General features: G+C 43.4%; 6 protein-coding genes and 1 long non-coding RNA gene across 8 annotated transcripts; 3 read left to right on the top strand and 4 right to left on the bottom strand.

Annotated features, from left to right (window-relative positions):
- Positions 1 to 23942: 23942 nt before the first annotated feature.
- LOC117593309 (collagen alpha-2(I) chain-like) lies at positions 23943 to 32312 on the bottom strand. The gene is made up of 2 exons (XM_034287950.1): positions 32042 to 32312; positions 23943 to 25395 (listed from the first exon to the last, which is right to left on the bottom strand). The coding sequence occupies exon 2, from the start codon at positions 25259 to 25261 to the stop codon at positions 24533 to 24535; it is 729 nt and encodes a 242-aa protein (XP_034143841.1). The 5' UTR covers positions 25262 to 25395; positions 32042 to 32312; the 3' UTR covers positions 23943 to 24532.
- Positions 32313 to 46860: 14548 nt separating this feature from the next.
- On the top strand, positions 46861 to 47430 carry LOC109616866. The gene is made up of 2 exons (XR_002198149.2): positions 46861 to 47102; positions 47317 to 47430. It is a non-coding gene; the product is annotated as an uncharacterized LOC109616866 (long non-coding RNA).
- An 11951-nt stretch (positions 47431 to 59381) lies between these two features.
- zc3h14 (zinc finger CCCH-type containing 14) lies at positions 59382 to 73518 on the top strand. Of its 2 annotated transcripts, none has more exons than XM_029114681.2 (18): positions 59382 to 59625; positions 59978 to 60020; positions 60306 to 60420; positions 60650 to 60690; positions 60946 to 61099; positions 61906 to 62383; positions 63420 to 63601; positions 63995 to 64095; positions 64417 to 64572; positions 64711 to 64791; positions 64988 to 65112; positions 65307 to 65494; positions 65914 to 66137; positions 66765 to 66900; positions 67415 to 67560; positions 67751 to 67830; positions 68200 to 68306; positions 73230 to 73518. In XM_029114681.2, exons 1-18 carry the CDS (start codon positions 59590 to 59592, stop codon positions 73231 to 73233), a joined length of 2397 nt encoding a protein of 798 aa, XP_028970514.1. In that variant the 5' UTR covers positions 59382 to 59589; the 3' UTR covers positions 73234 to 73518. The 2 variants fall into 2 exon arrangements, with proteins under 2 accessions (XP_028970514.1, XP_028970513.1); XM_029114680.2 differs by having other exon boundaries at positions 61903 to 62383.
- A 4189-nt stretch (positions 73519 to 77707) lies between these two features.
- Positions 77708 to 80585, bottom strand: eif2b2 (eukaryotic translation initiation factor 2B, subunit 2 beta). The gene is made up of 8 exons (XM_010864212.5): positions 80323 to 80585; positions 79878 to 79998; positions 79639 to 79790; positions 79042 to 79205; positions 78850 to 78945; positions 78607 to 78744; positions 78421 to 78487; positions 77708 to 77911 (listed from the first exon to the last, which is right to left on the bottom strand). Exons 1-8 carry the CDS (start codon positions 80492 to 80494, stop codon positions 77754 to 77756), a joined length of 1068 nt encoding a protein of 355 aa, XP_010862514.1. The 5' UTR covers positions 80495 to 80585; the 3' UTR covers positions 77708 to 77753.
- Positions 80586 to 82080: 1495 nt separating this feature from the next.
- On the bottom strand, positions 82081 to 88166 carry tmed10 (transmembrane p24 trafficking protein 10). The gene is made up of 5 exons (XM_010864211.5): positions 87923 to 88166; positions 86940 to 87060; positions 85233 to 85306; positions 83205 to 83331; positions 82081 to 82807 (listed from the first exon to the last, which is right to left on the bottom strand). Exons 1-5 carry the CDS (start codon positions 88097 to 88099, stop codon positions 82686 to 82688), a joined length of 621 nt encoding a protein of 206 aa, XP_010862513.1. The 5' UTR covers positions 88100 to 88166; the 3' UTR covers positions 82081 to 82685.
- Positions 88167 to 101628: 13462 nt separating this feature from the next.
- fosab (v-fos FBJ murine osteosarcoma viral oncogene homolog Ab) lies at positions 101629 to 104301 on the bottom strand. Its single transcript, XM_010864210.5, has 3 exons — positions 103987 to 104301; positions 103282 to 103500; positions 101629 to 103102 (listed from the first exon to the last, which is right to left on the bottom strand). The coding sequence occupies exons 1-3, from the start codon at positions 104119 to 104121 to the stop codon at positions 102329 to 102331; spliced, it is 1128 nt and encodes a 375-aa protein (XP_010862512.3). The 5' UTR covers positions 104122 to 104301; the 3' UTR covers positions 101629 to 102328.
- A 4013-nt stretch (positions 104302 to 108314) lies between these two features.
- On the top strand, positions 108315 to 111516 carry LOC105005940 (proto-oncogene c-Fos-like). Its single transcript, XM_010864208.4, has 4 exons — positions 108315 to 108612; positions 109295 to 109561; positions 109869 to 109976; positions 110101 to 111516. Exons 1-4 carry the CDS (start codon positions 108451 to 108453, stop codon positions 110881 to 110883), a joined length of 1320 nt encoding a protein of 439 aa, XP_010862510.1. The 5' UTR covers positions 108315 to 108450; the 3' UTR covers positions 110884 to 111516.
- Positions 111517 to 124197: the final 12681 nt, after the last annotated feature.

The following is a 124197-nucleotide window of genomic DNA, read 5'->3' as shown; positions in this document are numbered from 1 at the left end:
ATTTGAAAGGGGAATTTAAAATGCCTCACCTCATAAAAGGGAAGTTTGGGGTCTCCTGCTGGAGCTGCTTTCCTCATGATCCAATACCGGATGAGCGGATGAAGAATTTAAAAAATGATTCAGAAAATCCACTTTACTACATTATGGTTTACTATTTGATTATTCATTAATAAACATTTAGAAATTACATTTACATTTCTCTAATTTAATTAATTAGTCTGGGGCTGTGTATTGAAAATACAAAATTATACAGAATTATAAGAAAGCATGTCACTTTAAATGTCCTGATGACATCACAGCATTACAACATTTTGAGTACTTAACTCATTAATAAGTTTATCACCTGACTGACTCCTGTGGCTGTGAATGTGTCTCTGGTTTGCGACACAGTTTCTCTCCCCAAAACTGTCCATCACTGTGCCTGAAAAGTCAAAAAGTCAGTCTTTATTTATCAAATGTACCAAATAACACAACGTCATTCTAAACAATGAAATTCTTGTGACATGGCACTCGACATCTACGCAGTAAGAATGAAGAAATATATAAAGCAAAAATATAAATTACCATGTAAACTAGCAGCAATTTTAAAGAGTGTAGAATGGGGAATATGAACAATATGGGTAGAGATATTGAATATTATAAATATAATGTAGCGGGGAAGCTACTGCAGCCATTTGAGTTTGTTTATAAGTTGTATGAAATGTATGTATGTTCATCTGATGCTTTCGGAATCGTCTTACATCATCTTTGAAGCATTTCATTGTCACTGCAGTTATGTATCTCACAGAGCATTTATAGTAATTTTAATACCAAAACACCCAGGTCTGAGACACACACACCCTCACCCACATACAAACAATACCTTGTGTTAATGATAATGATTGTATGCGTGCATTAGAAGGAGCAGTAACATTGGCAGCAGTGTGTGATAACAGTGACAGTAGTGTGTGATAATAGTGACAGTAGTGTGTGATAATAGTGACAATAGGGTGTGATAATAGTGACAGCAGTGTGTGATAATAGTGACAGTAGGGTGTGATAATAGTGACAGCAGTGTGTGATAATAGTGACAGTAGTGTGTGATAATAGTGACAGCAGTGTGTGATAATAGTGACAATAGGGTGTGATAATAGTGACAGCAGTGTGTGATAATAGTGACAGTAGGGTGTGATAATAGTGACAGCAGTGTGTGATAATAATGACAGCAGTGTGTGATAATAGGGACAGCAGTGTGTGGTAATAGAGACAGTAGTGTATTTATGGAGCATTAGTGCAGTAGAAAGTATGGTGTTAAGAACAAAGGCTGCCTGGATGAGTTATGGCAGGACAAACAAGCATGTTTCATCCGCCAGCAATGACAAAGTGAAGGGCGTCACACCACAATCACACACTGGCTTCAGGAGAAGACCATGTTGAATGATGAAATGAATGATCCTGATATACAGAGCAGTCTTTCTTCAGGACAGATATTGTGCATGATGTAATTTAAAGCCCTGCACACATGCAGACAATACTTGCTACAAAGTAACAAAAAGTGAAACCAAGTCAAAAGGCCATTTCCAACAAGAAAGAACAGAGAGAGCTAGCAATAATTTATTTTTGCAGTCCTATTTTGTAGCATCTGACTATAACATGATGATGATCATTAAATTCTAATGTGCATGATGTAGCAGTCCTGACTGACGATATGCAGTGAAATCATAACATTCTCCAGCCAGTGATGTAGCAGTCCTGACTGACGATATGCAGTGAAATCATAACATTCTCCAGCCAGTGATGTAGCAGTCCTGACTGACGATATGCAGTGAAATCATAACATTCTCCAGCCAGTGATGTAGCAGTCCTGACTGACGATATGCAGTGAAATCATAACATTCTCCAGCCAGTGATGTAGCAGTCCTGACTGACGATGTGCAGTGAAATCATAACATTCTCCAGCCAGTGATGTAGCAGTCCTGACTGACGATATGCAGTGAAATCATAACATATATTGCTTGATTGACCTGCTATTTTCTTCAACTATTTAATAGTTTTATTTGGGTGGGGTGGACACTGCTGAATACAGAGTGCTTCTTCACTAGAGGGACTTTGGAGTCAGACATACATTGCAGGGTGCTATTCATGGCTTGCCTATCCAGGAAAGAGTGTGCCAGTTTCCAGAGATCAGTTCTCCTCAAGTGCTGAACCATTATATTTCATAATGGCTTGTAATTTTAAAAATAATCCACGTCCCTTTATAGGGTTGAACCAGGCATACATCCAGCTAACAGTCCATCAGTCCAAAACAAAGACGAACATCTTGAGGCCTCCGTTGTTTGAATGAGACATGTTGGGACCTTGGAGTTTTAAGGGAGCTAGTAGGAAACTATACTTGGAATGAGTTGGAGAAAAGAAAACATAGGAAGGAAATTGTGTTCAAAGGGAAGACATTAAGAAGTGTCCTAAATGAAAGCCTATTTCCTTCAAAGTGTTGCTTTTAGCCAGAGCCCAATGGTGGAGTGAATAGGGTGCTTTTTGGACCCTGTTTTCCCAGGCTGCAAGTTAAAACAAATCTTAATTGAATTGACTGCTTCAATAAAGGGTCAATAAAATAATGTCCCATTATATCAAGATATGTGTCCCCCAGGGCAGTGGACAAGCACTAAGACAAACCTAAGACCCAACAGGATACCAGATAAGACTGACCCAAGCCCCAACGAAAAGACTGTTGCGGTGTAGATATTGATGCCTAAGACAGAGAAGGGTCCCTCCAAAAATACACTTTGACAGGGCAAACCAGGCAGGAAATAGTATCTACAACACTCTTTGCCAAGCACAGCCCCAGACCACCAAAATGGATACCAACAGACCACTAGCTACCCAAAAGGTATATTATAGGCCACAGAGGTCTATACCAGCACATACCCAAGGGGCACAACACTGGACTGAATGACAGTGAATCAACCTATGGCTCAATCTGGTTCGACCGCCAGTGTCTCAGGCCCAGTATTAACATTTAAGTGAGGCTCAATGTGGTTCGACTACCAGTGTCTCAGGCCCAGTATTAACATTGAAGTGAGGCTCAATCTGGTTCGACTACCAGTGTCTCAGGCCCAGTATTAACACTAAAGTGAGGCTCAATCTGGTTCAACCGCCAATGTCTCAGGCCCAGTATTAACTTTGAAGTGAGGCTCAATCTGGTTCAACCGCCAATGTCTCAGGCCCAGTATTAACTTTGAAGTGAGGCTCAATCTGGTTCAACCGCCAATGTCTCAGGCCCAGTATTAACTTTGAAGTGAGGCTCAATCTTGTTCGACCGCCAGTGTTTCAGGCCCAGTATTAACGTTGTAGTGAGGCTCAATCTGGTTCAACCGCCAATGTCTCAGGCCCAGTATTAACGTTGAAGTGAGGCTCAATCTGGTTCAACCGCCAGTGTCTCAGGCCCAGTATTAACACTAAAGTGAGGCTCAATCTGGTTCGACCGCCAGTGTCTCAGGCCCAGTATTAACTTTGAAGTGAGGCTCAATCTTGTTCGACCGCCAGTGTTTCAGGCCCAGTATTAACTTTGAAGTGAGGCTCAATCTGGTTCAACCGCCAATGTCTCAGGCCCAGTATTAACTTTGAAGTGAGGCTCAATCTTGTTCGACCGCCAGTGTTTCAGGCCCAGTATTAACTTTGAAGTGAGGCTCAATCTGGTTCAACCGCCAATGTCTCAGGCCCAGTACTAACACTAAAGTGAGGCTCAATCTGGTTCAACCGCCAGTGTCTCAGGCCCAGTATTAACACTAAAGTGAGGCTCAATCTGGTTCAACCGCCAATGTCTCAGGCCCAGTATTAACTTTGAAGTGAGGCTCAATCTTGTTCGACCGCCAGTGTTTCAGGCCCAGTATTAACTTTGAAGTGAGGCTCAATCTGGTTCAACCGCCAATGTCTCAGGCCCAGTACTAACACTAAAGTGAGGCTCAATCTGGTTCAACCGCCAGTGTCTCAGGCCCAGTATTAACACTAAAGTGAGGCTCAATCTGGTTCGACCGCCAGTGTCTCAGGCCCAGTATTAACTTTGAAGTGATGCTCAATCTTGTTCAACCGCCAATGTCTCAGGCCCAGTATTAACTTTGAAGTGAGGCTCAATCTTGTTCGACCGCCAGTGTTTCAGGCCCAGTATTAACTTTGAAGTGAGGCTCAATCTGGTTCAACCGCCAATGTCTCAGGCCCAGTACTAACACTAAAGTGAGGCTCAATCTGGTTCAACCGCCAGTGTCTCAGGCCCAGTATTAACACTAAAGTGAGGCTCAATCTGGTTCGACCGCCAGTGTCTCAGGCCCAGTATTAACTTTGAAGTGAGGCTCAATCTTGTTCAACCGCCAATGTCTCAGGCCCAGTATTAACTTTGAAGTGAGGCTCAATCTTGTTCGACCGCCAGTGTTTCAGGCCCAGTATTAACTTTGAAGTGAGGCTCAATCTGGTTCAACCGCCAATGTCTCAGGCCCAGTACTAACACTAAAGTGAGGCTCAATCTGGTTCAATCACCAGTGTCTCAGGCCCAGTATTAACATTGAAGTGAGGCTCAATCTGGTTCAATCACCAGTGTCTCAGGCCCAGTATTAACATTGAAGTGAGGCTCAATCTGGTTCAACCGCCAATGTCTCAGGCCCAGTACTAACACTAAAGTGAGGCTCAATCTGGTTCAACCGCCAGTGTCTCAGGCCCAGTATTAACACTAAAGTGAGGCTCAATCTGGTTCGACCGCCAGTGTCTCAGGCCCAGTATTAACTTTGAAGTGATGCTCAATCTTGTTCAACCGCCAATGTCTCAGGCCCAGTATTAACTTTGAAGTGAGGCTCAATCTTGTTCGACCGCCAGTGTTTCAGGCCCAGTATTAACTTTGAAGTGAGGCTCAATCTGGTTCAACCGCCAATGTCTCAGGCCCAGTATTAACTTTGAAGTGAGGCTCAATCTGGTTCATTCACCAGTGTCTCAGGCCCAGTATTAACATTGAAGTGAGGCTCAATCTGGTTCAATCACCAGTGTCTCAGGCCCAGTATTAACATTGAAGTGAGGCTCAATCTGGTTCAATTGCCAGTGTCTCAGGCCCAGTATTAACGTTGTAGTGAGGGTATTACAGTGTAGAACAGAAAAACAAAGGTAGTTTGTCAATCCAGAAGATTTATTTTCTATCTTACCTTTATTTCATCAGAGAAGTCAAACCAGTCAGTTGCTGCCCTGGGTTAGGGTTCGACTTCATTCAGTTATGGGACACACTGAAAAGATGAGCGTAGACTTCAGCACTTTGTAACAACTGTAAATGTAAAAAAAATAAAATAAGAAATGTATCTCTCATTTGTTGGCCCTTTATTACACAAAAAAGTAGCTCTATAGGAGAAAGCCCTGCCTCCAGCTGTTTGTATAAAAACTCAAAGAACAGTACAAAGGCCTGCATCTTGTGACCAAAGTGTACATATAGATTTGTCCTGCACAACAAAAAAGCAAGTCCATGCAATGCTTCCTACGTTAACCATAAAACTTTGCCTGAACAAGAAACCACTAACCTTAAAAGGAAGCCAGTGTAGAGTCAAGCCTTGAGCAATATGATCAAATACATTGGTTCTAGTCAAGATTCCAGCAGCCCTATTAAGCAATAGTTAAGTATAATGTATTTCTTATCTGGGTAGCCATATAAAAAAGAAATGCTATTTTAAAATCTTGAAGTAATAAAAGTGTGGATGAGACTTTCTGGACAAAATAGGTTTTTCCATGTTATGGAGATGCTCCAGAAATAGGTTTAATGCTGTTTGTTGGAATATGCTTTTTACAGTTTGTTTAAATGTATTTTATACTGACAGTTTGAATGTTTTATACTGTTTGTTTAAATATTGTTTACAATCTTTGAAAATATTTTATGCTGTTTGATTAAATATTTTATATAATGTTTGTTTGAATAAGTTTTTTAATGTTTGTCAAAATAAAGACAAGACAGCCATGTAGCAACTCTGTCCAACATCTCCCACCCTGAACTGTATTGAGACACTTTTCTCAGCCCTCACTACACTACTCCCAGACACGGTGTTGGTCAGGCTTCAAACGCCTGGTACCCAGCTCTAGTACAAGACATTCACTCAGACCCCTGGAACCCAGCTCTAGTACAAGACATTCACTCAGACCCCTGGAACCCAGCTCTTGTACAAGGCATCCACTCAGACCCCTGGAACCCAGCTCTAGTACAAGGCATCCACTCAGACCCTTGGAACCCAGCTCTAGTACAAGACATTCACTCAGACCCCTGGAACCCAGCTCTAGTACAAGGCATCCACTCAGACCCTTGGAACCCAGCTCTAGTACAAGACATTCACTCAGACCCCTGGAACCCAGCTCTAGTACAAGACATTCACTCAGACCCTTGGAACCCAGCTCTAGTACAAGACATTCACTCAGACCCCTGGAACCCAGCTCTTGTACAAGGCATCCACTCAGACCCCTGGAACCCAGCTCTAGTACAAGACGTTCACTCAGACCCCTGGAACCCAGCTCTAGTACAAGACATTCACTCAGACCCCTGGAACCCAGCTCTAGTACAAGGCATTCACTCAGACCCCTGGAACCCAGCTCTAGTACAAGGCATTCACTCAGACCCCTGGAACCCAGCTCTAGTACAAGGCATCCACTCAGACCCCTGGAACCCAGCTCTAGTACAAGACATTCACTCAGACCCTTGGAACCCAGCTCTAGTACAAGACATTCACTCAGACCCCTGGAACCCAGCTCTAGTACAAGGCATCCACTCAGACCCCTGGAACCCAGCTCTAGTACAAGGCATCCACTCAGACCGCTGCACCAAACCTGCAGTTATTTTCAATTAAATGTAACTAAATAATATATAAGCTATTAATGGACAATGTCACTCTGTACCACTCAGGGGCCCTCAAAGTTAGTTTACTGCTATCATTTTATTACTGTGCAGCAATAAAGGGGCAAAGTCACTGAAATGACAGACCAAACCCTCAAATGAGATCCCTGAGAGGTGAAGAGGTACTTGATGTCCTCATATCCACAGCATGTTTTGAATGGCAGCAGAGGCCAGCGGTTGTTTCTCCAGCTGTATAGTGGGGAGGGGGTTAGAGGCATTGTTTAGCATGTTAACACTGTCTTTCTGCTGTGGTAAAAATAGTCCCCAGCTCCATTCTCCCTCTGCAGAGCCAGAGAGTGCTCAGCCAAAAACAATATTTGTCCGAGGCAGCAGATGTCCCCTAACTAACAAGCCCAGTAGGACAAGAGGGCTGAGTTGGGAAATCTTGGCAACGCTGCACCCCAGAGAGGGAGAAGAATGACATGGAAACTATGGGGATTTATGGGGACTCTCATGTGTCAGTGGGTTTAAGGCAGGGGTGGGAAAACTGAGGCCCGGAGTCCAAATGCAGCCGCGGGCAGAATACAATTTATCTTTTTAGGTTATTAAAACGCTCCTTCCCACTGAATCCAGATCAGTTTAATCCGGCTAAATACTCATTTACACAGTGTCAGTCCAATATTCATTTCTTGGCCACACCTTACTAATTCTGATTAGTGAAATAACTTGTGTGTGTTTTCATGCAGTCCAAGGCCAGCCCGGTATTAGGTTGATGGGGTTTGTTGGAAATGGGAGGGGAGTATTTGGTGTCAATGGGGTCGGTGGGGGGGAATCTCTCTTGCCTCTCCCTCTCGTCTCTCTCTCTCATCTGTTTCTCATTCTCTCCCTCCCCCTCTCATTTCTCCCTCCCATCCTCTCCGGCTACTGTAGGAGTGTCTTGGGTGCCAGCCAGTTCAGAGCAAACAATGGCATTGGTCTTCAGGGCAGAAAGACACCAATTTTGAGGGCAATAAACCAAGTAATTGAAACTGAGAAAGGTTAACCCCTGAGGTACCAGTTGCCATGTGGCTTCAGCTTCTAGCCATTAATATGGCCAACGAACAACAACAGAAACAAGCTGACCTGACAAGGCATTTGGTAGGTTTCTGTGACCAAATTGAATTTGAACAGTCAAAGTATAACCCTGTTTCCAAATAATGTGGGACACTGCGTAACTAGCAAATAAAAACAGAATTCAATGATTTACAAATCATTTATCACTATACTTAATTTACGTACAAAGACAGCATATCAAATGTTGAAACTGAGAAATTGTATTTTATTTGGAAAAATACATGCCCATTTTGAATTTGATGCCAACAACATGTTTAAAAAAAATTGTGACAGGGGCATGTTTACCGCTGTGTTGCATCACCTCTTCTATTAACAACACTTTGTAAGCATTTGGGAATTGAGGAGACCAAATGTTATGTCTTCTCATTCTTACCTAATATGGGATTTCAGGTGCACAACAGTTTGGGATCTCCTTTGTTGTACTTTTTGTTTCATAATGCGCCAGATGTTCTCAGTGGGACAGGTCCGGACTGCAGGCAGGCCAGTTTATCACCTGGACTCCTTTACTACGGTAATACGTAATACGTGCAGAATGTGGTGAAATAAGCAAGGCCTTCCCTGAAAAAGATGTCTGGATGGCAGCATATGTTGCTCCAAAACTTGTATATATTGTTCAGCATTAATGGTGCTTTCTCAAATATGCAAGTCACCTATGCAAAGTGCACTAATGCACCCCCATACCATCACGGATGCTGGCTTTTGAACTGTGTGGTGAATAAAAGCCAGAAGGTCCCTCTTCTCTTTAGCCCGGAGGACGTGGTGCCAACAATTTCAAATTTTGAATCATCAGACCACAGGACATTTTCCACTTCACCTCAGTCCATCGTAAATGAGCTCGGACCCAGAGAAGGACGTGGTCGTTCTGGATCTTGTTTATTTATGGTTTCTCCTTTGCATGGTGGAATTTTAACTTGCATTTGTGGATTCAGTACTCTGTTCACAGACAATGGTTTTTGGAAGTGTTCCTGAACTCATGCAGTGATGTCCACTAGTGAATTGTGTCTGTTTTTAATACAGTGCATCGGTTTTTGGCCTGGTCCCTTGCGTACAGAGATTTCTCCAGATTCTCTGAATATTTTAATGATATTATGTATCGAAGATGATGAGATCCCCAAACTTTTATGTTGAGAAATGCTATTCTTAAATTGTTGCACTATTTGCTTGGACAGTCTTTCACAGTGGTGAACCCCTCCCCATCCTTACTTCTGAAAGACTCACCTTGAGAAAGATGCTCTTTCTATACCCAATTATGTTACTGGCCTGTTGCCAATTAACCTAATTAGTTGTGCGATATTCCATCTGTTTTTTCTTTGGTCATTGGTTATTTTGAAACGTGTTGCTGCATCAAATTCAAAGTGAACATATACTTTTCAAGAAACTCAGTTTCAACATTTGATATGTTTCCTTTGTACTTTTTTCTATTGAAAATATGATTTAAATGATTTGCCCAGGATTGCATTATTCTCACAGCCCAATTTGCCATGGAGATACAGCATTTTCCAAATTGATTGGCGAGATGCTGCAGCCATAACCAGCAAATAGAAAGGCAAACTTTACACTCAAAGTTTGATGAAGATGTCTAGGGACAACGACAGCTCAACACAATATTATCCTGTATACTCCAGACTCCTCTATACTCCAGACTGCCCTACACTCCAGACTCCTCTATACTCCAGACTGCCCTACACTCCAGACTCCTGTATACCCCAGACTCCTCTATACTCCAGACTGCCCTACACTCCAGACTGCCCTACACTCCAGACTCTTCTATACTCCAGACTCTTCTATACTCCAGACTCTTCTATACTCCAGACTCCTGTATACTCCAGACTCCTGTATACTCCAGACTCCTGTATACTCCAGACTCCTCTATACTCCAGACTCCTCTATACTCCAGACTGCCCTACACTCCAGACTCCTCTATACTCCAGACTCCTCAACACTCCAGAGTCCTCTACACTCCAGACTGCTCTACACTCCAGACTGCTCTACACTCCAGACTCCTCTATACTCCAGACTCCTGTATACTCCAGACTGCTCTACACTCCAGACTCCTCTATATTCCAGACTCCTGTATACTCCAGACTGCTCTACACTCCAGACTCGTCTATAGCAGACTCCTGTATACATCAGAGTATACACAATACATTTACTATGAATTTACGGTGCATCCACTACTACTACTACTGTACATCAACAGTACATCTACTAAAAAGTTACTATACTTCTACTGTACATCTACTAAAAATCTACTATACATGTACTCTACATCTACTATATATCAACATTACATGTATTAAACATCTACTGTACATCTACTGTAGATCTCCCCTTCTTGTGCGTCTGAACTGTAGTTAACCATTTCCTTGTGTTGCGTCATTACAACAATCACTCCATTCCAAATGGGTTTAGACGGCATGTGTTTTATTTCACAGACGTTTAGCTTGTCAGTCGTGTCAGATGTGCTGACAGTTCACATTGTGCCAATAAAGGCTAGAGTATTTGAAAGAAAATAAATACTTTTGAGCTCAGAGGTTCAGTTGAGACCAGTGAAGCATTACTCTCTTGTTTCCTGGCAATTTGACCTGGCAGTGGTCCCTCAGTACAGACCAATTTTCTTAGTATCAGTCTGATAAAGGGATCACCTCAGTACAGACCAATATTCACAGTATCAGTCTGATAAAGGGATTACCTCAGTACAGACCAATATTCACAGTATCAGTCTGATGAAGACATTACCTCAGTACAGACCAATATTCACAGTATCAGTCTGATAAAGGGATTACCTCAGTACAGACCAATATTCACAGTATCAGTCTGATGAAGGCATTACCTCAGTACAGACCAATATTCACAGTATCAGTCTGATGAAGACATTACCTCAGTACAGACCAATATTCACAGTATCAGTCTGATAACGGCATTACCTCAGTAAAGACCAATATTCACAGTATCAGTCTGATGAAGACATTACCTCAGTACAGACCAATATTCACAGTATCAGTCTGATAAAAGGGATTACCTCAGTACAGACCAATATTCACAGTATCAGTCTGATGAAGCCATTACCTCAGTACAGACCAATATTCACAGTATCAGTCTGATAAAGGGATTACCTCAGTAAAGACCAATATTCACAGTATCAGTCTGATAAAGGGATTACCTCAGTACAGACCAATATTCACAGTAACAGTCTGATAAAGGGATTACCTCAGTACAGACCAATATTCACAGTATCAGTCTGATAAAGGCATTACCTCAGTACAGTCTAGAATGTTCTGGCTCTGGATATCACAACAGATCAGCCAATCGGAGCCAATTAACCATTCAAGTGAGAGCAGGGTGAGAATTTCCAATCTCCCTCTCATTTCTCTACCTCTCTCCATCTCTTCCCCTCTCTCTCCCTCTCTTCTCCTCCCTCTGCCTCTCTTCCCCTCTCTCTCCCTCTTCCTGTCTTCCCCTCCCTCTCCCTGTCTCCCCCTCTCTCTTCCTGTCTCCCTCTCTCTCTCCCTGTCTAACCCTCTCTCTCTCTCCCTCTCTTCTCCTCCCTCTCCCTCTCTTTCCCTATTCATTCTCTCTCTCTCTCTTGCATTCTTTTGTTCTCTGCATGTTTGGTTGCCCAGATTGGATGTTCTGTCCTGCTAACAGGAATGAGAAGCAAGGTGTGCAAAGGACACTGTGGTTGAGACAGAAAACACCACATATGAGTTAAACCATGGAAATCTTGGCATTAGGTTCTGCTCCTTTAGGGTAACCTATTGCCATCATGTGATTGTGTATACGATACTAACAAAACAACATATTTGTTATTATTTATGTAATTCCCATGGCAGTGAGCAAGGTACGCAGTACCGACCCCCCCATTCCGCATGGAACACAGAATCAAACAGGTGAAGGCAGGGGTGGTGGGTGGGCCTGCACCCGCATGATAGCTCAACAACCGACTGATTGAGAAAACTGATGGTTACATAGATAGGTTAACAATCCGACATGTGATAGGACGATCCTGCATCAGCTGATGCATATCTGACCATTTACCACTTGGGTTTCCTGCCTGAACTGGCTACACACATTTTTGTCAACAAAACCAACATTGCTTTCTCTATTCACCAAGTCTCAGTTTTTATAACTTTGTATCTCCCTTGAACAATACAAAACCTATGAACTTTGATCCTGTTTCAATAGTTGCATAATTTACAGGTAGTGAAAGTTTCTGTCTGTATGAGAACTGTAACTGGGAGGCCTACACTGTGTTGGGTGGGACAATCTCTGTAAATCAGTACATTTCCTCTGGCATCCATTTTTCTACTTTAATTAGAGTAGCCAGTTCAACCAGGAAACCCGAGTGATCATTGGTCAGTAACGTATCAACTGATGCAGGATCGCTCCTCACACAAGTCAGATTGTACACGTCTTTTTAAATGTCAGGAGATTAGATTCAAAATGATTGTCATTGAACAGTACAAGTTCAGTACAATGAAAAGCAGTTTGCGTCTAACCAGACATGCAATACCTTGCTCATTGCCATGGTATTGAATTAATAATATCAAAGTTGTTATTGTTGGTAGTATCATATACACAATCGCGTGATGGCCATGAGTTACCCTAGAAAGCAGAACCAAATGCCAAAATCTGCCCATACATAAGTTCTCCAAAAACTGTTAAACAAATACGTGTTGTTTTTTGTCTGAATTCTATTTTGGCAAATATAAATAATTAGCATGTTTTGGCTTTAGAAGAAATGTCCCTTAATGTTAGTCAGAATATACCCAGAATGCCTCATCGGTGGCCCATTTGTCTGAGGTAGTCTTTCTCAGCACCAAACTGATCACCACACACCAGGCGTCTGCCTCGGCGGTGTAATTGATACACTGCCGATTTTGCAGGTTTTCCTACTTACAAAGCATGTACAAGTCTGTCATTTTTATCATAGGTACACTTCAACTGTGAGAGACAGAAATCAAAAGAAAAATCCAGAAAATCACATTGTATGATTTTTAAGTAATTATTTTGCTTTTTATTGCATGACATAAGTATTTGATCACCTACCAACCAGTAAGAATTCCGGCTCTCACAGACCTGTTAGTTTTTCTTTAAGAAGCCCTCCTGTTCTCCACTCATTACCTGTATTAACTGCACCTGTTTGAACTCGTTACCTGTATAAAATACACCTGTCCACACACTCAATCAAACAGACTCCAACCTCTCCACAATGGCCAAGACCAGAGAGTTGTGTAAGGACATCAGGGATAAAATTGTAGTCCTGCACAAGGCTGGGGTGGGCTACAGGACAATAGGCAAACAGCTTGGTGAGAAGGCAACAACTGTTGGTGCAATTATTAGATGTTCAAGATGACGGTCAATCTCCCGCGTTCTGGGGCTCCATGCAAGAACTCACCTTGTGGGGCATCAATGATCATGAGGAAGGTGATGGATCAGCCCAGAACTACACAGCAGGACCTTGTCAATGATCTGAAGAGAGCTGGGACTACAGTCTCAAAGAAAACCATTAGTGATACACTACGCCATCATGGATTAAAATTCTGCAGCGCACGCAATGTCCAGGCCCGTCTGAAGTTTGCCATTGACCATCTGGATGATCCAGAGGAGGAATGGGAGAAGGTCATGTGGTCTGATGAGACAAAAATAGACCTTTTTGGTCTAAACTCCACTCGCCGTGTTTGGAGGAAGAAGAAGGATGAGTCCAACCCCAAGAACACCATCCCAACCGTGAAGCATGGAGGTGGAAACATTCTTTGGAGATGGTTTTCTGCAAAGGGGACATGACGACTGCACCGTATTGAGGAGAGGATGGATGGGGCCATGTATCGCGAGATCTTGGTCAACAACCTCCTTCAGTAAGAGCACTGAAGATGGTTTGTGGCTGAGTCTTCCAGCATGACAACGACACGAAACACACAGCTAGGGCAACTAAGGAGTGGCTCCGTAAGAAGCATCTCAAGGTCCTGGAGTGGCCTAGTAATTGCAAACAAAGGTTTCTGTACCAAATATTAAGTTCTGCTTTTCTGATGTATCAAATACTTATGTCATGCAATAAAATGCAAATTAATTAATTACTTACTAATAATACAATGTGATTTTTCTGGATTTTTGTTTTAGATTCTGTTGAAGAGTACCAATGATAAAAATGACAGACCTCTATGCTTTGTAAGTAGGAAAACCTGCAAAATCGGCAGTGTATCAAATACTTGTTCTGTAAGCAAATATTTGAAGGTGTGAGTTAAATGTGTTTGTTTTTCCTGATATTTACTTAAATCTCTGAGCTTTAAGAAAACTGTGAATTTTATAATTGTTTTTATAAATATATATTTATATTTTTAGAGACAGTATCTTTTTATAGAGCAACACTTGCACATCTTTTACAACTACAGGATTTAGCTAGATGGATTCTTAAGATGGATTCTAAATTACAAATATTCCAGAGTCTCTACTGCGGCTGATGGGTGAGTGATATGTAGCTTTAAAGACCAGCAGATATATTGGTTCCATTATAGCTTCCAACTAGTGTTGACAGCTAGACTGCAGATACAGTTGTTACGTAGCTAGCATAGCCATCGACTGGAAAGTACCTTTTGCAGCTCTGCCCAAGCTAAGCATTTGATTGGGTTAACTTGTTGTGAAACATCATTAGTTTAAACTGGGTTGCCCCCCTTTAAAGATCATTTTTCCAGCTTTATTTCACCAGGACTTGTGTACTGCTGTTTCCAGTGATAAGCTGATGAAACTGAGTGCGCACATCAGTAACAGTCAAGCAAATTGTGAGATCCTATATTAGCACATTTTTATGTTGTTTGGAAATTATTACTTGGTCACTCCTTCTAAACAATACAGGTTTTATAGTTTTGACAAAGTCCAGTCTGTCCAATACTCTTTCAAATCTGAGATCAGATTCGTTATCAGTGAGAGAATTTTCATGATTTGGGCCAAATTCTATCCCATTCCATTGACTTACAATGACCAATCCCTGTGCATCCCCTCCAATGACCCCCCAATGACCCCCCCCAGTGCCACATGACATTAGTCAACCAGCTAGCTAGCTGGTTAGTTTACAAGCACATTCACTAATGTGTTGGTAGTGACCACATTTTCCTTTCAAACTGTCACTAGAGTACCTAGCAAGTGACAATATCTGACAAATAACTGTGTAAAAATTCTTGATGGTGAATATGGGAAAGAATCAGGAGAGTCCTTTTAAACTGCTACGGTGAGATTTAGATCCCCTTTAAAGTGTTATAGCTTCTCAGGATCTATTTTGAAGTGAAGTTCAGGAGTCCTCTGTATTCTGTCAAATGGTAGCAGGGAGATGATACACGTCTGTGGTATAAGAAATACCTGTGAACTTACCAATGCTATATTCTGTGACATAACATCAAGGTTATTCACGGTAATAAGGTTGTTTTTGTACCATCAGAAAAGGACAACCTGAAGAACCTGCTTTAAATGATTGCCTCTCCGTGCGTGTGATTTAACAGGAACCTGTTTTACTTGTCTAGATGGTTTTCTACTGTGTCCCGGTTTCACTGTAGAAAGACTTTCACTGCTTCAAATGAGAAGGACTGGAAGGGAGGGGAGGGGAGGGAAAGAAAGATAGGGGGATGGATGGAGGGAGGGGACAAGAGAGAGGGAGGGGAAGAGAGAGAGGGAGGGGAAGAGGGAGAGGGAGGGGAAGAGAGGGAGGGGACAAGAGAGAGAGGGAGGGGAAGAGGGAGAGGGAGGGGAAGAGAGGGAGGGGACAAGAGAGAGAGGGAGGGGAAGAGGGAGAGGGAGGGGAAGAGATGGAGGGGACAAGAGAGAGGGAGGGGACAAGAGAGAGGGAGGGGACGAGAGAGAGGGAGGGGAAGAGGGAGAGGGAGGGGAAGAGAGGGAGGGAGGGGAAGAGAGGGAGGGAGGGAGTGGAAGAGAGGGAGGGAGAGTATAGAGGGATGGACAGAATCTTACAGGAACAGTCCTATTACTATCAGAGGAACATCCTATCAGAGGAACAGACCTATTACTATCAGAGGAACAGTCCTATTACTACCAGAGGAACAGTCCTATTACTACCAGAGGAACAGTCCTATTACTATCAGAGGAACAGTCCTATTACTACCAGAGGAACAGTCCTATTACTACCAGAGGAACAGTCCTATTACTATCAGAGGAACAGTCCTATTACTACCAGAGGAACAGTCCTATTACTACCAGAGGAACAGTCCTATTACTACCAGAGGAACAGTCCTATTACTACCAGAGGAACAGTCCTATTACTACCAGAGGAACAGTCCTATTACTACCATAGGAACAGTCCTATTTCTATTAGAGGAACAGTCCTATTACTACCAGAGGAACAGTCCTATTACTACCAGAGGAACAGTCCTATTACTACCAGAGGAACAGTCCTATTACTATCAGAGGAACAGTCCTATTACTACCAGAGGAACAGTCCTATTACTATCAGAGGAACAGTCCTATTACTACCAGAGGAACAGTCCTATTACTACCAGAGGAACAGTCCTATTACTATCAGAGGAACAGTCCTATTACTACCAGAGGAACAGTCCTATTACTATCAGAGGAACATCCTATCAGAGGAACAGTCCTATTACCAGCTGACCCTAGAAGTCAAACTCCTGATTGGATGACCGAGCCATGAAGGTGGACACCTACAGCCTCTGTATTTCTGTGCAACAATAGTTTGTCACATTTAAAGGACAGCAACCAGGGCTAAACTAACTGTGACAGCAAATGTTGGTGAATCTATGCGTGACCATCAAGAGTTTAACCTGTCGACCAAAAGAACAGCATCGGCGGTTTCCTTCATACAAGGTGTTACGAGATTAACAGCTCACTGGGCATCAGCCTCCACTCCCATTGAGGGGGTTCTGCTGGTCCACTCCAGACCGTGGTGTTGACACTCATATTGCCTGTGATACTGGGCTCTAGCATGTGTTGGGGGAGCATAGTGGGCTGCCTGGTCTCAGGAGAGAAACACAACAGCATCTGGACTCTAGATTGAGCTAATGGATTTGCGTGTTTCTTTAGTAAAAAAATTATAAGTATTACAGACGGACCATCAGAACGACACAGTCTAACAAGGACTCTGTACCATCACCACGACCACCAAGACATCATTTGGTTATTATGTCGCATTTTAATAAAATGTATCAAAAATCCCACAGTTTGACACCTTAAAGCTTCTACTTGCTGTCTCGACCCACTGCCATCAGACTTTTTTTTTTTACTCTATAACAATGGATCTACAGCAAATAGTTAATAGCACTCTGCAATCAGGCATTTTCCCAGCGTCTCTAAAAACAGTTGCCATTAAGCCACTATTAAAAAAGAGAACACTGGATGCATCTACTGTATAATGAACAACTATAGACCTGTATCAAATCTCCCTTTTATAGCAAAGATCATTGAGAAATTTGTCTTCAATCAACTCAGCAATTTTGTGAACTCAAGCGGTCTCTTAGACACATTTCAGTCAGGTTGCCGACCTCCCCACAGTTCTGAAACGGCCCTGATTAAAGTTTTAAAAGATATATGGCTGAATACTGATTCTGATAAAATAACAGTTCTGGTTCTATTAGATCTCAGTGCAGCATTTGATACTGTAGATCATAGAACACTTATAGATAGGCTGGAAAATTGGGTAGGACTCTCCGGGACAGTCCTTGATTGGTTCAGATCTTATCTGGATGGCCGGAATTACTTTGTCACCATTGATAATCATGAATCTGATAGGGTAGCTATGACTGCTTATCAGGATCTGAGTTTTTCTGGTCTTGACCCATGAACCTAAACCAATGAACCTAAACCCATGAACCTAGACACCTGAACCTAAACCAATGAACCTAAACCCCTGAACCTAAACCAATTAACCTAGACACCTGAACCTAAACCCATGAACCTAAACCCATGAACCTAAACCCATGAACTTAGACCCATGAACCTAAACCCATGAACTTAGACCCATGAACCTAAACCCATGCAGCGTTGATTTTAAAAATGCCTCAGTTTTAACCTCAGATACACCAGAAGTGAAAATGGTTGACTTTGAGAATTAGCTTAAAGCTAATTCAGATTCTGGTGTTCATTTATTTTATTTATTAACCTTTATTTACATAGGGCAATCATAAGATAAAAGTCTCTTTTACAGATGAGCCTTGTATTACAGCAATATAATATATATTATATATGAGAGAGAAAAAAACTAGGATACCCGAGGTAAGTACACTTGTGTCACGTCCTGGCTATGCCCCTAGCCATCTCTGCACTGGGCTGGGGCCAAAGTCAGGACAGGACGGAAGGTGGTGCCTCTAGCCACCTCTGATCCTTTTGGTAGATCGTTGCCTCCAATTGGGGACCCTATTTATGTCCCCTGTGTAGCCACACCTGGTGTGGTTCATTTTGGTTTTGTCTCTCAGTTTGAAGACACCATGTCACTGATTGCTGCTTTTGATTTGTCTTCCCTTTTTTGGGGGGGATTAAAACATGGATTACACCCCCTATTTTGACTCTGCGCCTGTGTTGTACCACAACCTCATCCAAAACAACTTGGAAAAATTGTATGTACAAATTAAAGTTTTAGTGATGAAGTGAAGCATTTATGAAACCTTAGATTGCGGACACAGGCAATATGACAATGTTCTCTAACATCCACACAAAAAATCACAAACAACACATCTCTCTGTTGCATTAGCTAACGTAAAAAATCTGAGATTACTTTGTTGGGTCCTTTAAATCAGTGGTTCCCAACCAGGGGTACTAGGACCCCTGGGGGTACTTGGCCTTTCCACAGGGCGTACTTGAAAACACTCATGACACCATAGACTTACTAATGAAATGAACATGAGGGGGTACTTCAGGGGTACTCCAAGCAGTGCGAATTCTTTTTGGGGGTACAGTAACTGAAAAAGGTTGGGAGCCACTGCTTTAAATGACCGTCATGTCAAATGTACTTTATCTGTGTGTGTGTGTTGTATGTGTGTGGGTGTGTGTGTGTGTAGAAAGTGTTTGAAGATAATTACTAACTGGCACTAGGACTTTGCCTATAACTCCTGATAAGAGCCTTAACTGTACCTGCATGTGTAGGTGGAATGATACTCAAATATACAAGCTTCCAACTTGAGTCGTTAAACAAATATGTATTTTACCAATGCTTGTACAAATTAGATTTGATGTTCACATTAATATAATCTGAGTGTTTGTCCTGAATAGGACCTTGTTCTCTGCTCTACTGGGCTTTAGTATTGAACTGAGGCCCAGTGGACAGATGTCCTGGATTGCATTTTTAAGTTGGTTTGTAGGTTATCCTGGACAATAGATGTCACTGGTCCCGGACTAATGATGTCAGTGGTGCTGGACTAATAATGTCAGTGGTCCCGGTTAACAGAGGTCAGTGGTCCCAGATGACAGAAGTCAGTGGTCCTGGAGTAATGTCAGTGGTCCCGGATTACAGATGTCAATGGTCCCGGACAAATGTCAGTGGTTCTGGACTAATGTCAGTGGTTCTGGACTAATGTCAGTGGTCCCGGACTACAGATGTCAGTGGTCCCGGACAAATGTCAGTGGTTCTGGACTAATGTCAGTGGTTCTGGACTAATGTCAGTGGTCCCGGACTACAGATGTCAGTGGTCCCGGACTACAGATGTCAGTGGTTCTGGACTAATGTCAGTGGTCCCGGACTACAGATGTCAGAGGTCCCAGACTAATGTCAGTGGTGCCAGACTACAGGTGTCAATGGTCCTGGACTAATTATGTCAGTGATCCCGGACTAATGTAAGTGGTCCCGGATTACAGATGTCAATGGTCCTGGACAGATGTCAGTGGTCCCGGACTACAGATGTCAGTGGTCCTGGACTAATAATGTCAGTGGTCCCAGACAACAGAGGTCAGCAGTCTCAGACTAATGATGTCAGTGGTTCCGGACTAATGGTGTCAGTGGTCCTGAATTAATGATGTCAGTTGTCCCGGACTACAGATGTCAGTGGTCCCAGACTAACATCAGTGGTTCCAGACTACAGATGACAGTGGTCCGGTTCTAATCATGTCAGTGATTCTGGACTACAGATGTCAGTGGTCCCAGAATACAGATATCAGCGATCTTGGACTAAAGCTGTCAGGGGTCCTTGACTAATGATGTCAGTAATCCCGGACTACAGAGGTCAGTAATCCCGGACTACAGAGGTCAGTAATCCCTGACTACAGAGGTCAGCAGTTTTAGACTAATGATGTCAGTGGTCCCGGATAATGATGTCTACCCCTCTTCTTCTCCCCTATCTCACTCCCTGTCTCTCCCCTTTTCTCTCTCCCCATCTCCCCCTGTTTATCTCCCCGCCCCTCCCCTCTCTCTCCCTGTCTCTCTCCCTGTTTCCTGTCTACCTCTTGCTCTGTCTCTGTCCCTCTGTCTCTGTCCCTCTGTCTCTGTCTCTGTCCCTCTGTCTCTGTCTCTGTCCCTGTCCCTCTGTCTCTGTCCCTCTGTCTCTGTCTCTGTCTCTGTCCCTCTGTCTCTGTCCCTCTGTCTCTGTCCCTCGGTCCCTCTCTCCCATCTCACTCCCCTGTCTGTCTCCCCTTTCTCTCTCCCCATCTCTCTTAATTCCCTCTCTCCCTGTCTCTCTCTTATTTCTCTCTTCCTGTCTCTCTCCCCATGTCTTTCTCCCCCGGGCTTCCCCCCCCTCCCGTCTCTCTCCCCCACAGGTATGTGTGGTGGGCCGCCGGTCCCACCAGGGAGTGTGGTGTCAAGGCTAACACATCACAGGGTTACGGGGTCACGTGGTGAGCCATGTCAATGCCTCAAGAAAAATCACAGTTTGTGTTGTGTGCTATACCTTTTATTGGCATTGTCACTTTTCCTAAGGTCAGTCACCCCCCCTTTCCATCTCTGTCTCTCATTTAAGTTGGTCACACCCCCTGGTTTCCACGGTGAGTGTTGGTTGGCTGTGAAGCTCAGATGTCTTGTGGTTTATTAGGTCAGGTGGTTGCAGCACCACTGATCCTCTTCTCAGACGACGGGACGCGTTGGGTGACAGACAGACAGACACAGAGACAGACAGGAAGGAAAACAGGCAGACCAACTGACAGACAGACTGTCAGCTACAGAATAGACAGGCAGACAGACACTGAAGATATTGTTCAATCTTCTCGTTCCATCTTGATTAAGATGCCGACCAAAGATCCTGTTTAAAGTTTTATCATGCTCTTAGAAATGGCAGATATCTCAACCAACACCCACATAACCACACGTCTACTACCCACAATGCACCACGTCTATCACCATGTCTGGACAGCTTGTGTTTAAAGGTGTGAAGTTAAACTGTGTGTTTACATAATGGGAAATAACTATCAAGCAATGATCCTTTATGGTGGAGTCAGAATAATGAGACCACTCTGCTGTTCAAAGAGACCTCTTGATTGAACCAGACAGAATCATTCAGTGTTGCATCATACATGACTCAGATTAAGTCCCTCTTCGACCACCAGAGACCAGCCTGGGAGCTGGATGAAAAGAAACAAGATCTGCGAGAGAGGTGTGGATGTGAGAAGAAATGTGTTGGAGAGGAGATGAGATCTAAGAGAGACGATCTGGAAAACCTGAGATGAGATCTGTTGGAGAGGAGTGTCAAACACAGTCATCCTGTACAGTCTTACAGTCAGTCATACAGTCATGGCTGTCTTAAAATGTTCATAGCGAGGTGGGCCGAACGCTCAGAGTCACTTTCATTTGGCTGTTGCTAAGCAAGAATTCACACTTCAGGATTGTGTCTTTATTTTCAAAACCTATGAAGATTTCTAGTAAAAGCAGAAATAACAAAACATATAGCCAACAGATAGACAGCTAATAGACTGACAGCTGAAAGAAAGACTGCTCCTGTAACAGGTGGCCTGTACCCAGCCTCTTCATCTCAGTAATTTAGCTGAGCCACTACCAGTAAGTGTTCTCCTCCTTGAGGTGACTATGAAGGACCCCAACCCTCCCCCAGTAGTAGAACTGACTGTGTTGTTGTTGTTGGAGCTTGTTTTAGCCCATCTGGGTTCTTGGAATATGTGGCTCCACTAGGTGCCAAGAACAATAATTGTTCCTCTTTTTTTCATTCCCTCTTTCATGTCCTAGCAATTTTACTGGAACCTCATCGACACACAAACGCATACAAACTTTGAAGTGCCTTCGAAATTTGCTCTCTCTCTGGAAACTACCTCAGCGTTTCATATAGTGCCTGGTTTGACATGTGTTAGAAGACAACCAGGATACAAGGATTATCATCCAGTCTGAGAATAACGTCTCTAAATTAAAGACCAGGACACAGTGACTATCTACCTGAACAATTTGAGGTCTCTGAAATAATAACCAGGCCATCAAAACATTAGAGCCTAAGACAGAGAGACATTTTTTGGCTACCTTGCCCATGCAACACTGACCCAGCCCATGCAACACTGACCGAGCCCATGCAACACTGACCCAGCCCATGCAACACTGACCCAGCCCATGCAACACTGACCCAGCCCATGAAATACTGACCCAGCCCATGAAATACTGACCCAGCCCATGCAACACTGACCCAGCCCATTCAATACTGACCCAGCCCATGCAACACTGACCCAGCCCATTTAATACTGACCCAGCCCAGGTAACACTGACCCACTGAATCCCTAAAGAGGTTGTCTCACACTCATGGTTTCTAACACACATTAGTTAATCAAATTAATTGATTTCATACTATATGATATTTATTTACATTTATAAGACATGAGAAAAAACAATGTGTTTTAACACAATTATAATTGGAGGATTGAATGTGCGTGCATGGTTTAGGGGTGGCAGGTTAGGTTTAGGGTTTAGGGTTTCATCGTTTCTCATTGCTCAGTGGATGGTTTGTGAGTTCTCTCTATCATTCTGTTACCTCCCATCTTTCTGTTTTTCAATCTGTGCCTCTATGTACCCCATTCTGGTTCTCTCCCTCTCTTGTCTTCCCCCATCATCCTTCTCCCTCTATCTCCTCCTCCCCCACACAGCAAAACAAAACCACAGCAGCAACCATAGCGACAGAGAGCAAGAGGAAGACCTGGTCTGATCCTGTCACCTATCAAGGCTGCTGATTGGTCGATGGGTCTGTTGTTGCTTTGTTGCCGTGGGATGTGCAGGCAGGCAGGTCTTTCAGCCAGAGATAGAGTTTGTTGCCGTGGCGTTGTGTTGTCATGGAGTTGCTGTGGACACTGCTCTTACCAGTGAACTGTCCTGTCACTTCCAGTATACAGCAGGTTGCTGTGTCCACAGAACACACTTACATTACATTACCAGGGAGCAGACTGGACACACACACAGTTTACTGCACTAGGGAGCATAATGGGGACACTACACACACATTTCTGTACCAGAGAGCAGACTGGGTACACACATATTACTGTACCAGATTGCAGACTGGGGACACACGTTACTGTACCAGGGGGCAGACTAGGGAGACTACACACACATTACAGTACCAGGGAGCATACTGGAGACCCTACAGACATTATTGTACCAGAGAGTAAACTGGGGACACTACACACACCTTTCTGTACCAGATTGCAGACTGGGGACACTACACACACATTACTGTATCAGGGAGCAGACTGGGGACACTACAGGCATTACTGTACCAGGGAGAAGACTGGGGACACTACACACACATTACAGTACCAGGGAGCAAACTGGAGACACTACACACGTTTGTATTGTTTTCTTTATGTTGACCTAGTTAACACTAACGTTAACTATAATTACATAACTTTTCAACCTGAAATTAACCAAGTCCTAACCCCAACTAGTAAAATTGACAGTAAGTGATAGAGTTGACCTATACTTAAAAGTAACCTCAAATTCTAACTATTCTTAAAGTAACCCTAATTGTATGTTTTCTTAAACCTAACCTCTGAGGACAAAATCAGATTTTACTTCATATAAACTTTTACGGATTTAATGTCTTTGAGGGGACATCAGGTCCCAACATGTACACATAGACCTGGATAACACATTGACACACACACACTAAGCAAAACAGTCACTGTCTGACATGAAAGTAGTTAGCAGGGTTAGGATACAAAAACTCCCACAAACACACACACCCTATTTTTGTTCTCATCCCCAAGGCCTCTGTGGATATTAATCATAGATGAGTTCAGCATTCCTCAGCCTCTCAGTCGGATTAAACAGCCCAACAGTTGACTGAAGCAAAGTAAGTTTTAGAGTACAAGTCTCTGAATTGCAAATATACTTAAAAAAATAATCAAGTGGTATGATGTCCATTTTTAATTAACTCACTTTCTGGGGCTGGTCCCAGGCAACACGGGGCAAGACCAGGAGTGGGTAAAATAACTGGTGCAGCCAAGAAACACATCCATAGTCCAAATGCTATAAGGTGGTATTCATAAGCCACACATATTTAAACCCCTATAAATCTCTATAATTGAACTTGAAATCCCCACTTCTCAGGCCCAAGGCATAACAGGACATAATGAACTCACTGGCCATTACAGATGATTAGCTAAAACCTCATGTCCATAGCCATCCATGAATATTTAGGAAAGGGGAACACATAACAGTATCATTATATTTTTTTATAGCAGCCCTAGCAGCCCCAGCAGTCCCAGAGGTACCAGAAGTCTCAGTGGTCCCAGCTGCCTCAGCCATCCCAGCAGTCCCAGAGGTCCCAGAAATCTCAGTGGTCCAAGAAGTCCCAGCGGTCCCAGAAGTCCCAGCGGTCCCAGAAGTCTCATTGGTCCCAGCAGTCCTCGTGGTCCCAGCAGCCCCAGCAGTCCCACAGGTCCTAGCAGCCCCAGCAGCCCCAGCCATCCCAGCAGTCTCAGAGGTACCAGAAGTCTCAGTGATCCCAGAGGTCCCAGCAGTTCCAGATGTCCCAGCAATCCCAGAAGTCTCAGTGGTCCCAGAGATCCCAGCAGCCCCAGCCGTCCCAACAGTCCCAGAAGTCCCAGAGGTCCCAGAGGTCCCAGAAGTCTCATTGGTCCCAGCAGTCCTCGTGGTCCCAGCAGCCCCAGCAGTCCCACAGGTCCTAGCAGCCCCAGCAGCCCCAGCCATCCCAGCAGTCTCAGAGGTACCAGAAGTCTCAGTGGTCCCAGAGGACCCAGCAGTTTCAGATGTCCCAGCAATCCCAGAAGTCTCAGTGGTCCCAGAGGTCCCAGCAGCCCCAGCCGTCCCAACAGTCCCAGAAGTCTCAGTGGTCCCGGAGGTCCCAGCAGTCCCAGAGGTCCCAGAAATCTCAGCGGTCCAAGAAATCCCAGCAGTTCCAGAGGTCCCAGGCGTCTCAGCAGTCCCAGAAGTCCCAGCATTCCTAGAGGTCTCAGCAGTCCCAGCAGCCCCAGCGGCCCCACAGGTCCTAGCAGCCCCAGCAGCCCCAGCCATTCCAGCAGTCCCAGAGGGTTAGGGGACCTGGAGCTGAATCCAGCATTGGATCCTTGACATCCTAAAAAGCCACCTAAAAGTTTGGTATTATAATTTCTTCTACATAGACCTTCAACTACAATATAATCATGACTGATGGTCCATGTAACTACAGCATAATCATGACTGGTGGTCCATGTACCTACAACATAATCATGACTGGTGGTCCATGTAACTACGGACACTGACATGCAAACTTACAGACACACATTTACAGACACTGACACACAAACACTTCCAGACACTGACACGCAAACATACAGACACACACACACTTCCAGATACTGACATGCAAACATACACACACACACACTTACAGACACTGACACACAAACATACAGACACACACACACACACACACACACACTTCCAGACACTGACATGCAAACAGACACACACACACACACACTTCCAGACACTGACATGCAAACATTCAGACACATACACACACACACACACACACACTTCCAGACACTGACACGCAAACATACAGACACACACACTATGAGGAACATATTAGGGTATATTAGGGTTAACATCTTGGCTTTGTAGAACTTCCTCATAAATCTAATACACTCCATGCCCTGAGCTAATATAACCCGGGGCTTTTAGACTCACAAACATGGTTATATATTCACACCACTTAACCAACGTATTCAGCAAAGTCTGTCACCATGGTGAAAATAACATCAGTTACAGATCCAAAAGCAGTAATCAAGTTAGTCAAATTATCACCCTGTTTTTGTTTTGAACCATAATCCAATTAGCCTTGTAGTTGGAACAATCTGTATCTGTCTAGTTAGTTCCGGCTCAGTGCCAGCAAACATGCTGAGCATAAAGTCCTTCATGACATCTGGGTATTCCCCAGAGCAGCAGATAGGATGTATTCCTATTTACACGCCATCACAGTCTCATGATGGCCCTCCAGAGAATCCTTGCCATAATAAAAAGATGTCATGGTTCTAGCCTGGTGAAAGACATGAATTTGTTCACCCACCATTACATCGGGTATAACCAGGCTAGGGGAATTCCCCCTGAGAACCCCACATAATCAATTAGGGACATTTCCATGATTCCTGGAATAGAGTAGGTCTGCTATAGACTAATGGTTTTAAGAGTCTCACTGCATGATTTGAACCACAGCAATCACAACTGTGTCAAAGGGAAGCAGTCCGTTTTCATACCTGCTCCTTTAGATTATCCATAACTCCTCCCATGGATTGTCCATAACTCCTTCCATGGATTGTCTGTAACTCCTCCCATGGATTGTCCATAACTCACCCATGGATGGTCCGTAACTCCTCCCATGGATTGTCCGTAACTCCTTCCATGGATTGTCCGTAACTCCTCCCATGGATTGTCCATAACTCCTCCCATGCATTGTCCGTAACTCCTCCCATGGATTGTCCGTAACTCCTCCCATGGATGGTCCGTAAATCCTCCCATGGATGGTCTGTAACTCCTCCCATGGATTATCCATAACTCCTCCCATGGATGGTCTGTAAATCCTCCCATGGATGGTCCGTAACTCCTCCCATGGATGGTCTGTAACTCCTCCCATGGATGGTCCGTAACTCCTCCCATGGATGGTCTGTAACTCCTCCCATGGATGGTCCTGCGTCTGCTGGCTGTTCCCACTTTCAATATGTCCAATAAAGACAACTAGGTGAGGAGTACTCCTGTCTCCAAAAATAATCTATAACCTTAATTTGTCAAAGGAAACATACCAAGATTCACAAGTGTCTAACATATACAGAAAAATTGTTTCAAAGTTTATAGTTCATAGGTTAACGCATCCTCCCCACAAGACAACTGACTTTAAACAGTTCTTAACATTAAAATGTTTACATTTGAGTTATTGAGCCAATGCTGTTATCCAGACTGACAGTAGTGTGGTCTTTATCCAAAGGTATTCAGGCCTTTGGAAAGAGAGCAATGAAGAATTCTGGATAGCTATCATCTTTTTTTGCTAATTATACCCATTTACCGGTATATGTTCTCTCACTGGAAGTGAAATAACTGTCCAAATGATGCATTGTGATATCTGACCTGATTGCTGGTAGTATAAAACATACATGCACATCCACAGCTTTAATCTGAATCCGTCAACACCAGCCAAGGCCAACCGTTAAAAATTAGAACCATAATGCTTTCCACTCCTCCTCTCCAACCACAGACACCCAGAGCCCCACACTCCTTCAATACACATTTCATTAATGTGGAAACCTAAGCCTGCTCCATTCACGCTGCATTAGAGGGGTGATTGTAGCCAGAGGCTGTCTGGAGGAGAGCAACAGCAGGGTAGAGGGAGATAAACTGAACCCACTCAGACCATGGTCAGGGGTTAGGTTTGGGCCAGGTGGAAGGCCCTGAGGGCGTGTAAGGGATTCTGGATAATTATGATGCTGACAGACATGCTAAAGGAACATGGTCAAAGTTCAGAGGTCAAGGTTCATACTTGGCATCCCAAACCTGCAGTATAATTGCACTTTGACCCAATGAACTTCCCATTATTGTTTGGACAGTGTCTGACTTCTGACCTCTACCTGATCCTAGACCAGCCTAATACCTCTTCTGTCTGTTTGCCCTACTCTTGGTTCATCGGTCTTGTCACCACAGTTCAAACCAATGCATCTTTTCTTAGGGACTTCTGAGCTGGTCAACATAATCCTGTTGAGTCTAAGAGTTTAGCTAATTAAAGTGGTGTTGATAAAGGAAGGGCCTGGAATCTTTAATCTGTTGTCCTTAAGAGATCCAAATACTGCATGTAGCCAAATAGCAGTGAAAGCAATCACCAATTGTCCATGAGAGCATGAGAGCATGGCAGCCAAAAACCTTGAAAGAATGATTGTTAGTGTTACAATACGATCCCATACTTAACAGACACCGACATGTGATTGGGCGAAAAGGAGGAAGAATTGGATCATCTGTTAATTATTTTTCTCAGGGAGATTTACAGACAGGAGTCAGAGTCACGTCTCAGGTCGAAAGGAGTGTGGAGGACATACCCCAGATTTATTCATGTACTGATGTAACCCTCGCTAGGCCTCCTGATTCTTATCCTTTACATCCAGCTCATAATAACTACTTCCTGGATCAGGAGGGATGATCAATCTCTCACAGACCCCCTTACCTGGGTGGCCTGCCAGTTTGAGCAACCAAACAGCACCCCAGTGAATACATCCTGTCTCTCTGAAGTAATAGATTTACAGATCTGGGGAGTCAGCATGGCCAAGGTCAGACCGGACCACGTCAGCCTCCAGAACCAGACAACCCAACAACAATGCATGGAGGTTAGGGTGAACCTCAAATGTCAGCCAAATTAATTACACAAAATACCAAGAATGACCAATCACAGCACTGACAATACCAAGCACCACCAATCACAGCACTGACAATACCAAGCACGAACATCCACAGTACTGACAATACCAAGCACGACCATCAACTGCACTGACAATACCAAGTACGACCAACCACAACATTGATAATATCAAGCACGACCATCAACAACAATGACAATACCAAGCACGACCAATCACAGCACTGATCAATACCAAACACGTCTATCAACAGCACTGACAATACCAAGCATGACCAATCGCAGCACTGACAATACCAAGCAAGACCAACCACAGCACTGACAGTAACAAGCAACACCAACCACAGCACTGACAGTACCAAGCAAGACCAACCACAGCACTGACAGTACCAAGCAAGACCAACCACAGCACTGACAGTACCAAGCATGACCAACCACAGCACTGACAGTACCAAGCATGACCATCCAAAACACTGACAGTACCAAGCATGACCATCCAAAACATTGATAATACCAAGCATGTCCATTCACAGCACTGATAACACCAAGCATGTCCATTCACAGCACTGATAACACCAAGCATGTCCATTCACAGCACTGATAATACCAAGCATGTCCATCCACAGCACTGATAATACCAAGCATGTCCATTCACAGCACTGATAATACCAAGCATGTCCATTCACAGCACAGATAATACCAAGCATGTACATTCACAGCACTGATAATACAAAGCACAACCATCCACAGCACTGATAATACCAAGCATGTCCATTCACAGCACTGATAACACCAAGCATATCCATTCACAGCACTGATAATACCAAGCACAACCATCCACAGCACTGATAATACCAAGCACAACCATCCACAGCACTGATAATACCAAGCACAACCATCCACAGCACTGACAAAGGAAGAAAAAGATCCTTTATCACTTATAATCCTTGAACAATCAGGGCTTTTCATTGACGCTTCTTTGATATTCACACAGCATGTTACTAATTATGACATTTGCAATGAAAAATTATATCCCAAGGCTTAGCAAAAGCAGATTAGCCAAATTCACTTTACTGATGATGCTGGGCAGAGAGGCGCCTGAGAGTGTGTGCGTGTGTGTGCGAGTATGCTTGTAATGATTTTCTACCTCAGTCCTGATAAATAGCTTATACCAGGCGTCCTGCTACTCCTGTAATTACAGGCTTACTAGTCCACAGCATATCCATTGAAATCAGTATCTCCATGTACAAAACTTCATCTACACAATGAAGGCCAATAATCCCTCCCTTCCTATTTTATGGAGAATGCTATCAATCAACAAATACGTGACATATAAAGAAGACTAGGGATAAATTCCCAACAGCACCTTAGTCCTTATAGACCCCAGGTCCTGTACTTCCCTGTAGACCTCAGGTCCTGTAGTTCCCTGTAGACCCCAGGTCCTGAAGTTCCCTGTAGACCCCATGTCCTGTAGGTCCCTGTAGACCTCAGGGCCCAGCTCCTGTAGTTCCCTAAAGACCTCAGGTCCTGTAGTTCCCTGTAGACCCCAGGTCCTGTAGTTCCCTGTAGACCCCAGGTCCTGTAGTTCCCTATAGACCTCAGGGCCCAGGTTCTGTAGTCTCCTATAGACCTCAGGGCCCAGCTCTTGTAGTTCCCTATAGACCTCAGGGCCCAGGTCCTGTACTTCCCTATAGACCTCAGGGCCCAGGTCCTGTACTTCCCTATAGACCTCAGGGCCCAGGTCCTGTAGTCTCCTATAGACCTCAGGGCCCAGGTCATGTAGTTCCCTGTACACCTTAGGTCCTGTAGTTCCCTGTAGACCTCAGGGCCCAGGTCCTGTAGTTCCCTGTAGACCTCAGGGCCCAGGTCCTGTACTTCCCTATAGACCTCAGGGCCCAGGTCCTGTACTTCCCTATAGACCTCAGGGCCCAGGTCCTGTACTTCCCTATAGACCTCAGGGCCCAGGTCCTGTAGTCTCCTATAGACCCCAGGGCCCAGGTCATGTAGTTCCCTGTACACCTCAGGTCCTGTAGTTCCCTGTAGACCTCAGGGCCCAGGTCCTGTAGTACCCTGTAGACCTCAGGGCCCAGGTCCTGTAGTTCCCTGTAGACCTCAGGGCCCAGGTCCTGTAGTTCCCTGTAGACCTCAGGGCCCAGGTCCTGTAGTTCCCTACAGACCTCAGGGCCCGGGTCCTGTAATTTCCTATAGACCTCAGGGCCCCTGGTCCTGTAGTTCCCTGTAGCTCCCTGACAACCTCAGGTCCTGTAGTGTTTTTATTAAATCAGCAGGAAGTGTTGATAATGAAGGGGATGTGCAATGCTGGTTGGATATCCCAATTTCAAATTGAACAAATCATGATTATGTTTTACAGTTTCTCACAACTGCTAAGACACAATTCTTGAAAACATCACCAATTTTCTCAGAACTTTAAACTCAGAACCAAATCTTCAAAATATTAGCATAGAATAGTACTGTAAGTATCAGCACTGAGAGCACTTATTTGCACATACTGAAATCATAGGGTCATGGTACGGTGACCAGCAGCGCCACCGTGCCATACATTCTCAGTTTCCAACACATATGAACACATCCCGGACTGTCACATGTTTTCATACATTCTCAGTTTCCAACACATATGAACACATCCCAGACTGTCACATGTCTTCAATCATTCACACCAGGTCCCAATTGATATCGTTTGTATGTGTTTAAATGATTCCCCTCTGCTCCCCACATTGTGGATCACTGTTATTGTCCTGTTTGCTGGCGTGCCTGCCGTTGAATTGAGTACCTTGTACCTGTTGCCGTTTTGCTGCTTTAGTTCAGCCCTTTTCTGTGTTGTGTTTTGTTTGCTCGTTGTTTGTTTCGATTAAAATATCAACACCGACTACCTCTGCCTGCACCTGGTTCCTTGCTCCGCAACACTCCACCCAATTGTTACTCAGATATTTGACCCTCTGAGCCCTCAGGTTAGCCTGTACACTTCCTCCATGTGTACCCTGTTGTGATGGAGGACACCGTTGATTCAAACTCATCATCATGTTCAACTCTTCGCTGTATTTCACGCAGTCGGATGGCATTGTTTTAATGACAGCCTCTTGCTGTTGAGAGAACATCGCAGAGCCCACACCAATGTGGTAGTCTGGTAGTTTTACAAGAAGGGGGGAAATGCACTTACAAACATGTACAGGTACATTCAGTAAAAATAGCAATGGAAATTACTTCTACATGTAAAATGTTGTATGGTAAGGAAGGAATTTTTTTTCTCCCCAGTATACTTTCTATTGACAAAGTAATGTACTGAATCAAATGTATACATTAAATGTCCAGTGACCACAGTAATTACCTGTTCTCTCTGAATGTCCTGATTATGGAGACCACAGAGAATCTGCTCAAATTGGGTTGTACTCTTTGTCCTGCTTCCCTCATTGTCATTCCATGAACAAGAACATGGTCTATCACAGTTGCCCAAATTTCATTTGAAATTACTGTTCTGGGTGTTACTCTTCCTTGTCCTCTTCCTCCTCATCCACAACTTCTTTGTCATCCTCTTCCTCATCAACCACCTCTTTCTGGTACTCTTTCTCCTCTGCTCAAATTGTTTCCATCCATGGTTGGTATCAACATTCAAGCCACCTGTGCACTCTGAACTGGCTTCTTTTCTGTACAATTGGTTTGATCACATCGTTAGAAACAAGTGTGAACAGTTGTGTATCATTGTGTGCAAACTGTGTTGTAGTTGTGATAAGCATTTGCCGCCCGTGTTTACCATTTTGTTTAAGGTTCTGCTGAACAAGTGATTGATTTGAACAAAGGGTTTAGGCCACTGAGCATTGGGTTCAGAGAATGGGGTTCAGTGTTTTAGCAATTAAGAAAAAACTGTACCAAAGCACCACCCCAAAAACTAATGTCAGTTTACTTCCAAAATCTCTGGCGTTGTGTATTTAAGATGGAAACTTGTGGCGTTGCATATAGCAAGTAAATAAGAACCAATTAAAATGTACAGACATTTTCTGAGCGGATATTGCAGTTCCAATAGGCTCCTGCCCAGGCCAGTGAGTCACATCACCAAGGCTAAAGTCTATTATCCTAAGAAAAGTTAGAAATATCCCTTAATGTTCTGTAGATTGTATTTTTACTCTCTGCCAGTATTATGATAAATGCTTTTGCATGGACAACCACAGCCAAATATGTGCTGTGTTGGGAAGCATTTCTCAGTTGGTTTGCAGGAACAGGATGTCTGGTGGGTCAGGGTTTGGATCCATCTGCTAACTGAAGAGCCTCTCCATGTGCTGTCCATTAATGTGGAGAAACAAAGCACGTGTTTCTACAGCCAGCCAGCTGTAAATGTAATCCAGCTAGGCATGTTGTCTGGCCTGCCAAGAGCTCTGTGTGGTGCTAAGTACTATCTGGAAGTGGAAGCAAACTGCTACTAACCTCCTCCTGATTCACAGCTTCTCACTAAATGACCAAGGGATCCTGGAGAGGTGGGAAGTACTGATATGTGTTAGTGTTACTACTGAAACTCATACCTCATAATGAGAGAGAGAAAAACCAGGAAACAACTTACGCTCAAGCCTATTTAACATTTATATTAATGAACTGACTCAAATGCTTGAACAATCAACAGCCCAGGACTCACTCTAAACGACACAGAAATAAAATGTCACGAACAAAAGAGGGCCTACAGCATCATTTTGATATACTGCATCAGTTCTACCAGAACTGGGCACCAACAAAAAAGACAAAGATTATGATATTCCAAAAAAGATCCCGATGTTTAGAAAACAGATATACTTTCTTATTAAGCTGGCTTCACATAGATACACACACGCTTACACTTATTTGGGACTAAAATTCAAATACTGACAGGGAATGTCATCCTGGCTGTGAATTAATTGAGCGATAAAGCAAGAAGAGATTTTTATGCCATTAAAAGATGTAATAAATTAGACGTTCCAATTAGGATCTGGCTCAAAATATTCAAAGCTGTAATTGAACCAATTGCACTTCATGGCAGTGAAGTCTGGGGCCCGCTTACAAAACAAGAATTTGATAAATGGGACAAACACCCAATTGAAAGCCTTCATGCAGAACTCTGTAAGAGCATCCTGCGAGTCCTGAGAAAAACTCCAAACAATGCATGCAGAGCAGAACAAGGCCCATTCCCTCTTCTGATCAATATATAAAAAAGTGCCACCAAATTTTAAAATAATTCAAAAACAAGCCTCCAACCACTACAAAGCCCTCCAATGCCTGGAGGAAAGCATAGAGAAGAGCCTCCTTAGCCAGCTGATTCTGAAACTAAGTTCACAATCCAATCCCAACCCAATACAACATCAGGACATTTAGACAATCTGGTCCAAACACCGCAAACAATCCAAGCAAACTTCAATGTTGTTTGGCCCGAAACACAGTACACAGTAGCAGACTATCCAACCACTGTGACAGATAGGAAACTTCTGGCACATCTGTCCACCCACAGAGGACAGGTGTTGTTTACTCCCCCCAGAGAGGACAGGTGGTGTTTACTCCACCCAGAGAGGACAGGTGTTGTTTACTCCCCCCAGAGAGGACAGGTGGTGTTTACTCCACCCAGAGAGGACAGGTGGTGTTTACTCCCCCCAGAGAGGACAGGTGGTGTTTACTCCCCCCAGAGAGGACAGGTGGTGTTTACTCCACCCAGAGAGGACAGGTGGTGTTTACTCTACCCAGAGAGGACAGGTTGTGTTTACTCTACCCAGAGAGGACAGGTTGTGTTCACTCTACCCAGAGAGGACAGATTGTGTTTACTCTACCCAGAGAGGACAGGCTGTGTTTACTCTACCCAGAGAGGACAGGCTGTGTTTACTCCACCCAGAGAGGACAGGTGGTGTTTACTCCACCCAGAGAGGACAGGTGGTGTTTACTCTACCCAGAGAGGACAGGTGGTGTTTACTCTACCCAGAGAGGACAGGCTGTGTTTACTCTACTCAGAGAGGACAGGCTGTGTTTACTCTACCCAGAGAAGACAGGTTGTGCTCCCTCTGCCCAGAAGAGGACGGGTTGTGTTTACTATACCCAGAGAGGACAGGTTGTGTTTACTCCTCCCAGAGTGGACGGGTTGTTTACTCTACCCAGAGAGGACAGGTTGTGTTTACTCCTCCCAGAGTGGACGGGTTGTTTACTATACCCAGAGAGGACAGGTTGTGTTTACTCCTCCCAGAGTGTACGGGTTGTGTTTACTCTACCCAGAGAGGACAGGTTGTGTTCACTTAAGATCAGGAAATGTCCAGTAAAGATTTTGTAAAAGGCATGTCAATGTTTTCAACAATTTACAAGACCGTACTGTTTATGCTACCAGAGAAAGTTGTTTAACGTCTCTAATTACTCTGAAAAAATCACAATATAACGTATAAACGTATACAAAAATTAATGGTTACTTGTCCCTTGTCTCAATCAATCATATAAATGGAATTGTGACAACTGCGCCCTCTGCTGCCTCTCCTCCCCCTGCAGCAGACGGGCTCCAGCGTTCTACGTCACCGGCCTTCTGACACCACCGTCCATCTCATTATGCATTTCACCTGTGTCTTGTTTAGCGCACCTGGTTCTCATCCTCATCATTCCCCCCAGTATATATGTTCGCTCTGCTTCCCCTGTCTTTGTGTGTTATTGTCTCGCTGTCAAGAAGAGTGTTGTTGCGCTTCGCCAATTGTTCTTTCTTATATTAGAAGAAACCACTAATAAGTATCGCCTCGTTCTCCTGCTCCTCCTTTCCCATCCGAAGCCGTCACAGAATAACACACCTCAAAAAGAGAAGGAAATGGAGCAACAAGGAGCCAAAGGCGAGGCCGGTGTTGCGGAAGCAGTCAAGGTACATTCTACTATGCTGGCCAGCCTAGGCGCCGTAATGGACACTGTGTTGAAAGCGGTACAGCGCCTAGAGCTGAGCCAGGAGAACCGCACAGGCCATCTTTCCGCCTCCCCAGGTTGCTTCACCTAACATGGGGGTGATGCACATTCTGCTGCCCAGGGACTACGACGGGACAGCGGACCGCTGCCAGGTTTCCTGCTGCAAGTGGACATCGCGTTCCAGGCGACGCATCCTGTGCTGACTGATGCCCAGAAGATCTCCTCACTCGTCTCCTGCCTGTCCGGGAAAGCCCTGGAGTGGGCCACCACCGTTTGGAACATCGTGCAGCCCACCCAGGGCAGCTATGCCGACTTCATCTGCCGCTTCCAAGCCGTGTTCGATCATCCTCACGAAGGGAGAGAGGCGGGTGAACGGCTGTTCCACCTACGGCAGGGAACAAGATCGGCGCAGAATTTCACACTGGTGTTCCGGACCCTGTCAGCGGGGTGGAACGAGCGGCCTCTCATCAACCACTACCGGTGTAGCCTTCGCGAGGACGTCCGGAGGGAGCTGGCTTGTCGGGACGTGTCCCTCTCCTTCGACCAACTGGTAGACATGTCCATCCGTCTCGACAACCTGCTGGCTGCCCGAGGACGTCCTGGAAGAGGCCCGCCCGTTCCACCCTGCCAACCAGACGCCGCCTTCCCCATGGACCTGGGGGCGGCTGCGCTTTCGGGCAGAGGTTGGGGCGGACAGGTGTGGAGTGCCTCCAAGAGGAGACAAGGCCGTACAACCGCACCACATCACACCTCCCTCCCCGAGTCGAGAGGCGACAGGCAGGGCACTTCCGCATCACCCCAGGTAGCACATGCCTATTCACCACTTACCTCTTCCCTCTCGATGTGCACTGTCCCTGTTACGTTCCCCGGTTTTCCGTTGTTTCCCAGTGTAAGGCGCTGGTAGACTCAGGCGCAGCTGGGAATTTCATGGATAGGTCCTTTGCTCTACATTCACGCATACCCCTTCGTGTCCTCACCACCCCCTTATCTGTGACAGCTTTGGACAACCAGCCACTAGGGTCGGGTTTGGTCACCCAACGCACTGTCCCCCTCCTTATGGTTACCGGCGACCGACACAGCGAAACCCTTTCCTTCCATGTGATCGACTCGCCCATGTTCCCTGTGGTTTTGGGTTTCCCCTGGGTGTCCCTACATGACCCCGTTATCTCCTGGTCCAGTCAGAGTCTTGCGGGGTGGTCGTGGAAGTGTCAAGGTAGGTGTTTGGGTGTTTCCGTTGGCTCGACCTCTGTGGAAAGTCCAGACAGCGCTCCCGCCATGCCAATTCCCCCCGAATACAGGGACTTAGCTGCGGTCTTTTCCAAGGCTAAGGCCACTGTGTTGCCACCACACCGGCCGGGGGATTGTGCGATAGACCTCATTGACGGAGCCGCACTCCCGAAGGGTCACGTGTATCCACTGTCCTGTACCGAAACCAAGGCTATGGCCGTGTACGTTAAGGAAGCGTTGGAACAGGGTTACATTAGGCCCTCCAAGTCACAGGTCTCCTTTTTTGTGAAAAAGAAGGACGGTGGTTTGCGCCCATGCATCGATTACCGGGCGCTGAACAAGATCACCATTCTGTTCCGTTCCGCTACCCTCTCCCTTTGATCTCTGCGGAGGTGATCTCTGCACAGGCCCGCTCTTTCACCAAATTAGACCTCAGGAGCTCCTATAACCTGGTACGTATCCGGGAAGGGGATGAGTGGAAAACAGCCTTTAGCACCACATCCGGCCACTATGAATATTTAGTAATGCTGTACGGTTTGATGAATGCTCCATCAGTCTTTCAATCCTTCGTCAACGATGTGTTCCGGGACATGTTGTGCGAAGGCGTGGTGGTGTATATCGATGACATCTTGATATACACTACCAGCCGCGCTGAGCATGTCTCGTTGGTACGCAGGGTGCTTGTTAGACTGCTGGAGCATGACCTGTACGTGAAAGCCGAGAAGTGTCTGTTTTTTCAGTCGTCTGTGTCCTTCCTGGGGTATCGTTTTTCCAGCACAGGTGTGGCTATGGAGGAGCTTCACATTGACGCTGTGCATAATTGGCGACCCCAACCATGGTGAAGGACGTGCAACGATTTTTAGGCTTCTCGAATTACTACAGGAGGTTTATCCGGGGCTTTAGCCAGGTTGCGGCTCCGATCACCTCCCTTCTGAAGGGGGGGGCGACCCGGTTGCAGTGGACCATGGAGGTGGAACAGGCATTTGTGGAACTGAAACACCGTTTCACCACCGCTCCGGTTCTCCAAGTCCTGCCGCCTCTTGCCTCTGCCCGGCCTTTCTACTGCCCTACAAAACCGCGGAGGCCCTATTCACACACGTCTTCCGGCACTATGGGGTGCCCGAGGACATCGTGTCTGACCGGGGTCCCCAGTTCAAGAGTGTGGAAGGCCTTTATGCAGCACCTGGGGATCTCGGTCAGCCTGACCTCGGGCTACCATCCCCAGTCCAACGGGCAGGTGGAACAGGTAAACCAGGAAGTGGGCAGGTTCCTTCGGTCCTACTGGCAGGACCGGCCAGGGGAGTGGGCAGAGTTTCTGCCTTGGGCGGAATACGCTCTCAAACTCTCTGCCACCACTCCTCCACGGGCATATCACCCTTTCAGTGTGTGCTGGGTTACCAGCCGGTTCTGGCACCCTGGACACCGAGCCAGACCGGTACCCCTGCGGTGGATGACTGGTTCCGGCGGGCAGCGGGCACGTGGGAGGCTGTGCAGGCTCGCCTCCAGCTCGCTGTCCGCCGCCAAAAGATCTTTGCGGACCGCCACCGCAGGGAGTCCCCGGTGTATCGTCCGGGCGACCGGGTCTGGCTCTCGTCCAAGGACCTGCCCCTCCACTTGCCCTGCCGGAAGCTGGCCCGGTGGTTTGTGGGGCCCTTTAAAGTCTTGAGGAGTGTCAACGAGGTGACAAATCGTTTACGCCTTCCCCCCGACTACCGTATTAACCCCTTGTTTCATGTGTCTCTCCTCAGGCCGGTGGTGGCTGGTCCCCTTCAGGTGTGTGAGGTGCGGGAGGTTCCTCCCCCCCCTGGACATCCAGGGGGCCCCGGCATACTCCGTCCGCTCCATCATTGACTCGAGGCGTTGGGTGGGGGGCCTCCAGTACCTCGTGGAGTGGGAGGGGTACGGCCCGGAGGAACGGAGCTGGGTCCCGGTGAAGGACGTCCTGGCTCCCGCCCTCGTACGTGAGTTCCATCGGCGTCGCCCGGATGGCCCTGCTCCGCGTCCCCCGGGTCGGCCCCGGGGCCGGTGTCAGAGGGGGGGTACTGTGACAACTGCGCCCTCTGCTGCTTCACCTCCCCCTGCAGCAGACGGGCTCCAGCGTTCGACGTCACCGGCCTTCTGACACCACCGTCCATCTCATTATGCATTTCACCTGTGTCTCGTCTAGCGCACCTGGTTCTCATCCTCATCATTCCCCCCAGTACTATATGTTCCCTCTGCTTCCCCTGTCTTTGTGTGTTATTGTCTCACTGTCAAGAAGAGCGTTGTTGCGCTTCGCAAATTGTTCTTTCTTTTATTAAAAGAAACCACTAATAATTATCGCCTCGTTCTCATGCTCCTCCTTTCCCATCCGAAGCCATCACAGGAATTTCTGTATTGCCCAGTAGTTTCAATATATTTCCTTTGTAGACAACAAGAAAGACACTATTTACTGTATGAATGTTTATTTCCATGTTTTTGTTCATTGTTTTTAATAGCAAATAAACACTTTTATTCCAGGTCTAAGTTTAATGTGTCCATAAAATAGCTTACTTTTTTTTTTTCAAGACTTAAGCAATAACAAGAATTGATTTCCTGCCTGTTGGGCCCTGTCAGGGGCCTCCCCCGGGTAGGGCCACAGTGTCACCGGAACCCCCCCGTCTCAGTTCCAAGGTGTTACGCTGCTATATTATTGTGCTGGGGGATATGAGGAATGCACTTCTAACTTTTCTCAGTCTCCTCCAGTTTTAAATTTTAGGACGAGATGAGGTCCTGGTCCACACCTGCGGATTACCTGGTTTGGGGGGCCCGTTGCTGTCCCTGTCCTTGTCCACCTGGTCATACTTCTTACCTAGTCTAAAATCAAATAGACTCTGGATTTAGCCCAGAGAAATGTATTTATTATTCCAATTGGACTCTTAATATCTCACCCGGCACAGCCAGAAGAGGACTGGTCACCCCTCTGAGCCTGGGTCCTCTCTAGGTTTCTTCCTAAAATTCGACCTTCTTAGGGAGTTTTTCCTAGCCACTGAAATTCAACACTACTGTTGTTTGCTCCTTGGGGTTTAAGGCCGGGTGTCTCTGTAAAGCACTTTGTGACAACTGCTGTTGTAAAAAGGGCTTTATAAATACATTTGATTTATTGATTGATGTATGGTGGCCAGGAAACCTGGCTAATAGGGTCAGAGCCTAGGAAGAAACCTAAAAGGGAACTAGACTCTTAGGGGTGTACAGTCCTCTTCTGTCTGTGCATGGTAAAAGTATATGGATACATAACCTTTTTGGGCCACATTGATGTTCAGATCAGCTCCACAACCAGGTGGACAAGGACAGGGACGATCAGCTGTGCTGTGGGCAGTGACAGCAGGAATCATCAGGCAGAAACTAGTTCAGCAACACAACCAGGTGGACATGGACGGGGAAAGCCAAGAGTCCTCAGGCCAGGTGTTCCTGAGCCGTGGTCCAACATCTCAGACAGAACCAGTGATGGAATTGTACTAGGAAAGAGGGTTAAATCCCTGGAATTTGGAGGGTTGGAGTTAAAAGTGTGTGTGTGTGTGTGTGTGTGTGTGTGTGTGTGTGTGTGTGTGTGTGTGTGTGTGTAGGTATGCAAATCTCGAAATTGGTGTGTATGAATGTCATCTGGGTGTGTTGGCATAAGTGACCTTAGGTATGTGTATATCTATATATATATACGGATGGCGCAGGCTGTAGTGCTGAGATCCAGGCTGGTCACTGGAGGTCAAGCATCGGAGGAATTTGCATCAAATGACAGTGCTTTCCCTAAGGATTCAAGGGTGAAACGTGGTGCAAAATGTTTTATTGTGTAAACAGTACCTGCTCCTACAGTCCCTGATACAGGGCTGGTATATCTGCCCCCCCGCCCCCAAAAAAGAAGAAATATACAGGATACCAGAATTATTAGAGAGAACATTCATTGGATGCAAAAGGATACCTCAGGCAAAAGGATATTCCAGCTGACACTAGTGCCCATTCACAGAAACTAATGAAACATTAACAATTCATGCTCACATGAAATAGGTGGTGAAACTCAGACAGGCTGTTGTTCTCAGTGAGTATCGAAACTCTAATAGGCTGTTGTTCTCAGTGAGTATCGAAACTCTGACAGGCTGTTTTTCTCAGTGAGTATTGAAACACTGACAGGCTGTTGTTCTCAGTGAGTATTGAAATTCTGACAGGCTGTTGTTCTCAGTGGGTAAAGGAACTCTGATAGGGCTGTTGTTCTCAGTGAGTAATGGAACTCTGATACGGCTGTGGTTCTCAGTGGGTAAAACGTGTTGAAACTGACAGAAATAAAAGGTGTCAGTGTTATCTGCTTGCCATCGCTACTAACTTTATTTTCTGGAAGCATACAGCTTTGTGTGTGTGTGTGTGTGTGTGTGTGTGTGTGCATGCATTGACGTGTATGACCACAGGTGCCTGCGATGACTCAGCAGGCAGACAGCAGAGTGTTGAGGACCAGGCAGATCGTAGAGGAAGGTGGATACTGATAAGTGAACCACTGGTTTCTGCAGAGAAATAAAGAGGAAGAGGTTGACAAACAAGTCACAGGAAACCACACAGCGTTTATAATTCGGAGAAATGCCATCATTAACGTTAAACATTAACCCAAGTATGATCCAGGAGGGGCCCTGAACCTGGATGAGGACTAAATCCCACCCTAAGCACTGATCTACTTTATACACAAGGGCTCAGGTTATAAGCACTGATGATGTAAGGGAGCCATTTGATTGATTTTAAAAAATATAAATCAATGTAAAACTATGATTTCCCACATCAAGTATCAATGTAAAACCATGATTTCCTATATCAAGTGTCAATGTAAAACTATGATTTCCTATATCAAGTGTCAATGTAAAACTATGATTTCTTTTATCAAGCTCTACTGAATGATTCAATGTTCTTTGTTACAGTAAACCAGCCTGTGGAGCCATTCTACTGTGGCATTTGCACTACATTTAGATTTGGTCTGAGAAGACAGCTGCAGTGACAGCTTTAAAGGAGCATAGCAAGGTCAGATTGTTTAACAACAGAATTCCAAATAGCAGCCTATTCCCTAGTTATTGCACTACTTACAAATAGCACCCATAGAGCTGTATCCCTAAATAGTGAAGTATGGAGCATTATGGAGGACAGTGTGTCTGTGTGGTGGTGGGATATCCAGTTACCTGCAGGTGCAGGCGGGAGCATTAGCTTTGCCTGCCCTTTAGGGTGTCAGAATGTTGCATTCAATAAACTGGAAACATTTAGCAGTGAGGGGATATTAGTCCTTCTGAATGTCAATAAACTGGGAACATTTAGCAGTGAGGGGATATTAGTCCTTCTGAATGTCAATAAACTGGGAACATTTAGCAGTGAGGGGATATTAGTCCTTCTGAATGTCAATAAACTGGGAACATTTAGCAGTGAGGGGATATTAGTCCTTCTGAATGTCAATAAACTGGGAACATTTAGCAGTGAGGGGATATTAGTGTTTCTGAATGTCAGATCTGCAAACTGATGCCGTTTGGGTCACATCAACCCTGTCAGAAGAGGTAGCTTAAAATCCCTGAGTCAGTGATGTAGTTCTCTAGATAAACCAGGAAGACTCCCAGAGGATAGACGTTTCTTCAGATAAACCAGGAAGACTCCCAGAGGATAGACGTTTCTTCAGATAAACCAGGAAGACTCCCAGAGGATAGACGTTTCTTCAGATAAACCAGGAAGACTCCCAGAGGATAGACGTTTCTTCAGATAAACCAGGAAGACTCCCAGAGGATAGACGTTTCTTCAGATAAACCAGGAAGACTCCCAGAGGATAGACGTTTCTTCAGATAAACCAGGAAGACTCCCAGAGGATAGACGTTTCTTCAGATAAACCAGGAAGACTCCCAGAGGATAGACGTTTCTTCAGATAAACCAGTAAGACTCCCAGAGGATAGATGTTTCTTCAGATAAACCAGGAAGACTCCCAGAGGATAGACGTTTCTTCAGATAAACCAGGAAGACTCCCAGAGGATAGACATTTCATCAGGCCCTGTTCCAACTCAACAGCTCAGCAATATGGATGCTATAAAAGCCTGAGTACAGTCTTGCTGTCCTTCTGTAACACCTTCACACCTTCACCACCTTCACTGCTTCTCCATGCAACAACTGGAACACTTTTCAAATGCCTGTCAGCCGGTGTACACTTCTCCATCTAGTCTGTGGAAACTGAGATCTTTAAAACACTGGTGGCCCCATTTAAAGGACCCCTGGTGCTGCCTCCCATTTAAAGGTCCCCTGGTGCTGCCTCCTATTTAAAGGGCTCCTGGTGCTGCCTCCCATTTAACCTTTTCACGCATGAGTTTCACATATTCCTTACCGACCCCCCAGCGTGAGTTTTTTTGCGCGTGACTTCAGAACTCACACCAGCATTTGAACAGTCACCTTGCTAGGTAAGGAACACTACATGCATTGCATTGCAAGCTTCTCTTGTTGACTCGAATTCTAAGAGCTGCAAAAGTTGGTTGATTTATAACTGTAGCTAGCTAGAAAACGTCAGCTACCCGCTAGCTAACAAATCGTGACCAGTAATTCAGTGCAGTGAAAATGAATAAACTATATAAAATGCATACAACGAGTAGGGTAACTTCTAGAAAGTTTTTGCAATGGTTTTGATCGGTAGTAGTCGCTAATATAATTCATTTTTGTGTATTAGTGTTGGCTGTCTGTTGGTACGTAAGTAACACTTCTTGTCCCGGTTTGAATGCTTTCTACCTGGTTCATATCATAGTATGGTCTTGAAACAATTACAATCAGGAAATAAAGTTATAAACACTGTTTGAGCTAAATGTGAGTTAATAATAGCGCGGTTTTACCAGCCATTGTTACGTTACTTGTAGCTAGGCATGCTAATGGTGCGTTCTAAACAAGACGTTCTAATCACACCAGTGTGATCGTACGCTTCAGGGACCACTCTAGCCTGATCACACTGGTGTGACCGTACGCGTCAAACGGTTAAAGATCCCCTGTTGCTGCCTCCCATTGTAAGGTCCCCTGGTGCTGCCTCCCATTTACAGGTCCCCTGGTGCTGCCTCCCATTTAAAGGTCCCCTGGTGCTGCCTCCCATTTAAGGGGCCCCTGGTGCTGCCTCCCCATTTAAAGGTGCCCTAGTGCTGGCTGTCATTTAAAGAGCCACTAATGCTGCCTCCCATTTTTAGGTCCCCTGGTGCTGCCTCCCATTTAAGGGGCCCCTGGTGCTGCCTCCCCATTTAAAAGGCCCCTAGTGTTGCCTCCTCATTTAAAGGGCCCCTGGTGCTGGCTGTCATTTAAAGAGCCGCTAGTGCTTCCTCCCATTTAAAGGGCCCTTGGTGCAGCCTCGTATTTAAAGGGCCCCTGGTGCAGCCTCCCATTTGAAAGAGACAAATCTTTGACTTTTAAGTATTGAAACCCTGATATGTTGTGAGGCACAGCATGATGTCTTAAAGCATCACTCTGTCATCACTACACAAGTGCTGTGTAATGGCTTGCCCGGCACTAGGAGCCCTGGTAGAGTTAGACTCTACTTCTGTTTTCAGTTCTGTTCATGGTGTTATTCCTGCCTCGCAAAAGCTTTTACACACAATGATGGGGTTTCAAATTCTGTCTAGCACAGCATGAGATCACTTCTGGAGTATTTATACCATTTATTTATGCACATCAGTTGTGTAACTGATTTTGGCTGTTTATTGAGCGAGTTGATAATTTCACCATAGAGGATTGACAGATACAGCAGGATAATAGACCCTAACCCACTGTCATTTGGAAAAGTAGGAATAATTTTGCCTGATGATTTTTATACCCATTTAGACTGAAACATTAAGTCTCAGAACACAACCAGCCACTCAGTACTGACAGAGATGTACTGTATACAACCAGCCACTCAGTACTGACAGAGATGTAATGTATACAACCAGCGACTCAGTACTGACAGAGATGTAATGTATACAACCAGCGACTCAGTACTGTCAGAGATGTACTGTATACAACCAGCGACTCAGTACTGTCAGAGATGTAATGTATACAACCAGCGACTCAGTACTGTCAGAGATGTAATGTATACAACCAGCCACTCAGTACTGACAGAGATGTAATGTATACAACCAGCGACTCAGTACTGACAGAGATGTAATGTATACAACCAGCGACTCAGTACTGACAGAGATATACTGTATACAACCAGCGACTCAGTACTGACAGAGATGTACTGTATACAACCTGCCACTCAGTACTGACAGAGATGTAATGTATACAACCAGCGACTCAGTACTGACAGAGATGTAATGTATACAACCAGCGACTCAGTACTGACAGAGATGTAATGTATACAACCAGCGACTCAGTACTGTCAGAGATGTAATGTATACAACCAGCCACTCAGTACTGACAGAGATGTAATGTATACAACCAGCCACTCAGTACTGACAGAGATGTACTGTATACAACCTGCCACTCAGTACTGACAGAGATGTAATGTATACAACCAGCGACTCAGTACTGACAGAGATGTAATGTATACAACCAGCGACTCAGTACTGTCAGAGATGTAATGTATACAACCAGCCACTCAGTACTGACAGAGATGTAATGTATACAACCAGCCACTCAGTACTGACAGAGATGTACTGTATACAACCTGCCACTCAGTACTGACAGAGATGTAATGTATACAACCAGCCACTCAGTACTGACAGAGATGTAATGTATACAACCAGCGACTCAGTACTGTCAGAGATGTAATGTATACAACCAGCCACTCAGTACTGACAGAGATGTAATGTATACAACCAGCCACTCAGTACTGACAGAGATGTACTGTATACAACCTGCCACTCAGTACTGACAGAGATGTAATGTATACAACCAGCCACTCAGTACTGACAGAGATGTAATGTATACAACTGATTCCAGAAAACATTCCTTTAAAAGGTGTCCTTATCAACAGTTTTTTTTTACCATGTGCTGATTGTATGAGACACTAAACCAACTCATTAGTGTGTTTTGATGCTGCCTTTACCATTAAATTAAACCAAAATTGAAAACTGACTTTGGCCTTTTGTTGCTGTACCCAAACACACACACTCTGCCCAAACACATACACAGCACACACATACACACACACACAACAAACACACACAGCACACATCAACACAACGCACTCTGCCCAAACACACACAAAACACACACACCCCAAACACACACAAACACACACCCAGAAACACAAACCCACCACACACAAAGACACACACAGCACAACACATAAACACACAGCATACATACACACAACACAGTCTGCCCAAACACACATAATACACACCAAGCCCAAACACACAAACACAGACACACACATACACACAACACACTCTTCCCAAACACACACAGTCCAAACACAGACACACAACAAAGACAACACACACAAACAGAAATACACACATATTGTATTCATTTGGCAAATGCTCTTATTCAGACTAACAGTTAGTGCAGAAAGAGAAAGTCAGAAGTTCACCAAAGGTAACCGGGTGGAATGGGAGGACTACCAGAAACACAAACTCCCACCTCAGGGTTTGGCAGCAGCAGTGAATCAGAATCTCTCTGCCAGCTGAAATAAAAAATAGTCTTGTTGAACCAGACTGAATTCTGAACGCAACGTTGTTTCCCAGCCTTTACAGTTTTTTCCAACTGCATACACACAAAATCTTGTCATATGTTACACGATTTTTGAAACCTCTCACTCAAAGTGCAAAACAACACACCAAATCTCCAAAACCATAAGCTATTTCTCAGTTTTCAATTGCATAAAACACTTTTTTCAAAACACTACACACAATTCTCTACCTAAAACATAAAACTCTAACAGGAAGTGACTTGCTTTCCTTTTCCAAACTCAACCAATCAAAATGCTACACTTATTCACCAGGTCACACACACACTCCTCACATGTGCAAACACTAATTGCTTAACTGATCATTAACCAATCACTGCTTTACTGTAGTATAAGCCTATAAATAGGTCAAATGTCAAATTACCTGTTTTGAATAATGGATGCCAACAGTGAAAAGAGAGGAAGAGTAGGAGGGAGAGGCAAGGGACAACAGTGAAGACAAACTCAAAGACGAAGAGTTGGAGGAGGAGGAAGGAGAACCATCTCTGATGAGATTAGGGCAACGCTTGTTGATCATGTGATCAACCACGGTTTGACCATGAGAGAGGCTCGAACTGAATGTCCAGCCCAACCTGAGTCGATTTACAGTGGCGTCCATAATTCAAACCTTCAGAAATGAGAACAGGTATGCAACTATCTAAAGACTATTTTAGCATTACAGTAATGTACTGTAAAATACATATGACTGCATAGTATTGCATAAACATTTGTAACTCTAAGCCATCCATTTACTGCACTGCACTGAATGAATGAGGTTGGTTATCATGCTGTACTACATTGTTTTGTAAATTGTTTACAGTTCCTATGCTGAACACATACTGTGTTTGAATTCTGTACAGAGTGGAAAGGCAAAGACATCATGGAGGACGAGGACGCTTGGTTTTGGCCAACAATTAAATTAGGATTCGAGAGATAAGAGCATATCTTGAATAAAGTCACCATATTTAACAACATCAATGCTGTAAGCCTGTTGACCACACAATGACCACAAAATGACCACATAATGACCACACAACGCATCCTCCAGTGGCACCAGGTGACGATGAAACAACTTTACAAGGTGCCATTTGAGAGAAACTCTGACAGAGTCAAGAATCTGCAACATGACTTTGTAGAGTGTATGCATCACTACTTCCTGTACTTCAGACAAACCATATTCACTCATCTGTATATCCTTTTGTCTGTTACCAAGAGTATTGGAGATGGATGCCCATGTAATTCGCCATTAATTTATTTATGTGGATGAGGTTGGCTTCAACCTCACCAAAACCAGACACTGTGGAAGAAATGTAATGGGACAGAGGGCAGTTACCAATGTCCCTAGACAGCGTGGGGGTAATATAACTATGTGCTGCCATCACTCAAAACAGGGTCCTCCATCACAATGCCACACTGGGTCCGTACAACACCGGCCATATGCTCACTTTTCTGGATGCAATTTACACAATGCTTGTCCCTGATCCAGATCATGAGCCTGCTAGATTTGTGGTTGTATGGGACAATGTTCGTTTTTACCAGGCTGTTCTGGTCCAAAACTGGTTTGCCACCCATCCACAATTTGTAGTTTTGTACCTACCCCAATATTCACTTTTCTAAATCCCATAGCGGAGTTCTTCTCAGCCTGGCGCTGGAAAGTGTATGATCGCCAACCCTATTCCCGCATGTCACTTCTCCAGGCAATGGAGGACGCATGTGGGGACATAGAGGTTGCCTCTGCCCAAGGTTGGATACACCATGCTAGGAGATGCTTCCCTCAGTGTTTGGCAAGAGAAACCGTACCTTGTGATGTGGACGAAGTATTGTGGCCATGGTATATTTACATGGTATATCCAAGAAATGTATCTTATGAAAGAAGTGTTGCAAATGCTTCATTCTGGCATGTGTTTATGGCATTTTGAATGCAGTGTTACATTTTGAAGGAGATGTGAGGTTTTTTGTGTGCATTGGGAATTGTGTGTAAGTTTAGAAAAAAGGGGACATAGTTTTGAAAATGTTTGTAAACAGTGGGGAAAACTAATCTGGTGTACCTAAGCTATAGGTAAAGTCTTATTTACAGGTGGGCTTGGTTCAACTGTAAAGGGTTCATATCCAGATGTGGTGAAATTAAGAACTGTCCTCAGTCAACCTCATAGTTCCCATCACCCCTCTGGTATCCTCATAGTTCCCATCACCCCCCTGGTATCCTCATAGTTCCCATCACCCCTCTGGTATCCTCATAGTTCCCATCACCCCTCTGGTATCCTCATAGTTCCCATCACCCCTCTGGTATCCTCATAGTTCCCATCACCCCTCTGGTATCCTCATAGTTCCCATCACCCCTCTGGTATCCTCATAGTTCCCATCACCCCTCTGGTATCCTCATAGTTCCCATCACCCCTCTGGTATCCTCATAGTTCCCATCACCCCTCTGGTATCCTCATAGTTCCCATCACCCCTCTGGTATCCTCATAGTTCCCATCACCCCTCTGGTATCCTCATAGTTCCCATCACCCCTCTGGTATCCTCATAGTTCCCATCACCCCTCTGGTATCCTCATAGTTCCCATCACCCCTCTGGTATCCTCATAGTTCCCATCACCCCTCTGGTATCCTCATAGTTCCCATCACCCCTCTGGTATCCTCATAGTTCCCATCACCCCCCTGGTATCCTCATAGTTCCCATCACCCCCCTGGTATCCTCATAGTTCCCATCACCCCCCTGGTATCCTCATAGTTTCTGATCTACTCACTGTTGACTCTGTGTATATTTTATTTATCTAAGCAACTTGCAGGCAGTGTAGTATCACAACAACTGAGATGATCATTTATGAGAAATAACTTCTGTATTGTCATTTAAAAAATATAAATAGAGCCTTCTTCAGAAATGTCTCTGCTAAATCAAAGGTAACTGAAAATGTCTGCACTGAATGCTGTTCATCTAGATAAAACAAAGATCTGCTGCTAAATAACATAGTTCAGCCTACTTATTATTTAGGTCGTCACTTGTAAGTAGTGCCTTTTAGTAGCGATGGGGCACTGATAAGGGAATGGGTGCTGTTTGGAATGTAACCTCAGGCGGTCTGTGGAGCAGTAACCTCAGGCGGTCTGTGGAGCAGTAACCTCAGGCGGTCTGTGGAGCAGTAACCTCAGGCGGTCTGTGGAGCAGTAACCTCATCTGAATATGAACACAACAGCCTAACATGACTAGATAGGGGCCAACTTCCTCTGTCCAGTGATTCATAGTCCTCTAAGGTGTTATTGTGTTGAACATTTTCACTTGCACTCAGATGAGCTCCCTGTCATTTTCAGTGGCTGTTTTTATAAAGTCCACATTCTGTAGCGTGAGGAGAAGCGGAGCTTAGCTGTTTTTCACTGGGCCTCAATCTGGACCAATACACTGGTGTGAATGTGGTGTCCCCGGTCCTTCTGACAGTAAATCTGTCACAATCATCACAGTCCCACTGCTCTCAACTCCAGAGTCTGCGTGTTGTGTGTTTTTGTGTATATGACTGCGTTTGTGTGTTTAAATATTTGGTCTGCCACTGATCATCATCAGGCTGGGGGTGTGTGGTGTCCCAGGTCCTTCTGACCGTAAATCTGTCACCATCGTCATCACAGCCAACTGTCATCAACCTGGGCCCCCAGGGGCCAGCTGCCTTTTCACTTCCCTTTCCTTAGAAGTGTGTCTCAAACACAGTGCCACAGAATCACACACACACTCTCACTCTACAAACACACACTTTGATAGCCTCTGTCAGCTGAAACCAAAGCGGAGGATGTTTCCAACAATTCAATCATCAGACATGGAGACATGACAGTGGGCCTCTGTTGTTATGCTTGACCTCCCAGTACCATATAGCCCTGGGTTTTTGGAACATGTCCACTGTCAATGAAAATAATACACTGTGTGCGTGTGTGCGTGTGTGCATGTGTGCATGTGTGCATGTGTGCGTGTGTGCGCGTGTGTGTGTGTGTGTGTGTGTGCGTGTGTGTGCGTAAGCGTGTGTGTGCGTGTGTGCGCAAGCGTGTGCATGTGTGTATACCACGAGCAGCATGACAGAATAATTTTCCCCCATTGTGACCCTGCACCAAGAAGATGTAAAAAGGGAAAGAGAAATTAGGACAATGGGAATACATTAAGAAGTGTTTTTTTATTCACTTCTCCTATTACAGCTGTGTCTTAAATTCTGGGTCACAGCCCAAACCATCATTACCAAATGTTTGTTCATTCAACATAAAAAAAACAAAAAACATATGAAGTTAATAACCTCACCTGTCACCAAATCTTTACATACTTGTCTGGAGCTGATTATCAACACATGGCTTGTCTTCCTGAACTTCTTCATTGCAGGCCAAAAAAGTCCCTGCATCTAAATCTAAACAGTACCCCCACCCAAATTTAGTACCACCACCAATTTCACCACCAACTCAAAATCTAAATATAGAACTGGTTCTCAATTGACCTGGTTAAAAAACATTGCAGTAGGGTCTGGTATATTATGGTGGTTCCTGTGATGGTCCCTTCCTTAAGGGGCTATTCCGCTTCGTGTCTTCTGTGTTTCCTTGTCTTGTCCTTGTATGTGTAATGGTCCCTTCCTGAAGGGGCTATTCCGCTTCGTGTTTTCTGTGTTTCCTTGTCTTGTCCTTGTATGGTCTTTCCTGTTCTTGTTTCTGTTCAACGGTCTATTCAGTTCACCTGTGTTTTAGCCCCCACCTGTTTCTGTTTTCCTCGTTTTCTCAGTGTATTTAGTTCAGCCCTTTTCTCCTTGTCCTGGTTGGTCATTGTGTGTGTATATGTCGTGTACACCTCCTGTGCTCCTGTGCTCCTGTGCTCCTGTGCTCCTGTGCTCCTGTGCTCCTGTGCTCCTGTGCTCCTGTGCTCCTGTGCTCCTGTGCTCCTGTGCTCCTGTGCTCCTGTGCTCCTGTGCTCCTGCACCATTGGACTTTTTGTAGTGCCCGGCACTCAGTTTACGTTATTCCTTCGTTTGTTTAATAAAAAGGGGAAACCCTATGGACTTCTGCATTTGCCTCCGTCTCCATACCTTCTGACATAACAGCGTGACAGTTCCAGTATATTACGGTGGTTCCAGTATATTACGGTGGTTCCAGTATATTACGGTGGTTCCAGTATATTACGGTGGTTCCAGTATATTATGGTGGTTCCAGTATATTATGGTGGTTCCAGTATATTATGGTGGTTCCAGTATATTAGAGCACTCCAGTATATTATGGTGGTTCCACTATATTATGGTGGTTCCACTATATTATGGTGGTTCCAGTATATTAAGGTGGTTCCAGTATATTATGGTGGTTCCAGTATATTAATGCACTCCAGTATATTAGGGCATTCCAGTTTATTATGGTGGTTCCAGCATATTATGGTGGTTCCAGCATATTATGGGGGTTCCAGTTTATTATGGTGGGTCCAGCATGTTATGGTGGTTCCAGTATATTAGGGCACTCCAGTATATTATGGTGGTTCCAGTATATTAAGGTGGTTCCAGTATATTAGGGCATTGCAGTATATTATGGTGGTTCCAGTATATTATGGTGGTTCCAGTATATTAATGCACTCCAGTATATTAGGGCATTCCAGTATATTATGGTGGTTCCAGCATATTATGGTGGTTCCAGTATATTACGGTGGTTCCAGTATATTATGGTGGATCCAGCATATTAATGCACTCCAGTATATTAGGGCATTCCAGCATATTATGGTGGTTCCAGTATATTATTGTGGTTCCAGTATATTAAGGTGGTTCTAGTATATTATGGTGGGTCCAGTATATTACGGTGGTTCCAGTATATTACGGTGGTTCCAGTATATTATGGTGGTTCCAGTATATTATGGTGGTTCCAGTATATTAGAGCACTCCAGTATATTATGGTGGTTCCACTATATTATGGTGGTTCCCGTACATTATGGTGGTTCCAGTATATTAAGGTGGTTCCAGTATATTATGGTGGTTCCAGTATATTAATGCACTCCAGTATATTAGGGCATTCCAGTTTATTATGGTGGTTCCAGCATATTATGGTGGTTCCAGCATATTATGGTGGTTCCAGCATATTATGGGGGTTCCAGTATATTAAGGTGGTTCCAGTATATTATGGTGGGTCCAGCATGTTATGGTGGTTCCAGTATATTAGGGCACTCCAGTATATTATGGTGGTTCCAGTATATTAAGGTGGTTCCAGTATATTAGGGCATTGCAGTATATTATGGTGGTTCCAGTATATTATGGTGGTTCCAGTATATTAATGCACTCCAGTATATTAGGGCATTCCAGCATATTATGGTGGTTCCAGTATATTATTGTGGTTCCAGTATATTAAGGTGGTTCTAGTATATTATGGTGGGTCCAGCATGTTATGGTGGTTCCAGTATATTATGGTGGTTCCAGCATATTATGGTGGTTCCAGCATATTATGGTGGTTCCAGCATATTAAGGTGGTTCCAGTATATTATGGTGGGTCCAGCATATTATAGTGGGTCCAGGATATTAAAGTGGTTCCAGTCTATTAAGGTGGTTCCAGTATATTAGGGCATTCCAGTATATTATGGTGGTTCCAGTATATTATGGTGGTTCCAGTATATTATGGTGGTTCCAGTATATTAAGGTGGTTCCAGTATATTAGGGCATTCCAGTTTAATACGGCACTCGGTGATCCTGCTCTCTGAGTTTACATGATCTCCCACTTCGTGGCTGGGCTGTTGTTGCTTCTAGGTGGTTCCACTTATAGCACTTGCACTTGAATCGGGAAGATCTAGTAGTGCAGAAATGTTGCAAACTGACTCATGGCAAAGGTGGCATCCAATGACAGTGCCACGTTTAAAGTCAATGAGCTCTTCAGTATGACACATAGTATGGCCAACATTTGTCTATGGAGATTTCATGGCCATCTGCTCGATTCTATGCACCTGTGAGTAATGGATTGACTGAAACACCTGAGCTCAATAATTAGTATGGTTGTCCACAAACTGTTGGCCATATAGTGTATATAATTTAGTATTCTTTAGTTGCTAACCACCACAAAGAACAGTGGATCTGATTGTCAGAAAGACTCATCTGATGAACAGTGTTCACTAGGTTTATGAAACTGCACTCTTACTGTTGTTGTCCATCTGAAATAAAACAGATTGGGGGTCTGACTGATATTCTTGTGATGGTAATCAATCATGAAGCATTCACCCCACTTTTCCATGTTATTGTCAGTAAACCAAAATGGATTTAGTTACAAAGTTTTGTTGCTGATGTTTTCATAATTTCCATGTGAAAAATGTAATCTACAAATTGTTCTAAATTAATAACAAATATTTATTGTAAATATTTTATAAGTATAGTTTAGTTAATATTTGGTAGAGTCACCTTTGGCAGCAATTACAGCCATGGATCTATTTGAATGATTCCCCAGCTTTGGATATCAGGACACAGCAATGTTTGCCCATTCTTTGCAAAACTGCTCAAGCTCCAGAAAACTGGCGCTTTGGTGAACAACAATTTTCAACTCTTTCCATATTTTCTCAGTTGGATTGATTTACAATTACTTTTTCCTGAATCGCAGGTCTCTTGCAGCCTTCCACAGGTTTTCTTTCAGGATTTCTCTGTACTTTGCTGCATCCATTTCGCCCTGTAGGCCCAAACTTTCCAGGCCCTGATGCAGAGAACTATCCCCACAACATGATGCTCCCATCACCATGTGTCACGGTAAGGATGGGGATCTCAAGATGACTGGCTTAAGCCAAACATAGCTCTTAGTATTGAAACAAAAAAGCTTTGTTTTTTCCACCCAGCATTACCGTGGAAGACCATGAATCCTTCAGAGTTCCCATTGGCCTCTTGGTGGCCTCCCTACCATACTCGCAAAGATACTCAGTTTTTGAGGACAGTCTGTTTTAGGCAGATTCACAGTTGTGCCATATTCTATCAATTGCTTAATAATAGACTTCAATGTGCTATATTCAATTACATCCTACCTCTGACTGGTACTTTGGACAAACCTTTTCCAGATTTGCTTTGAATGTTCATTTGTCATCATGGGGTAGTTTATTTTAGAAATTTTACTAACCAACTCTGGGACCAGCTTAACTTGGATACATGTGAAACACCTTGATTGCACACAGGTTGACTCGATTTTACTAATTATGTGACTTCTAAAGACAACTGGCTGCACCACAGCTCATTCAGGTGTGTCATTGCAAAGAGGATGAATACTTAAGCAATCAATTATTTTCTTTGCATTTGTATTTAATTTAAAACAATTTGTCAATCTTGTTTTTCACTTTGACAATATGGAATTTTTTGTGTTGCTCAATGCTAAAACCTGCTAATTAAATCAATGATTTCATGTTGCACCACAATAAAATGTGAAAAAATCCCAAGAGGGTAAATAATTTTGAGACACTGTATGTTTACAGATGTGGTAACACGTATAAATTTGAAACAGTCTTAATGCTCCCTCTACAGGCATAATATTCCACATCATAGATAACATCTAAGATGACAACTGTTAGCGCTCCCTGGGTTTAGGTCACATACCATGGACAGTGCATAAGATAAGCTTTGGGATGGACCCACAAATGGACCCCCAGACCAAAGGTCTGGACTAACAAGAGAGTGTTTTAGACCGATTCCTGTCTAGACGGAGAGAGCAAGATCCTTCCCGTGATTGTTGTGTGGCATTGAGCAGCTGCAAAACAGGAAGCTTTCCCTGAGGAAAAACAGAAAGCTGCCATAACCGTCTGGAGAAAAGCCTGCGACATACTGTAGTGCCACAATATGACCCTCTTGACTGACCTGGTCTGACTGTTTAAGGTGGATTGACCCTCTCCTACTGTTTAAGTGGACTGACTTGATCCTACTGTTTAAAGTGGACTGACCATGTCCTGCTGTTTAAAGTGAACTGACCATGTCATACTCTAAGTGGACTGACCATATCCTATGGTTTAAAGTGGACTGACAATGTCCTACTGTTAAACGTAGATTGACTTGATCCTACTGTTTAAGGTGGACTGACCCTCTCCTAGTATTTAAAATGGACAGGCCATATCCTACTGTTTTAAATGGACTGACCATATTCTTATCTTTTAAGGTTGACTGACCATGTTCTACTGTTTTAGATGGATTGATCATGTCCAACATTTTAAGATGGACTGACCCTCTCCTAGTTTTTAAAATTGACTGACCATATCCCACTCAATTAAGTGGACTGACCATGTCCAACCATTTTAAGTGGACTGACCATTTCCTACTCTATTAAGTGGACAGAACATGTCATACTCTTAAGTGTACTGACCATGTCCTACTGTTTAAAGTGGACTGACCATATTAAACTCTATTAAGTGGACTGACCATGTCCTACTGTTTAAAGTGGACTGACCATGTCCTACTGTTTAAAGTGGACTGACCATGTCCTACTGTTTAAAGTGGACTGACCATGTCCTACTGTTTAAAGTGGACTGACCATGTCCTACTGTTTAAAGTGGACTGACCATGTCCTACTGTTTAAACTGGACTGACCATGTCCTACTGTTTAAAGTGGACTGACCATGTCCTAGTTCAAGTTTCAAGGTTTATAAGTCAAATGCACCGAACTACACAGCGTCATCCTGCACAATGAAATTCTTGTGACATGGCGCACGACAACTACATAGTGAGAATTAAGTAAAAAAATATATAAGCAAAAATGTAGCCAAACAAAAAATAAGGCAATAATACCCATAACACTGTACACTAGCAACTATTTATAAAGAGTACTGTAAACTAGCAGCAATCTGGGTAGTCGTATTGCATATTATATATATGGCAAGTATGGCAATAATATACATAACAATGTAATTTGGTAGAATATGAGTGTAAAAAGCTTATGACTACATAGTGAGAATTAAGAAGAAAAATATACAGCAAAAATACAGCAGAAAAAGTAAGCAATTATATACATAACACTGTACACTAGCAGCAGTTTAGAAAGAGTACTTTAAAGTAGCAGCAATCTGGGTAGTCATATTGAAAATTACAGATATGGCAAGTATGGTAATAATGGCACCTACAGTTTTAAGTGGACTGTTCTGAATCGGAAGGCCAGTTCTACCTCTTAGAAATACAATTAACAAAAGGCCTCTGCCCGGGAGGGCTGATCTAGAATCTGTCCAAATATCATTATTTAAAAAGATATCTAACACAAGATCAGCACTTGAACATGCTTTGTGGACATGGTCCATGTGTCCCAGGATGCTTTGTGGACATGGTCCAGGTCTCTCAGGAGGCTTTTTGGACATGGTCCAGGTGTCTCAGGATGCTTTTTGGACATGGTCCAGGTGTCTCAGGATGCTTGGTAGACATGATCCAGGTGTCTCAGGATGCTTTTTGGACATGGTCCAGGTGTCTCAGGATGCTTTGTGGACATGATCCAGGTGTCTCAGGATGCTTTGTGGACATGATCCAGGTGTCTCAGGATGCTTGGTAGACATGATCCAGGTGTCTCAGGATGCTTTGTGGACATGATCCAGGTGTCTCAGGATGCTTTGTGGACATGATCCAGGTGTCTCAGGATGCTTGGTGGACATGTTCCAGGTGTCTCAGGATGCTTTGTGGACAAGATCCAGGTGTCTCAGGATGCTTGGTGGACATGTTCCAGGTGTCTCAGGATGCTTTGTGGACATGGTCCAGGTGTCCCAGGATGCTTTGTGGACATGATCCAGGTGTCTCAGGATGCTTGGTAGACATGATCCAGGTGTCTCAGGATGCTTTGTGGACATGATCCAGGTGTCTCAGGATGCTTGGTGGACATGTTCCAGGTGTCTCAGGATGCTTTGTGGACAAGATCCAGGTGTCTCAGGATGCTTGGTGGACATGTTCCAGGTGTCTCAGGATGCTTTGTGGACATGATCCAGGTGTCTCAGGATGCTTGGTGGACATGTTCCAGGTATCTCAGGATGCTTTGTGGACATGGTCCAGGTGTCCCAGGATGCTTTTTGGACATGGTACAGGTGTTCCATGCTTGACAATTAACAGAGGTTTCTTGTATAAATACATGATTATCATCTTTCCCATTTCATTTGTGATGGATTTAGAATTATAGAGAGATGTGACCTAGATAAAGTGTCAATTGAATGCATCAGCAATAGCATTGATGTCAGTAATAAGACCATGATCGAAAGCTGTTTTGGAAGCATGGTGTATGAGTTCTTCAATGTTTTTATTGTGTCATGATCTGGATTCCCATTAAAATCCAATAGCATATTAAATACATAGTTATTTGATTTGTCTTTTCTAACACGCTTCATTCAAGTGTTCGTCAGCTGCCTCAAAAACATATATCAAGACATGACTGACATTTGCCAAACAACACCTGGGATAAAGGCTAAAACTAATGGAACAATGTGCTCTGGACAGATGATTCAAAGGATGAGTTGTGTGGCTGCATTGACAGACGCCATGTTTGGCAAAAATACTGCTTTTGTAAAGAAGACCCTCAACCGTAAAGCACAGAGGCAGTATGGTTTGTGGCTGCTTTCCTACCACAGGACCTGGCCGACTGACCATCACTAAACCAACCATGAATTCCATATTGTACCATGAATTCCATATTGTACCATGCATTCCATATTGTACCATGAATTCCATATTATACCATGAATTTTGTATTGTACCATGAATTCCGTATTGTACCATGAATTTCGTATTGTACCAGAGCATTCTTGAGCAATAAATGAGGCCAACTGTCAAAAAGCTGAAGTTGAACCAAACATGGATCTTGCAAAAGGACAATGATCCAAAACACACATTCAAAGTTACAACAGAATGGCTCAAAAATAGGAAATGGAAGGCTATGAAAGTCATGGGTCAAAACCAAGATTTCAATTCTATTGAAATGCTGTAAGGAGAACTTGAAGCTGGTCGTGTATCCAAGAAAGGCTTCAAAAGTGATACAGTTGAAGCAGTATGGTAAAGAAAAGTGGGCAAAAAGGGGTCGACACCAGCTGGTATTGAATCTAGTAGTGCAGGTATTGAATCTGCACTATGAAATTGAATTTCTGTTCATTTGTAATTGCATGAATGTTTTTTGTGTGATTTGTTGAATTGGGTTACCTTTATCTGTGAATGTTGTTGTAATTAAGCTCAAATATCAATGTATCAAAATATGTTAATAAAAATATGACTTCACAGGCGGTGTACCTTTTCTCATGACTGTATAAGGTAGTAGTCAGGACATTGTGTAGGCCTCTGTACAGCCTGGTAGGCTACTAGTGGTCACAGCACATCTCATGTTGTTTTAATCATGGGATCGTGTCCTAGGATCCCATGGTTAAAAGGGTAAAATTATCTTTACCAGGCCTGTTGAACTGGTGAAGTACCTTCAGCAGAAAAACGACCACGAGGTAACACATTTAAAAGATAGTCACTGTCTGTCCCCTACTGGCAACTGGTTAATTCACTGGGTCACGTTTAATTTATTTTTTATTGATATTCCTTTAAAAACAAAACATATGTGGTTATGCTCACCATAAGCTTAATTTGTTTACCCGATAAGCTGGCCACCAGAATACCAACATTTACGTGGTGGGAGCAGTGTTGCCAGGTGGGAAGATTTCCTCAACAAATTGGTCTATTTGTAATGACAGTGTGCGAGCAAAAATGGGCTCGGGTGGGTCGATTTACGGATAGGGTTGTATAGTAAAAATAACTTTTGGTCGGGTTTTTGGTTTTTGTGGATTTTTGCGGGTGTTTTTACTGTATGATGTCTGTCTATCAAATCTGACCGTGGGAGAGAGAATGCGAAGTGTCTACATACTAACAATACATACGCTTGTTGACATTGCGACCTGTCCAAAGTGATTACCTCTGTTCAGGGGCAAACGAGTGACAAGAAATAGGGAAAATGTCCTCACAGGTCAAGCTGTATTTATTCCAGTGGTCTAGCTATGGCTTGCCTGGCGTTTTGTGACGCAACTGTGCAACCACTTGGCAGTAGACACTACCCCACAATGCATTGCGAATGTGTTTGCTAGCAGCATTTTACGGTCACTCAGCGGCGCTAATGTTTTGTTGGCAGGGCATGTTCGTTTAGTGACTTAGCTCCTGCTTTTTATTAATAAAGGTTCGTAATTTATTAACTACTTAACACGCAAACATGGAGATCGGCACGGAAATAAGCAAGAAAATACGGGTTAGTTCATTTCGTTACTTGTGTTGGTGGCTTGTTACAGTTCTGTAGTTACAGCGACGTTAGCGCTACCACTTTCTTTAGCTTTTGTAGCCGATTGTAGCTCATTCAGCTAACGGTAGTTAGCTAGCATCTCTTAGAGAATTGGGGCAAGGGAGTTTTAAGGGTAATGAGTTAACTATAATTTTTTTTTAATGTTTGGTTTGATAATATATATATAAATTCTAACGTTAGACATAATAAATATAGCTAACTTGTCTAGATAGCCAAACTAGCAAGACTAGTTTGTAAGGTACAATAACTAGCTAGTGGTATTTTGGCCTAAACTGGCAGTTGAAAATGTTATTTTTCCTAGGCTGCTATAAAGGGAAAGCTTCAGGAACTAGGTGCCTATGTCGGTAAGTGTGAATATTTACTACCGCAGGTATTAAAGTACATCTACTGCAAGTAATAATCAGACTGTTGTTTGACATTTTAAATATACGTTTGTTTCACTGGTTGATTTTTCTACCAATGAGGTTTAAAATTAATTGATCACTGGTGATGGTGACTTTATTTACAAAAATGTTACTTTCTATGACAGATGTATCATTTTCTAAGCTTGTTTTCATAAGATTGAAGTGTCAGCTACAGTAGAACTAGCTGTGACAAGAGTTTACACAAAAATGTGCTCTGTCTCCCAGATGAAGAGCTACCAGACTATATCATGGTGATGGTGGCCAATAAGAAGACTTCCCAGCAAATGTCTGATGATCTGTCCCTCTTCCTCGGCAACAACACCATCAAGTTCACTGTCTGGTAGGTGTTACCTGTTTAGCCTGCTCTGAGATGTCATGTTGCTTATTTCTTAAGTCTCATTTCTTAAGTCATAGTCTGACTTCTTAAGACATGGTGTTGCTGGATGGCACAAATCTGGGACCTGTCTACAGGTGGTTAGTTGTCCTGTGCTGAGAGGAGGATTGTTAATTGTTTTTTTATTTCTCTATGGAGGTTTTCCGTTTTCCTCAACCACAGTGTTTTGTTCCAGGTTACATGGCGTCCTGGAGAAGCTGAGGTCAGTGGCTGTAGGTACGTCCCTGTCACCACTAAGAAGCACCGGTTACCTTGAAGGAAAAGTCACCATACGGTGGTGAACAGAGACAGTATCACCCTAGTGTGAATTTAAAGACCTTGTTGTTCAATGCCAAGCCTGATGACCAAGGGGAGATAATATTACAGCCTTATCAATGCTAGGGTGGTTACAGTAGCATAATGTTATCTAGCTGTTTGTGGATGTTATAGAACTGCCTTGGCTCTGAATAACTTGACAGTCTGTGCTTGTAGAACCAGCGTGCCCGAGGCCTCCACTGTACTCCCACACCAGAGCTGTGGCCGGAATCGGCGAAAGGAAGGAGGAGGAGTCAAAGGGCCTTGCAGTCTCCAGCTCCCATTCTGATAGAACCGAGGCCAGAGTGTCGAGCTCTGCTCATGAGCACAGGTCAGTCTTGACATTGATTTGACTCTGAAATTTCACACTAGACTCACTGATAAGATCATGGATCATATCAGCTTTAATAATGTACAAGAATCCTAACAAACACTCTATGGAGGTTTAGCCATTTATCAAACCAAAGAATGTAATAAATCCCAGCACTGACTCTCATTAAAACAAATCGCTACATCCCACCACTGACTCGCATTACAACACATTGATACATCCCACCACTGACTCGCATTACAACACATTGTTACATCCCACCACTGACTCGCATTACAACACATTGATACATCCCACCACTGACTCGCATTACAACACATTGATACATCCCACCACTGACTCGCATTACAACACATTGTTACATCCCACCACTGACTCGCATTACAACACATTGATACATCCCAGCACTGACTCGCATTACAACACATTGATACATCCCAGCACTGACTCGCATTACAACACATTGATACATCCCAGCACTGACTCGCATTACAACACATTGATACATCCCAGCACTGACTCGCATTACAACACATTGTTACATCCCAGCACTGACTCGCATTACAACACATTGATACATCTCAGCACTGACTCGCATTACAACACATTGATACATCTCAGCACTGACTCACACCAAATATTTGTTGTTTTTTCTGAATGTTCTATGCTTCCTTACTGTCTAGCTTTAATTTCAGTGAATAAGCTAAACACAGGAAGGAAACTATGAATGTTGTTCTATTCTATTGTCTGCATCTTTAAAGAAAGCAGAGTGGTTTTAATTGATCAATGGTTGTTCTGTTCAGAAGGGTTTCCTCAGACAAGACCACATCCCGCCTCACCTCATCTGTCAAGCCCCTGATGGACTCCCCCTCCTCCGAGGCCGTCATTGATATCAAGCCTGAGCAGGACGATGAATTCATAGGCGAGGACCCAGTGGATATGGGCGTCCTCCCGGGTCGCCTGCGTGGATCCACTTCTGTTGGAGGAGGGGGGCGGGCCTCCGCTCAGATCTACCGGCCACCCCAGGGAAGGTCCTCAGGGACAGGCAGGTCTGCGGATGCCCATAGGTCCTCAGAGGGGTCCTCGGGGTCTCACGGCCGGCAGCAGCACGACAGCTATCAGCTGGACAGCAGGAGCAACAGAGACAGTCGGGGGTACAGAGATGGAGGCAGCAGCACTGACTGTCGGGGGTACAGAGATGGAGGCAGCAGCACTGACTGTCGGGGGTACAGAGATGGAGGCAGCAGCACTGACTGTCGGGGGTACAGAGATGGAGGCAGCAGGGTATGTGAGACCACAGTCAGCTGGGCTCATTCTGCCTAATCACGTTCAGGAAGGGCCCTCTCAGTTTCTTACAGGCTGCTCTTAGATTAACCAGAGATTCAGCCAAGAACAATTGACAACATGGTCTCACAAAGAGTTTTAAGTTCCCCATAGGGCAGCTGTGTTCTTGTTCAATATTTATTCCAGTAGTCTTTGTGAGCATGTTAGTACCAGGCCTGGATCCCCTCTGGTCTGTCTGAGCATGTTAGTACCAGGCCTGGATCCCCTCTGGTCTGTCTGAGCATGTTAGTACCAGGCCTGGATCCCCTCTGGTCTTTGTGAGCATGTTAGTACCAGGCCTGGATCCCCTCTGGTCTGTCTGAGCATGTTAGTACCAGGCCTGGATCCCCTCTGGTCTTTGTGAGCATGTTAGTACCAGGCCTGGATCCCCTCTGGTCTGTCTGAGCATGTTAGTACCAGGCCTGGATCCCCTCTGGTCTTTGTGAGCATGTTAGTACCAGGCCTGGATCCCCTCTGGTCTTTGTGAGCATGTTAGTACCAGGCCTGGATCCCCTCTGGTCTTTGTGAGCATGTTAGTACCAGGCCTGGATCCCCTCTGGTCTTTGTGAGCATGTTAGTACCAGGCCTGGATCCCCTCTGGTCTTTGTGAGCATGTTAGTACCAGGCCTGGATCCCCTCTGGTCTGTCTGAGCATGTTAGTACCAGGCCTGGATCCCCTCTGGTCTTTGTGAGCATGTTAGTACCAGGCCTGGATCCCCTCTGGTCTGTCTGAGCATGTTAGTACCAGGCCTGGATCCCCTCTGGTCTTTGTGAGCATGTTAGTACCAGGCCTGGATCCCCTCTGGTCTGTCTGAGCATGTTAGTACCAGGCCTGGATCCCCTCTGGTCTTTGTGAGCATGTTAGTACCAGGCCTGGATCCCCTCTGGTCTTTGTGAGCATGTTAGTACCTGGCCTGGATCCCCTCTGGCCCTGGTACTATTGGTCTCTATTGGTGTATTCTGATTGGTGTGTTCGGGCTTCTGTGGTCCATTTCAGCTGGATGACGGTTCCCGGAAACGTAAGGCTCCGGTGGCCAGCTCAGTGGTTCTGATAAACCAGGCATCCGACCAGGGACCAGACAGCGATGAGCTGGAGGAAGAGGATGACGAGGAGGACGAAGGCTATGGGGTCAAGGTCATGTCCAGCAGAGTGTCTCTGCCATCCAAACCAGAACGCAAGTAAGAAACAGATGCACACCAAATACACACACCTCTCTACCTCTATTTTCAAAAACTGTTCATTGTTTTGCGAGAAGTACGAACTCCCGATTAATTCCTTTAATAAACCTTCGGGCAGCAGCTCTGTGTTCTTGGCCATCTCATCTCAGTCATTCTGGTACTTAGCATTGTGACATTCCTACGTAGAGCTGAGACAGTAAACTGAAAAGCCTCAACAGAGAGCATTTATCACAATAATTCAGCTGGTTACCAGAGACTGTTAACAAGACAAACCAACACACTGGTGGTAGAAGTGGGACATGCATTGGCATTCATTCCGACAGTTTATCATGAGATGGACTGTAATTAATATTCCTTGTTCTCTCACATTAATGTTGACCTCTGTGTTTCTAGACCAACCCTTCCTCCGGCCAAACAGGCCAACAAGAATCTGCTGATGAGGGCGATGTCTGAAGCTCAGGTGTCTGTCAACAAGACTACAACCTACCAACCTGGTACGCCTGTCACCCACTGCACCTCTGTCTCTGTGGTGTTGTTGAAGATGTCCTTAATGTATTGAACCTCAAGGGTTCTGAAATCACTTTCTTTGACACTTCCTGTTCTCTTTCAATGATGCCATCCTTCTCAAGTCTGTCTGCTCTGATGAGCAATGCATTTGACTATTAGAAATGTAGCCTGCTGACCATGATGTTACCATGACAGATCATATTGACTTCATTTGGTGTAAACTAGCAGACTAAAAGAGGAGTGGACTATCTGAACTTCTCCAATTCAGATGTTTAATTACATTGTGCCCCCAAAACCTGCTCTCTCAGTACCACAGAGACAGATGGTCCCCGTGGCACCAAGGACCCGTTCTGCCACCGACGAGATGAACGCTGCCATTCAGCTGGTCCAAGAGCACCTTCATGGCCTGGCCCCGAGAGCGCAGACCTACACCCCCTCCGAACCCCAGCCCCCGAGACAGCTAGGTACGCCCTGACCACGGTCCAGACCCCTACCGAACCCAGAGGCTCCGAGACAGCTAGGTAGCCCTGACCACGGTCCAGACCCCTATACCTGAATTACAGTTCTGTAGTGACTGTGTGTCTCCTTATACCCCCCCGTAGCTCCTCCCCGGACCCTGACATCCCGGCTGCAGCTGGACGTCCCAGAGGGGAACCTGAGACCCCTCCAGAGGGACTATCTGGGTGAGTCCATCCTGCTGAACACAAGGAGGGGAGATTCATTAACAAACCTAGATGACGACTGTGTCGTCCGACTCCCTGAGGGCTTTGACTGTGTCGTCCGACTCCCTGAAGGCTTTGACTGTGTCGTCCGACTCCCTGAGGGCTTAGACTAGTGTAACTAACTAAATATTGGTTTATTTCACATCATCCTGTCCAGCTCTGGAGGTGGCGGAGGGGAATGTTCTGAAGCCCTTTGACACGCGCTCCTTCATCATGAGGAGACCTGAACTGGGGGAGGAGGTGGCACCAGTCAGGAGCAGATTGGGACAACTGGAGCCAGAGGTGAGGAAATTATGAGTTAAATGATTTGTATCATACAACATTTCAGCATAGAATAATGTACAGATGCTTGTATCACTAATAAGACCATTGCCAGGTTTCCCCTATCTTATGGTCCAGATGTGTCGTGTTTGGGGGGAAGTGTTTGTGTGGTTAGGTTGGGTATATGAGTCTGACTTCCATTGTGATTCTCCAAGGTGCCTGTAAGGAGTCGACTGGGCTTGGAAGAAAATGTTCCTGTAAGGAGTCGGTTGGGACTTGAGGAGGTGGCAACTATGAGGAGCAGCAGAGCGGAGGAGACCACAGTTCCTATCAGGAGCAGACTGGGGACCATGGTGAAGGAGGAGGACCTGCCAGCTGTTCCACGGATGGTGCAGCAGACCAGGTATGACTAACCAATGTGACCCGCACTGTACTGGGCTGGCCCAGATGGGTCCTTGACACTATGACCCGCACTGTACTGGGCTGGCCCAGATGGGTCCTTGACACTATGACCCGCACTGTACTGGGCTGGCCCAGATGGGTCCTTGACACTATGACCCGCACTGTACTGGGCTGGCCCAGATGGGTCCTTGACACTATGACCCGCACTGTACTGGGCTGGCCCAGATGGGTCCTTGACACTATGACCCGCACTGTACTGGGCTGGCCCAGATGGGTCCTTGACACTATGACCTGACTGTACTGGGCTGGCCCAGATGGGTTCACTAAGGCCAAGCAGCCTGTATGTTAAACAATGTATCTGATGCTTGTCTGGTCTTTGGACATATTTTGGTGATGATAATGTATGTCTCTCTCCTCCAGTCGTGAGAGGACTGACGCCATGAGGTCAGCCAGTCCTAAATTCATTGTGACCCTGGACGGGGTTCCTAGTCCTCTGGGAAACCTAGGAGACTGTGACATGGAGACCGATGACAGCTGTCCTAAACCGGCAAAGCCCACTATGACTGAGCACTCCATCCACCTCGGACCCAAGCCTAAAATCAGCATTCATCAGCGGTTGCAGGGGGACTCACAGTACTCCGATGGTGAGGGATTAGTACTGGGTTGATTAGTTGCACGGGGTTGATTGTAATGTGATGAGTTCTTGTCCACCTGGTCTGCCAGTTTTATTAATTGGATGCATTAGCCATGTGTTAGTGATGTATTAGTGGTGTTAGCCGTGTATTAGTGGTGTTAGCCGTGTATTAGCCGTGTGTTAGCCGTGTGTTAGCCGTGTGTTAGCCGTGTGTTAGCCGTGTATTAGCCATGTATTAGCCAGGTGTTAGCCGTGTATTAGCCGTGTGTTAGCCGTGTGTTAGCCGTGTGTTAGCCAGGTGTTAGCCAGGTGTTAGCCAGGTGTTAGCCAGGTGTGAGCTTGCAGCAGAACACCTGTTTGTTCTCCATTACGTTGCTGAAGTGACCGATGTTTCCTGAACACGACCTCCTGAACACGGCTGAACGTTAAGCTACTGGAAGTCATTGTTTTTAAATGAATTGCAGATGTGGTGAGGTGAGATGTTGGCCAGTCTTTGAACCCCAGAATGAAGCCTGAAGAGCAGTAAAATTATTGAAGTAGTGGGCATTTATGTCTTTTGAGAGACAATGGGATTTCTAAGCATAATGGGTACCCTGATTGAGATCTACCATCATGTTTTCTCTATCCGGTGTTTCAGAAGAAGTGATGGATGTGGAGAACGGAGAGGAGCCTGTTCCCTTGAAGAGACAGAAGGTTCTGGAGCGCTGCAAGTTCTGGCCTGTCTGTAAGAGTGGAGATGAGTGTGTGTACCATCATCCTACAACACAGTGCAAGTAAGGACCCGGCCCGCCCGACTGTCTGGCTGACTGTCTGGCTGACTGTCTGGCTGACTGTCTGGCTGACTGTCTGGCTGACTGTCTGGCTGACTGTCTGGCTGACTGTCTGGCTGACTGTCTGGCTGACTGTGTGGCTGACTGTGTGGCTGACTGTGTGGCTGACTGTGTGGCTGACTGTGTGGCTGACTGTGTGGCTGACTGTCTGGCTGACTGTCTGGCTGACTGTCTGGCTGACTGTGTGGCTGACTGTCTGGCTGACTGTGTGCCTGACTGTCTGGCTGACTGTGTGGCTGACTGTCTGGCTGACTGTCTGCCTGACTTTGTGCCCGCCCGACTGTCTGCCTGAAGACTTTATTTTCCTATTACACAAGCTTATCTGTTTCTCTTCAGTGGATTATAAATGAAAACATCCAACAATAAAAACTTAATGTTTTGTGGAATTAATGGTAGTATATTATTGAATCTGTTTATATTGGCTTAACTACTAGTCTTTCATTTGCTCTGTGTTTAGGACCTTCCCTAGCTGTAAGTTTGGGGACAAATGCCTGTTCGTCCATCCTAACTGTAAGTTTGACAGCAAGTGCTCCAAACCCGACTGCCCTTTCACTCATGTCAGCCGCAGAGGTCCCGCCCCCTTCACCCCGCCTGTCAGACCGGGTACAGACACATCTTTTCTGGACTTTTGACAGTTTTTTATCCAAACCCACTTAAAGTTAACACTCAAACATTTTTGGTATATTATGGTTATTTAGATGTTTTCTATTGGGACATTACATGGGGCTTCAGCGATTTTTAGTTATTTAGCTTTTCTAACAGCAGGTTTATCTCTGGGTTTGTCTTCCCACAGTGCCCCCACCCCAGACCAGCAGTGTGTGTCGTTTCTTCCCAGAGTGTAAGAAGATGGACTGTCCTTTCTACCACCCCAAGGTGAGAGTCCTACAGGATGGGACCCTGGTCCCCCAAGACCAGCTGTAACTGTTTATCAAATACATGTCTTAAATCTGCTTATTACAATTATTGTCATGTGACATAGTAAGGATGTCCAGCCTTTTACTGCTGAAAAAATGCCATATACATTTAAATTAGTAGTTTTGGATTTTGGCATTGAGGAGCCTCATCCTCCTGGCCAGGTATGTGTACAGTTGGATAATGGCTGGTGGCTGGTGTTTTCAGGCTGTTTCTGATGACTTCCAGTTCCACCAGGTTGTCTGATTGTAGGCATGTAGATGAAGTGCTACACTAACTGTCCCTTTAAGTTCCTGTTGGAGATGTGACCTGGGTCTCTGTGTTTCTCAGCCCTGTCGGTTTGCAGCCCAGTGTAAGCGTACTAGCTGCCCCTTCTACCACCCCTCTGTTACTGTTCCCCCAAGACACGCCCTCAAGTGGACCAAGACCCAGAGCAGGTACTGAACAGTCTGGATTGGTCCTGAAACCAAGCAGAGTGAACATATCAGTCTTTGTTCATGAAAATGAACCACTGTTAAGTGTTAATGATCTGGTACAAATACCAGCTCAGTCAAGACGGGGGTCAGGGCTGTAGGCAGGATGTTGGACAGTGTTAGTTTGTCACTATAAATCAACATTTGTCAATGTTTGACAGATATAAAAAAAGAAACTGTGAAAATAGACTTCTCAGACTATTACAGGTAAATGATACAAGGTTTTTGAGTGTTTTACTTATTAGATGGACAAATGTTTGTACCCAGCCCTTGTTGAGTATGCTGGCAAAACTCACATCCCTGTTCTGTGTGCCTCACACACTCCCCAACCAAAAAGGAAAGGCATACCCAGGGGCATCGCTAGGCCTGTTTCAGGGGGCTTTAGCCCATTTGACAGCATGCTCGGAGTTTGATTCTTTGAACATGAGTTGCTCATCTGAAGCAAGCTCTCTCCTGTAAATATTGGGTAACGTCTTCCTAATATCAGCCATAGATTTCTAGTGGTCGGAGAACTAAATTCTGCAAAGTTCAAAATGTAAATGCCCTGGAAAACCACAGTATGTTTGGCTAATAAACTAGCCCACCACCATTTGATAGAAATGTAGTTAAAAAAACAAGATGATTTTAAGTTGCAATTTGTGATATTAAACTTGCGTGACCAACCAGACATCATGTAACATCAAAGTGATCATTCTTTTTTTTTTCTTTTGAGAACACTATGATCTGTCATTTTTAAAACAAATTAAAATGAAATAATACGTCACTGAACAAAATATTAAGGTGGCCGATAATTGGGGATGGTGGCCGATAATTTTGGAGGACCATACATGCCATAATTCGAAATAAATAAATGTATCAATAAATGTTTATACATTTAAGAATTATAATAAATGTATTAATATTATATCCCTTTTTATTATTTTCCTTGATCATTTCTATATTTCAATATTCATTTTTTCCCATAATCTTTTATTTCTGTATACATTTATTTCCTTGTCCTTAAGCATACCAAAGTATGTCATGGTATCACCTTACTCCAATTGGTTAATCCATATCCAAGTGTGAAGATTGACTTTTCATGCCTTGGTTGCTGTCACTACTTGAGTACATGAATAGCTACATACAGCGAAGAGGTTAGAGACTTCAGCTAACCTAGCTGGAAATTTGCTTTTTTGCATTGAGGCTGACTGACAGTTTGTTCTATTTAGATGCTAACACAGAGATTAACTTAATTTCTCGATTCAGATTACACGGAGCAGAGTGCTGAGAACATATAACCGCATTGATCTGAACCGACTTTTGACAGCGAATTCAAATGTTTATTATATAGTTAATACTTCCGCCGCTCAGTTATGTTATATTACATTTAGCTTGATGTTTAAACTGATAGCTAAATTATTAGCTTCGATGTTGAAAATAGTAGCATAATTAGTGTAAAATCCCTGCCAATTACAATATTGGAGGGCAATGTCATCTCAGCCTAAGACGAGCTAAGCCAATGAGAAGGTATTGTGTTTGCAAGAGCTAACAGATGGCTAGTTAATAGTTATCACCTACTCGTTGCACTGCGATTAATAACTGGGTACTATCATGTATAGAAAAAGATGAAGGCATTCCTCTATCATCTGACACTGTCACATTTATGATTAAAAATGAAAGATTATTTTGAGAAGTGTATATTTGACAAAAGAAAACAATCATTATACAAAAATTAAGGAAACTCTTAAATCACACATTGGGTCTCGAACAAAATATATTAAAGATCAAAATCTCTACTGTACATTGTGTAATGTGTTCAGAACAAAATGATGTAACAACGGTCAATGGAAACCAAAATCACCAACCGATTGAGGGCTGGATTCAACACGATGAAAATCGAAGTAAACAATTGAAATCACAGGCTGTTCCAACTTGATTTCATCACAGTAACTCATAATGTGACAGTGGTGTGTTTGGCCCCCATGTGCCTGTATGCACTCCTGACAATGTCTAGCCATGCTCCTGATGAGACGGTGGATGGAGTCCTGGGGGATCTCCTCCCAGACCTGGATCAGGGCATCAGTGAGCTCCTGGACAATATGTGGTGCTACTTGGCGGCGTTGGATACACCAATCCATAATGTCCCAGAGGTTCTCAATTGGATTCAGGTCTGGGGAACGTGAGGGCCAGTCGGTGGCATCAATGCCTTCATCACCCATGAACTGCCTACACACTCTGGCCACATGAGGCCGGGCATTGTCCTGCACCAGGAGGAACCCAGGGCCCACTGCACCAGCGTAAGTTCTGACAATCGGTCTGAGGATTTCATCCCGGTACCTAACAGCAGTCAGGGTACCGTTGGCTAGCACGTGGAGGTCTGTCCGACCTTCCAAGGATATGCTTCCCCAGACCATCACTGACCCACCTCCAAACTGGTCATGCTGGATAATGTTGCAAGCAGCATAACGTTCACCATGGCATCTCCAGACTCTTTCATATCTTTCCCATGTGCTCAGTGTGAACCTGCTCTCATCTGTGAAGAGAACAGGGTGCCAATGGCAGACCTGCCAATTCTGGTGTTCTCTGGTGAATGCCAATTGAGCTGCACAGTGCTGGACTGTGAGCACAGGTCCCACTTGAGGATGTTGGGCCCTCCTGCCACCCTCTGTTTGGTCAGAAACATGCACACCAGTAGGCTGCTGGAGGTCATTTTGTGGGGCTCTTGGCAGTGCTCCTATTGTTCCTCCTCGCACAAAGGAGCAGATCTTGGTCTTGCTGCTAGGTTGATGCCCTTCTACGGCCCTGTCCAGCTCTCCTCGTGTAATGGCTTGTCTCCTGGTGTCTCCTCCGTGCTCTTGAGACTACTAGGAGACACAGCAAACCTTTTTGCGTCGGCACGTATGGATATGCCATCCGGGATCTGCTGGACTCCCTGTGCAACCTGAATGGGCTGCAGGTTACCGCCCCATGCTACCAGTAGTGACAAGGACACTAGCAAAACACAACTAGAGAAGAATCAGTCATGAAGGATAAGGAGAGAGCAAATGTCAGTGGCCACCACCTGCAAAACCATTCCCTTTTTGGTCTTTTGTGATGTGCACATTTATGTATATAAAAGGTTCATGTAAGGCAATTATTATCTTTAATATGTCTTGCCATTCATGGTATGACACAGCATTTGTATATAGTTGTGCGACGGCTATAATAGTATGAGTGGATAAGCATTTCTGAGAGACAACATTTGGAAAGCCTGAGGGGGGAATTGAACCTGGGTCAAAACGTTAATGATATGCATTAGTGTCGGGAGTGTTCCCACAAGACCAGAGGGTCTGCTGGTAGTCCGATAAATTCCGTATAGTATCCAAATGTAACTTTGATCCTAGTCATTACATTTTTGCTGAAATATGTGGGCAACAGAACATTTATTAACGGGACAAAAGTGTTATCTTGTGAATCCCAAACATACTTTGGCTACAAAGTACAGCAATGTTTGTGCCTTTTGTTGTTGGATGGGTGAGGAGAGAGTGAACTTTTAAATGACTTTCTTAAATTCAATCCAAAAAGTAATGTCCAAAAAAATACAATTATGTACAAATTATTTATCTCTTTAATTAACTGAAAATAGTATGCAGACAACATATCAAATGTTAACTGGGAGATTTTATTGTTTTTGGAAAAATACATGCCCATTATGATGCCAGCAACACGTCATAAAAGTAGGGACAGGGCGTGTTTACCACTGTGTTGCATCACCTCTTCTTTTAACAACTGTCTGTAAGCTTTTGGGAACTGAGGGGACCAATTGCTGTAGTTTTGCAAGTAAAACGTTTTTCCATTCTTGCTTGATATAGGATTTCAGATGCTCAACAGTTTGGAGTCTCTTTTGTCTTATTTTTCGTTTCATAATGCGCCAAATGTTTTCAATGGGTGACTGGTCTGGACTGCAGGCAGGCCAGTTTAGCACCCAGACTCTTTTACTATGCAGCCATGCTGTTTCAATACATGCCGAATGTGGTTAGACATTGTCCTGCTGAAATAAGCTAGACCTTCCCTGAAAAAGACGTAATCTGGATGGCAGCATATGTTCCTCCCAAACCTGTATATATTGTTCAGCATTAATGATGCTTTTACAGATATGCAAGTCACCCGTGCACTAATGCACCCCCATACCATCACAGATGCTGGCTTTTGAACTGTGCCCTGAATACAAGCCAGATTGTCTCTCCCCTCTTTAGCTCGGAGGACATGGTGTCCATGATTCCCAAAAGTAATTTAAAATGTTGATTCCTCAGACCATAGGACAGTTTTCTGCTTTGCCTCAGTCCATTTTAAATGAGCTCTGGCCCAGAGAAGGCGGCAACTGTTCTGGATCTTGTTTATATCTGGTTTCTTCTTTGCATGATAGTTTTAACTTGCATTTATGGATGCAGTGATGTACTGTGTTCACAGACAATTAGTTGTGAGATGTTCCACCTGTATTTAGTTTTTTAGCCTTACACAACTTTTCCAGTCTTTTGGTGCCTCTGTCCCAGTATTTTTTAAACGTGTTGCTGGCATCACATTTAAAGTGAGCCTGTATTTTCCAAGAAAGATTTATATTTTTCAATTTCATCATTTTATGTTTTCTTGGTAATATTTTCTATTGAATATCTGGTTATCACTGCATTATTTTTATTTACATTTTTCATTTCACAGCGTCCCAACTTTCTTGGAAATGGTTGTAGATCAGTGTCTAAAAAACTGAGACAGGTATACTTTTAGCCAACTTTGACCAAAAATAACCCCTATACATGAATCTCTAGGAATGACCCTGATTTATATATAAATGTTAATCATAGTCTCATTCATGTACAATTGATGTTTTTCATGTTATTACCTATTTTAACCCAGTGCTGTCTTTGTTTTTAGCTAGGCCACAAGGCACGAATCCCAGAGACCCAGAGAGGCATGAGTCCCAGAGAGCCGACTCCAGATGTGAAGCGATTGAAGACATATAATGATGATACTATTCGGTTAATCTTTTATTCTCATGGTTTGATTATCAGCGATTTGGTCAATCCTTAATTTGCTTTTATTTCAGTTTTATTTGTGAAACGTACACATTTTTAAACCAGACAGAACATACAGGGTTTTGTAAAGTTGTTGTCTCTTTTCGATAATGCTGTGAGTATATTAAAATACTCTGCATGTCAAATGATTTGTCTTTGTATTTTCATAACATCATCCCAAGGCTTAAAGGAGAAAGCTTGGGGGTTAAATTAGTCATTTCGAACCACTCAACTTCATGTTTCAACTTGTGAACATCAATGAAATGTATTTCATAAAAGGCTTTTTTACATCAATTGTTACAAACTGCAGAGACAACACTGAAAACAATGTATTTTTATAAAACAACCAGAATCGCAACTTCAAGGACTATCTAAAGGATCAAGTTTGCATCCCCTATTCTCTTTATTTTTAAAATGTATTGCTTGTTATTTATAATACACATGTTCACCTATAAGCTAAATATACAGTATTCAAATAGTGTGCTGATAAAAGCCAGTCTCCCATACTTTGTTACACTCAACAAAAATGATTTAATGGTACTAATTTGTTTTTAAATCAAAGGCCAATATCATGCTGTTTGGGACACAGGAAAGAATAACCTAATTGTAATATATAATTTATTATAACCTTGGGTTTCCATACAGATCTAAGATCTGTTTTTATCAGTATAACATTATAGTTTTTCTCAATCGTTTTGGCTCATCTCTTGAAAGTCTTAACATTCTCTAAACTGTAAGTACAATCGTCACAACTGTTTCATGGGACATCACAACTCTATGGGATGTCTGCAGAATGTAGTAACTCACCCAAAACATTTAATTCATGCTTCAAAACCTAGTCATTGTCAGAAAATTGTCAAATGGCACCAAAATGTTTTTAAAAAATTGTCAAATGTTTAGATGTTATTTCAACATTTTAGTCAACCCTGGAAATATTTATATATAAATATCGGTTTTGTTCTACGTGTGGATATTGACTGCTACACAAGAATGGCAGTTTTGTCTAGCTGAATGCTATTTTGTAAAACACATCTTTAGGTGCCGATTTCAAGGTTTAATTGGAGAAGTCAATGCTGTACAATACTGTAGTACACATAAAAAGGATATGCACATTTGTATGTATACAGTACATTTACCAATGTGTTACATGTAAACAATTTAAATTTTCTTGTCAGTTTTTACATATTTCTTACATTTAAAGTGGAATACACTCACCTAAAGGATTATTAGGAACACATGTTCAATTTCTCATTAATGCAATTATCTAATCCACCAATCACATGGCAGTTGCTTCAATGCATTTAGGGGTGTGGTCCTGGTCAAGACAATCTCCTGAACTCCAAACTGAATGTCAGAATGGGAAAGAAAGGTGATTTAAGCAATTTTGAGCGTGGCATGGTTGTTGGCGCCAGACGGGCCAGTCTGAGTATTTCACAATCTGCTCAGTTACTGGGATTTTCACGCACAACCATTTCTAGGGTTTACAAAGAATGGTGTGAGAAGGGAAAAACATCCAGTATGAAGCAGTCCTGTGGGCGAAAATGCCTTGTTGATGCTAGAGGTCAGAGGAGAATGGGCAGACTGATTCAAGCTGATAGAAGAGCAACTTTGACTGAAATAACCACTTGTTACAACTGCGGTATGCAGCAAAGCATTTGTGAAGCCACAACACGCACAACCTTGAGGTGGATGGGCTACAACAGCAGAAGACCCCACCGGGTACCATTCATCTCCACTACAAATAGGAAAAAGAGGCTACAATTTGCACAAGCTCACCAAAATTGGACAGTTGAAGACTGGAAGAATTTTTCCTGGTCTGATGAGTCTCGATTTCTGTTGAGACATTCAAATGGTAGAGTCAGAATTTGGCGTAAACAGAATGAGAACATGGATCCATCATGCCTTGTTACCACTGTGCAGGCTGCTGGTGGTGGTGTAATGGTGTGGGGGATGTTTTATTGGCACACTTTAGGCCCCTTAGTGCCAATTGGGCATCGTTTAAATGCCACGGCCTACCTGAGAATTGTTTCTGACCATGTCCATCCCTTTATGACCACCATGTACCCATCCTCTGATGGCTACTTCCTGCAGGATAATGCACCATGTCACAAAGCTTGAATCATTTCAAATTGGTTTCTTGAATATGACAATGAGTTCACTGTACTGAAATGGCCCCCACAGTCACCAGATCTCAACCCAATAGAGCATCTTTGGGATGTGGTGGAACGGGAGCTTCGTGCCCTGGATGTGCATCCCACAAATCTCCATCAACTGCAAGATGCTATCCTATCAATATGGGCCAACATTTCTAAAGAATGCTTTCAGCACCTTGTTGAATCCATGCCACGTAGAATTAAGGGGGTCAAACACAGTATTAGTATGGTGTTCCTAATAATCCTTTAGGTGAGTGTATAGTGAGTTGAAAATGCGCCACAAAATAACATCCATGAAAAAAAAAACTGCAACAATGAAAAACCTGCGGTAGATCTGTTAAAAACAATAAATTATACCTCCTCACTGTACGTAACACTACATGTTCCCACCTTCTTGGTGAACATCCTGTCGCTCTTCTTGGTCTAGCCAGATATTTTGGTCAACACCACTTCTGTTTTCTCTTGCGATGTACCGGTGAAAAATTGCGATTACTATTTCACCTAGCAGGTAATACGTCAATTTAGCGGGCAACACAAACATTTCATATATGTTTATGGAATATACGTGTATGTCTGACAGATTTTGATAATTCAATGGATCATTTTGCATGTGCCAAAACGTGTGCAATTTGCTTAAATAAAAATAAAAAATCTCATCTAGTGTGAACAAGAAACTATTTGTTCAGAGACATAATTCTCATTCGAGAACTGAGCCAAAGCGATTGAGAAAAACTGACCTGCTTCCTATTCTAGACAGTGGCCATGTTGTGCCACCAAGACTTATGAAAATGTATGAATCACTAAATTGACTTTCGTTCCCAAACAGTTTCTTTTAAAATGGACTTTAATGTCCCTCTAAATAATAACTTGACAAGAGTCAATTTTGTGAACAGCTGGAATCACCAAGGCTGCGTGATGACGTTGGAGTAAGAGCGTTTCGATATTATGGGGCAAATAGTGTACCTTTATAAATCAAGGCATCAAATCACATTTAATTAGAAAATATATTTTTTCATGGGACAAGTGCAAAGTATTTTTAACAACAACAAAAATACATTTCAAAATGTGGATATTATATAAATGTCTAATAGCTATATTAGCTGTTTTGTCGTTGCAGTCCTTTTAATAACTTACAGACCTAGTTTTACAGTGGAATTCGGATAGGCTGTAAGACATACTTCCTGTTTTCATCACGCAATTGGTACCGTATGCCACCAGAAGATGTCGCTGGGCACCGTAGGCGGGAATTTTACTACGCGTCAAATGACGTCATGAATTTAACTTCAAATGCCCTAAAAATCCTCTTGTCTCTCGCCGGGTGCAGTGGCGTGCGCCTGTAATCCAAGTTGCTGGGAGGCTTAGGCTGGCGGATCGTTTGAGCTCAGGAGTTCTGAGCTGCAGCGGACTATGCCGATCGGGTGTCCGCACTAAGTTCGGTATCGATATGGTGCTCCTGGGGGAGCCCGGGACCACCAGGTCGTCTAAGGAGGGGTGCACCGGCCCAGGCCGGAAACGGAGCAGGCCAAAGCCCCCGTGCCGCTCAGTAGTGGGATCGCGCCTGTGAATAGACGCTGTAGTGCAGCCTGAGCAATACAGCGAGACCCAGTCTTTTTGGCAAGTTTTTAAACGGGCATTTAAAAACATTCCGTATTGATAACAGTCGTGTTTTTTAAACTCTCACTTTGAAAATAATATGACAGAGGAATTCTTTACACTGAACTCTATATACATATTTTTTCTCTAGTGTTTCTACTACATCTATCCATTATGTTTGCAGTTACGTTAATTTATTTGTCTATTTCGACTGAATTAGTAAAGACATACTGATTATTTCGTGAAAAACATTAAGAACACGCTAGACACGCGACTGCCTCCTTCTGGTATTACAACGTAACAACAGCTGTTCGTCAGAACACTTCCTGAAGATGACCAGTAATCGGCACTGTCGTGACTTGTTTCTGTAGTCATATTTTTGTCTTTTTTTTAGGGGTCCTCCGGTAGGAGAAACCCTATTGTAATCGTTAGTATTATTATTATTCAAATTGGTTTTTACATGCGCTATTTCACCTATAATTGCTTTAATTTTTAGAAACTTGATAGCTGACCAATGCAATATTGTATCAGAATTTTAACAAGTGCTCATAATATTAACCCAAACACATTTTATTAAAAAAAGCAACAACAGTACGTTTCATTCAACTATTTTATTAGTATTTTTTGTCAATGCAGTATTACAGTTCATGGTCTTCAGGGTGGTAGAGCTCACTCATCAGCCGGTAGATATACGAGGGAGCGTTTCCTCCAATGTTAGAGATGAACAGAGTAATCAGCTCTGGAGGGACGTAGTCAAACACTGGGCAGTGCACATTGACTTTGGACAGAATCTCTCCTAGGATAAAGTGTTACCAGCAGTTAGTGGAAATTTATCACAACATTTTTAAACAAAGACAGAGTAGTTACAGTGAGAGTAACTATCTAATACAATGTCTATGACATAGTGCCATCTAATACAGTGTCATAGTATGACATAGTACCTTTTAATACAGTGTTTATAACATAGTACCTTCTAATACAGTGTCATAGTATGACATAGTACCTTTTAATACAGTGTTTATAACATAGTACCTTTTAATACAGTGTTTATAACATAGTACCTTCTAATACAGTGTCATAGTATGACATAGTACCTTTTAATACAGTGTTTATAACATAGTACCTTTTAATACAGTGTCATAGTATGACATAGTACCTTTTAATACAGTGTTTATAACATAGTACCTTCTAATAAAGTGTCATAGTATGACATAGTACCTTTTAATACAGTGTTTATAACATAGTACCTTTTAATACAGTGTTCATAACATAGTACCTTCTAATAGAGTATCTACAACATAGTACCTTCTGTGAATGGAAGCACCTCGTGAGGGGAGACAAACTTGTGGAATATTTCCTCCTCATTGGGAAACTGAGAAACAGAATGCATCCAGTCATACAACCATGACAATAGAATAATCTCCATTTTATCCATTTAGGGATGGAAATATTAAGCGGTTTTATTATGCACGTAAGGAGTTTGGTGAATACCTGAGGTGAGAGCTTGAACATGGGAGCACAAACAATAAGCGGCGTGGAGTGATGCTTAGCTGCTAACGCTAAAGTGTGGGTTCCATTGACAGCTCTCAAGCCTCCGTTGGCCAGAACGGTCTGTGTTCCAATGATGACCTGGTGAGAGAACCACCAGCAGTAAAATTAGCTTCATTCAAGTTCACATGTTTAGACAAACTCCTTAAATTTATTACTGTTACATAATCAGAGACCAGTTCTCACCTTATTAACTCGGGACATCACAGCAAATATGGCAGCATCTGCTATTACAGTTGTTTCAATGCCAGCTTTAGAAAGACTAGTGGCCATTTCATGACCCTAAGACAAGAATTTGAAAGGTCATCACTAAAAATAACATTTTCGGATGGACTGATGGACAGACTGACAGTGGAAGCGAGGGAGGGATGATGGTACCTGGCAGAAAGGGGCACACTCAGCCACGATGACATGGAACTTGCGCTTCCTTGCAGCATCTTTAAGGAAGGCCTCAACGGTGCGTGATCTGCCGATGGTCATGATCACCTCATTGGAGTGGATGTGCTCCAGGGCCTGCATGGCAATGTTGTCTGTGGTTCCCTCTGAGGAGAACAATCACAGGTAAACAGTTCTGCATGACCACAGTGGTGTTCCACAAAGCTGGATCAGTAACCTTCTTAACTCTCACTATGTATGTCGTGTGCCATTTCACAAGAATTTCATTTTGCAAGATGATGCTGTGTTGTTCAGTATGTTTTGACAAATAAACCTTGAAACCTGAAACCTACTGATCCCTGTCAAACCACAGGGATGTTCCACAAAGCTGAATTAGTAACCTACTGATCCCTGTCAAACCACAGGGATGTTCCACAAAGCTGAATTAGTAACCTACTGATCCCTGTCAAACCAGAACATGAGCCAACTGTCCCCCTAATTTCCAGCTCAAGAAAGAGAAGATGAAGTGTAGCTTGATCAGAAACCATAGCAACACATGCACTGTTGTGACAGCACCAGTGTCAGTTAAATGTGTCTTACCAAGCTCTGTGAGCAGCTCATTAATGGCCTCTATGACATTAGCTTTGAGTGAAGCAAAGTGCTGTCTAAAGTTTTCTTCACTCAGCCCCCCTGATGTAAGCAACTTATGAAGGGACTCCTGTTGGTCTGTCTCCTCACTGCTACCACGAGATCTGGAGAAAAACAGTAAACCAGAAGTTGAGTGGCCAGCTGATGATGTATATACTGAAATATTTTTCAGACTCCTTCGTCTCTCTTACCTTGCATACTCCTCTCTTATAATCTTGAGCACCCGCCGTACCATATTTCCCACTGTGGTCTCAGACGGTTGTGCGGCTGTCATTCTCCTTCCCTCGTTGCGAATTATCTCCATTAGGTCGCCTGTTATATCATACAAGATAATACATTGGTCATACGTTCAGATAGTACAGTTTCATCCACCAACCCGTTTGAAATGTACAGATGAGAGGACATCAGCGCGCCATCGGTGAGGCAGTTCACGCCGACAGCTGGTAACTCTGACAGGTGTCATTACTAGTTGTAACACTATGCGTGAATCTCGATATTAAAAATAAACGTACTACAATAGCTAGCTATAATTTTGTCTTAGAGTCTTTTTTGATAGCTTACTAACAAGCCTATAGGTGTGGTACCGAATAACAGTGATCCGCAATTATGCGATATACGTTACAGTACAGTAGCTACCTGCGCTGCTCCATCTAGCTTGGGCTGTTATTCTCCGAAGCAGAGCTGTGGTTTCTCTCGCCATTTCTCCCGACCCTCGAAGTGGTCCTGTCCCACTGCCTCCTCGCTTTAAATCGGCCAAAAAGGCCTCAATTCGCTCGGAAAGATCTGTTTCCTTGTCAGCCCCAGGCATGTTGTTCAATGCTGTATCACAAAAAGTTGTGTTGTCACCGGTTGTTACACATTTGCATCAGAATTGAACCGGAAGTACAAATCTAATGAAAATGGAGGGTGCTTCCGGGTCATGGTAGAATGTACCTTTGCAGATACTTTTGTGGAGATGGAAAAATGCTATTAACGCAGACCGTTTTGTTACCCTTGGGTAACGCGGTGTACTCCTTCAATTAGTAGGTGATGAATGTCAATTGTGCGCTGGTTTGACACTCACCATACATAATATAGCTTGTATATAACGATCACACAGCACCATATATTCACGAATGTTGTACATGTAGAGATAAGCGAATTTTGTAGGTGATATGACGCAGTGAGTAGTCTTGTTTAAGGATTTTGGGGGTCGTGATTGACCTTTAAAGCCCGTCTTAAACAATGAAATCTCCTCTTTATATCTTATAATATCTGTGTAAAAATTCCAAGTTAAGGATTAAGCCATAATAGTCATATAAAACAGGTTTTTGTAAATCCATCCAATATTTTATTGAATAAAAGCCCAACAAAAACTTTTACAAAATTGATATCAATCAATACTGAAATCATCGATTGAAGACATTGCAAATGTTCACTGCTAATTACTCCATATAATTGGATGATGCCATAATCAGTGACAAAAACTAGTTAACATTTTCTTCACCAAACCCAAATCCCATAATTATCCCCAAAAGAAAACAGGATGGATCTTAGATGGTTAATATTGTAATCTGGAATCCACAAAAGCAAAAAGCAATAGGCTAGTTTCAGACCTGTTTCTGGAGTCTTGCCAACTAATGTGGTAATTTTCTCACCAAATTAGGCAAGCTAGCACACACAGATCTGGGACCAGGCTACAGAAGCAAATAATGTCCCCTGAAATGGTATTGCAGTAATGAAAACACTATAGCTACTCAATTGGAGCACATCGAGGAAGAGTATGGACATTTTCCATGTTACTACAAAATCACCACCAATGCAAAGCCCCATGTAAAATGTCGGTACAGTCCAAAGCTCCCAGCATTGTTCTTAGTCAGATGATAGAAAAGGGCATTAACATGTGAGAACAAACAAGTGTGATTCAACTACTTGTCATTGAAGAGGAGCAGTATTTTGTGAAGGCCGTACAGTGCCACCTGGCTTACAACATATTTACACACCTATGCATGTGTGGTTGTTTGTTATTTGAAGAAAAAAAATTAAACGTGCAAGGGTTCTATGGGAAATGAACTGGTTATCAAGATTATATTTTTACAGTAGGCCTATGGGAAAGACCTAGAGAAATAGGAACCATGACAATCATTTTCCTTTAAATTCTGCAGCCCCTCCCCAAAAATACCTGTCTTGCCTTAGCAACTAAATAACATTTACAATGTCAAAACCATCCCAAGACACTGTAAAATGTAGCTAACAAACACATATGCAAATGAACCGACAAAACACAAAAATGCAGTGGTTGCCATAGTTTCTCTATAGAGTTCCACCTTCATTTAAATGGGCAACAAGTTGGTACAGCACATCCCAAAGAGCACCCTGTAGACCAATATATATATATATATATATATATATATATAATCTAAATTACACTGAGGAATAGAGTGCCAATAAGCCCTGATCTCAGTAGTAATGCACTACACTGGGAGCCATTGAGGACACACCAGACTAGATCCTTTAGTTTGCTTGGTATGGCAAATATGAATATGTGGGCAATAGATTTTCTGTCGTGGGTGAATCCCTCATCCCAACAAAATAAATCTAAGCTCCAAAACAAACTGTACACATTACAGAAGATCATCCACACGACAGACTTCAATTCAGCACGTTTGGAATAGAAATGTTTGCTATACATTTCTAGCTGTAAATTAAAAGAAAGTAGGTTTCACTTGGCTGAACAAGCCCCACATTTATATATCGCTGGCAAATAGGCTACCCATTGTGATCTTTAATGCCACCACACCCCTTGAAACTACTAGATGCTCCGCTAAACTCCTAATCCAAAATGGCCCCCTAGTCTCTATAAGGGCACTACTTTAGACCAGAGCCTGTAGGGTTTGGAGCTTATGTAGACTCGGATCAAAGCAGTGCCCTGTATGTGGAACAGGGTAACAATTCATCTGGAGTAGCCCCAAGGAGGATGGAGGTTGGTTAGGGAGCGCTCTTCTCTGGGTGGAAGCTCTCTACTCGATGAGCTTCTTTGCTTTGAAGAAGCGTCGCAGGTAGAAGACTTGCCAGGTGGCCAGACCAATCAGACAGCACATGGAGAAGATGCTGAAGTACAGGACGCGTGTGTTGGTAGACTCTGGAGGAACGTCAACAGTTACAGAATAGTGAACAGCTTTATTTAGACTTCAACTTTATACGCTAATTACTGGCCAGCCTAAACCCTAGGATGAGGCCAGCCTAAACCCTAGGATGAGGCCAGCCTAAACCCTAGGATGAGGCCAGCCTAAACCCTAGGATGAGGCCAGCCTAAACCCTAGGATGAGGCCAGCCTAAACCCTAGGATGAGGCCAGCCTAAACCCTAGGATGAGGCCAGCCTAAACCCTAGGATGAGGCCAGCCTAAACGCTAGGATGAGGCCAGCCTAAACGCTAGGATGAGGCCAGCCTAAACGCTAGGATGAGGCCAGCCTAAACGCTAGGATGAGGCCAGCCTAAACGCTAGGAAAGCTGGGAAATGTCACCATCACTTCTTACCATTGGTGTCTCTCATCTCCTCCTCCCTCTTCTTCATGTAGGCAAAGTCATTGACGATGGATTCTGATAGGTCCTCTAGCCGCCGTAGCTCCACCTCCAAAGGCTTAAGTTTTTCCACCTTGGCAATCTGAATCAGCAACAATGCAACAACACAGTCCATCCCTGTCAATAAGTGCTTTTTGGAATGGATTTAGGATCTCAACTGGAAAGAGCAAGAGGAAATAGATGAATATGGTATAAATTAATACATTGTATCTTTGACTATGCTCAACTATGAGCCAGTTTGTCCACTAAGTGTCACAGTTGAGCTGTGCTGCAGAGACCTGGTTTTCATTAATTCAAGCAGAACAGGAAAAGATATAGTGCAATCAGTCTGGTACGCAGAACTTTCAACCCTCCTCCCTCCTCATTTGGACAGATACTTCTCCCCCAGCAGAACATCTTATCCTCACCTACAAGACCAAAACCTGCACTACACTGAACATCTCGATTTTCAACTGGAAGTTAGATATACGAATGGAGGACAATGTCAAAAAAACATTCTACTGGAAATGTCACATCCCTTTAACCAGACATCAAAAGAAAAGCATAACTGTGAGAGTGAGTGGATTGGCCAGACAGTCTTCACAGCACTGGCTGCAAAAAGGCATTATTTTATTCCTAGATTTCCTAGTCTCTGCATTCCACTCACTGACATACCATATGCGAGAATGCACCAACAGTCCAGTTGCTCCCACAGCAGGCCAGGCCAGAGTCACTCAGACATGAGCCTGGCTCTAGAAGCATGTGTGTGGGTGGAGGGTGATTCTCAATACAAACCCAGATAGTCCTTCAGTCAACCCACACATTATAGGGCTTTCAAGTGGAACCCTATTCCAACACGTAGTGCACTACTTTCAACCACAGCCCTCATCAAAATGAGTGCACTACAGAGTGAACAGGATGCCACTTGGAACAGCACAAAGCTGAGGCTTACTCAGCAGAACAGAGTGTTAGTGTGTGGGCTGAGATTCTCTCTTCAAAGAGTGTCCATTGCGCTACTCAGTGTCAAGTTTAGCTCTAAAGTCAGGAATTTAATTGAATTCCTATTTAGGAGCACAGGGAGGTGGGGCCTCCAGCTAAACTAAAGTCTTAGAGAATGAAACTGCTGCTCATTACCCAACATGCACACTGTCCGCTCACTAGAGCTACAAAGAGGCACGCTCTCATTCATTTCCAACGAGTGACAGCGAATCACGGAGACAGCGGGCGGAGCTACTGTCGGAGACAAAATCTCCCAGCGACAGTTGAGATAAGTTCAACTTTATGCTAATTTCCAGCTAAGCGGGCAGTGGCGGAGAAGGGTGGCTACCAATGGCAGGGCAGATGTTCTCTGCTTCTCTATTCTACTTGCTACCTAAAAACTCACTCGCTAGCTACAAAGGTTGTCGTGAAACTTATAGTTTGGGTGTCCGGTTTCCCCATTATTCATGATGCTTCTCTGGCTTCATACAGAGAAAAAATTCTAAAGATTGATGCATGGAAGGTTCCAGAGATCGTTGGCATCGTGGGTGAGTGATACATGCATAACGAAAAATGAAGTAAATTGCTATTTGAACATTGACAAATCGTTGACTCTGCATCGTCGTAATACGTTTTCAGTAGTGGAGTCACAAGTACTCAATACTGATTACTATTTGCAGAAACTGATGTTTCCCCTTTACTGATTGGGTTGTTGTCGCTGGCATAAATGAGGAAGATACAGCCCACCCGAGCGGGCAATGTGCATGCAAAGGAAGGCTCAGCGACAGCTTGCCCAAAATGTAGCAATTTGCAAGTTAAGCGAGTGGATAGTGTGCACGTAGCATTATAGACACTGCATATGGAACATATGTCTTTAACACATTAAATACATGAACTTCTAAAGAACTTTTATTATTATAAAGCATTTTCTGTCCAGTGTCCACACACAAAATCTACAAAGTGCATGTATTTCAGTTACACTTCCCAAGCTCTTGCAGTAGTAGGAGTATCAGTACTTCAATTTACCTCCTCGTAGTTCTTGGCTTCCACTCCATGTTTCATGTCCAGATTGACTAGATGGTCACCGACCTTCCCAGTTCCTGAGGAACAGTAAAATGTTTTTTAAAACATGGTATTTACTACTTCCAAATGGAGGGCATTAATCACCTTCAAAAACACCAAACGATAAATGTAGTCACTATATTTTATCATATGCATTTCTGTTTCCCCAGTTGCATCTACAGCCCATCTCTTCAAAACTAATCTCAGATCAGGGAGTTGAAGAATGCGGGTCAATGTGTGTGGGCCTAAGTCACCTGATGGAGTAGCAAGAGTGCAGAAACCCGCTCTGGTCTCATATCTCAAAGTAGAAAGCCCATAAACCCTAAACCCCCAGCCCCTACACGCTAAACCCCCAGCCCCTGAATGACGTTTACGTCACCACACACTGCTGCATGTGCAAGGGAGAGTGATCAGAGTTTGCTAACTCACTACAGAGTCATTAACTAGCTACCTAACTCATAAGGAGTCTAAAGCAAAAAATAAATATTGGGATTTAACACATCACGCCCACCGGTATCAGACTAAAGTTGCATTAAATTGTGGGTAATATCCACTCTGAATGTGAGTGAAGTTGTTCACTCGTACCCATCAAGCTGAATCAAGGGCCAGCTTTTAAAAATTTGACCGGCACCTAAGATACATCAATAAAAACGGCATCCGTGGCTGGGGTGAGGGGGCAGTATACTCTCCAAGGGGAAGAGGCTGGGGTGAGGGGGCAGTATACTCTCCAAGGGGAAGAGGCTGGGGTGAGGGGGCAGTATACTCTCCAAGGGGAAGAGGCTGGGGTGAGGGGGCAGTATACTCTCCAAGGGGAAGAGGCTGGGGTGAGGGGGCAGTATACTCTCCAAGGGGAAGAGGCTGGGGTGAGGGGTTAGGGGAGGTAGACTTGGTACATGGAATCCAGTTCAGGATCTCTCTACAGACAAAGACTCTGGCCTCCACCGTCAATGCTGGGCATTTTGAGTTACCCATAGGGTTTTTCCCAAGTTCTCACCAAACATCAGACTATAGACTATGATCGTCAGCTCAGAGCTACAAGAGCACCTTAAGCCACTATACCTACTAGCAGGCCCAAAATAGCACAAATGGGAAGGTCTTAATGTACTCCCAGAGAGAGCATTCAGTTGCAAAATGCAACATTTTGATGCCTGTCATTAAAAGGGAATTAACTTGTTTTTGTTACAACCCTGCTGCAGCTCAGTTTTATGGAGCAGATACCATTCTCTCAACACATCATTCAGACATTTGAATCCTAAAGCAGACTTCTTCATTCCCCTTCACTCAAACACTTCATGCTCATATTGTAATGTCAGTGTGTGGAAGCTTGTGGGCAAACTGGCACCACACAGCCTCTGGCAACTGCTGCAGATAGGCAGAGAGAGATTGTGTGGTTTGTCGGACAAATGAAATATTTATGGAAATTGCAACAAGTCTGTTTAAATAGTAATATTTGGAACTATGTTGGAAACAAATGTCATAGTCGATAGGCCTAACACACAGCAGCATTTTCAGAATGTAACAAAATAAAGGTCAGTGCCAGCTCCTGGGAAACATCTAGGCGATGGATTACAATAAATTTGAAGCACAAAGTACTATACACATTCCCAAACAACAAACTTTCAAAAGTAGTTCACTAAAACAAGGAGCCATTCGGAATTCATACCGACTTACCCATGGGTGATTTGCTCTCGAAGCACACCTCAAACATATCATAATCCTCTGTTGTAAAGGCAAACTTCCCTTTGGTTGCATCTTCCTTTGAGTAAAGGGTGTGTCCTGACGAGTCTGTAATCTAAAGAAACCGATAATAAAAAAAACTAAATCAAGACAATTGGCAAAAAGCACCAAGTGGATATTTCTTTTAGATTTTGACAGCTGGTGCACGTTAACATTTGCTATGGTCAATGTTTACACTGGTGGGTGACGTAAACACTCAACATGCAATGCGTTGACTAATGTAGAAAAAAGATTAGCTATGCTAAATTGGCTTATAATAAATATAACACCACTTTGTTGACATCCATAAGAAAGTAAGATTCTACAGAATGCTAACAGTTAGCCTTACTAGCTGGCTACCGAGAGTCAACACGTATCACACAGAGAATGGGAGAGCTAAGACTGACGTGTTACATCCTGAATGAATGTTCACCAACTCTACTAAACCTAAAATGTGCTACCTAGCAACACGTCGATTACCTCTGTTCTTCACGGTTTAATGCATTTGAATGTCATGGTTAACTAAAACACCTACAGATGTTCTATTTCAGAACATTTACAATTCTGATAGTTCTCTCAAAACCAATTCGTAGGGCAGCAACCAGGAAGAATCTCACAGGGCCAATCTGTCGAACGTTTTCTAGCAAGCTAACCATAGCTGGTTGGCTAACTACGCGCTAACCACAGCAGTACACAAGACGTTCAGATAGTCAGCAAGCTGTTACTGAAAGACAGTATGTGTAACTCTTCATGTTATCATATCTGCATATTTTGTTCTTAGGTTAGATAGAAGTACATAATCAGAAAGTGATATCACCGAATAGCTTTTGGGCCTGAACTGCTAACAGTTAGCAGCTACTGTACAGTACAGCTCGATCGTTCAGTTAGCTAACCTAGCCTTGTAACGTCATTTTTGCCAGCAGTATCATCAAACGCACCTTCAGGTTGGTTTTGGTGTTGGAGTCTTCGCTGATTTCATACTCCCCCGTCACCAGCACGTCTTTGTGAATCTCTTCCCGTAGACATTTCCTTGAATTTACCGGTAGAAAGAAAGATATTGAAAATACCGATTCAATGAGAACCGGTAAAAGCAGTACAGTTGTGAACCGGGCCATGGCTACTAGCCCATACAACCACGAGCAACAGCTAGCTACTGTCTTCGGCTCCACTAAAGACCTCGCTTTACATCTAACGTTTCCCCATAGCGCCGCTTTAGCCGTGGAGTGTAGCTGACATTTGGTCTGTCTGGATGGTGTTTGGCAAAAGTTACAATTGTGGTTGGGGCTATAAAAGGGTAAAAGAATAGGCCTAGGTTATGTTTAGGCATAATTGTTAGGCTATTTAAATTAAGATTATTGTCGTCTTGAGGTTAGGATTAGTAAAAATGTGATTTACTTTTACTGGCAATCAACTTTGGTGTTCTTATTTTGTTTATCTTAGCATGTGTGTGTTTTCTAGGGTCCATCACATCCCATGATCTCAGGTAGGAGGCAAACATTGCTGTGATTACCAAGAAGATACTCCAGTGGATGTAGAATTTGTGGTTAAAAAAACAAGAAATCTTTGTAGTTTATTGTCCGTGCCTTGTACCTCAGGATTCAACCATCTGCAACAGACACTTATTGCCTATTCAAGTGTTGATTTGGACTATTATAGCCACATCAAGTCTGTGAATAACCGTGAGGTAGCTGCTGAAATTATGTCCAACTTAATGGAACTGTAACTCTATAAATGTGCACATGTAATTGCCAAATATACATTACAATATATTCACACATTATAAGTATGTAGTAATGTACTTAGTGAATAAAGATGATTGTGATTCAGTTGTGTGTGTATTCAGGTATCTGTTTGAATGTCGTTGTGAGTGTGTGTATGTCGAATTGAGTGTTTATGTGATTTCATTGATCTAATTTGTCATGGAGAGTAAAAAATGAAAAATCTGCTCTTATTAGGACATCTTGTATGACCCCACAATGACAAAGTCAATGTTTGGCTTAGGGGTTAGGTTTAGGGTCAGACTTAAAATTGATGTTAGAGCTAGATTTGTATTACATTCAGGTTTAGCCATTACGTGTTAGGTTTAGGGTTTGCAGTTAAGCACTAGGGATAGGTCAAGTTTAGTCATACATTAGCAGTAATTACGATTGTAATTAGGTTAAGGTTAGGATTATGAAATATGGATTATAGCAGAGGTTTTCAAATCTTACCCTACCCCGAAGTCTGGAGCCTGCTAGTGTTCTGTTCTACCTCCTCATTATTTGCACTCACTTGATGTCCCTGGTCTAAATAAGTCCTCGAGTAGAGCGAGCAAGCAAGTTTATTTATATAGCACAATTCATACATCGAAGCAATTCAATGTGCTTTACAAACAAAAATATATGAAAGTACAATAACATAAAAAAAAATTCTCAAATGAAAACACCAAAACAAATGAATACATCATCATAATAAAAAATACAATAAGAAAACATATAAAAATTAAAAAAGGGATAAAAACATAGGAAGTTATAAGGCTAAACAGTGTGGTTAATTTAAAGTGCTCATTCATAGGCATGTGAAAAGATAAGTGTTTTTAACCTGGATTTAAAAATGTGTATGTTTGGGGCTCGTCTAAGATCTTCTGGTAGTTTATTCCAGTTGTGTACAGCATAAGTGCTACACAGCTTCTCCATGTTTAGTTTGGACTCTGGGCTCTACTAGCTGACCTGTCTTCATGGATCTAAGAGCCCTGCTCGGTTTATAGTCTTTAAACATATCAGAAATGTATTCAGGTCCTAAACCATTCAGAGATTTATAAACTAAAAGCACCACTTTGAAATCTATTCTGTAACTGACTGGAAGCCAATGCAAAGATTTAAGAACCGGAGTGATGTGCTTTGTTCTCTTGGTCCTGGTTAGCATTCTAGCAACAGCATTCTGAATGAGCTGCAATTGTTTTACAGTCTTGTTTAGAGGGTTGTAATGGGGGGAAAAGAGTGGAACTGGCATTGAGGTCCAGATCTGAATACCCCAGTATTTTTTAGGATAGAAATATGAATGTGTCTGTATGTGTAAAATGGGCCAGTGGATAGATTTGGATTACATTTTCCTGGCCTAGATGTTTTATTATAGGTTTTTGTTTAGAAATCTTTATGGGTCTATTTTTAAATATATTTTATAACTCTGACCTAAGGGTTTGATGAAAAGTAGCGTTTCATGTAATTACATATAACTTAACAAGGCTGTACAATATAATGCTCAATAGCATTGTGCAACACGCTGTGTCATATTTAGAGTTCAGTTGGGCGTTATAAAGATCCCAGAGCTGTTAGTTTGTTGTCAGCAGCAGCAGCTCAGGGATTAACCAGTTAGGATTGACGGAGCTGTCCGGTTTCCAGGGAAACCTCCCCTTCCAGATCCCCTGGAGAAGACACATGGCTCCACTTCGCCCAATAAGAGTCTGGGTGTCACTGAGTGAACAGAAATCACTGGACACGTAGAGATGTTTTTTTTTCCCTTGGGTAACACGTTTTACGTGAAAATAGACCATTTGAATAAGTCTATCATGCTCTAGTGCCATTAAAGCTGCGTTTGATGGTATTAACCCCTTATGCATTATATGGTATTTAACGCTGTATGCATTATATGGTATTTAACGCTGTATACATTCTATTCATTCCGTTGCACTGCAACCTCTTGCGAAGCTTGTGGGCTGTTGCACTACATTTCTAATTCCTCCCAGAAATGAAAGGGAATGCAAGGGTATTTCAGATATCCTCTATGGCGGGCACAACGCACATAGCCCAATGCGCGCTCTGCAACGTTTTAATAAACACCTTTCTGTCAACAGACCCACAACTCCTAATTGGAGCACCTTAACATTATGACATACTATAGCAGTCATAGAGGTCAGGCCCACAGGCAGAGGTGAAGAAAGCAGGAATGGCATCAAATTAAGTTTTGGGGGCTGCTACAAAGCAGGCTGTACCGAAGGCCAGATGTTTTCATATAAACCCTGTGACAGTTGGTCCATCCATAGTCCATACTGAACATTTTTAAAACAGATTAAAAATGTTGAAAAAAACGTACAACGTTTTAGATTATAAGATCCATAAAAACGAAGGCTCCAGATTTGGTATCGGCCATTCCACTCTTCCACCTCTGCCAACAGCATTGTCCGGTTCAAAGATGAGGAGCATGACACCATACGATTGGATGAAGCTGTCTGCTGCTCACTACAGAAACACCTTTTCTGACAAGGGTCTCGTCCCAAACTGCATCATGTTGCATATTGCCTATATACCACCCTATTTTGAAGTAAAAAGCGCTTTATAAAGTAAATCTTATTTGCTTGATTAAATAAAAAAAGAATACACCTTATTTGAAGTTATTCGTGATATTGCTGGTGAAGACATTACGAAGCGGTGGAAATGCGGGATGCAGTATGGCTACTTGGGATGTAAAATCCTAATTCGGGTTTGCTGTGTAACAAAATGTAATTCGTGTTTTGGCTCCTCTTAAGGCTTTGCTGCCTCCGCAACTTGAGGAAAAGAGTAAAAGTTAAAAGAGTTTTCAACAGAAACGATACTGGTCTAGTGACTCCTCATGCTCCATATCATGTGGTAAAGACTAGATTTTGGCAATTAAAGAGTGGCAAGTAATGGAATGTTTAGTTTAACAGACTTAAACTAAAACACGTCATGCAAGGTGATTGAGTTGTGACTGAGGGGGACGTTTTGTTTTAGACCCAATAACATCCCAGTTCGGGTGGTTGACCTCGTCTATCTGTCGGAGGTTTAACACCAATGATACAATAAGAATAAATGTAGGAAATGTTGACGTCGAACTGAAATTACATTGTCGTCGTGCCGTTCTTCTAGTGTAATAACTCCCGGGAGAATTATTTTTCTTTGGCATATGACCCTGTTTTTTGCTTGAGCCCCTTCCCCCAAAATGTCTGTGCGCGGCCTTGTAACTCCTGCTAGTGGAGAGGTACCGAAGGGTGGGAGGGCGCTGCCGTGAAAATAAACTGATCCAAAACGAGATGCTTGTTGTTGTGGCACAGAGACGAACTCAGCTCTTCCTATATTCGTCATCATCATCCATCACTGCACTCAGAATTACATCCATCTCTGACCCGAACCCCCCCCCCCCCCCCCCCCCCCACACACACACACACACGTCTCAATTTCTCCATCTATCTCCCTCTCCAGATCTCTCTCTCTCTACATTCTTGTCCTTTCCTTTCCCTCACTTCCTCGGTTCTTTGCTGCTTCCTCCCCTGGGTTGTAGCGTCGACGCGGGTCGGCGTCACAGAGGTCTAATTTTACTGCTGTTGATGCTGATGTTAAAAGAGGCGACGAGACGAGCACCTGCTATTCTTGCCTCCGCTTCATCTCTCCGGGGCTGGAAAGGCGTATTAATAGTGAGAGCTATTACTAATACACTGCTTGAGCTCAGAGAAACCTTTGGGCATTTATTGCTGTCAATAGAAAAAAATCTGTGAGGTAACAAACAGGTCTTTCATCAGATCTAAGAGGCGTTTTCTTACGAAAAGAATAGTATTGGATCAATAGGTCTGGCCATTAATCATGTCATAACAAGGACGATTGTTATGATACTGACGAGTAAAGAGATTTCCTTCCAGATTTGCCATAACATAAGTCAGTCGCCTCTAGCTGATAAATATTGACACCCTTTTTTACAGGCTAGTTGAGAATTTACAATTCTGGGGAAAAGTATGTTTTGGATAAGATTCTTTGGAAGAAAAGCCTTCACATGTGGGCAGGGTCAGATAAGGTTAAGCAATAGAGAACAACTGTGTTACAGATATAATACTTCCGAAGTATTGCATACAAGGTGTGTCTTTGAACAGCCAGTCACAGTAAGAGCGGAAGCCCATTGCGTCTTTCATTCAGTGATTGCAGACTTCCTATGCTCAGTCCACCCTCAGCTCTTTCACTGAAGCACGCACAAAGCATTTCTTAAGCAGCCATTGCGTACAACCTCTATTAGGTCTGTACAAGGAAATATGGGGCCATATAGGAAATGAGCGAATGGGTTTGAAATGACTGATCTTGGGGTGGGGATGGGAAGGAACTGGATGCCTCAAGCAGCACGCATTCAAATCCTGCGTTTTGCTCTTGTACAGATACCATGTCCGCAGATCAGTGAGTTTAACTGATGTGCATCCCTGAACCATTTTTGGGGATGCTAGGATTATTCCTGGGATTATTCCTGGGATTATTCCTGGGTTTATTCCTGGGATTATTCCTGGGTTTATTCCTGGGATTATTCCTGGGATTATTCCTGGGATTATTCCTGGGATTATTCATGGGTGTAATAAGCCCATCTCGCCCCGGTCTGTACCTGCCAATGTTTATGACATAAATGATTGTGTCACTCTGTGGCCAAGATGGTCTTGCTACAAATGGTAAACAATTATTAAGCATTTATATGTTTACAGTAAAAACATTGTAAGTGCTAAACTCTTCTGCATCGTTTTCTGTATGCCACAACAATGCAAGACGTGCGGGAAAACGTGCTAATCAGACTGACCAGAATAGGGACAGTTTTCTAAAAGCAATTTAAATGTGGTAGTTACATTTTTGTACATTCCCCCTGGAACCCCTAAACCTCTGACATGAGTGCTCTGGATTCAGGGACTTCTTTGTATTTTGCTCTCTTCATCCTTCCCTCAATCCTGACCAGTCTCCCAGTCCTTGCCGCTGAGAAGCATCCGCATAGCATGATGATCCCACCACCATTATTGAACACAGTGATGGATGAGAAGTCACTACAAACCTAGGGCAGTTATAGCTGAAGGCTGACCGTTGTATATTCAAGCCAATCACTGTACACTAATATTTCAGCATTAAACCAATCAAACAGCAGAAACCAGTGCTAAGTTAGTGACACTATTGCCATGGATTTATCTTCACATCTCTTGTTCAGTAGAGGGATTCAGAGTGTTCTCCTGAGAGTGTTCTCCTGAGAGTGTTCTCCTGAGAGTGTTCTCCTGAGAGACCTGGCTCACTTGGCTCGTGAGCGATTCTTTGTTTAACTGCTTAAAATAAAACCCCAATTTACCCCCAACTAAAAACACCAACACAATGAAAAAGGTGCAAATCTCCAAAGTAGGCAAAAAAGTAGACAAGACTTTTGTTAGAGGGTTAAATTCATGTTCAAATAGGTTACATCTTACATTGCCTTCTGTTTTTTGACTGATATTACCCTACTGGAAAAATGCCCTTGGAACTCCCAGTTGAAAATCCCCACTATTTATTGATTCTGCAGAGCATCCATACGATCTTTGGTGAATAGGATTTCACTTCATCTGCAAATAATCGTTGTTTGACCTTACAAATTAAAGATCCCAAATAAATGGTTCCTTTCTCTAATGCAATTCGGTTCCCAATGTTCACTAAAAGGAGCCAGTCAAAATAAACCATTTGCAATTTTTCTAATCAAATGTATATGAATGTGATACTTCTAAGAACACCTATATCTGAGCTATGTTACTATATATATCTAGCTTATTGTTACTTATACTTTCCACTGATAGAAAACCCATAAAATGTGATTATTTTCCTAACGTGTTAACTAGATCACTGATACAGAAGCCAGTTAAATAGAATTGTACCTACATATTTATTAGACAATGTACTTGCAATAACTTAACCTACTTAGCTACCCATGTTAAATTTGTGCATGAATAACATTCTGCCCTCTGGTTTATCGCTGAAAATAATATTCTGCCATTGGTTTAGAGAATATATAAGCAGAGGACATTTTTCTTCATGCTCTCACAGTCCTCCAGGCTGCAAATCATGTAAAAAATTGGATAAACACTCATCTTTTTATGTGTTCACACCCACCCATATGGTTGAGACCAATCCAGACAGTTTCTGTGTGATTTGTTGATTTTTTTTACCAATATTAATTTGCGGTTGCAATTTAGTTCAGATTTGCATGTGTCCAAAAATGCAAAACCAAAATAATATTTCCAGGGGGTGTTCTTACTTCTTCACATGACTGTATATAGACATGTGTTTGCCTTTCTGAATCATGTTCAATTGAGTTAGCAAAAGGTGGATTCTAATCAATTTATAGGGACATCTCAAGCATCATTAAAGGACACCAGATGCTTCTGACCTCAATCTGAGTGTCATGGCAAAGGGTCTGAATACTTTTGTACATGAGATACTTCAGTGATTATTTTCAATGAATTAGCACACATTTCAAAAATGTCTTTTAATATTCTCATTATGGGCAATTTTGTGTAAATTTATGGGGGAAAATAAATAAAATAATTACGTTAATAACACATCAAATACACATATAGTACACACCTGTTTTTAAGAGGGAATTGCTTGTCACATTTTGCTGAGTTATTTCTTTCTGTTGATTAATATGCACTATGTGAATAATTCCATTTCCATTGTTTTGGTTGAGTTCCATTTAACTCTTGTCTGAAGATAGGGCATACCTTCATAGTAAACCGTGTTTGGCTCCTCCTTTCTGAGTCAGAACAAATGTATTTGTCAGTCTGATAGGTTAGGACATCTGAGCTGGCACTCCCTTTGGAAATGACGTCAAAGATTGAACACTTCTTCCTAGCTCCTTATGAGCAAGTACGCAGTTCTACTTCGTGAAGCTTTGCCCATAGGGGCTTTGCTCCTATTGGTTTACCCCTCAGCCAATAGGCAGGCACTGAAAATGTAAATATGCAAATCACACCTCTCACGGCTATGGCTATAGAAGAGGTTCTCACACTCTGCTCAGTCTCCCTTTTTTCTTCATGAGAAAGGTTTAAGTATGCAGTCTACAGGGATTTCTACTAAGCCAAGGATGGCTTCACCATCTTCGACCGCTGGAGCGGTCCCTGCTAGCCCAGCGCCACGGCCGACGACTTCCCTGTCGGCATGCCGGTGTAGCGAGCTCGACGCTGCAATCGTCGAGCACACACTTTGCTGTGCGTTTGGGACCGCTGCATGCTCGCGACGGCCAAAGAGGAGCCTGTGTGCATCGCCTGCGCCGTCCTCCCTTTACAGGTGAGGATGGACAGGCTAGTGTACTTTGCTGAGGAGGTCCCTCTCACTGACGTCCTTTTACTCCTCTCCAAGGAGGACTCCTTTCAGGAGGAGTCGGGGTCAGAGGATGAGGTGACCGGCCCGGCTACAGCTCCGTCCACCTCCAGAACTATTCTACCCTGCTCAGCTGATCGGGTGCGGAGGGTCATGAAGGACCAGAGGCACGGTTAAGTCTCACCTCGCCTTCACCACGGTGGAGGGAAGGCTGGAGACGCTGAGCAAGGGCATTCCGCCCCTGGAGGCTGCCCTGGCTACTTCCCTGGTCCCAGGCCTAAGCACCTGGAGTGACAAACGCCCAGCGTCTCCGCCAGCCTGGTGGAAAAGCAGTACGCCCTGTCTGTGCAGTCCCTTGCGGCCTGCAACAATGTGGGCCTCCTGGCGGATGCCGTGGGATGACCGAGGGATGCACCTCGCTGTCTCCAGCTGAGGTGAGTGAGGTGGCTAGGGCTTCGGTGGCTATCCTCCAGCTCACCCAGGCTAACTCCCTCTCAGCCTGCCGGGTGATGGCCAAGTCGGTAGTGCAGGTCAGGCATCTGTGGCTGGCGCTCACCTCCCTGAAGGAGCCTGAGAAGATGCCCTTTCCTCAACACTCCGCTGCAGGAGGATGCACTCTTTGGCGCTACGGTCACTGAGGCCCTGGTGCACCAAAAGAAGGACAGGGAGGAGCATATTCAGCTAGGTCCCCTTCTGCCGCTTCCTGCTTCCTCTTCGGCGTCCGCTGCCCCCTGAGGCCTTGGGTTCACAGAGACCTGAGGGTCGGCTGCGTCGCCATCCTCAACATCTCTGTGCCAGGTCTACGGGCGCATCGGAATCGGATGCGACTAGACTGGTGCAGCGTGAGGTGAGGGAACCTCGTCCCCCAAGGCGGTGGTCTCCAACTCCATTAGTCTGTGGCTCCCCCTACTGCCGCCGCTGGGGTGGCTGGCGTGTGTGGGAGCCGAGGCAGGGTTCTGTTGGGCGAGGATGAGTTTTCTGCTCGCCCCACTGAGGTCTAAGGCCAACTGTACTCGGTTGCGCCACCTGCTGGAGCCTCTATCTCCATGGTTACGGCTGTAACCGATAGGCAGATGGACAGCTCGGCCCAGATGGCGCATGTGTCTGCCCAGATGGCGCATGTGGCTGTTTGTGGATGGCCCCCATGCGGCGGTCAGGGCTGCAGTAGCGTACAGTCAATTGCTGGCCACAGCTCCCCAGCTCTCTCTGTTTTATTCAGAATGGCGTTGTCTTTGCACACTGCCAGCGGTTTGCCTTTCAGGGCCAGGCAGACAAGTACAAACCTGATTCCAAAAAAGTTGGGACACTGTACAATTGTGAATAAAAACATATTCAGAATACAACATAGATGACATAGCAAATGTTTAAACTGAGAAAATGTATCACTTTAAGGGAAACATAATTTGATTTTAAATTTCATGGCATCAACACATCTCAAAAAAGTTGGGACAAGGCCATGTTTACCACTGTGTGGCATCCCCTCTTCTTTTTATAACAGACTGCAAACGTCTGGGGACTGAGGAGACAAGTTGCTCAAGTTTATGAATAGGAATGTTGTCCCATTCTTGTCTAATACACCTTCCTCTTTATGATGCGCCAAATGTTTTCTATGGGTGAAAGATCTGGACTGCAGGCTGGCCATTTCAGTACCCGGAACTTTCTTCTATGCAGCCATGACATTGTAATTGATGCAGTATGTGGTCTGGCATTGTCATGTTGGAAAACGCAAGGTCTTCCCTGAAAGAGACGACGTCTGGATGGGAGCATATGTTGTTCTAGAACTTGGATATAACTGTCAGCATTGATGGTGCCTTTCCAGATGTGTAGGCTGCCCATGCCACACGCACTCATGCAACCCCATACCATCAGAGATGCACGCTTCTGAACTGAGCGCTGATAACAACTTGGGTTGTCCTTGTCCTCTTTAGTCCGGATGACATGGCGTCCCAGTTTTCCAAAATGAACTTCAAATTTTGATTTGTCTGACCACAGAACACTTTTCCACTTTGCCACAGTCCATTTTAAATGATCCTTGGCCCAGAGAAAACGCCTGCGCTTCTGGATCCTGTTTAGATACGGCTTCTTTTTTGATCTATAGAGTTTTAGCCGGCAACGGTGAATGGCACGGTGGATTGTGTTCACCGACAAAGTTTTCCTGAGCCCATGTTGTGATTTCCATTACAGTATCATTCCTGTATGTGATGCAGTGCCATCTGAGGGCCCGAAGATCACGGGCATCCAGTATGGTTTTCCAGCCTTGACCCTTACACACAGAGATTGTTCCAGATTCTCTGAATCTTTGGATGATATTATGCACTGTAGATGATGATAACTTCAAACTCTTTGCAATTTATCTCTGAGAAACTCCTTTCTGATATTACTCCACTATTTTTCGCCGTGATCATCTGCACTGCCACTCTGAGATGCTCTTTTTATACCCAATCCCAATTGCCAATTGACATAATAAGTTGCAAATTGGTCCTCCAGCTGTTCCTTATCTGTAAATGTAACTTTTCCGGCCTCTTATTGCTACCTGTCCCAACTTTTTTGGAATCTGTAGCTCTCATGAAATCCAAAATGAGCCAATATTTGGCATGACATTACAAAATGTCTCACTTTCAACATTCAAAATGTTATCTATATTCTATTGTGAATCAAATATAAGTTTATGAGATTTGTAAATTATTCCATTCCTTTTCTACTTACAATTTGTACAGTGTCCCAACTTTTTTGGAATCGGGTTTGTACACGCAGATTCCGTTCAGGTACGCGTTGGCCCCCCCGCACTTTCACCAAGTGAGTAGAGGCGGCGTTGGGACCACTGAGGTGTCAAGGGGTCAGAGTTCTGGCCTACTTATATGACCTTTTGGTCCTGGCACACTCGGCGGAACAGGCCCGGGTTCATATGTTCAGGTTGGTGACTCAGCTCACTCGCCTGTGTGTTGCAGTGAACTGTAAAAAGAGCGCTCCTCAGCCCAGTCAGCTGGTGGTGTTTCTGGGGCTCCAGTTATCCACAGTGTCCCCTATGGCCGACGCTCCACTCACAGAACTGGAGTTATGAAAGTAACTATCGGAATCTCTGTTGGGCCAATTACAGAGCACTTTACACAGAAACTGGTCTGAAGTTGGTAATTCCTTGATTTTTCAAACAGGAAAAAAATGAATAAACCATACAAACTTGAACAGTGGACAAAAATCCCAGAATGCTGTTTTTAGGTGGATGTTCTTTTAAAATGAAGTCATTCCGTTTGCTGAGCTTGCAACCCTGCAATAATAAATCCTAGAGTATCTTCCATCCTCCTGGTGTCTTTCCAACCTTTTACTATTTTGCGCTGTGACTACACGGTCTGTAGCTTAAAAAGTTGAGTTTAGCGTCAGACGAAGGTATAGGCTTGTGAAGTGTGTAAATAATAATAATTATTATTGTATGTATTTGTATTTATTTGCTCTTATATGAAGGTATCCAATTCAGTCCCAAGGTCTTACACTGCTATACTATTTTGCTGGGGGATTGGGTCAGTTCTCCTTCCCCACTAAGTTCTCCTTCTCCACTATAAATCGTTGTTGATATGAGGAATCCATTTTCTGAATTTTCCCAGTCTTCTCCCGTTTTAAACTTTAGGAGGACATGGTGTCCTTGTCCACATCTGCGGAGTACCTGGTTTGGGGGGCCCATTGCTGTCCTTGTCCATCTGGTCATAATTTTGATCTAGTCTAAATTTAAATAGACTCTGGATTTAGCCCACATGCATTAATGTCTTAATATCTCACCCGGCACAGCCAGAAGAGGACTGGTCACCCCTCTGAGCCTGGGTCCTCTCTAGGTTTCTTCCTAAATTTCAGCCTTCTTAGGGAGTTTTTCATAGCCACTGAAATTCAACACTACTGTTGTTTGCTCATTGGGGTTTAAGGCCGGGTGTCTCTGTAAAGCACTTTGTGACAACTGCTGTAAAAAGGGCTTTATAAATACATTTGATTGATTGATATTATGTTCAACTGAATGTCACCCAGACCACCACTCTAGTTCACTTTAATAGTTGTCCGTGGCCCTACCTCGACCATTACGCAAACTATAGTAAGCCTAGACTAAAGGTTTTTGCTTTCAAATTCAGTATTGATATAGTCATCCATGCATACAGCATCCATGCATCCCTTTCCTCTTCGTTCAAATGTTAGATATGGCCTTTTACCTAATCCTTGCCCCTGCATGTGGGTTATTTTGTTGATAGAACTGAATTAATGGGTAATCACATTTCATAAATTCCCTTTAGTGTCAGAAATATACCTCCGCAACGCAGCTGGACACAACTAAAAACAATCGTCTTTCATTTCATTTCTCGCTAAAGCCCAGCTGTAGACCACCCTGATTCCGTAATGTCGCAAGTAGCCTACGGCAGAATTTTCCCCACCTTATATGCGCCACACCCGACCAACAGTGATGACCTAATAAGTCAAACACATTTTGCTCTTCCAGGTTAGTTAAAAAAAAAAGGAAATACTGAACTCCTAGTCTTAATAGCTCTGACACGTAGTATTGCATTCTGATTCCTGACATGGAACTATATCGGTTACATATAACTACAGCCAATCAAAGATTTGCGCCCGATAGTCATGTTAAGTGTTGCCTAGAAATCGCACTTCTCATAAATGCGTAATGACAGACCTATACAAAAAACTGACCATCTAGTTAGGCATTATTTGGCTACAGTAAATCCTTAACAAATTACTTCCGAATGCGTTGTAGGTCGACAACTGTATCCTAATCATATTATTTGCATAGTGGTACACGTAAAACGTCCGTGAGTCAATCTTCACGACATCATTGACATAGAGTCACTCGATCAAATAGATTGTAAAGTGGAAAACAATTGACATGTATTGAAATACATGTTCCTGAAAAATGATAAACCATTTGTTGGGAAGCGGCGAAATCTATATTTGGGCAAGGAAGTGGACGTCAACGCGCTTGCGTTCGTTGCCAAGTAAAGACGAGAAAAAACCGGAGTAAGTACGCAGTGACGTCAGAGCGCTCTGACGTGTAGTCAACCCTGGCAACAGAGATGGAACAATAAATAGATACCGCGTATGGAGGTGCTGGAGAGGAATAGAACACTATGGAGAGAAATACTGTATCTAGACCAGCATCGTTTTGGGTCTAATTTTAGACCGTTGTGTAATTGCCCACCTCCGAATACCCTTCTATTTTACATTATTTTATACGTTTAGTTTTACATTTCAGTACATAATGGATGTGTGGATTTCTCTACACTTACAAGAAACTGAAGTGTCCTCAATTAAAAAAATGCTGTTTTAAAATGAAGAGTTTGATCCGGTTATGATTACATTTAGGTGTTAGGATAAATTTAGGAAGGTTGTTTCAAGGAAAATAGGCTTTTTAATGGGAATCAGTTGTTTTCCCCATAAAGACCTAAGTCAATCAAATGTATATTATAAAGCTATTTTTACATCAGCAGTCACCAAGTGCTTTTACAAAAGTCCTAACATGTATATTAAAAACACAGGTGTGTGTTTGTGTGTCCATTTTAGCAGAAGGAGGAAGCAGAGAGATAATCATATACATTTCATATATTTTATTCACTTACAAGGTAGGCAAATGTTCAACAGTTTGCTTTTTAGAACCTTTTTAAATTCTGAGTAGAAAAATAAATGTACATTTCATAAATTAAAACCACTAACGTTTTCACAGAAAACTTTCATCCTAGAATACAGACCACTCAGACCATTAGACAAGCATTTTGTTTTTTAAATATCACAAACATACAAGAAGCTCACATTCCAGCAACCAGAAAACAAACCAGGCAGGATAACTATATTTCTTTGAACTCAGCAAACTACAACAACGTAATGTTATCCAGCACCATCAAATCAATGTATTTTAAACCAAAACAAATATAAGTTATTAGGTAAACATGCTTTAACCTGCTACATAGATGAAAGAGGCAAGTAATATGCTATTCTACTTTAGTTGAAATATGGAAAACAAATCAGATATTATGCTTCCTGGTTGTTTGTGTGTAAAAGTTCCATCCATTCCATTGCCCATTATCCAGCACACTTACTGGAACTATACATGGCGTAAGTGCTAAATGCCCTCTAGAGGAAGTCTTGTTGTATGGAAGAGACTTGCCATCCCCAATGTCACCCAACTGCAATACCGTTGACCAAAGACCTGGGGACACCCTACAGGTTCTAGCTATAAGCAGTCCACTATGCAGGGAAGAAGGGTGCCAGTGGAGACAGCTGCCAGTGTCCTGCTCACAGGGCCAGGAGGGTAGGAGAGCTGAGGGAATCGGAGGACTGCTCATTGCTGGTGCTGCCTCTCCGTTGGTGGGCTGTGCCACAGGAAGGGAAGGCCTCTGCTTCTGGGTAGGTGAAGACGAAGGAAGACGTGTATGTGGTGCAGGCTGGGGTGCAGGTGACCACTGGGGTGCACAGGGGCTCCAAGTCATTATTGGCAGTGCTATAGAGAGGCTCCCAGTCCTGGCTGTACAGGGAACTGGACAGGTCAACATCGGGCACTGACCGGGCTGTCTCCATCTCCGTCTTGGCAAGTAGAGCCAGGGAGTCCTCCAGGCAGGCTGGGTCCAGGTCAGGCATTCTGACATCAGAGACGGAGGCGGTGGACAACATGGGGCTGTTGGAGAAAATGGAAGCCGAGGTGGAGAGGGTGGAGGTGGAGGTTGAGTGGATGGAGGTGTGGGGAGCTCTGGAGCAGGCGGTGCTCAAGACAACGCTCTGTGACAGCTGGTTGGAGACATCATAGGAGATGGGGACAGAGGGGAAAGAAGGTTCCATATCAGAGGAGATCTTGCAGATGGGCCCGTGGGCTGCTAGGATGAACTCCAGCTTCTCCTTCTCCTTCAGCAAGTTGGCAATGTCATTCTGGAGAGCAGACTTCTCGTCCTCCAGCTCGTCGGTTTCACTCTGCAGTGTGTCCGTGAGTTCTCTTCGTCTGTTTCGGCATTTGGCTGCTGCCTGCTTGTTCCTCTCTCTACGAACCCTCTTCTTCTCCTCCTCCTCAGGCGAAAGCTATAAAAGAAAGAAAAACACAATACAATTAAGTCCCAATGCTCTTTGATTTCATGCAAATGTCATTATTGAACTCTACATGCACTAATCAGTGTTCTTCATATTCAGAATCTAATTGATGTAAATTCATTGTTACACAACAATATAGATTAAAGTCAAAAATCAGTCAAGAAAAATACCTGTTCCATTTTGCCCCTGCGTCCAGAAGTGTGGCCCTTGTTCCTCATGGCTCTGGAGTATGTTGGTGGGTTGGCACTGTATGGGTGAGGTCTGTGAGAAGGGGCCACTGAAGACACCAGTGGCTGGTCCATCCACTGCAGATCAGGGCTGGTTGAGATGGCTGTGACAGTGGGGATGAATGAGGAACCACTGGACACTGAAGTGAGGTCGGTGAAGTCCTGTAGGAGAATGACGAGAAAAACGTGTCAGTACAGGCGAATTTATATCCTGACAGAGTAGGGTAGTGAACAGTGTGGTTGGGTGATGCGGCTCAGGCTATACACTGCATCATTTCATTCATGAATATGAATGAAGCCGGTTGGTTGTCGGTTGGTTGGTGGGTCTATTAAAAGCTCTAAGGTTTATAAATATCACTCGTGATGTAAGCTATGACGCGGAACTTTTCTCTGGAGTTCCCTAACTGCATGGTGAAGAAATGAATGAACCTACAGCAGCGCGAAGTCAGAGCTTTCTGTTGCAGAGCAGAAATGAATCTGATGCGTTATAATCTTTAAGCCTCATAAGCTCCAGCATCTACTATAGTGACCGTTAATGGACTAACAAATGTAAACGTTGTTAAAAACAAATCTACAGTATCTTAAGTCATTGAACGAACTAATCAAATATTACTGTGTGGCTATTACACTGTTGATCGAACCACATACCTGTGATTGGGGAGAGCCCACGCTGGAGTAAGATCCCGCAGGAGAGTTGTAGTAAGCCAGGTTGTCGCCGGCTGGAGAAGCGGTACTGCACCGGGAAGAAGAGTCACAATCTGTGTTGAAAGCTGAGTACATCATCGTTTCTGGAGATCACGAAGAAACCCGGAGATATCCAAAAGAACTAAAACTAAGTAAGCTTCTGATAACGTTGTCAAAGTCTGTCAACAAACTGTTGACAGTGAGTTAATATTTCCTTTAATGTACTCTCTTCAGCTACTGAAAGTTTGTCTGCCAACTCTGACAGTTCGCATGGTTTTTATATGCTTTTCTAGCTTTGGGGAGGAAGCAAGAGAGTGACGTAGGCGTGGATCGTACCTTTCCAGGAAGGGTGAGTAGCGCAACATAACAACGGGGTTCAAACATAGTAAGCACAATTTTTTTAACTTGTAACACAATGCATTGTGTTGAAAAGATTAACTATGTTGTAAAACGTGCATTAGTTGTGTGTTTATCCGTATCAGATAAAAAGTTCCCAATATATGGATTATTCCAGAAGGAATCCCGTCGACGTAATTTACCTTATATGGTGCATCCTGTTAATGGGCGGGCCCTGCTGGGAAGCGTAGAGCTAGGTCGCGATCAGCTACAACTGGTTGACAGGAACATTACGTTACGTAAAGACAACAGAGACTGTTTTGTCTGTTTTGCACATTGGAATATGGGATAGTGGTCATCTATGGCAGAATTTAACACAAGTTACGTTATTTATGGTTAAAGATGCAAAAATGTTTGTTCACAAAATTTGCATGCCAATTTATTTGTGATTTATTGAATGTAAGCCTATATAATACATAATAGGCACACTATTGGATTTATCTACACAGCAGAATCATTGATCACATGGAAACAATTATAATAATAAAAAAACTTTACATTTAAATCACCGTGGCCTTATCATGTGTTTTATTTTAGCCCTTAAGCATGAAATGTTACTTCTTTTAAGAAGGCCGAAAAATCTAAAACTGTGAGACTAAAGCTAAACAAAATAAACATATTAATAACCGAGATAGATAATATAATAATTTACAAATAAGACATTATATATGCAAATTGTAAACAGGAAGAATTGTCTAACATTCCTTCTGCAAGTTGCTCACGAAAAAAAATCTCTAATCTACGCTTGTACTTTGGCCCGAGGCAATGTTAAAACCGGTGGAATCTAGATTAAGTGAGAGAGGGCGTGGCAGAATGTGGAGCAACAGGTCAACCAGGTGTAGATTACCTTCGCATTGTTGTGGTGACACTGCAAACTACTATCCCATAAAGTTTTTTCTTAGCATGGTTTATTTAGCACTGTTAGCCAGTCTAGGTGTTCCACTAGATTTATAGCTTAATTAATGTGGGAAACACTATCCATCTGAAGCTAGAAGACTGTAGTGTTTCACGAGATAATGCGTGTGGTGAGAGGATATGCATCATCAGATTAAAACACACTAACAACAGTAACAACTGCAACAATGCAAACAAACGTAATTTTATGTTAATTAATCTTTTATAGCCAATATACTGAAGCGTAACTTTAGACATATGTTGTAAAAAGGATAACAATGATTGTTGTTATAAAAAGTCAACGTCACTTAGTAAAATATTTAAATAAAACGTCACTTAGTCTATATTCTGGTTTATATAGGATCAGATGTTTATATAGGCTAGTTTACAAGTCCTGAATAACAGATAGGCTTTTTAAAGCAGTACCTGCTTTGCCTCTGTTTTGCTTTTGATAAACAAGCTTTGATATGGAAACGTCACTAAAGTACGTGTAGTCTAGAAAAGGGTTCCCCTTTCCCCCACGCATTTAAAAGTGCAGTTGCAGCGTTCCCTCTGCGGGACCATAAACTTTGTGCTTGGCCGGGTTTCCCTTGCTAGTGTTTTGCCGAACAGTCTGCGTTGTCACGGCAACGCCCCACCCCTTCGCGTCAGCGAGGCTACGCTTTGCGTAGCGGTCGTTTTAGAGCGGAGCAGATGGAATGGAAGGCATGGCTTTGACAACTGTTTATTTAGGTTGCTAGAGTGGTTGGCAAGACTCAGTTTACACATCAAAATAAAGTGCGTTAATGCAATGTTTATTTTGAGAGGACGTTGTGTTTGTTGTTTGTTATGAACTTAGAAATAAATTCAGTTTAGTCTATTGCAAGCCGCAGCCTATTGCCATACAAAACTAAAACTTTCAAGGTTTTTAAGAAGCCTAAGTAATTTTGATACATTCTAATCTGCCAATTTTAGCCTATATAAAAGTCGAGTAACTACTTACACATGAGAAAGTTAACCGTCGAACAAAATATACAATGTTTGATGTGTTTTCGTTTGTCCGTTGTTATCTAGTTTAATTTAATTCTAATTCAAAGTTGCCTTGTCGGAGAGTTCGGATAAGGGATAATCATTAGGATTCGCCTTCCCATTACTTAAAAAGATTAGTATATTCAGTAGCCTCTATTCAACAGTTCAAAATAAGCTGCCTATCAGACACCAGCCCCAAGGGTTGGCCCAACTTGGTGAACAGTCTCTTTTGTTGACTTACATGCCAATGATTTCATGTGTTGACCTTAATAGGCTTTAGATACATTTTGAATTTAAACGTTTCATAGTATTTACCACATTCACGCTTAAGTGACCCGAGTGAAAGCATTTCTTTGACCTGAACTCAGGGGGTCCATCATTATCTATGGGCCTTATATAGCTGCCCTTCGCAGACCACGAACCCTTGCCGGAATGAAGAGAGACAGACCACCTAACGGAACTGCCAGTAAATATCCAGGGGGCGTGGCTGCCAGGAAACGCGATGCAGAGCTTTTCTCACAGGCTGTCTCTGTATGTATAGACTCAATCTATCCTCACGTTTAATAGTTCCCAGGTCGCTACTGGAGTTCACTGGAGCTATGAGGTCTGAACGAAACAATCAGTCCTATTATTGAATGAAGTAGCTATTAAGAATACATTTGATACACTTTTGTAATAAAATGCTCTATATATGCTGAATAAAGTATTACGATGATTAATATTGTTTGAATGATTGAATTATAAAGGGAAAGTCACCAATGTCCCCACATTCCCCTATAGGGCTACGCTAGAATATTACCTCAGTGGCTATTGTCAAAATTAGTGCATTATATTAAGAGGGTGCCATTCATTTGAAACAGGCTATTCAAGGCTAAGCTACTACGAACTCTTGAGAATAAAGAATGTTTAGAAACTGCAGCTTCGAACTCTTGAGAATAAAGAATGTTTAGCAACTGCAACTGTCGCGAAATGGTAAGAATGCGATATAATTATTCTAATGTATGTAGGCCTACAAGTTATTACGCATGTAGTTATAAAATGGACGATAGAAACGAGTTCATTTCAAGACAAATTTCACTTCTGAATGGTGTACTTTTAAACCCTCACTCATGTGTGAAAAACAACGTGCGCTCCTGTGAACCGGAAACACCATATATGGTTCTAAAGGTCCCATCTCTGATTGGTCGTCTGGCTCCAGCGACAAGTCTGTTGCTGGAGCTATATTACAAGTTGTAGACTATGCAATAATTATTATCACAGCAAAAAAAAATATATTCTCATGAATAATTGCAGAACGTCTTAACTGGTACGTATGGGTGCATTCCACACGTCAACAAAGCTATTTTCAATATATTTTCCATTCCTAGATCAAACATGAAACGTTTCTAGTTACATGTGCTACAATTATATACGCTACCTAAGTGGATGCAGAAAACAACGGCTATTCATGTACACTGAACATTACTCATGTTATTAAACATTCACACCTGTAAAATATCATATTATTGAATACTTTGTGGATAGGCATCTGTCTTTTGGAGGACATTGTCGTTAGGCTACTTTACATGAAATTCACCATTGGCAGATTATTTATTTCAATATATTTTCAAAGGAATAGATATAGTTTCATACGTCCGAGACAGGGTCTGAAACGTGCATCGTCTTGTGTATTATGAAACAATGTAAGCTATAAAGAAAAGTAACATGCGTAATGCAAATGCTGCACATAGAGCATGTAGCTTGATGCGGAGTTTATTATTACGTTGGTGGCTACAGTGTATCAATTTATAAAATAAAGGTAATATTTGGTTATTTTTGAGTAGTGCAATACATCTTAATTAAAATCACAATTCACAATTAATTTGTATGGAGGTGATATTGCAGCTCCATTGATAAAACGAACCTGTTTGTTCTACACCCTCCCCTCTTGGTGAAATGGTTCGGTCTCTCCACACAGATTTCATTCATAAATTCCAGCTATAAAAGGAGGCGCGCTCCACTAACTGCAGCACCATTCACGTGAACTCAGTAAAAGTGATGCACAGAGGTGCAGAAGAGTTCCAATAAAACAAGGGAAACTAAGATTTAATTTAATATTATAAACAAATAGCAATAGCGAAAACAGATATAATGTATCCAGATTTGATCCCAGACTACGACGACACCTCCAGCTCGTCCAGCAGCAGCACTAGCAGCAGCGCAGCATCGCCTACCGGGGACATCCCCGCGTGCAGCCAGCGATCTCAAGACTCACTCTCGAACGCATCATCAGTAGACAGCAGCACGTTCCAGGTATGAATGGATGGATATATTATCAGGAAAAAATGGTACATGTATGGAATTGCGTGGAGGAATTCTTCAAAATATATATATTTTGGCATTGCATTTAATTTGTGGAAACAATATTAAATGTAATTGCATATTAATTACTAGCGTGGTTGTGAATCTGCGGCATATTACAAGATCGTGCACCGATCCAGTAAAAGAAAATATGTATCCACCGCGTCAGCCACGTTACTGCGACACACTGCCTATCCAGATGTTTATAGCATGTTTGAGCTCTAGATGACTATATCATATAGGCCTATGTCACAGCCAAACTGTTGACAGATCCTCTTGAAATTCCTCACATTCCGTCGTAGGTCGATATTGCCCATATGATAACTGAATACTTAATTGATACCATCATGACAGTAGATCATGATTTTGACAATGGTGATTTATATTAGTGATAACTGTATTCGACTGTCAATTATACATTTTGCGCGACGTGACAAATAATTACATTTAATTGTAAGAATTGTATAATTATGTTGTTGTTCTTTGGTAGCCTATTCCCGAGTACCACCAGTCATTTAAGAAAATTTCACAACATTAACTAAATCATTTTTGCACATCACGCCTCTTCTGGAAAGGTCAACGACGCACGTCATTGTGTTCTATTGATTCCATCGATTCATTGGTTGCCTTGTAGGATGTCTGCGGTGGAACAGATTCTCCGCGGCGCTCTCCCTTTGTCCCCACGGTGACTGCAATCTCAACCTCCCCGGATCTGCAGTGGATGGTCCAACCGACCACCGTCATCACATCAGCATCAGTCTCCCCCTCCTCCCTATCTGCCTCCACCTCTTCCCCCTCCAGCGGACGCGCAAAGCCCAGCGCACACAGCGCACCAACCCAGTCGGCTTCCAGAGCGGTTGGATACAAGGGGCAATCTGCTTGCAAGAAGGCGAAAAATCAGGTAAGGTTTGCGATAAATCAGGTAACGTTTTTAATAAATCAGGTAACGTTTGTAATAAATCGAGAAGAATGTCGTTATTTTTTTTTACATTTTGTACATGCGTGATGTGCGGGTAGACAATAGCAATGGTTCAGCTTTTTACACATTTGTCCATGTCAGTTGGTGTCATTAGTGGAGTATCCTGGCTATATTTTCTACCTCTACATTGAAATGATGAATTTACTTTTCAAGTAATGATATTGCCAGATTCCTTTCTCCTGCAGCAGGATTAAGCATTTAGTGGGCTCTTTTCTTGTAATTGTTCTAGCCTTCATCAGAGGAAGATGAGAGGAGGAAGATCAGGAGAGAAAGGAATAAAGTAGCAGCTGCCAAGTGTCGCAATAGACGGAGGGAGCTGACTGACACCCTGCAAGCTGTAAGCTGTCATGTCCTTATGGAGATTGGGAGCTGAATGGATATACAATGTGTTTGACCTTTTAAAGAAGCACTACATTCTTTAATAAATACAGTAATTGATTGATGTGTGGCTTTATCTTTAGGAAACTGACCAGCTTGAGGAAGACAAAGAGGCCTTGCAGAAGGAGATTGCCAACCTCCTGAAAGAGAAAGTGAGATTGGAACAGATCCTATTCACCCACCAACCAGTTTGCAAAATAACTGTCACTGAGGACAATGTTGAAAATGACATTGACAAAGATGAGGTTGACATTGATGAAGATGAGGTTGATATTGATGAAGACATTGTCTGCATGCTCCAGGACCCTCCCGACTCACCCCAATTGCTCTCCATTTTGGAGGATGCAGACAAACTCCAACTCCCGGAAGACAATGTGGCCCCAGGGACTGTGTCTGGGGGCCCCTCACTCCAGGAAATGGACACTGTCCCCATCCCAAACATCTCCATCTCTGCGTCAGCCATCTTGGGTAACTCCAACATCTTGCTGTGCTCCAGTGTTGAGGAAGACCTGGACTTAGACCAGGATGACCTTGTCCCTAGCCTGGAACTCAGCATGACTGTGGCCCCAGAGACCGCCCCGTCCGTGCCCGATATCAACCTCCTTGGGGGCCCCTTTTGCTTGTCTGACTGGGAAACCCTGTACAAGTCTGTGGCCAACGATCTGGAGCCCCTCTGCACCCCAATGTCTTCCAGCCCCACCTGTAGCAGTCAGTGCTCTGTGTTCTCCTTCAATTACTCTGAGATAGACTCTGTGGTGGGGGAGGGCAGCTACAACCCCAGCCCTGAGACCGTTAAAGAAGGAATTGGTGGTAGATCTGATTTGACAACTGGTAATCTCAACTCTCCCACTCTGCTGGCCTTGTGAAACTATTCTGGGACTGGTGGGACATACACAGCACACACAAAAACATACAAACAACACACACAAACACCCTCAAAGATATGTCAAGATTAATTTTAGATTTCAAATTAATGTTCAATGACGATTCAATAAGCTATGGTCTATTAATCTATCCTCTGATGTTTTTGTTGTGTTTGTTATGGAGTTTTGTTTACCTTTAGCGCCAAATGAAATGTTTACTATGACTGTAACAGTATTAACTTCTTCCAGAAATATCGGTGCACCTGTGAGGGCTGTTCAATCTAATGATGAGATATTTATTGTTGTCCGTGTATTAAAATGAAATGCATGCAAAAACGAACCATTTGATTAAAACAGGGTGCTATATATTTGTTTCATCCTTAAATGTAAATGTGAAACTAGACTGGTTTGTATGCATACTGATATCAGATTGTCTTATTAACATGTGAAATTACAGTTTGAGTAATGTTCATTATTTTACTGTAAGGTGACATTTCTTTCAGGTTTTCCATGAAAACACCGTGCCATGTATTGTATCAAGATGCATTTTATGACATAGTTTATTTTTTTACCTTCAAAGACAAATGGTTGGTCTGATGCAAAGAATAGAACACCGACAAATAAAAATACCATTGACAAAAGAAATGTTCTTCCATTCATTGGAAAATCTTAAATATATATATATATATATATAGAATATATACTGAAAACATATCGAATATAAACGTTCGTGTTTGATTCTATAGCCTACTCTTTCTATATTTTCTACGAATTTATAACTATAACAATGACGTAATTTTTTCAGATCAACGTTTTGTTGTTTTTACCTTAATTAGATACACATGATGTCTATATATTACTTACCATCGTTAATCTTCTGACGATATTCTCACGGTCATTGCAATTTTAGATATACAACACACAGCGTGCCCTGCATTTTGCGTAACAACGTGTTGTCTCTATACGCGATTGCGTTGCACTTCCATGTCCATATTTGGAGAGTTCAGATGTTTTGTCTCCATGGAGACCTAATGGAGATGTTTCGGGTTTCTCTTTGAAATATTTTTTTCCAGAAAAAGACAAAACAGCGAGAGAACCAGAGTGCACCGTTGGTAACGGGAAATCAGCAAACGGTCCTTCGCTCCTGGAATCCCGTCATAGAAAGATGTTATCGAATTATTGTTACATTTCCAGAGAGTAGCAGTGGACTGCACGTTTAGTATGGTTTTAATTGTAAGCTATTAGCTCGTCGTGGAAGTACAGCTCAACTAACATTGTCGAATCTTGTATTCATCAAGCCATATAAATGCATATTCTATTCAATGTTATTATATTGCATCACATTCTAATGCTAGAATAAAATTGCTTATTCTGTTGTGTCCGAATTGCATATTTTACCATGTACTCTAATAGACAGCGTCAGACATATAGCACGACTTTTCCTAAATATATGTGCATTTCTATTATCTTATATATGGTTGCCCTTCGAAATGTGTCTTCTTCTTGACATACACAGAGAATCTAATATATTCAACGAAAATGTATAGGCCTCCAAAAGAAAACGGTGTGCCAGAAGCTCCACAGTGCATATCGACACTGCAGAGCTTAACAACTAAGACTGTGTGACAGAATGTATGTGTGCTAGTGTGCCTGAATGCGTGCACGTGTATGCACGTGTTCATTTTCAGATACTAGCGGTAGAGGTCGCTGTAAAGTGTATTATCTTCCAACATTGCCATTTTGGACGTTCTCAGCCTCTTATCTGCTAGGTAAATGTGTAGATCATACTTTTGTCCCTCATCTAACGCCCAACAACTTCACTGGGTGTATTGAAGTTTCGTCTGTGACTTTTGAGAACATTTAAAAAAAAATGTTTTGCCTTAACAGCACAGTATTTACAACCAGTGGTCAAAAATCACAGACTACATCTGTATGAGAGTTAGTCAAATTCTTTCCCAATATTGTTTTAATTGTAGACATGCCATTAAATAATGTTTAAATATTCCCCATGGAATGTTAATGGAATGCTAAATGGGCTGCCATAGAATGTAAATGCATTATAATCCAGGAACTATATTGGCTCAAATGTAAATACCAGGATAATGTGTGGCCTGATTCTCTGGCTGGACTCTCCAAATATCCCACAGACTGGCCTGTTTATGGGGCCACTACTAAACCTCACAGCTTCCTTTCTGAAGAGTGGAGTCGGGCTCAGAGGAAAAGCTTTGGCAGTTTGGGAGAGAGCCACTGACAGGTTTGGACAGAGCCACTTCAGAGGTTTGGGACAGAGCCAATTTTTATCATAGGTACACTTCAACTGTGAGAGACGGAATCTAAAACAAAAATCCAGAAAATCACATTGTATGATTTTTAAATAATTAATTTGCATTTTATTGCATGACATAAGTATTTGATTACCTATCAACCAGTAAGTATTCCGTCTCTCACAGACCTGTTAGTTTTTCTTTAAGAAGCCCTCCTGTTCTCCACTCATTATCTGTATTAACTGGATCTGTTTGAACTTGTTACCTGTATAAAACACACCTGTCCACACACTCAATCAAACAGACTCCAACCTCTCCACAATGGCCAAGACCAGAGAGCTGTGTAAGGACATCAGGGATACAATTGTAGACCTGCACAAGGCTGGGATGGGCTACAGGCAATAGGCAACTAGCTTGGTGAGAAGGCAACAACTGTTGGCGCAATTATTAGAAAATGGAAGAAGTTCAAGATGACGGTCAATCTCCCTCGGTCTGGGGCTCCATGCAAGATCTCACCTCATGGGGCATCAATGATCATGAGGAAGGTGATCATCAATGATCATGAGGGATCAGCCCAGAACTACACAGCAGGACCTGGTCAATGACCTAAAGAGAGCTGGGACCACAGTCTCAAAGAAGAAAGGATTACAATCCTGCAGTGCACGCAAGGTCCCCCTGCTCAAGCCAGCGCATGTCCAGGCCCGTCTGAAGTTTGCCAATCACCATCTGGATGACCCAGAGGAGGAATGGAAGAAGGTCATGTGGTCTGATGAGACAAAAATAGAGCTCCTTCCTTCAGTAAGAGCATTGAAGATGGGTCATGGCTGGGTCTTCCAGCATGACAACGACCCGAAACACACAGCCAGGGCAACTAAGGAGTGGCTCCTTAAGATGCATCTCAAGGTCCTGAATTGGCCTAGCCAGTCTCCAGACCTGAACCCAATAGAAAATCTTTGGAGGGAGCTTTAAGTCCGTATTGCCCAGCGACAGCCCTGAAACCTGAAGGATCTGGAGAAGGTCTGTATGGAGGAGTGGGCCAAAATCCCTGCTGCAGTGTGTGCAAACCTGGTCAAGAACTACAGGAAACGTATGATCTCTGTAATTGCAAACAAAAGTTTCTGTACCAAATATTAAGTTCTGCTTTTCTGATACTTATGTCATGCAATAAAATGCAAATTAATTACTTAAAAATCATAAAATGTGATTTGCTGGATTTTTGTTTTAGATTCCGTCACTCACAGTTAAAGTGTACCAATGATAAAAATGACAGACATGCTTTGTAAGTGGGAAAACCTACAAAATCGGCAGTGTATCAAATACTTGTTCTCCCCACTGTATGTAGTGCACTACTTGCGATTAGAGCCCTATCACCCTGTGCCCTATGTAGTGCCCTACATTTGGTCAACAGTTCTATCACCCTGTTCCCTATGTAGTGCCCTACATTTGGTCAACAGTTCTATCACCCTGTTCCCTATGTAGTGCCCTACATTTGGTCAACAGTTCTATCACCCTGTTCCCTATGTAGTGCCCTACATTTGGTCAAGAGTTCTATCACCCTGTTCCCTATGTAGTGCCCTACATTTGGTCAACAGTTCTATCACCCTGTTCCCTATGTAGTCCCCTACATTTGGTCAACAGTTCTATCAATCTGTTCTCTATGTAGTGCCCTAGCTTGTCCAACAGCCTTATCACCCTGTTCCCTATGTAGTGCCCTAGCTTGTCCAACAGCCTTATCACCCCGTTCCCTATGTAGTGCCCTACCTTGTCCAACAGCCTTATCACCCTGTTCCCTATGTAGTGCCCTAGCTTGTCTAACAGCCTTATCACCCTGTTCCCTATGTAGTGCCCTACCTTGTCCAACAGCCTTATCACCCCATTCCCTATGTAGTGCCCTAGCTTGTCCAACAGCCTTATCACCCCGTTCCCGATTAAATGCATTACTTGTGACCTTTAAATTCAGAGTAATTGTCAACATTAAATAACTATGGAACCCTTGATAGCAAGGTATGTCCCTGTACGGCTGGGTTTGTGTCCGGTGCTGTGATGGTCAATAAATGGTTTAAGTCTCTTGGATAGTTTGAGGAATACCATGTTTGTAAAACTAGTAAACTTAGTCTGTATCTGTTTCCTTAACACATCTCTGCATCTGTCTCATTGTGGCGTCTCTGTATTGGTCTCTTCATGCCATCTCTATATCGTTATGTTCATGACATCGCTGTATCGGTCTCTTCATGGCATTTCTGTATCACTTTGTTCATGGCATCTTTCTATTTGTCTCTTCATGGCATCTCTATGTTGGTCTCTTCATGGCATCACTATATAATTCTGTTTATGGCATCTCTTTATCGGTCTCTTCATGGCATCTCTGTATGGGTCTCTTTATCAATCAATCAATCAAATTTAGTTATAAAACCCTTTTTACAACAGCAGTTTTTACAGAAACTCCCGGCCTTAAATCCCAAGGAGCAAACAACAGTAGTGTTGAATTTCAGTGGCTATGAAAAACTCCCTAAGAAGGCAGAATTTTAGGAAGAAACCTAGAGAGGACCCAGGCTCAGAGGGGTAATCAGTCCTCTTCTGGCTGTGCCGGGTGAGATATTAAGAGTCCAATTGGAATAATTAATAAATGCATGTGGGCTAAATCCAGAGTCTAATTCAATTTAGAATAGGTCAGATGCATGACCAGATGGACAAGGAAAGGGACAACACGGGGGAGGGGGAGGTGTCAGCACAGTGGCAGCTGAAATCGTTAGGCATCGTCTCCATCTGCAACACAACCAGGAGGACTCTGGACAGGGACAGGAACGGGTCCCCCAAACCAGGTACTCCGCAGGTGTGGACCAGGACCTAATTTCCTCCTAAAGTTTAAAATGGGAGGAGACTGGGAAAATTCAGAAAATGCATTCCTCATATCAACAACGATTTATAGTGGAAAAGGAGAACTTTGTGGGGAAGGAGAAATGACCCAATCCCCCAGCACAATAGTATACAGTGGGGCAAAAAACTATTTAGTCAGCCACCAATTGTGCAAGTTCTGGCACTTAAAAAGATGAGAGAGGCCTGTACAAAATCCAGAAAATCACATTGAAGGATTTTTAATGAATTTATTGGTAAATTATGGTGGAAAAGCAGTATTTGGTCAAAAACAAAAGTTCATCTCAATACTTTGTTACATACCCTTTGTTGGCAATGACAGAGGTCAAACATTTTCTGTAAATTTTCACAAGTTTTTCACACACTGTTGCGGGTATTTTGGCCCATTCCTCCATGGAGATCTCCTCTACAGCAGTGATGTTTTGGGGCTGTCGCTGGGCAACACAGACTTTCAACTCCCTCCAAAGATTTTCTATGGGGTTGAGATCTGTTGACTGGCTAGGCCACTCCAGGATCTTGAAATGCTTCTTATGAAGCCATTCCTTCGTTGCCCGGGCGGTGTGTTTGGCATCATTGTCATGCTGAAATACCCAGCCATGTTTCATCTTCAATGACCTTGCTGATGGAACGAGGTTTTCACTCAAAATCTCACGATACATGGTCCTATTCATTCTTTCCTTTACACAAATTAGTCGTCCTGGTCCCTTTGCAGAAAAACAGCAACCAACTCAGCATTCTTTCTCCTCCAAACACGACAAGTTGAGTTTTTACCAAAAAGTTCTATTTTGGTTTCATCTGACTATATGACATTTTCCCAATCCTCTTCTGGACCATCCAAATGCTCTCTAGCAAACCTCAGACGGGGCTGAACATGTACTGGCTTAAGCAGGGGGACATGTCTGGCACTGCAGGATTTGAGTCCTTGGTGGCGTAGTGTGTTACTGATGGTAGTCTTTGTTACTTTGGTCCCAGCTCTCTGCAGGTCATTCACTAGATCCGCCCATGTGGTTCTGGGATTTTTGCTCACCGTTTTTGTGATCATTTTGACCCCACGGGGTGAGATCTTGCGTGGAGCCCCGGATCGACCGAGATTGACTGTCATCTTGAATCTTGAAGAAGACCTTGGAACTGAGACGGGGCTCAGTTCCAAGGTATTTATTTCTAGCTCTCTCAGTAGTTTTATACAAAGCCATCATAAGCCTAATGGAATAGTGTTGCCATTCTTCTTAATGGTATGAGCTCACGCTTTTATTCCGCATGACCGTTTTCCTATTCACTGATTTCACTGTGCTATATTTATAGGGATAAATTAATGTCATATGATTTTGGAAGTCATCGTCACCTGTGACCAGTTACATCAGAGCTTTGGGGAAAAGCACAGTCTTGTTTGATCCGTCCTTTGGTGAATTATTTGGTGTATAGAATCAGATGATCTTAAGCACAGAGGGAGATATGTTTTTTTGTGTTGTACTTAACATGTCACTGTTCTATCTGCCTGTTCAACACACGAAGGTATCTCCATGATTCCCATTAAAACAACACATCAATCTGACAGTTACAGGCACAGATGGATGGGCTCAAAATGAATGGTTAAAGACTACGGATGCTATTACCATGGAAGGCCACTATGACATCAGGTCACTATAACATGCTAGGCCAGGGGGGTGGACAGATTTGACTAAACATCATTCACTAAACATGTTTGATGTGGGACTGATGATCCAATTCTGATATCTTTGCAATGATTCCATGCTTTTAGATCAAGATGACCCTACAATGGAGCTGCAGATTATTTAGTGGTCAGAGCATCTCAACACTAACCAAAGGTTGCTAGATCAAATACCATTCTGTTGCAGTTGCCCCAACCACTGGTAAGCAAATTGACAAATGTCCCCTTCCCTTTGGTACTTTTCCCCTTTGTCTCAGTTCCTTAATATCATGTTAAATTTAGATATTTGCCATCAGGCCATGTTGACATATGGAACAGCTGTAAATAGTGCAGCCAGGGACTGAACAATGTCTGAAAGGACTCATCAGTACTCATCCATACTTGGGCAGACAGACAGATGTGTTGACGTGATTTAAAAGCTACTGTCTGTCTGGGATTATTTTTATGTCAGGGAAGGAAAAAAGGAGTTCTGGATGAGTGATATAAATAAAGAGGAAGGTCTGTGAAGCCTGCAGATGGTGTGATGTTTCAGTGGACAAGGAGTGAGTCAGAGATTAGATGTGTCTGGTCTGGAGGTCTGTTTTACAGTAGGGTTCCTCAACCTTCTTCCAAGGGAGCTAACACTAAACTGGCACCTTCAAGTCTAAGATTTGTATGTTTGATGAGAGGAATGAGGTAAGACACCAGGGTCTCCAGGATCAGGGCTGAAGACCCGATTTTATTGAAGTTCCTACAAGAGGTACTGACATATACTCACCTAAAGGATTATTAGGAACACCTGTTCAATTTCTCATTAATGCAATTATCTAATCAACCAATCACATGGCAGTTGTGGTCCTGGTCAAGACAATCACCTGAACTCCAAAGTGAATGTCAGAATGGGAAAGAAAGGTGATTTAAGCTATTTTGAGCGTGGCATGGTTGTTGGTGCCAGACGGGCCGGTCTGAGGATTTCACAATCTGCTCAGTTACTGGGATTTTCTAGGGTTTACAAAGAATGGTGTGAAAAGGGAAAAACATCCAGTATGCGGCAGTCCTGTGGGCGAAAATGCCTTGTTGATGCTAGAGGTCAGAGGTGAATGGGCCGACTGAATCACGCTGATAGAAGAGCAACTTTGACTGAAATAACCACTCGTTACAACCGAGGTATGCAGCAAAGCATTTGTGAAGCCACAACACGCACAACCTTGAGGCGGATGGGCTACAACAGCAGAAGACCCCACCGGGTACCACTCATCTCCACTACAAATAGGAAAAAGAGGCTACAATTTGCACCAGCTCACCAAAATTGGACAGTTGAAGACTGGAAGGATGTTGCCTGGTCTGATGAGTCTCGATTTCTGTTGAGACATTCAGATGGTAGAGTCAGAATTTGCCGTAAACAGAATGAGAACATGGATCCATCATGCCTTGTTACCACTGTGCAGGCTGGTGGTGGTGGTGTAATGGTGTGGGGGATGTTTTATTGGCACACTTAGTGCCAATTGGGCATAGTTTAAATGCCAAGGCCTACCTGAGCATTTTTTCTGACCATGTCCATCCCTTTATGACCACCATGTACCCATGGCTACTTCCAGCAGGATAATGCACCATGTCACAAAGCTCGAATCATTTCATATTGGTTTCTTGAACATGACAATGAGTTCACTGTACTGAAATGGCCCCCACAGTCACCAGATCTCAACCCAATAGAGCATCTTTGGGATGTGGTGGAACGGGAGCTTCGTGCCCTGGATGTGCATCCCACAAATCTCCATCAACTGCAAGATGCTCTCATATAAATATGGGCCAACATTTCTAAAGAATGCTTTCAGCACCTTGTTGAATCAATGCCCCGTAGAATCAAGGCAGTTCTGAAGGCGAAAGGGGGTCAAACACAGTGTTAGTATGGTGTTCCTAATAATCCTTTAGGTGAGTGTATATATAGTCAATGATATTTAATCTCTGGCGAGGCTGCTTCTGAGTCACATCAGATTGTGGAAGTCCCATGTCCTGACATGGCTCAGTGTTATATTGGGTGTGCTTGGCAATGGGAACCATAGATTTGGAAAGAGGGTTCATCTCCATATACACACCTTTATAATGTCTAGGCCACTACCGCCTTTTCCATGTTCATCTCGGCTAAAAAGTCATTGCAAATAGATTTTTAGCTCCTTTATCCTTAAAGAACTGGAGGCTTTTCTTTTTGAAGATTTGTGTGATATCCTGCTACACACATTATTCCAAGAAGGACTGGAGCTTTTCTGAAGGTGAAGGGTGGCCATACACCTTATTAGATCCTTGATTAATATATTGTTAGATGTTTATTTTATTTTGTCCATCCCCTGTAGTTTCCCTATAACATTATAAAGAGTAGCTCTTTTCATAGATTTTAATAAGTTGAATGACATCTAATCAAATTGAAAATGCCAACTTTTTGCTTTTGCAGAATGCTCCAATTCTGCAATAATCAGAATGAAAAAGGTTCTGGGGTTTTCCTCCAAACCCACAAGTTCAGCTTCACATCCATCTTTGGGGCAGATCAGGGGGAGAGCAGCAAACCTCATGTATATATGCAGTCTTTAAAACCAGAAAGTGTAGCCCAAATGGCATCCTATTCTCTATTTAGTGCTTTACTTCTGGTCAGGACCCATTGGACTATTGTCTGTTCCACTAATGGGCCCAGGGGCCTTTGGGAGGAATGATACCAACTGTAATCACCTTGATGGTTGTGCAAAAAGATGTCAGGGCCCGGTGCTTCCAAATGAGCAAAGAAAATACAATGGTTAAACACTAATTTTTCACTAAGTCCCACAGCCCCATATTTTACCTGATACATTTGATATCTTTATTGATTTTCCAAATAGAATGAAAATTGTTCCAGTCATTTTTCTGGCCTTTGCAAAGATGAGAGAATCTCTCAACAGCGTAATATAAACAAGGGAAGTCTGATAAAACAGATACAAGTTACTGTTATTCGACTCTGTTTACAAATCTATATTAACTGGTCAAATTTTCTGGACTTCAACATGCATTGAGTAACTTACTTATGTCATGCAATAAAATGCAAATTAATTACTTAAAAATCATACAATGTGATTATCTGGATTTTTGTTTTAGATTCCGTCACTCACAGTTGAAGAGTACCTATGATAAAAATTATAGACTTCTACATGCTTTGTACGTGGGAAGACCTGCAAAATCGGCAGTTTATCAAATACTTGTTCTCCCCACTGTATTTTGACAGAATTGTCATTATGAGCGGTTATTGTGTTTGGCAGAATGGTGTTCTAATGCAGGACTGAGATTCCACACTTCCAACTGGGTACAAAGACCATATGTTCCTCCACTGATTGACATTGTTGGCTGTGTTACCTTCCTCATCAAGATCATAGCCACCCTTGTTGAGAGCCTTTGTCCAGACAGACACAGACAAACAGACACAGACAGACAGACACAGACAGACAGACACCCACACACAGAAAAAGAGGAAGGCAAACAGACACACAGACACACAAACAGACACACAGACAGGAAGACACACAGACACATACAGCCGGACAGATAGACAGAGAAATGTACCGACAAGGAGGAAGAGAAACAGACACACAGACACACAAACAGACACACAGACAGGAAGACACACAGACAGACAGAAACACTCAAACAGAGACACATACGGACAGACACACAGACAGACTCACACAAACAGATAGACAGACAGGATGTATATTCTGTATGTAGCCTTTACTAATTAACTGTCCATGTGTTCCTACATAGTTCCTAATGTTTTTTTTAACCAGCGCCCCGGACTCTGTAAGGAATAAGGCACCAGTTTGGATGCAACCAGGAAGACAATGTAAGAGCCAGAAAGAGAGGAAGAAGGCAGCATTTTCGACAATGTTTTCACTCTATCTTTCTCTCCCAATACAATCAGGACCCCAGTGTGAGTTTAAGAATGTCCCCCTCCCCCCAGAACCCCACATTTCTCTTTCAGGAACTGGAAATAAATCCTTGATGGTGTAACCAAAATAGAATCTCTAAACAGAAGCAGAGGAGGGTATATTTGTGTTGCGTGGCAGGTCAGACAGAAACAGAGGAGGGTATATTTGTGTTGCGTGGCAGGTCAGACAGAAACAGAGGAGGGTATATTTGTGTTGCGTGGCAGGTCAGACAGAAACAGAGGAGGGTATATTTGTGTTGCGTGGCAGGTCAGACAGAAACAGAGGAGGGTATATTTGTGTTGTGTGGCAGGTCAGACAGAAACAGAGGAGGGTATATTTGTGTTGCGTGGCAGGTCAGACAGAAACAGAGGAGGGTATATTTGTGTTGCGTGGCAGGTCAGACAGAAACAGAGGAGGGTATATTTGTGTTGCGTGGCAGGTCAGACAGAAACAGAGGAGGGTATATTTGTGTTGCGTGGCAGGTCAGACAGAAACAGAGGAGGGTATATTTGTGTTGCGTGGCAGGTCAGACAGAAACAGAGGAGGGTATATTTGTGTTGCGTGGCAGGTCAGACAGAAACAGAGGGTATATTTGTGTGACATGGCAGGTCAGATAGAATCACAGCTGCGATTTTCAGGTGGATTCCTGACCATGGAGAGGCAATCATATTAATATTTATTTAAAACCTATGTCTGCACTCCCAGACCATACATCTTGTACACGTAAAATATTCAAGTACCAGAACACAATGTGCTGTTACTAGTACCAGAACTGGGTTTTTAAACTACCAGGCATGGTAGAAGGTTAGTCTACAGTACCAGGCCTGGTAAATGGTTTGTCTACCAGGCCTGGTAAATGGTTTGCCTACCAGGCATGGTAAATGGTTTGTGTACAATGTTGTTAGTCCAACTAGTGACCTAATTGCAGAGGTAATCCATGAATTACATGACAGGCTTCACTGTGTCCTTTATTGCTGTTGCTATGTCTTTTTCAACTGTCAGAAACATTTGCTTGTTAAAAGCAAAGCTCCCAAAACCTCACTGTCGACCTGGAGCTCTCAAAAATTAATTGTTTCAAAAGAGAGATACCCACATGCCTGGTTTGTTCACTGCTTTGCTCACCAGCTGAACCTGACCTTGCAGCAACTTTGTTCAGCAAGGATGAGCATCCTGAAGGAGTTTTTTGCAGATTTAACTGCTTTTGACACCTTTTTCTCTGGTGCTCCAAAATGTGTTGCGGCACTTGCTGAGGCAACACAGAGACGCATTCCAAGGCCACCTGCTGTACGATGGAAATTTAAAAGTAGAACTATCAATGCAGTTTGAGAAAACTGCGCTGCTCCTGTGTATGGAGGACATACGCACACAACCAGGATGGGATGAGGCCACCAAAGGTGAGGCATACAGCCGGTCAAAAAAACTCCAGGGCCGAGCCTTTCTGCAGCTGCTGGAATTTTTGTTCTTCCTTATGCCAGAAGATGATGTTTTATACTCTGCAAAAACGGAGCATTGATGCATCTGGGATTAGCAGTGCGCTCACCCGTTTCAAGGAGAAAGTCCAGAATATGCGGAAGCAAACTGATGAATGGGCTGCCACCGTTCACAATGGAACAGACGAGCCAGGCCGACGAGTAACAAACACAGCGCCGGTGATGAAGGAGGTGTGCGACACATTCATCTCCCAGGGGGAGCAGAGGTTTTCACAAAGTGACCACCTGATCGCTGCCAAGCTGGTTGACAGCTCGCTCTTCCCACAATTTTTCCTGTCATTCACTACAGCTGAGCTTGACTGTGCATTGAAACTATGGCCTCTAGGAAACGAGGAAAAGTTGAAGTCTGAGCTGACCACTCTGTACCGCCACACTGAGCTTCACACTGGTAAGCCCTGTCTCTGTTAAGATCCATCCATGAGAACAACCTGAAGGAAGCTTTTGCTGAGACCGTCACTCTGCTGAAAATTATCATAACAACACCTATGACGACATCCGAGTCAGAGAGGAACTTTTCCACCTTGAAGAGGGTAAAAACCTTCACTCGCAATACCATGGGACAGCCGTGACTCAATACCATGGGACAGCCGCGACTCAATACCATGGGACAGCCGCAACTCAATACCATGGGACAGCCGCGACTCAATACCATGGGACAGCCGCAACTCAATACCATGGTACAGCCGCGACTCAATATCATGGTACAGCCGCGACTCAATATCATGGTACAGCCGCGACCTTTGCCCAGAGGAAGAACCGCCGTGCCACCTTTCTCTTCAAGTGAGCCCTCAGCCTTGGTGAGTGAAAGCATATTATATCATACTGCCTTTGTGGTGCTGGTCCGTGCATTGGTCATATTTTTTTGCTGGCTCGATTGATATAGATGATGATGAGTGTCAGTGTGTCCATGCTTATCTATTAGGGTTGTTGTCATAGAATGGATCTGTATCTTTCCGCTTCGTTGTGGCCTTCAGTGGTGTTGAGCTCATTGCTGTTCGCATATGGCCCTGTAGGCACATTGGTTCTGAGCTTGGTTGAATTCCTAATTTAGGTTTGTAAATGTGACAGTGGTAATTTTACATGTGTGTGAGAGAAAA

Source organism: Esox lucius, chromosome 18 (assembly GCF_011004845.1).
Source record: "Esox lucius isolate fEsoLuc1 chromosome 18, fEsoLuc1.pri, whole genome shotgun sequence".
Classification (NCBI taxonomy): domain Eukaryota; kingdom Metazoa; phylum Chordata; class Actinopteri; order Esociformes; family Esocidae; genus Esox; species Esox lucius.
This window is presented reverse-complemented; position numbering and strand designations above follow the sequence as displayed.

Bases quoted from the DNA above. Each gene is read 5' to 3' on its own strand.
- LOC117593309 (XM_034287950.1), bottom strand. From the start codon at position 25,261: ATGCTGGGACTTCTGGGACTGCTGAGACGCCTGGGACCTCTGGAACTG.
- zc3h14 (XM_029114680.2), top strand. From the start codon at position 59,590: ATGGAGATCGGCACGGAAATAAGCAAGAAAATACGG. The intron at 60,421-60,649 runs GTAGGTGTTACC...GTTTTGTTCCAG, and splicing joins ACCATCAAGTTCACTGTCTG to GTTACATGGCGTCCTGGAGA. The intron at 65,495-65,913 runs GTATGACTAACC...TCTCTCCTCCAG, and splicing joins CGGATGGTGCAGCAGACCAG to TCGTGAGAGGACTGACGCCA.
- eif2b2 (XM_010864212.5), bottom strand. From the start codon at position 80,494: ATGCCTGGGGCTGACAAGGAAACAGATCTTTCCGAGCGAATTGAGGCC. The intron at 79,999-80,322 runs GTAGCTACTGTA...ATGATATAACAG, and splicing joins AGCTAGATGGAGCAGCGCAG to GCGACCTAATGGAGATAATT. The intron at 79,791-79,877 runs GTAAGAGAGACG...GTTTTTCTCCAG, and splicing joins ATAAGAGAGGAGTATGCAAG to ATCTCGTGGTAGCAGTGAGG.
- tmed10 (XM_010864211.5), bottom strand. From the start codon at position 88,099: ATGGCCCGGTTCACAACTGTACTGCTTTTACCGGTTCTCATTGAATCG. The intron at 87,061-87,922 runs GTGCGTTTGATG...CGGTTTCTTTAG, and splicing joins ACACCAAAACCAACCTGAAG to ATTACAGACTCGTCAGGACA. The intron at 85,307-86,939 runs GTAAGTCGGTAT...ACTGTTCCTCAG, and splicing joins CGAGAGCAAATCACCCATGG to GAACTGGGAAGGTCGGTGAC.
- fosab (XM_010864210.5), bottom strand. From the start codon at position 104,121: ATGATGTACTCAGCTTTCAACACAGATTGTGACTCTTCTTCCCGGTGC. The intron at 103,501-103,986 runs GTATGTGGTTCG...ATTCTCCTACAG, and splicing joins TGGGCTCTCCCCAATCACAG to GACTTCACCGACCTCACTTC. The intron at 103,103-103,281 runs GTATTTTTCTTG...TTTCTTTTATAG, and splicing joins GCAGGGGCAAAATGGAACAG to CTTTCGCCTGAGGAGGAGGA.
- LOC105005940 (XM_010864208.4), top strand. From the start codon at position 108,451: ATGTATCCAGATTTGATCCCAGACTACGACGACACCTCCAGCTCGTCC. The intron at 108,613-109,294 runs GTATGAATGGAT...GTTGCCTTGTAG, and splicing joins TAGACAGCAGCACGTTCCAG to GATGTCTGCGGTGGAACAGA. The intron at 109,562-109,868 runs GTAAGGTTTGCG...TAATTGTTCTAG, and splicing joins GCAAGAAGGCGAAAAATCAG to CCTTCATCAGAGGAAGATGA.